This window comes from Plasmodium malariae (genome assembly GCF_900090045.1).
Source record: "Plasmodium malariae genome assembly, chromosome: 9".
Classification (NCBI taxonomy): domain Eukaryota; phylum Apicomplexa; class Aconoidasida; order Haemosporida; family Plasmodiidae; genus Plasmodium; species Plasmodium malariae.
This window is the reverse complement of record NC_041783.1, coordinates 618,354-762,532: the sequence shown is the minus strand read 5'-3', so window position 1 is coordinate 762,532 and position 144,179 is coordinate 618,354. Positions and strand designations below refer to the sequence as shown.

General features: G+C 26.7%; 35 protein-coding genes across 35 annotated transcripts; 19 read left to right on the top strand and 16 right to left on the bottom strand.

Annotated features, from left to right (window-relative positions):
* Positions 1 to 2,432: 2,432 nt before the first annotated feature.
* Positions 2,433 to 6,349, top strand: HSP101 (heat shock protein 101, putative; the record flags this gene model as incomplete). The annotated part of the gene is made up of 4 exons (XM_029004947.1): positions 2,433 to 2,534; positions 2,864 to 2,987; positions 3,421 to 3,509; positions 3,941 to 6,349. The coding sequence occupies 4 exons, from the start codon at positions 2,433 to 2,435 to the stop codon at positions 6,347 to 6,349; spliced, it is 2,724 nt and encodes a 907-aa protein (XP_028861585.1).
* Positions 6,350 to 10,826: 4,477 nt separating this feature from the next.
* On the top strand, positions 10,827 to 12,986 carry DPAP1 (dipeptidyl aminopeptidase 1, putative; the record flags this gene model as incomplete). The annotated part of the gene is made up of 1 exon (XM_029004946.1): positions 10,827 to 12,986. One exon carries the CDS (start codon positions 10,827 to 10,829, stop codon positions 12,984 to 12,986), a length of 2,160 nt encoding a protein of 719 aa, XP_028861584.1.
* Positions 12,987 to 15,136: 2,150 nt separating this feature from the next.
* On the top strand, positions 15,137 to 18,011 carry STT3 (dolichyl-diphosphooligosaccharide--protein glycosyltransferase subunit STT3, putative; the record flags this gene model as incomplete). The annotated part of the gene is made up of 2 exons (XM_029004945.1): positions 15,137 to 15,208; positions 15,609 to 18,011. The coding sequence occupies 2 exons, from the start codon at positions 15,137 to 15,139 to the stop codon at positions 18,009 to 18,011; spliced, it is 2,475 nt and encodes an 824-aa protein (XP_028861583.1).
* A 1,754-nt stretch (positions 18,012 to 19,765) lies between these two features.
* PmUG01_09025800 (folate transporter 2, putative) lies at positions 19,766 to 21,133 on the bottom strand (the record flags this gene model as incomplete). The annotated part of the gene is made up of 1 exon (XM_029004943.1): positions 19,766 to 21,133. One exon carries the CDS (start codon positions 21,131 to 21,133, stop codon positions 19,766 to 19,768), a length of 1,368 nt encoding a protein of 455 aa, XP_028861582.1.
* A 3,973-nt stretch (positions 21,134 to 25,106) lies between these two features.
* SEC12 (guanine nucleotide-exchange factor SEC12, putative) lies at positions 25,107 to 26,366 on the top strand (the record flags this gene model as incomplete). The annotated part of the gene is made up of 1 exon (XM_029004942.1): positions 25,107 to 26,366. One exon carries the CDS (start codon positions 25,107 to 25,109, stop codon positions 26,364 to 26,366), a length of 1,260 nt encoding a protein of 419 aa, XP_028861581.1.
* A 106-nt stretch (positions 26,367 to 26,472) lies between these two features.
* Positions 26,473 to 28,234, bottom strand: PmUG01_09025600 (peptidyl-prolyl cis-trans isomerase, putative; the record flags this gene model as incomplete). Its single annotated transcript, XM_029004941.1, has 6 exons — positions 26,473 to 26,567; positions 26,730 to 26,770; positions 27,260 to 27,381; positions 27,654 to 27,762; positions 27,889 to 27,941; positions 28,157 to 28,234. 6 exons carry the CDS (start codon positions 28,232 to 28,234, stop codon positions 26,473 to 26,475), a joined length of 498 nt encoding a protein of 165 aa, XP_028861580.1.
* Positions 28,235 to 29,547: 1,313 nt separating this feature from the next.
* On the top strand, positions 29,548 to 31,638 carry PmUG01_09025500 (pyridoxine biosynthesis protein PDX2, putative; the record flags this gene model as incomplete). The annotated part of the gene is made up of 7 exons (XM_029004940.1): positions 29,548 to 29,649; positions 29,854 to 29,961; positions 30,245 to 30,299; positions 30,467 to 30,582; positions 30,733 to 30,846; positions 31,004 to 31,058; positions 31,523 to 31,638. 7 exons carry the CDS (start codon positions 29,548 to 29,550, stop codon positions 31,636 to 31,638), a joined length of 666 nt encoding a protein of 221 aa, XP_028861579.1.
* Positions 31,639 to 33,798: 2,160 nt separating this feature from the next.
* Positions 33,799 to 39,066, top strand: PmUG01_09025400 (serine esterase, putative; the record flags this gene model as incomplete). The annotated part of the gene is given in 3 exon segments (XM_029004939.1): positions 33,799 to 37,656; positions 37,670 to 38,161; positions 38,176 to 39,066. The coding sequence occupies 3 exon segments, from the start codon at positions 33,799 to 33,801 to the stop codon at positions 39,064 to 39,066; spliced, it is 5,241 nt and encodes a 1,746-aa protein (XP_028861578.1).
* Positions 39,067 to 40,832: 1,766 nt separating this feature from the next.
* On the top strand, positions 40,833 to 43,882 carry RON4 (rhoptry neck protein 4, putative; the record flags this gene model as incomplete). The annotated part of the gene is made up of 3 exons (XM_029004938.1): positions 40,833 to 40,911; positions 41,127 to 43,397; positions 43,692 to 43,882. 3 exons carry the CDS (start codon positions 40,833 to 40,835, stop codon positions 43,880 to 43,882), a joined length of 2,541 nt encoding a protein of 846 aa, XP_028861577.1.
* A 1,268-nt stretch (positions 43,883 to 45,150) lies between these two features.
* Positions 45,151 to 47,668, bottom strand: DHHC9 (palmitoyltransferase, putative; the record flags this gene model as incomplete). Its single annotated transcript, XM_029004937.1, has 9 exons — positions 45,151 to 45,260; positions 45,430 to 45,493; positions 45,666 to 45,704; positions 45,837 to 45,905; positions 46,045 to 46,085; positions 46,353 to 46,389; positions 46,602 to 46,784; positions 47,162 to 47,286; positions 47,518 to 47,668. Coding segments are annotated over 9 exons (819 nt in total), but the record flags the coding sequence as incomplete, so codon positions are not given.
* A 3,356-nt stretch (positions 47,669 to 51,024) lies between these two features.
* Positions 51,025 to 51,963, top strand: PmUG01_09025100 (conserved Plasmodium protein, unknown function; the record flags this gene model as incomplete). The annotated part of the gene is made up of 1 exon (XM_029004936.1): positions 51,025 to 51,963. The coding sequence occupies one exon, from the start codon at positions 51,025 to 51,027 to the stop codon at positions 51,961 to 51,963; it is 939 nt and encodes a 312-aa protein (XP_028861575.1).
* A 1,211-nt stretch (positions 51,964 to 53,174) lies between these two features.
* Positions 53,175 to 54,264, top strand: PmUG01_09025000 (peptidyl-prolyl cis-trans isomerase, putative; the record flags this gene model as incomplete). The annotated part of the gene is made up of 3 exons (XM_029004935.1): positions 53,175 to 53,186; positions 53,297 to 53,374; positions 53,773 to 54,264. The coding sequence occupies 3 exons, from the start codon at positions 53,175 to 53,177 to the stop codon at positions 54,262 to 54,264; spliced, it is 582 nt and encodes a 193-aa protein (XP_028861574.1).
* Positions 54,265 to 54,815: 551 nt separating this feature from the next.
* On the bottom strand, positions 54,816 to 56,428 carry PmUG01_09024900 (transcription factor with AP2 domain(s), putative; the record flags this gene model as incomplete). Its single annotated transcript, XM_029004934.1, has 4 exons — positions 54,816 to 54,964; positions 55,105 to 55,153; positions 55,343 to 55,559; positions 56,130 to 56,428. 4 exons carry the CDS (start codon positions 56,426 to 56,428, stop codon positions 54,816 to 54,818), a joined length of 714 nt encoding a protein of 237 aa, XP_028861573.1.
* Positions 56,429 to 58,914: 2,486 nt separating this feature from the next.
* PmUG01_09024800 (vivapain-2, putative) lies at positions 58,915 to 60,399 on the top strand (the record flags this gene model as incomplete). The annotated part of the gene is made up of 1 exon (XM_029004932.1): positions 58,915 to 60,399. The coding sequence occupies one exon, from the start codon at positions 58,915 to 58,917 to the stop codon at positions 60,397 to 60,399; it is 1,485 nt and encodes a 494-aa protein (XP_028861572.1).
* Positions 60,400 to 62,900: 2,501 nt separating this feature from the next.
* Positions 62,901 to 64,379, top strand: PmUG01_09024700 (vivapain-3, putative; the record flags this gene model as incomplete). Its single annotated transcript, XM_029004931.1, has 1 exon — positions 62,901 to 64,379. One exon carries the CDS (start codon positions 62,901 to 62,903, stop codon positions 64,377 to 64,379), a length of 1,479 nt encoding a protein of 492 aa, XP_028861571.1.
* A 3,058-nt stretch (positions 64,380 to 67,437) lies between these two features.
* Positions 67,438 to 68,949, top strand: PmUG01_09024600 (vivapain-2, putative; the record flags this gene model as incomplete). Its single annotated transcript, XM_029004930.1, has 1 exon — positions 67,438 to 68,949. One exon carries the CDS (start codon positions 67,438 to 67,440, stop codon positions 68,947 to 68,949), a length of 1,512 nt encoding a protein of 503 aa, XP_028861570.1.
* A 1,147-nt stretch (positions 68,950 to 70,096) lies between these two features.
* On the bottom strand, positions 70,097 to 73,960 carry SET7 (SET domain protein, putative; the record flags this gene model as incomplete). The annotated part of the gene is made up of 7 exons (XM_029004929.1): positions 70,097 to 70,156; positions 70,435 to 70,522; positions 70,845 to 71,286; positions 71,431 to 71,535; positions 71,784 to 71,939; positions 72,141 to 73,361; positions 73,846 to 73,960. 7 exons carry the CDS (start codon positions 73,958 to 73,960, stop codon positions 70,097 to 70,099), a joined length of 2,187 nt encoding a protein of 728 aa, XP_028861569.1.
* A 3,961-nt stretch (positions 73,961 to 77,921) lies between these two features.
* PmUG01_09024400 (conserved Plasmodium protein, unknown function) lies at positions 77,922 to 80,463 on the top strand (the record flags this gene model as incomplete). Its single annotated transcript, XM_029004928.1, has 12 exons — positions 77,922 to 78,060; positions 78,253 to 78,383; positions 78,470 to 78,532; positions 78,761 to 78,830; positions 78,991 to 79,068; positions 79,171 to 79,203; positions 79,362 to 79,407; positions 79,523 to 79,588; positions 79,787 to 79,808; positions 79,920 to 79,960; positions 80,049 to 80,149; positions 80,357 to 80,463. 12 exons carry the CDS (start codon positions 77,922 to 77,924, stop codon positions 80,461 to 80,463), a joined length of 897 nt encoding a protein of 298 aa, XP_028861568.1.
* Positions 80,464 to 81,149: 686 nt separating this feature from the next.
* Positions 81,150 to 82,082, bottom strand: PmUG01_09024300 (conserved Plasmodium protein, unknown function; the record flags this gene model as incomplete). The annotated part of the gene is made up of 3 exons (XM_029004927.1): positions 81,150 to 81,246; positions 81,465 to 81,561; positions 81,830 to 82,082. The coding sequence occupies 3 exons, from the start codon at positions 82,080 to 82,082 to the stop codon at positions 81,150 to 81,152; spliced, it is 447 nt and encodes a 148-aa protein (XP_028861567.1).
* A 675-nt stretch (positions 82,083 to 82,757) lies between these two features.
* On the bottom strand, positions 82,758 to 89,992 carry PmUG01_09024200 (conserved Plasmodium protein, unknown function; the record flags this gene model as incomplete). Its single annotated transcript, XM_029004926.1, is given in 2 exon segments — positions 82,758 to 87,620; positions 87,635 to 89,992. The coding sequence occupies 2 exon segments, from the start codon at positions 89,990 to 89,992 to the stop codon at positions 82,758 to 82,760; spliced, it is 7,221 nt and encodes a 2,406-aa protein (XP_028861566.1).
* Positions 89,993 to 91,898: 1,906 nt separating this feature from the next.
* PmUG01_09024100 (glycerol-3-phosphate dehydrogenase, putative) lies at positions 91,899 to 94,849 on the top strand (the record flags this gene model as incomplete). The annotated part of the gene is made up of 8 exons (XM_029004925.1): positions 91,899 to 92,027; positions 92,519 to 92,608; positions 92,765 to 92,956; positions 93,112 to 93,282; positions 93,595 to 93,726; positions 93,880 to 94,029; positions 94,238 to 94,390; positions 94,679 to 94,849. The coding sequence occupies 8 exons, from the start codon at positions 91,899 to 91,901 to the stop codon at positions 94,847 to 94,849; spliced, it is 1,188 nt and encodes a 395-aa protein (XP_028861565.1).
* A 226-nt stretch (positions 94,850 to 95,075) lies between these two features.
* Positions 95,076 to 99,371, bottom strand: PmUG01_09024000 (serine/threonine-protein kinase PRP4K, putative; the record flags this gene model as incomplete). The annotated part of the gene is made up of 9 exons (XM_029004924.1): positions 95,076 to 95,242; positions 95,632 to 95,863; positions 96,021 to 96,244; positions 96,452 to 96,558; positions 96,767 to 97,077; positions 97,360 to 97,605; positions 97,938 to 98,166; positions 98,519 to 98,849; positions 99,080 to 99,371. The coding sequence occupies 9 exons, from the start codon at positions 99,369 to 99,371 to the stop codon at positions 95,076 to 95,078; spliced, it is 2,139 nt and encodes a 712-aa protein (XP_028861564.1).
* Positions 99,372 to 102,643: 3,272 nt separating this feature from the next.
* Positions 102,644 to 103,918, bottom strand: PmUG01_09023900 (conserved Plasmodium protein, unknown function; the record flags this gene model as incomplete). The annotated part of the gene is made up of 1 exon (XM_029004923.1): positions 102,644 to 103,918. One exon carries the CDS (start codon positions 103,916 to 103,918, stop codon positions 102,644 to 102,646), a length of 1,275 nt encoding a protein of 424 aa, XP_028861563.1.
* A 1,368-nt stretch (positions 103,919 to 105,286) lies between these two features.
* PmUG01_09023800 (conserved Plasmodium protein, unknown function) lies at positions 105,287 to 106,426 on the bottom strand (the record flags this gene model as incomplete). Its single annotated transcript, XM_029004921.1, has 1 exon — positions 105,287 to 106,426. One exon carries the CDS (start codon positions 106,424 to 106,426, stop codon positions 105,287 to 105,289), a length of 1,140 nt encoding a protein of 379 aa, XP_028861562.1.
* An 888-nt stretch (positions 106,427 to 107,314) lies between these two features.
* Positions 107,315 to 109,240, top strand: PmUG01_09023700 (conserved Plasmodium protein, unknown function; the record flags this gene model as incomplete). The annotated part of the gene is made up of 1 exon (XM_029004920.1): positions 107,315 to 109,240. One exon carries the CDS (start codon positions 107,315 to 107,317, stop codon positions 109,238 to 109,240), a length of 1,926 nt encoding a protein of 641 aa, XP_028861561.1.
* A 1,917-nt stretch (positions 109,241 to 111,157) lies between these two features.
* Positions 111,158 to 114,390, top strand: PmUG01_09023600 (GTPase-activating protein, putative; the record flags this gene model as incomplete). The annotated part of the gene is made up of 11 exons (XM_029004919.1): positions 111,158 to 111,281; positions 111,542 to 111,647; positions 111,845 to 111,934; positions 112,132 to 112,200; positions 112,347 to 112,428; positions 112,553 to 112,639; positions 112,968 to 113,082; positions 113,235 to 113,331; positions 113,545 to 113,614; positions 113,987 to 114,148; positions 114,274 to 114,390. 11 exons carry the CDS (start codon positions 111,158 to 111,160, stop codon positions 114,388 to 114,390), a joined length of 1,119 nt encoding a protein of 372 aa, XP_028861560.1.
* Positions 114,391 to 115,466: 1,076 nt separating this feature from the next.
* ROM1 (rhomboid protease ROM1, putative) lies at positions 115,467 to 117,186 on the bottom strand (the record flags this gene model as incomplete). The annotated part of the gene is made up of 4 exons (XM_029004918.1): positions 115,467 to 115,612; positions 115,956 to 116,399; positions 116,728 to 116,907; positions 117,120 to 117,186. 4 exons carry the CDS (start codon positions 117,184 to 117,186, stop codon positions 115,467 to 115,469), a joined length of 837 nt encoding a protein of 278 aa, XP_028861559.1.
* A 1,951-nt stretch (positions 117,187 to 119,137) lies between these two features.
* PmUG01_09023400 (dynein light chain type 2, putative) lies at positions 119,138 to 120,007 on the bottom strand (the record flags this gene model as incomplete). The annotated part of the gene is made up of 2 exons (XM_029004917.1): positions 119,138 to 119,254; positions 119,537 to 120,007. The coding sequence occupies 2 exons, from the start codon at positions 120,005 to 120,007 to the stop codon at positions 119,138 to 119,140; spliced, it is 588 nt and encodes a 195-aa protein (XP_028861558.1).
* A 3,405-nt stretch (positions 120,008 to 123,412) lies between these two features.
* MAPK2 (mitogen-activated protein kinase 2, putative) lies at positions 123,413 to 124,969 on the top strand (the record flags this gene model as incomplete). The annotated part of the gene is made up of 1 exon (XM_029004916.1): positions 123,413 to 124,969. The coding sequence occupies one exon, from the start codon at positions 123,413 to 123,415 to the stop codon at positions 124,967 to 124,969; it is 1,557 nt and encodes a 518-aa protein (XP_028861557.1).
* A 2,410-nt stretch (positions 124,970 to 127,379) lies between these two features.
* PmUG01_09023200 (conserved Plasmodium protein, unknown function) lies at positions 127,380 to 129,746 on the top strand (the record flags this gene model as incomplete). Its single annotated transcript, XM_029004915.1, has 1 exon — positions 127,380 to 129,746. The coding sequence occupies one exon, from the start codon at positions 127,380 to 127,382 to the stop codon at positions 129,744 to 129,746; it is 2,367 nt and encodes a 788-aa protein (XP_028861556.1).
* A 1,447-nt stretch (positions 129,747 to 131,193) lies between these two features.
* Positions 131,194 to 132,291, bottom strand: GloI (glyoxalase I, putative; the record flags this gene model as incomplete). Its single annotated transcript, XM_029004914.1, has 1 exon — positions 131,194 to 132,291. One exon carries the CDS (start codon positions 132,289 to 132,291, stop codon positions 131,194 to 131,196), a length of 1,098 nt encoding a protein of 365 aa, XP_028861555.1.
* A 937-nt stretch (positions 132,292 to 133,228) lies between these two features.
* On the bottom strand, positions 133,229 to 134,347 carry PmUG01_09023000 (conserved Plasmodium protein, unknown function; the record flags this gene model as incomplete). Its single annotated transcript, XM_029004913.1, has 1 exon — positions 133,229 to 134,347. One exon carries the CDS (start codon positions 134,345 to 134,347, stop codon positions 133,229 to 133,231), a length of 1,119 nt encoding a protein of 372 aa, XP_028861554.1.
* A 1,676-nt stretch (positions 134,348 to 136,023) lies between these two features.
* On the bottom strand, positions 136,024 to 138,288 carry PmUG01_09022900 (GTP-binding protein, putative; the record flags this gene model as incomplete). The annotated part of the gene is made up of 1 exon (XM_029004912.1): positions 136,024 to 138,288. The coding sequence occupies one exon, from the start codon at positions 138,286 to 138,288 to the stop codon at positions 136,024 to 136,026; it is 2,265 nt and encodes a 754-aa protein (XP_028861553.1).
* A 1,779-nt stretch (positions 138,289 to 140,067) lies between these two features.
* DSK2 (ubiquitin domain-containing protein DSK2, putative) lies at positions 140,068 to 142,011 on the top strand (the record flags this gene model as incomplete). Its single annotated transcript, XM_029004909.1, has 4 exons — positions 140,068 to 140,212; positions 140,474 to 140,569; positions 140,789 to 140,917; positions 141,206 to 142,011. 4 exons carry the CDS (start codon positions 140,068 to 140,070, stop codon positions 142,009 to 142,011), a joined length of 1,176 nt encoding a protein of 391 aa, XP_028861552.1.
* A 931-nt stretch (positions 142,012 to 142,942) lies between these two features.
* PmUG01_09022700 (UDP-galactose transporter, putative) lies at positions 142,943 to 143,977 on the bottom strand (the record flags this gene model as incomplete). Its single annotated transcript, XM_029004908.1, has 1 exon — positions 142,943 to 143,977. One exon carries the CDS (start codon positions 143,975 to 143,977, stop codon positions 142,943 to 142,945), a length of 1,035 nt encoding a protein of 344 aa, XP_028861551.1.
* Positions 143,978 to 144,179: the final 202 nt, after the last annotated feature.

The window sequence follows — 144,179 nt, the reverse complement described above, 5'->3', positions numbered from 1 at the left end:
ATTTAAATATATTTTTTTTTTTTTTTTGTGTATTATTTTAAATAAATAAGGATCATTAATATACATTATATTTATGTATAATATATATTGTTATATATATTGCTATATATATTGTTATATATATATATATATATATATAATATATATATCCATTTATAAATTTTTTGTTCTTGGAATTGTACATATACAAAATAAAAAAACAAATGAACGAATAAACTAATGTACCAAGAAACAAACGTACGAATTAACAAAGTAATAAGCAAACAAACAAACAAACAAACAAACAAACAAATAAATATAAATATACATATGAATATACTTCTTATAAGAAAAAAGTGAAAAGCTTTTTTTTTTTTTTTTTTCTTTTATGGTTGTTAAGCTCCTTTACAATTTCGAGTATACACGATCAAGCGCATGCATAATAGAAGAAAGTTTAATAAAAATTTTCTTTTTTTTTTAATCTAATAATTTTATACTCTTTGCACAATTTTTTTTTTTTTTTTTTTTTTTTTTTTGTTTTAGAGATTTATAACGTTTTTAATTTTTTTCAATTTTTTCTCTTCAATTTTGATGGTATATTATACTTTAGGGTTATTTCATTTTTTTTTTATGTAATTTTATATACAATTCGAATAATTAAATTTATAATATATTGACAATAACAAAATATATTCATTAATGCGTTTACATATAAAAAGTTAATATAAGAAACATGAAATTAAGTACTATTACTTAGCACACATATATATATATATTTATTTATATATAATTATATATATATATTTATATACCTATACACGCATTTATTTATATTTCTATCTATCTATATATATATATATATACATATATATATATATATACATATACAGTTATGAACTCTCTTTGAAACTTACTATTTCCATATATTTTCTAAGGAATTTCAATATTTTTGTTTTCTCATGACCTTACCATTATTGTACATAAGTAAAGCTTATATGTATAAACATATATATAAGTATATATAAATATGTAAATATACCTATATATATATACACATATATATAGTAATGTATACCTATTATGTGCGTGTTTAAGCGTGTGTACATATGTTCAAAGATTTAAGTTATCGTTCAACGTGTTTTACTACGACTTATGAATATTATTGTAGAGAACGATTCTTTTTAAATGTGGTACAAGCGTACACATGTAAATGTAGAGAATTAAAGAGGGAATAGTAGCTCAACACGCACGTATATGTATATATCTATATATGTATATGTGTATGTATAGACATATACACCATACTCCGTACCAAATTAATTTTTTAGTTTATGTACAATTTTTCAGAACTTACATGTTTTATGTTTAAAATTAAATAGTATATCATTGATACTTGATTTTTTTTTTTTTTTCCCTCCCCCTTATCTCACATTGTATTTTTTGCAAAAGTTAAATATGCATTTTATTATGTATGTACATTATTAGTACAGATATATTTATAATTTAAAGTTTTTACGTATATATAATTTTATTTTACTTTCTTTTTATTTATTTAGATTTTTGATTTTCTAAAACAACACGTCTCGTGCTCTGCGTTGTATGTGATATATATATATGTACATATATGCATATATTTTACGTATTTTTTATATTTACATATACACTTCAATATATATCATATGTGATATTAGCAGCTTACATACACTTACCATTTTCAAGGTCCGTAAGCACATGAGTATAAAACAAAAGAAAATAAATTATGTAATAACAATGAAGTATTATGTGTAACATATTATATACGAATTTTACTGTTAACGGAAAATTTTTTTTTGCATTATATTTATATATGTGTGTACATGCATGTGTAGATGTATACATGTATATATCTGTGCAGTAATGAGTATTTCTGTTTGATTTTTTTTCATTTCTCTTTCCTGCTTTTTTTTTTATTTCTTTTTTTTTTTTTTTTTTTTTTTTGTGAACATAAAAAGAAAAATGATATAGATAAATTTTTTTGTGCCTTCTCCAGGTTTTTGTTTTACTTAAAAGTTAACAAGAGACGTAGAAATATATATATTCATATTTATTTTCATACGTAACATTTATATAATTAAATTATTATAAACCAAATCGCTTTTACCTTTTCTTTGGTTCTTTTTCTTTTCTCATCCATTATTTCCATTAATATCCTTTCTTTTTATATTTATTTACAAGATTTTACATCGATTTATTTCGTTTTACTTGGATATATATCTCGATTTTATTTTATTCGTATATCTTTTTATTTTAAACCGTTCTAAACACTAGTGTTAATTTAATTTTTTTCATTGTATTTCACTGTTAATGCATCAATGAAGCTAACGCAGTTGTTTCATTGAGGTATACGTAAATATATATAATATATACATATATTAAATAATCTTAATTTTATTTATCATCAACCCATTGTGAAAATGATAAGGAAATTTTTAAAGAGCTATATTTTCATTTTATCAACCTTATTTTTTTTGTATAAGAGTAACCTAGGGCTTTGCTCAGCAGATAACAATCAGGGGGTAAGTATATTATGAATTGCATTATGGAAAGAATGGGTTATAGGACAATCATGCTTGGTGTTGCATTGCTGTGATATATATATATATATAAATATATATGCTTATGTATATACTTATGTATATACTGACGATCGCATAAGTGAAGACACAGGAGGTATTGGCTGCGTATGGGCTGTATATGGCGGCATATGGATGCATATTTCTGGGTCAAACCAACTGTTGATCCAATTTTGTTAATTTATATTTTCTCATGTTTTACAATATTTTATGTTTTTTCAATGTTTTCTATATTTTATATATATTCTTTAACTTCTTCGTTTTCTTTTTAGAATGAAAATTACCTAAACAGAACTATAAACATTTTGAATGCAGGAAAGAGCATAGCTAAGCGATATGGTCATAGCCAATTAAAGCCAATACATATCTTGACAGCTTTGGCAAAGAGCGACTATGGTAAGGAAGACAAAATGAAAACGTAGACAGAGTGTGTGTGTGCAAAAATATTCGTTCGCGCATGTTTTGCTCTTTTTTGTAAGAAGAGAAAAGAGGGGAGAGGCATTGTATTCCGATTGGTGCATACTGCCTTTTTGCTTTATTTATTCATTTATTCATTTATTTTGTTAGTTTGTTAATTCGTTTGTTCGTTTGTTAGTTCGTTCGTTTGTTAGTTCGTTCGTTTGTTAGTTCGTTCGTTTGTTAGTTCGTTCGTTTGTTAGTTCGTTCGTTTGTTAGTTCGTTCGTTTGTTAGTTCGTTCGTTTGTTAGTTCGTTTGTTTGTTAGTTCGTTTGTTTGTTAGTTCGTTTGTTTGTTAGTTCGTTTGTTTGTTAGTTTGTTTATGTACTTGTCTGTATATTTTTATTTTATTTTTTTTCTCCTAATTGCGCAGGTTCAAATTTACTCAAGGAGAATAATGTGAATGCCAGTAATTTGAAGGAATACATAGACTCAGCTTTGGAGCAAACTAGAGTTGGAGCGGTACGTACCTATAAATTTATGCTCAAAATATAAGTGTACACTAAGTGTTATACCTTATTATACATACATATGATGTTAATGCTTACTTGAGAGTATGCTTTTATATGAAAGAGAAGAAGAGGAGCGAAGTATCATGACAAAAACGTTGATCCATTTTTGAACCATTCACAAAGAAAGCAAGGTCGCATGTGTACTGCACTCATGGGCAGATATAATGCAAACACAAGAACATACCTCTACACACATACGTATGTGTGTGTGGACGCTACTCCTTCTTCTTGATCAACGACATATCCCTCATTTGTTCTTCTGCATGGATATAGTCATTACATGGTTGCATATGTATTTGTTTTTGTTTATGTTTTTTCACTGAGTGCACATTTTTTTTTTTTTTTTTTTTTTTTTTTTTTATTTGTCCTCCCCCCTTTTAGCCTCTGGACAATAAAGTTAGGATCACATACTCGGACGAAGTAAAGGAGGTTCTAGCAGAAGCAGAAGCATTGGCAAGCAAATATAAAAGTCAGAAGGTAGATGTAGAGCATCTGCTAATTGGTTTGATGACAGATGAACTTGTAAACGAGATTCTAAATGAGGTGTATTTAACAGATGAAGCTGTAAAAGGAGTGTTAAAAAGTAAGTTAGAAAAAACAAAGAAAGATAAAGATGGGAAATTAGGAAATTTATATATAGAACAATTTGGTTCAAATTTAAATGAAAAGGTAAGAAATGGAAAATTAAATGGTATATATGGAAGAGATGAAGAAATAAGGGCTGTGATAGAATCATTATTAAGATATAATAAGAATAGTCCAGTTTTAGTTGGTCATCCAGGTACAGGTAAAACTACTATAGTAGAAGGTCTTGTGTATAGAATAGAAAAAGGGGATGTACCAAAGGAGTTATTAGGATATACAGTTATTAGTTTAAATTTTAGAAAATTTACATCCGGAACATCATATAGAGGAGAATTTGAATCAAGAATGAAAAATATTATAAAAGAATTAAAAAATAAAAAGAATAAAATTATCTTATTTGTTGATGAAATACATTTATTACTAGGTGCAGGTAAAGCAGAAGGAGGTGCTGATGCAGCTAATTTATTAAAACCTGTTTTATCAAAGGGAGAAATTAAATTAATTGGAGCAACGACTATAGCTGAATATAGAAAATTTATTGAAAGCTGTTCAGCATTTGAACGAAGATTTGAAAAAGTTTTAGTTGAACCACCTTCTGTTGAAAATACAATCAAAATTTTAAGATCATTAAAAAGTAAATATGAAAGCTTTTATAATATTCGTATTACAGATAAAGCATTAGTTGCTGCTGTAAAGGTGTCTGATCGTTTTGTTAAAGACAGATATTTACCAGATAAAGCTATTGACTTATTAAATAAAGCTTGTTCCTTTTTACAAGTACAGTTGTCAGGTAAGCCAAGAATTATAGATGTAACTGAAAGAGAAATAGAAAGATTATCCTACGAAATTAGTACATTAGAAATGGATGTTGATAAGGTATCAAAAAGAAAATATAATAAACTAATTAAAGATTTTGAAGAGAAAAAAGAATCATTAAAAAAATATTATGAAGAATATGTCATATCTGGAGAAAGGTTAAAGAGAAAAAAAGAAATCGAAAAAAAATTAAATGAATTAAAAGAATTAGTACAGAATTATATATATGCAAATAAAGAACCACCTATAGAATTACAGAATAGCTTAAAAGAAGCACAAGAAAAATATATGGAAGTATATAAAGAAACATTAGCTTATATTGAGGCAAAAACACATAATGCTATGAATGTTGATGCTTTGTATCAAGAACATGTTTCTTATATCTATTTAAGAGATTCTGGTATGCCCCTTGGTTCCTTGTCCTTTGAATCATCAAAAGGTGCTTTAAAATTATATAATAGTTTATCTAAATCTATTATAGGTAATGAAGATATTATTAAATCGTTAAGTGATGCAGTTGTTAAAGCAGCAACAGGTATGAAGGATCCAGAAAAACCAATAGGTACCTTTCTATTCTTAGGACCTACTGGTGTGGGTAAAACAGAATTAGCCAAAACTTTAGCAGTTGAATTATTTAGTTCTAAGGATAATTTAATTCGTGTGAATATGTCTGAATTTACTGAAGCACATTCTGTTTCTAAAATTACTGGTAGTCCACCAGGATATGTAGGGTTTAGTGATTCTGGTCAGTTAACCGAAGCAGTTAGAGAAAGACCACATTCAGTTGTTCTTTTTGATGAATTAGAAAAAGCTCATGCTGATGTTTTTAAAGTTCTTTTACAAATTTTAGGAGATGGTTATATTAATGATAATCATAGAAGAAATATTGATTTTTCAAACACCATTATTATTATGACATCTAACTTAGGTGCAGAATTATTTAAAAAGAAATTATTCTTTGATGCAGATAATTCAGATACACCGGAATATAAAAGAGTTTTTGAAGATCTTAGAATTCAACTAATTAAAAAATGTAAAAAAGTGTTTAAACCAGAATTCGTTAACAGAATTGACAAAATTGGTATTTTTGAACCATTAAATAAAAAGAATTTACATCAAATTGTTAAGTTAAGATTTAAAAAATTAGAAAAACGTTTAGAAGAAAAAAATATACGTATTTCTGTATCAGAAAAAGCTATTGACTATATTATTGACCAGTCCTATGATCCAGAATTAGGAGCAAGACCAACTCTTATATTTATTGAAAGTGTTATTATGACGAAATTTGCAATAATGTACTTAAAGAAAGAGTTAGTTGATGATATGGATGTACATGTTGACTACAACAAAGCGGCCGACAATTTGGTTATAAATCTTTCAATGACATAAAAACGTAACGTGTGTGTGTGTGTGTATGTAACACATTTTTTCGTCTTCCCCTTTCGGATACGTTCTTTCCCATCCTATTATCGTTCCCTCTTTTTTTTTTTTTTTTTTTTTTTTTTTTTAATTTTCAAAATTATTCCTTGTAGATAATATTATGTGAAGTGTTTAATTATGCATAGTAGCACTGATACGGTATTTGTGTTTGTGTGTGCAAATATTTCAGAATGCAGGATGAGGGGGGAATGTTCTTAAAATGCGTTATAAAATTGCTTCGGTAAAAAGTATTGTAGAGAGAAGCTACTTATTTTATCATATATATATATATATATATATATATGTGTATACATATATATGTGTATACATATATATGCGTACATATGTATGTTTCGTTTTTAAAAGATTTTTAAATTTGCATTTATCTATCATGTTCATTCATTCATTTATTTATATAATTAGATAGACATTAAACATATGTAATAATATATTTACATAATCATTAACTTGTATATTTACGTATTTATTTATTTGTATGACTATCCCTGTTTTGCTCCATATTTGATAAAATTGTGAAAAAATTATAGCGAATAATATTTTTAATATACATGACGTAAATTCTTTTTAAATTTAATACACATATTATTCATGTAGATTTATGCTTGCGTAAATTTTAATTAACTTGTGGTTTTTCCATTTTTTTTTTTTTTTTTTCGCTTATTATATCTTTAATCTTCATTCTTTTAATAATTAACACGTTTATATGTATTTATGTTTATATATATATATATATATTATGTACGTATATGGGTATACGTATATGTATATGTGTATATGTTTTTTTCCCCTTTTAAGTATATATATATTATACAAGAGAAATTTTGTTTTTCAATTCCTGATTCATTTTGTCGAACTATTTATAAGTAAATTTTTGATTTTTTTTTAAATTTTTGAAAAACTTTTTTTTTTTAAATTATTAAAATTACAATTAAAAAGTTGTTTTTTCTCATTATACAAGCAAAAAAAAAAAAGAAGAAGAAGAAAATAAAAAAATCAAAGAAAGGTATACTTTAGCTTAAAAACCCGTATAAGTTGTTATGCTCACGTATGATTTGGATATCACACAAATAACTTTTCATATGAGTAAATGAGAGACAAAGTACATTCCTATTATGTTATTTTCCAAAGTAGATTAATTAAAGAAATACTTTTATCAATAAATATTATTTACAAAAAATTTATTACATATAATATCTTTTTTGTTTTATAGCAACTAAGATGTAGAGGGGGCATAAATCAGTCAAGGGTTATGCAAGAATAATATTATTTCCAATATTACGACGTTAATGTAGACATATATATAGATATATATAGATATACATATATATAGATATAGATAGATGTAGATAGATATAGATAGATGTAGATAGATATAGATAGATGTAGATAGATATATATAGATATACATATATATAGATATAGATAGATGTAGATAGATATAGATAGATGTAGATAGATATAGATAGATATAGATAGATATAGATAGATATAGATATATATAGATATAGATATATATAGATATATATAGATATAGATAGATATAGATAGATATATATATATGGATATAGATAGATATATAGATATAGATAGATATATGTGGGGGTATGGGTATCTACATAATTATATATGTCGCGTATATATGAATAATTTTATCCTATGGATGTTTAAAATCAAAGGCTGCTATTTAAATATACCTTTTTTTAACACACACATACACAAAAAAAAAAAAAATATCGGGGCATAATTTCTGCAATATTTGATGTCGTTTTTTTTTTTTTTTTTTTTGTGAATAGAACCAAAGTGTCATTAAAGAGTATAATATAAAAAATGAATCATAAACAAGTAACCAAATTTATATCCTCTTCATAATTTTTCCGCTTGATCTTAATGAAATATTTATAGCAACATTTACCTTACCTTACAACAGTTGTACGTGCATTTTTGGCACTTATTAATATGTACATGGATTCATATGTACATATATGCGCATATATATATGGTTAAAAAGTAGAATAAATATTTAATTAAACTGTTCTTTCTCTTTTAAATTATATATATTTTATTTCTTAAAAGTAATAAGTGGTAGGGGCTGAATAAAAAAAAAAAAAAAACTCACCCATGAAATGTTAACAAAAGGTTATACTAATATATTTTGCATGAAGAAAAGTATTATTATCAAAAGTTAAAAAATTAACGTATATGCAACACCCGTATGGTGTGTCTTTGTCATAGTGCCTGTAATTTCCACTATATATGTATATACTGAACACGCCAAAAATATATATTTACCATCATAACGTAATATTTTGCCTGAAATATATATGATAGAGAAACTTTTTTTTTTTTTTTTTTCCTGTCATGCGTAAAAGAGAATGACGAGGAAGGAATATATGAGTTTATATTTTATAGACAAAAGTAGTACGTATAATTTTTCTGGATTTTATTTGGAACGAGAGGAAAGGAAGTACTTGTGAACATCAATTCCATTCCTTTAAAATATTAAGAAACATTACAACTATTATTTTATATCTATCTTAATGGTCAAATGTCAATGTACATTTTTTATGTTATATGAAGGTCTAACAAAATAATAAAAATTGCTTCTTACAATTATTGTGTCATTTTCTTTAAAAATATAAGGAGAATAATATTAATTGAAGAATGGCTGTTCAAATATCCTATTTTCTTTATTATTTTATTTTTTTTTTTTTAAAAAAAACATGTACTGTTCATATTTTTTTTTATTTTTACAAAAGGTATATTTTCCATATAAAAAACTTTAAATGTCAATGCCCTAAAAAAAAAAAATAAACCTTCACTTTTTTTTTATGTGTACATATAACAAATTATATTGTAATGTAATTAAAAAACAAAAAAAAACAGGCATAAAACGCAAAAGTTTTCTTCTGATTATAGCTAATTTTTTTATACTCAATTTTATAAAATCATTTTAAAATAATTTATTTCTTTAATGTTACATAATTTGGAAAAATATAAAAAAAGGATGTAATTAAAAAAAAAAAAAAAAGGAAAAAAAAAAATCTTTTTTTAAATAGCTAGCTAGAAGGCATGCTATTTCCCAATTTTTTGTTTTTTCCTTTTTTTTTTTTTTTTATTATGTTGTTTTGTTTAGATGTAAGTAAAGTTACAGTATGTACTATTCAAAAGAAAAAAAGAGAATCACAATTTTTATTTGTATTGTAATCTATTGAACATCTATGTAACGTTTTGAAATTATTCCTTATGAATTATAATTGTTTATGTATTTCTCTTATCATTTTCTCGTGTAACTTCGAAAAAATTTACATGCATATATATCTATATATATATATATCTATCTATCTATATATATATATACATATATATACATATATATATATATCTTTATTTTTGTATGGCCATTTTATATATTTTATGTACATTATATATACACAATAATAAATATTATTTCATTGGGGAATGGAAAAATTCCAAAATTGAGCTCTCATTTAACATTTTTTTTTAGCTCATTTACTGTACAACATCATCAGTATAAGTTTCTTCTTATTTTTTTATCTTTTACATATAAAAAAAAAGGTGGCTTTTTTATTAGATATATATTTCTTACCAATGTATTATTTAATGCTTTTCTTTTGAGCAATATAAAACAAACAGTAAAAAAAAAGAAAAAAAAGAGCAAATACATATATACGTATATATGATTATATACATACATATATACATTTACAAATATATATATATATATATATATAATAAGTAGTTTATTTTTTACAATTAATATATACGTAATGCATATATTTTAATAACATTAAGGAAAAAAAATATCCTTAAGCCAGTAAACTTGTCAAATTATTAAATGTTCCTAGATTAATTGTGTATCTTACATGCACTTTTTTTTATATTTACTTTTTATTAATAAATGCCCGAAAGGAACATATAAATAATACATAATATATATATATTATGTATACTTGCGTGTAAACGCTTAAATATATATGTATTTTTATTTACCAATACGTGCTACTTATATAGTTGTTGTTTTTTTTTTTTTTTTATGAATAATGCCGAAATAATTATTTGATAATGTGAAAATTAGGAAATAAATATCTATTTTGAATTTTACTTTTTAAAAATTTTATATTAATTTATATTTCCTTTAGAAGAGCATATTTAGCTTGTATGTATATATATATATATATATATATATATATATATAGATGTATGTATGAATATGTACCTATAAATATATATGTATAATTATGTATGTATAGATATGTACTTTTAAATATGTACGTATAAATATGTACGTTTAAATATATATGTATATATATTTAATTATCTATTTCTTTGTATCATATATGTATTTGTAATATATATATTTATTTTTAAAAAAAATTTTGTGGCAAAAAGTATAATAATAGGCAAGATGCAGAGAGGTCGGGGCATATTCAATTTTGCAATAATTTTATTGCATATTTTTTTCGTACATTTGACGTTAGCCGATTTACCTATTCATGTGGAAATAAAAGATTTGATTGGAAAGTGGAAAATATATAAGACGAACACGTCCCCCACAATAACTACTTGTGGATCTACTCAACCCAATAGCAATTTATATAATATAAACATAAAAGATTATAAGAAGTATTTAATTGATAATCATTATCAATTTGCATCTGAAATGTATGTAATATTATCCGACGATTTTGTACGATATGGCGATTACTATGATACGAAAGAGAATGAACATAGAAAAAATTGGAATGTATTAGCAGTATATGATGAACATAAAAGAGTCATAGGTACATGGACTACTATATGTGATGAAGGATTTGAAATAAGATTAGGAAAAGAAACATATACAGCTATAATGCATTATGATCCTTCTGGATATTGTAGTGAGCTTAGAGATGATGATGAAACGGATGCTAATGGGGAAACTGACTGTTATAATACTAATTTTAATAAAATAAGATATGGATGGCTAGATGTATTGAACCCAAACAATGAACGTGTATATGGTTGCTTCTATGCTGAAAGATATCGTCCACATACTGACAGTGTAAATGAAGAGGGAGGACAGAACAGTAGCAACGACAACTCCACAGTTGTAACAACAAATAAGGTACAACTGAGCCCCAGTTTTACCAGTGGAGTTAGTATTCACGCAGTACTGAATGCTCATAATGCACAATATACCACCAGCTCTGCAAATTTGGTACCCCCTACTTTTACAAAAAGAAAGCATACCACATATAATGTGAACAGTGAGTTATATTGGCATAAGTTGAAACATTCCGCAAAAAAGAAACCACTATCAAAATTATTTAATTTTAATGAGCAACAGAAATATGCTTGTCCATGTAATGCAGATGAGCAAGTACAAGATGTAGTAAATAGTGGAAGTTCTAATAATCCAGTTTCCCCTAACTTTTTACAAGTAGGAAATAAGTCAGATATAAATTTGAATAATAAATCTAATGATAATGATGAAGGAACAAATGAATTAGATTTAGAAAATTATGAAGACGTAGAAAAATCTCCTCATAGAGAGTTAGAAATAGATGAACTGCCAAAAAATTTTACATGGGGTGATCCTTTTAATAACAATACAAGAGAGTATGAAGTCATAAATCAATTACAATGTGGATCTTGTTATATTGCATCTGAAATGTATGTATTTAAAAGAAGAATTGAAATAGGCCTTACAAAAAATGTAGACAAGAAATATTTAAACGACTTTGACGATGTTTTGTCAATGCAAACTGTATTGTCATGTTCATTTTATGATCAAGGATGTAATGGTGGATATCCATTCTTAGTAGCTAAGTTAGCAAAATTGCAAGGAATACCATTAAACAAAGTTTTCCCATACACAGGAAAGAATGAAATGTGCCCTTATAATGTGGTTAAAGATGTACTAGGACTCTACAATGGTAATAAACATGGTAATGAAACTGCTGAATCCACTGGTAACATAAAAATGACTAACAAGTTAAGGGAGATAAAATCAATATTTAATGAGAATGGTGAATATGATATGCATGAACGTTTCGATTATTTATCAAGTGCAGATCCAGAAAAATGGTATATAAAGGATTATAATTACATTGGTGGATGTTATGGATGTAATCAATGTAATGGTGAAAAAATTATGATGAATGAAATATATAAGAATGGTCCAATTGTAGCATCATTTGAAGCATCTTCCGATTTTTACGACTATGCAGATGGAGTATATTATGTAAAAGATTTCCCTCATGCCAAAAGATGTACAATCAATTTCAGCAATGATAGAAATAGTGGTAATAATAAGAATAATAATGTGGTATATAATATAACAGGATGGGAAAAGGTTAACCATGCTATAGTTATCGTTGGATGGGGGGAGGAAGAAATTAATGGAAAACTTTACAAATTTTGGATTGGTCGAAATAGTTGGGGTAGGAATTGGGGAAAAGATGGATACTTTAAAATTATTAGAGGTGTTAATTTCAGTGGTATTGAGAGTCAGTCCCTATTTATTGAACCTGATTTTACACGAGGTGCCGGTAAAATCCTTTTGGAAAAGTTGAAGAATGCCTAGTGAGTCTTTTTTTTTTTTTTTTTTTTTTTTGTTATTTTATCCCATATATTGAGATACGCAATGTTCGTATACTGCTATTCCGCCATTCTGCATTTCCTGTTGTACCCTTTTTTTTTTCGTCATTTTAGCACTTGAGTGTGTGTGTGTGTGTGTTGAGATAAACGTATATATATGCATATATATATTTGTTTGCCATTATACGTGTTTACATATGGAAGTTGGACGTTCCATTTGCAAAACCGTTTTTTTTGTCGTACATGTTGTCAAATTATGCGTGTGCAATGTGTGTGTAACCCATTGGGCATATATATATATATATATATAAGCATTTATATAGATATATAAACATATATATAGATATATAAACATATATATATACCTTTATTTACATTATATATATATATATATGCTATTTGACGTTTGTGCCTTTTTAATAATTCTACTTGATGAAATTTTTAAAAAGTACTTCAACTTTTAATTATATTTGTGTTTGTATATTACGTAAATGATATTATAAACAGCTAAACATGATTAATATTAGAAAAAAAAGGTAAAGTCCACATAAACATTGGCAGAAAAAACAAAAAAACAAATATGAAAAATTATTACCATGCATAATATGAAAAAGTAAAAAATGAATGAACTTAAAGAGACCGCGGCAAAAAAGTAGGTTTAATTTTTAAGTTCTTCAAAAATGAAAGTATTTGTATATATATATATATATGTAGAAATGCTGTTATTTAACAAAAACCCTCGCATAAAATACGTTTAATATAGAACATTATTTTCCTGTTCAAATGGTGCATTTTATTCAAATTTTTCTTCTACTAATTTTTTAATAGTATATATAATGGAAAAAATATGATGCACTGATAAGTTATACATTTATATTTGTATATATGCGTCCCTTTTTTTTTAATACAGTATTGCTACTTTCATGTTGATGAATCATACGTTTCAAATTGTTTACATAGAAAAAGAAAAAAAAAGAAAATAATTAACACACAATTGGAAAAAAATATCCTATAGTAAGAGAATAAAGTAAAAAAATTCAAACACAGAATGAAATAAAATTTCCCAGAATAAATTCCACGTATACTTCATTAAAAAAGGTGGAAACATATAATAATTTGTACGGTACATGTGAGTATATATATAATTTTTTCAACAATTCTGTAAGCTTCTGTTAGAAATTAGCGCATATTTTTTGGTTTGTTTAAACTTGTACATATGAAGATGAGGCACTGAATTATGCTTAAAAGGCTCGCATAGTATATGAAAAAATTTGACAAAATAGAAAAAAAAAAAAAAAAAAAAAAAGATGAGTTTTCTTATTATGTCTGAATTGGAGCAAAAAGGATGTTTTCACAAAATACGCGAGTATTAGAATTAACTTTTATTTTTTTTTTAATATCATTCATTTTGGCTTCTTTTGTGGTTTTTGCTATATGTGAGTTGAACTTCCAGAAGGAGTGTCGAACGTATGCTAGGCGATGATAACATAGATAACTAAAAGAAAGAGCTACAGAAAGGACCGGATTAAAGAAAATGATTACAATTAATTCGTTACATGAAGAAATAGTGTGTTTTTTTATTTTTTTTTTTTTTGCAATTCCTTTGTTCTCTCGTTTGTGGTAAGAGAGGAGACCAAATCGAGGGGGATCACGAGCAAGTACGTACATATGTTTAAGCGTGTGTAAACAAGTATATTATTTGTATAAGTGTGTATATACATACATACATACATACATACATACATACATACATACATACATACATACATACATACATACATACATACATACATACATACATACATACATACATACATACATACATACATACATACATACATACATACATACATACATACATACATACATACATACATACATACATACATACATACATACATACATACATACATACATACATACATACATACATACATACATACATACATACATACATACATACATACATACATACATACGTATATATGTACGTACATGCATATATATGGGTTATGTTCCCTTTTTTGTAGAGCCAACACGTGCAAACACGTACCGGATTATAAATACAAAACTGGTTTATGGAAATTTTTTGCCATGGTTAGTTTAAACTGTGCACATAAAACAGAGGATGAGGGCATGAAGCTAAAGCCTCGGTTCATTATAAACATTTTTCTTTTCAACATATTTTGCAGTAGGAGATGTAGACAAGTAGGATAAGAATAAAATTTTGTAAAGTTTATGAATTGCATATATTATGAGTTTTTTAGCATATGCATGATGCCGTTGCATGCCGGGTACTCTTTTAAAACGTCATTATGGATGTGAACGCACAGGTGTATGTGCGCGTGTGCGTATGTGCGTGTGGACGTATGTGCGTGTGTGCGTATGTGCGTATGTGCGTATGTGCGTGTGTGCGTGTGTGCGTATGTGCGTATGTGCGTGTGTGCGTATGTGCGTATGTGCGTGTGTGCGTGTGTGTGTATGTGCATATGTATGCATGTGTGCATTATATATATATGTATGCCTCTTCCCGCTACTACTTCCACTGTTGTGCTGAACACCGATCGCACCCCTTATTCGGCCTGCATTTTTTCCTTCCTGAAACTAGGTTCTAAAGGAGAGCAAAAAGATAAGGTACAAAATGGAAATTTTCGTCCTGGTACTAACTGGCGTGCTATGTTTTCTGACTAGGTTATTTTCAGTAATAAGGAATGAGCCAATGATACACGAGTATGACCCATATTTTAACTACAAGCTGACTAGTATATTGAAAGAAAAAGGCTTTTACAATTTTTGGAATTATTTTGATAAGAAATCATGGTTCCCGTTAGGAAGAACAACAGGTCAAACTTTATTTCCTGGTTTAATGATGACAAGTTTTTTAATATATAATATATGTCATATGCTTGGATTTATGGTTGATATGAGAAATATTTGTATATATATAGGTCCCATATTTAGTTTTTTTACTTGTATAATATCATATTTATTAACAAAGGAAATATATCCATTTACTGGTTCAGCATTATTAGCTTCTTTATTTGTATCTATTTCACCATCTCATATATCAAGAACAGTAGCTGGTTCATATGATAATGAATCTATATCTATATTTTTGTTATTGTTATGTATATATAATTGGATTAGATGTCTAAAAAAAGGAACGTTATTATCAGCCTTGGTATGTTCTGTTAGTACATACTATATGGCGTTATCATGGGGAGCTTATATATTTATTACTAACTCGATTAGTTTATTTATGTTAGTAATTATAATATTAAAAAAGTACACTCTAAAACATTGTATTCTTTATAATGTATATTATGTGTTAACAACTATACTGTGTCTTAACATACCTCGTATTAATTCTTCCGTTTTTGGTAGTATTGAACATTTAGCTACTCACGCTATGTATCTCTTATGTAGTTGTTTACTATTTTTTCGTTCTATAGCCGAGCATTTTAAATTACATGAAGAAAAATTCAAGAATATATTTGTTCAAGTGTGCTTTATTTTTTTTGCTTTAATTTTTAAATTTTTAATATTTACCGATAAATTATCATGGAATCATAGATCTAGGACACTATTAGATCCAACATATGCTTCTAAGCATAACCCTATAGTCGCATCTATATCTGAACACCAACCTACCACATGGTCTTCTTATTTTTTTGATGTGCATCTTATTTTATTATTTTTACCTTGTGGATTGTATGAATGTTTTAAAAAAGGAGCAAAAATTGAATCCTTTTTTTTAGGTATTTTTTTTATTATATGCTTATATTTTTCCGCCCTTATGGTTAGGCTCCTTTTGATATTTTCCCCCTTTGCCAGTATCCTCAGTGCTGTTGGTTTGTCCTCCTTAATCAGCCGCTGTGTGTTCTTCATCCGAGTCCCGAAGGACACCTACCTCTCCTCGGTCTTAGTGTCCGAGGGGGGGGGAAGCAGTAGGAGCGGGAGTAGTTATAGAAGCAAAAGTAGCTACATCAATGGGAGTGGTGGTGATAATGGCAGCAAAATTAGATGCAGTAGCAGAGGAAGCAGTGTGGATCCTTGCGAAGGGGTAAGCACGATGCGAAACGCATATTCAGAGTGGCGCATAGAAAGTCTAAAATGGGAAGAAGGAAACGAGCGCAATTTGTTAAGAGATGCAGAAAGAATAAGTGGAGAGATGAAAGAAATATGTTCGAATAAAAAGGATATTCCAAGTGATAAATTTTTAAAAAATAGTAGCACGTTTGGAGATGTAAAAATAAGAAAATTGGTTTTTAATAGGGCAGAACAGAATACCGTATCGATGTTAACAAGTATATGCATATTAATCTTATTGATTTATTTTGTTATTCTTACAATTCTGCATTCAACTTGGTGTTCATCTATAGCATATTCTGAATCTCATATAACTTTTTATAGTCGAAATAAAAATGGAGATAGGTATATTAATGATGATATAAGACAGATGTATGAATGGATTAACAAAAATACAGAAAAGGATTCCAAAATTGTTGCATGGTGGGATTATGGCTATCAGTTAAATGTCATGAGTGATAGAATTACATATGTTGATAACAATACATGGAATTATACACATATAGCAACAGTTGGTTTAATATTAAGTACTAATGAAAAGCAGGCATATGAATATTTAAAAAAATTAAATGCTGACTATGTTTTAATTTCTTATGGAGGCTATTCGAAAAATTCTTCAGATGATCTAAACAAATTTTTATGGATGTTAAAAATTACAAATAAAAAATATTTTTTTATTAATCCTTTATTATATTACTATCACGATGAATATCATCCCTTAGGAAAAAATGCAACTACATGTATGACAAATAGTGTTCTTTATAAATTGTCTTATTACAACATGACAAATCAATATGTCAAGGGGTATGACTATATTAGAAAAATAGAAGTTCCAGAAATTAAAAACTTGAACTACTTTGAGGAGGTGTTTACATCCGATGTGTGGGGGTTCCGCCTGTACAAGGTTAGAGAATTTGTCTGAGGTATCCCAAAATGCGAACCCCCGGACCTATGTGCGCGTATGCTTGTTTCGTTGTTTTTTGCTATGCTATTCCTCTCTTGTGGACACTACTCATCGTTTTTCTACGCATTTCGATCCTATTATTTACCTTTTTATGTCTTTCTTTGCTTCCTTTATTTTTTTTTTTTTTTTGTAACTCCGTTGGATATTCATCTCTCTGTGTCTCCTCTAGCTCGCCCTGTTTGTTTACACACATATATATGTACGTGCATACACACATATATTTGAGAATTTTACTTTTATATTCGGGTATGTACCTATTTACTCGTTATGTGCATTTATTTTTATATTTCCCTATATATTCATAAACCTATTTTGTTACTTTGGTATTTCTTTTATATTATGCCCCCTCCCTCCATTGGGGAAAAACCCCTTTTTAACTTTGGGGGAATAACGAAAGCAGGATATCCCAGGGGAGGAGGTGTAACCACCTTTTGTTCCCCTTACATTTTTGAAAAAATGGAAAAAACTTAAAACTTCATTGTTGAAATATATAAACTGCATTTTTATTTACACAATATGGTTATATAAATAGAAGTAGTTACTTCTTTGTTTTTAATTTTTGTCTTATCTTTCGTCTTTTTTCCATCCCTTCTTTTTTTTTTTTATTTTTTTTAAATCTTTACAACAAATATTTTTAAATTGAATAAAAAATAAAATTTTAATTTATAAATAAGATTCATTAAAAAAAAAAAAGGGAAAAAAAAAAAAAAAAAAAAAAAAAAATTACGACGTAATTATGTGTATATATATATGTATATATATTTATGCGTTTAAATGTAACATGTCACTTATAACAAGCAGCGTTTAGCATGCTATGAAACGAAGAGTTCATAAATACAAATATATTTAAAAAGGAATAAAATTAATTTAAAATTTCAATGATTACAACTGATATATTATGATAAAAATGAGAAAATTTTTTATCATGAATGAACAGTGAACAATATACGATGAACGATGAACGATGAACGATGAAGAATAATAAGACAAAAACGATAATGCGAAAAAAGAAAAACAACAAAAAAAAAATAAAAACACTGATTGCAGCGATTGCGCAATACATACACTTACGCACATTTAGACCTGTGCACTTATATACACGTACATGTACACTTATGTATGCTTATACTTTTGCATATATATATACATATATACACATCAAGTAACCAACGTTAACATGCCCGGTATATTCTTTTCACCATTATAAATCCTTTTTTGTAACGTAATAATTTTGCAAGAACATACGCACATAGCTGATGGGGTTAGGAATATGTTCCCACATTTGACAACATAACAGTACTGCTAAAAATTATGGAAAAAATAGGGAGAAGCACAGTATTTTGCATACTTTATGTACAATCCTAATTTCTTTTTCTGGTTTTTCTGATTATTATCACTTCCCTGATTATTCTCATTTTTCGGACTTTCTGACTTTCTGACTTTCTGACTTTCGGATTTTTTTTTTTTTTTTTTTTATAAAATTTTGAGCAGGTAAACACGTATATACTATTCCTCATCTATTCACACACCCATATACCTACACAGCGGTAAAACATTTTCGAAGGGGTACTTTCAATGGTAGCCATTCCTTAAGGTCTCACTAGAGTTAAAAATCTTAAGAAGTTTTTCATCCTTCTGTTTATGCGCCCTGGTCTTGTATACGCAGCTTCATCCTGTTTATGCAGTTTCGTCCGGTGTGCATATGCTCACACTTAGGACTTGCCAGCCTGCTCATTCTTGAGCTTGTCTATTTTCTCTTCATCAGGGAGTAGCGGGACGAGTGTTAAGGAGAGGAGCAGAAATAAGCCACATATTAATATGTACACACTAAGACTGTCAAAATTGTAACTGTCGATATTCATTAGATACGTTAAAAAGGAAGAGGTACCCTTTTTTGTTAGAGAACCCAAATTTTTTACACTGAGAATAGTAGCAAAAACACTAGCTTCTAACCCAGGTTGACATATATTAGCTGTTAAAATAAAAAGAGGTAAAAGCTGTATCTCTGTAATTGCTTCAATTAGGAAACCTCCACTTAAAACAAATAGTTCGTCCGATATACCAAAATATTTATTTATCTTTTCTGTTAATATGATTGGCGATATATATATTGGAAAAGATACTAAGGTTGTAATAATTAAAGATTTTTTAAGTCCATGATTTTTTAAAAATACACGATATACTATTATACCTATTAATGATGCAATACCGTAAGTTAATCTTAGGGTTCCCATAAAAGTAGGTCTAAAACCTAGTTTATTTGTACAGAAAAAAAAAAAAGCATCATCATAATCAGGTCCAGACATATATACGAAAATATATAGAAAAGGACCTAAAAATACAGGTGTGTTAATAAATTTCACTAAATCAGTTAACTGTTTTACAATATTTTTATTTGTAGCATATTGCTTTTCCTTTAAGAATAAACATGATACAGATATAATTAATGGAAATATGGAAGTGGTCATAAAGATATATTCTCTAGACATCTTTTCTAGAAAGTACCCTGAAAAATATGCAACGGATAAACTACCTATAGCCTTTGCAGCAATAAACTCAGTTACCTTATTTGTCCCCTGGCTATATGTTTTTCCAATAGAACTTTCCACTACTAATGCTTCTGCTACTGTTGTACAGAATGATGCACATAAGGAGATAAAAAATAAAATTAAAGTTGCTTGTACCACTGTCAAATTTAGAAATGCTAATGCTAAAAAGTTAAATGACTGAAATAGACTAAATACAAATAAGTATGGTTTTCTTCTCATACCAAATATTGAAAAAGAATCTGTTATTAATGCAATACCAGGTTTTAATATAAAAGGAATATATGGATACATCAATATTAACGATACTTGATAAGGTGTTAACCTAAAATAGTCTTTAAATAAATAATATACTGCTAACGATGCTAAATGAGTTAGTCCATCGGATAAACCTACCAAATATACTACTATCTGAGTAAAATCCAAATGACCTTTTACCTTCCCATTTATTAAGGGCAACTCTTCACCATTTTGCTTCGTTCTGTCTACAATTGGGTCTATCGTTAGATACGGGTTGTTCGACTTTTCAATCATTATTACGCCCAGCGGTGTTTAGTGGTGGTACTGAATTCCCTTCACCTGCTACTAAAAACTTGTTCGAAAGCATTGCATTTGTTACAAATATAACGAATGTTAAAATGTTAATGAGAATAAGTGAATGTAGACTGAATGTCAACTTGCACTTTCATGTATAATAGACTGCACCACATAAGCAGCGCGAAATGCATTTTTTTTTTTTTTTTTTTTTTTTTAATTTCTGTCCACTGAACACATTTCTGTTACACATGCGTCCTCACGATGCTATACTTGGTCATTTGGTATGTAGAAAATACGCTTTCATTTTTCACTACATTATTTCTTTAAGCACATGTTGCAGTCATTTAATGAAGAGTTGGAAAGGAAGCGCAAAGGAAGAGAAGCAAAGGAAGAGAAGAAAAAGAAGAGAAGCATAAGAAAAGAAACAAAGGACGAGAAGCAAAAGAAGAGAAACAAAGGACGAGAAGCAAAGGAAGAGAAGAAAAAGAAGAGAAGCATAAGAAAAGAAGCAAAGGACGAGAAGCAAAAAGAGCGCAGTAAAAGCGCAATTTTTATTTTATTTTGTTATCCATGCGCTTTTCCTTATTTCTCTTTATTTTGTCTAGTTTTTCTTTTAATGATGTACCTATTTCCTAGACACTTTCTCAAGTCGTTGCCTTGAAGAAACTCTCTCTTAAGTTTCTGTGCTCACCTCGAAAGGTTGGCGGTTTGTTTCTCTACCCTTAGTGCGAATGATACTTCGAAAGTTATTCTTCTATCGATGCTGCTATAGATGCCGCTACTGACGATGCTGATGTTACTCCTAAAGGTACTAGTACTACCACTAATACTTGTAACAATTGTAACGCTGGTAATGCTGCTGATATTGGTACTGGTATCACCTCTATGGGCGTTTCCTACTTAACTGTCATATGCGCTGCTGTCTTTGGCGTTTTCCTCTTAGCAAAAAAAAGTAGCTTTGGGGGATAATTATACACACAAAAAACAAAAAAACAAAAAAATATATATATATAATATAACGTAAATGGACAAAAGAAAGTAAATGGACAAAAGAAAGCAAATGGACAAAAGAAAGTAAATGGACAAAAGAAAGCAAATGGACAAAAGAAAGCAAATGGACAAAAGAAAGCAAATGGACAAAAGAAAGCAAATGGACAAAAGAAAGCAAATGGACAAAAGAAAGCAAATGGACAAAAGAAAGCAAACTGATAAAATAATAATATAACTGGTATGATAAATAAAAAACAAATGAGACAACTGCTGGTAGAATCTACAAAATAAAATTAAAACTTGCGTACAACTATGCACTGGTATATAATAGTAGTGTATTAGTAAAAGGATTAAATTCTATGAGTTCCAAAAAAAAAAAAAAAAAAAAAAAAAACGAAATAATAAAACGAAATAATAAAACGAAATAATAAAACGAACTAATAAAACGAACTAATAAAACGAAATAATTAAATGAAAAAATAAAACGAAATAATTAAATGATGAAAAAGTAATAAAATAAAATAATGAAAAAATAAAATAATAATTAAATAAATAATGATAAAAGAAAAATGATAAAATAACGATAAATCAAAATAACGATAAATCAAAATAACGATAAATCAAAATAACGATAAATCAAAATAATGATAAATCAAAATAGCGATAAATCAAAATAGTGATAAATCAAAATAGCGATAAATCAAAATAGTGATAAATCAAAATAGCGATAAATCAAAATAGTGATAAATCAAAATAGCGATAAATCAAAATAATAATTTCCCCATTTAACTAATAAAAAAAAAGGCGGAAAACAAAACAATTTTTTTTTTTTCCTTCTGTTTTTTTTTTGTTCGATTTTGAAAAAAAAAAAGACTCTTCATGAAATGAATGTAAAAGTTGTTCTACTAACGAAACTTTTAAAAAATAAACTCATATATAAAAATATACGAGTATACATGAACAGACGCATACATAAATACTACACCATATAAACTAGTACACATATACACAGGTACAGATATACATAGATACAAATACACACAGGTACAAATATACACAGGTACAAATATACACAGGTGCAAATATACACAGGTACAAATATACACAGGTACAAATATACACAGGTACAAATATACACAGGTGCAAATATACACAGGTACAAATATACACAGGTACAAATATACACAGGTGCAAATATACACAGGTACAAATATAAACATGTACACTTAATACACGAATAAACGCAGCACTTATATTTATTTAACTTGTAAAAAAAAAAAAAAAAAAAAAAACTACATTTCGAGGAAAACCTTAGATGCCATCCTCCTGAACAGTTATACGTTTTTCCTTCCTCTTAGGATGGAATCATGTATGTACATTAGGAGTAATAATATATAGCGTTCATTATTTTTTCGTTTTGTTTAACAAGTTACTTTAAAAATTTTAAATAATTTTATTCTACTTGGAAGAGGAAATTTTTTAATTTTCCTAATATGTTTCACCATTAAATAGTATGACTCTGGCAAGGTAAGCAGTGTATGTATGTGTACAAGTTTGAATAATCGTGCTTGCTTATGTAAATATAAATACATAAGTAAATATATAAATAGATAAACATATAAACTTATAAATGTATTTATATATATATATACATATATATATATATGTTCACAGTACACATACGTACATTCATAACTTGCAATGTGCCATGTATATTACAGGTGCAGGACGTATATATACAAACATTTAAAAATTCGCTATCTCTTGATAAAAATGTACGCATATAGTATACATGCATAAATGGTTATAAACGTATATTAATATATATATATACAAACATATTAGTACATACATGTTTATACGTTTACGTTATTACACTTACATTTGTACATTTACTTTACGCATGTATAACAATCGGGATACATTTTTTTCCCTTTCTGTTTACACGTTTACATGTGCTCCCGTTAAACCTGCAGGAAAATAAATAAAACAAAATAAAATATAGCAAAAATACAATAAAGCAAAAATGGAGTAAAGAAAAAATAAAAAAAAGGAAAAATAAAGCCAATATGATATGCGGAAAGTTCACATATATAATTTCTCAAACCGTATAAATTTTTAAATTTAATTTATAAATTTTATTATTTATTATTTTTTTTTCCATAAAGAACGATTGGAAACAAAAAAAAAGAAAAAATATATATAATTTTATGCCAAAAAATTACGAGGTTACTCCAAAATGTTGTATTATCTCATCTTGTGATATATATTTACCAGTTTTTGCATATTTGTGTAGCTATACACACACGTATTTACAAAATTGTACCCTTGGTCTTCCTTTTCATCCTTTGCATTTCACCTTTTCCGTTGTTATACTGCTTCCCCGCATTTTCAATTTTGGCATTATCATCGTGCAATTTAGTGAATAGCTGTAGTAGTAAGGTCAAAAAATATACTCCTGTTGATGTGTTTTAGCTGTTCCATTGATATATATTTTAGCTACAGCCGCTGTGAAGGTAACATATCGTTACTACAACCTTTTAAATAATGCTACACTAAGGGAGGTACTCCAAATGCTTATATAAATGAACGTATATAACAATAGGTATATTTTAAAGCAGCAAAATAATTCTACTAAAGAGCAAGTAGAGGGAGGGAACTATAATAAGGTGTTCTGAGAAAGCACCTTCGGAAAGAACAAGTTTAAAGTGTAAGAAGTGATCACTGTATGCAGTTATATATACTTGGCCTTATCTGAGTATACATGTGCACGAATCAAAGTACGTAAGGACGTAAGTATGCAAGTATATATATACGTATGCACGCGTGTATGTTAGTATATATGCACGCGTGTACGTTAGTATTTATGCACGCGTGTACGTTAGTATATATGAACGCGTAATTATTTATTGTGTGCTCATGTACCGATAAGCAGTGCGAACTGCGCATGAGGAAGAAGCATATGTAAAAATAGCGCAGCATGAATGAAATAAAGGTATCATATTTAAATTATCCTATTTATGGAATTGGATCCAATGAAAATTATGTAGTCACATCAGGAGGGGGTGGGGGGAAAAGTTATGGTATTGAAGATTTACTAGATATTAATACATTTAATGAAAAGGAAAAGAAGTTACAAGTTCTTTGGTCAACAACAGAACAAAGAGGTGTAGTAGATTCTATCATATATGTAGAGAAACATAATATATGGTTAGGGTCAGTAAGAAATGAATGTGTAATATTTCAAATAAATGAAGAAACAGGACCAAATATATTATTAACTTTTGTAACTGATTTTAGTGAAAAAAATTCAAGACAAGTTGTGGTTAAATTTTCATCAAATGATGATTTAATAATAACAGGAGGAGAGGATAAAACATTACGTTTATGGAAATTGAAATTAACTAATGATAATAAATATGTACATGTTCATAATAATTTATATTTAGATATTACCAAAGCTGTTGAACATTTAGGAGATTTTACAGGACATGATGATAGTATTAAAGATTGTGATATCACATTAGATGAACGGATTATAATATCATGTTCATCTGATAACTCATTAAAATTATGGGATACACACAGTTTAATTAATTTACATACCGAACAAATGAAAAATCCACAAAATTCAAATGATAAATTAAATTTTCGTTGTTGTAAATTTTTAAAAAATATAGATATAAAAAAAGAATATTCTTATACCTTATTAACTACAGCTTATACAACTAGAGGTAATAGTTATTTAATAATATGGGCTATATATTATAATGATAAAAAAGAAAAATTTACGTGTACAAAACAGAAATTTATCTGGTTAGATAATAGACCATGTTGTAATATAGCTATAAGTACAAATGAAAAATATTTAGCTTTAGGTTTTAGTACTGGAGCACTTAAAATTTATAATTCTAAATTTTCTCTTTTAGCTCATTATAAAAAACATGAATTACCAATTACTGCTATGTGTTTTATTAAAAATGATGGTTATTTACTATCTGCTGGAGCAGATTACAGTATTAGCTGTCTCAATATTAATTCCTTTACTTTTCGTTATTTAAGAAAAATATGGAAATATCTTATCATTCTCCTTATTGTACTTGTAATATCTATTATTTTGCTTGACTGCTTCAATGTTGGTTACGATTTGCGCATAAACAGTTTAGTTCGTGATAGGACCAACGAGAATAAAATTAAAGTTGTCCATGGGAAAAAGGGAAAGACCTCCGATGAGCTGTGATTGTAACGGAAAAGCGAGAGAGTAACAAAAAAATAAATACACCCAAGTGGTAAGAAATAATGGCTATTCACTTGATGTTCAAACATAGCAAGGGGCATACTCATACTCACAGAGATTCATCTTCAGCAATGGGATTTGCATGTATGGTCACTGACTCAATTATAATATCCTTTATTGGTTTGTTTTTCTCCCCTACCGGTTCTAACAAAAATGAATAAAAGCATGATACAGCATGGAGCAGCATAGAATAACATAACGTAACAACATTTATGAATTGGCAGGATCTAAATTGTAATGCATTTTTTGTCATCCTTTACATTTTTAATTTATCGTTTTTGTCAAAATTTACTTATGAAGTTGTACCATTTTCAAGAACGGATAGAACATCCATGCCATCGATTACTCTGCAAATTTATTTATTTTTTTTTTTATTTTAATAAAGGTAAAATGCATTTTTAAATAGATTTATTCTTGCAAGAGGACTTTTACGTGTTGTGTTTACTATGCTATGCTTATGTGTGTGTGAGTATGTGTGTACACATGTATGTATATGTATGTGCGTGCATATGCCGCGTATATATATATGCACGGATGCACATCCATTCGGATAAGAACGCACTTGTGCGTGTATATTCGCGTTTACTCCCCCATTTTTGAGGCCTCATTGTGGAAGTAAACATATATAAGCATTCTAACAACATGCACAGATATTTTTCTTTTTATTTATCATCGTTTTACATTACGATAAAAAGTTTATTGTAGGTTTATTAACAATGAGCTTATCGTTGTTTCGTTTTATGTGTTACGCTTTACATGTTACGCTATACAATGTTTCATATTACATCTTTATATTTATCCTTATTTATGCATATATTTTTTTCTTTTTTCGTTACCTTCCAAAAACAGCATAGATCCCATTAAGATGTGGTTGTCTAGAATACGTTATAAAAAACTGGGATCCATTCGTATTTGGTTTTCCCCTATTTGCCATGGATACCATTCCTCTTTTGTCGTGCTGCGCATATATGCATTTTTGTATATAAGCACATATGTATGTATGTAATTATAGCAATTATATATATATACACAGGTACATATATGCATAAAAAGTAGCATCTATTAAGAAACATCATCATTCAGCTTTATTCATCTCAGTCGTAAAGCATTCTATAAAACGTACATATATATACATATATACATATATACATATATATATATATATATATATATATATATATGCATACGTACGTACAACTAATTTTCACTGTTGTTTCATTTCTGTTAAACCTTTAAAGTTGAATCAAATTCGTCGTCAAAATATTTGCCGTAAATGCTCTCTCCACCTTTTCCCGTATTTGTTGGATCCCCCCCCTGTATGGCAAAACCTTTGATATTTCTGTGAACGAAGAAAAGAAAAAACAGAGCGTAATACTTGAGCGTAACGTTTGTAAGTTTTACGTCTATAGATATATATATGCATATGTACGTATATACGTATGTACTCGTATGTACATACTATAACCTGTGAAACTTTGTGTTGTCGTAATACCCCGAGGCGCATAAGGCTAAAAAGTTCTAAAGGAGAAATTACCAAAACGGCTCAGTACATTTTCGCATACATTTCAACGTATAAAGCATAACACACGTAAAATACTAATTTTGTAATTTCTGCGTAGGTTGTTTACTCTTTTGTTTACGCTTTTGTATATGCCTTTGTTTACGCCTTTGTTTATGCTTTTGTGTGTATTTTTATTTTTTACTTCTATTTTTATTTTATTTTTTTCGCGTACTTTGCATGTTTTGGGGACTTCGTAGCAAAACAGTTCCATTTTTATATCACCATAATTCGTATGTAAACTTAAAGACATTTTTGAAGAAAAATAAAAATGGTTTCGAGGGCAAGTTCAACTTAGTCCATTTCAAAAGAGTTCAAATCATTTCGATTTAATTCAACTTAAATCAATTTAGTTTGATTCAGGTTAATTTAGTTTTATTCAGTTCAATTTAATTTATTTTATTTTATTCTTTTTTTATTTTAGTTTAATTTAAATTTTTTTTTTTTTTTTTTTTTTACAGCTGCATTTGTAATTCAGTGAGTTTTCATTCTTTTTGCTTAGTACTTTCTGATTTACCAATTTTTCAATTTATTCATCTGTAAAATCTATAAATCATTTCATCAACTCGTCTTTTCACGCATTGATCATTTTCCAGTATGCTTTATTAGCTTGTCACAAAAATATTCCCTCATATCCTTCTGAATTTTCTCCCGTGAGTTCTTATTTTTTGCAAATTTGCATTATTTGAAATGTTTACGAAAATGAACATTTAAACATTTAAACATATAAACATTTAAACTTTTAAAATTGTAAAATTATAAAATTGTAAAAATTATAAATTAAAAACTAAAAAAAAAATTTTCCCTTTTTCTGTTTTTCTTTTTTTTTATTATTACCATTTTTAGCTGTGTATATTATAAAAATAAATACGCATGTGAATGGTTCCAATTCTAATCTATTCTATTCTATTTTTATTTTTATTTTCATTTTTATTATCATTTTAATTTTTTAATTAATTCATATTGTTAAGCGTACTTGTGCATACAATATATAACGCAATATAAAGCAATTAAAAAGAAATATTGTATTACAGTTTGATATAATATAAGATGATACAATGGAATATAAAACAATACAATAAAATACATTCTAATACATGTACAATCATATTCTTTTATCAATCTTTTTAATTATATATTTTATATTTTTTCATTTTTGTAAAAAAAAAATTAGGAGTTTGTAGATTAGCCCTTTTCCATTCATTCATTTCGATATTATTTTCTGTACTTTTACAATATAATAAATTAAAAAAAAATATATATATTTTATTTATACCCCTTAAAAGGGTGAACATGTTATTTATTCTGTGTAATTGGGATATTAATCTTTAAGTTTACTTGTATTTTTTTTTTTTTTTTTTTTAATACTAGTTAATAGGAATAATTAGAAAAACAAAAATAGGGTAACAACAATAGAGAATATCAAGATTAGAACAAGAACATAATGTTCTTAAGTCATTAATGCAACTCAATATTAATGTCACAACAATTTTAACATTATATATAATATAAATATTTATATTTATATTTAAATCCTTATTTGGAAGTAGTCCCTATTTATTCATAATGGAAGAAACCACTATAGGGGTTTTATCTCTACAAGGGGATTTTCAGCCACACATAAAACACTTTCTTAAATTGGAGGAACCCTCACTGAAGATTAAGGAAGTAGAATACTACATGTGCACTTATATACATACAGATATGTGGACGTACATACATACATATATGCGGATATACATACATATGGGCACAGATAAATATTTATCCATAATGGTACAAATATATGTACATTTGAGTGTGCAATTTTTTAATAGTGCGTACATGTAAAAATATAAGAAAATAAAATCATCTGCTTTTGAAATTTTGAAGGTTAGAGATAAATCAGATTTAAGCTTGTGTGATGGTTTAGTAATACCAGGGGGAGAATCTACCACATTAAGAAAATGCTTTTCCTATGATAATGATTCCTTATATAACGTAAAAAAATGCAACATACACATATTCTGTTAAATTTAAAATATATAGACACTGTACCAAGTGCAAAATGATTTTTTTTTTTTTTTTTTTATTTATTTGTTTGTTTATATATTTTTTTACTTATTTGTTTGTTTATATATTTTTTTACTTATTTGTTTGTTTATATATTTTTTTACTTATTTGTTTGTTTATATATTTTTTTACTTATTTGTTTGTTTATATATTTATTTATTTATTTGTGTATATATTTTATTCTTTTTTTCTGAATTAAATTATGTCGTAGGCTTTGAAAAACTTCATACATGTTGAGAAAAAGCCAACTTGGGGAACATGTGCAGGTAAAAATAAATAGAAAGGATAATGTAACGGAAAAAGTAATTAATGTATATATATATTTATATATCTATGCGCACATATAACTTGTTAAGCACAGAATGAGTTTCTTTCTGATCCTGTACAAAGGGCCTTAATTATCATTAGTTCACTTGTTTTTTATTTCATATAGGATGCATTCTTTTGTCAAAAAATGTCGAAAACAACGAAATGTACAATGCATATGGAAATAATTTTTCATTGGGGGGACTGGACATAACCATTAGTAGAAATTACTATGGTTCTCAAGTTAAAATAAAAATTATTAATACACATTTGTTTTATATTTTTTTTATATCTTTTTATATTTTTATATATATTTTTTATTTTTTGTTAACTTCACCAAGAATGAAAAATTTGAACATTTATTTATTTTTCCTTGTACCTTTACCCTTTTAGAATGATAGCTTTATATGCTCCTTAAATATAAATTCACAAAATAGCGTTTTCAAAAAAAATTTAAGGGCAGCTTGTATACGAGCCCCATATATAAAAGGAATATTATCGGACAATGTATTTTTATTTAAAAAAAGGAAAAAAGAAAAGAAAAAAGAAAAAAGAGAAACTTATTATACACCAAAACAAAGATTAATCACCTACGTGTCTACTGCATGTATGTATGTATATATTCTTTTTACTAATTAAAATTTTCTTTTTAATTTTTTCCAAGGTTGAAACTCTTGCAACTTTTTCACACGAACCTTATGGCACTAATATTATAGCAGGTAAAATTCTGAACATCTTGTAAACACCTTACGCATATTTGTTTATTCTTAGCTTTTGCAAAAGTCATTCGGACTTTATTTATAAATACATATGTATATAAATATACATACATATACATTTATATATACATATACATTTATATATACATATACATTTATATATACATATACATTTATACATACATATACATTTATATATACATATACTTTTATATATACATATACTTTTATATATACATATACTTTTATATATACATATACTTTTATATATACATATACTTTTATATATATATATACTTTTATATATACATATACTTTTATATATACATATACTTTTATATATACATATACATTTATTTGTACATATACATTTATATATACATATATATTTATATATACATATATATTTATAACAAAAATATACTGTTTTTTTTCTCTTTCTTCTTCTTTTATTTTGTTTATAGCGGTTGAACAGAACAATTGTATAGGAACCGTTTTTCACCCGGAATTAATGCCGTATATTTGTTTTCATCAATATTTTTTTGAGAAAGTTAAATATAATAAAAAACATTTAAAGTAATATAAAAATATAATGTTGTAGAGAATTTTTATGTATAAATATTTTTTTTTTTTTTAAATTCTGAGAGCTATAGTGAACCGTTTTCCTACTGTTTTTGCATTTATATATAATGTACTAATTACACAACTTGAATTTGTGGGTTTCAATATTTTTTACCTTTATGGGTATTATATTATATGTAAATAAAAAAGGTTTTTAGGTAAAGTAATAATATCACAATCTCTACATTTTACTTGATGTTTCACTTTATTTTTCATTTTACATTACAATTTTATAGCATTAATAAATATATATTCATATAATACATATATATGTATATGTATAAATATATTTTTTAAATTTTAATCAGTACTACATATATTTTATTTTTTGTATTTAAACTATTTTTTAAACTATATGAACACACCTAGTAATCATTTTAGTTTAACTATATAACCTTTTATTCTTTTTTTTTTTAATTATACACTTTAAAAGATTAAATTTTTTTCCCTTTCTAGCTAAAATCTATATAAAAATTATTAACTGTTAATAAAAAGATTTTAAATTTAAAAAAATTTTTTTTTTAAGCAAGTTAATACATTTATTATATAGATAGTATTATTACATATGCGGATGTTTCATTTTTACTAGCCTATCAACAATTTTACATACACAAGAATTATTTGTTATGTATATATATATATATATATATATATATATTTATTACCTATAAATTTAACTAAAGGAAATATAGAATTTTAAAGGAATAAAATATACTGTTATATATTTATTATTACATTTATAGTGTGTACAGTTTTGTAATATTTCCCTATTGCAATATATAATATTATGTATATTTATGAACAAATCATTTTTTTTTTTTTTTTTTTTACATTTTTAATGTCAATTTTTTTAAACAGTCTGGAGCGTTTATATTTTTTTTTTCTTTGTGAAATTACAAAATTGTTGTAACTAATAATAATTGAAGAAACAAAGGATATTATAAAAATGAAGAAAATAATGTATATTATGCATTTATATGTACATATTTAGTAAACATAAATATATATATGTTTTAAAGCTTCTAAAATTTTTATTTGTTGATAATTTTATTTGTTATATATGTATAATATATAAAATATATATATATACTGTGTATATTTAGATATATATGAAATTTTAAAATATTGATTATATATGTTAATACAAACGAATTAATGTATTTTGAATTTTTTTTAATACACTTTTTGTATAAATTTATTGTTTATATGACTATACTTTTATATGTATGTAATATATATATATATATACATACCACTTATACGCGTGTACATCTGTTTTTTTTTTTAACATAATTGTAGAAAAATATACCAATAGAGTTTTTGTCATATAAACGTTTTTTTTATGCAAACGTATAAACTTTAGTTAATAATAAGCAAAGCAAGCACGGGGTGAAAAAAAATTATAGAATAAAACAGTAAAACAGTAAAACAGGAATAAAACAGCAAAACAGTAAAACAGGAATAAAACAGCAAAACAGTAAAACAGGAATAAAACAGCAAAACAGTAAAACAGGAAATAAAACATAAAAACAGCAAAACAATAAAACAATGCATTGTTATATATATTTTTTTAATTTAGCTACATATGCATATAGGAGTTTATATGTATATGCAATTTTTAATTTTTATATATATCAATTTTATATATCAAAAGTATGAAACAGAAGACATTTTTAAAAAATAAGATAAAATGAAACTTACTGTACATCTTATAATTTGAATTTGTGTAAACGTATTTACACTATGCATGCGTATATATATATATATATATATATCTTTAACATAGGATTTGACTTTATATGATTTTACTTAATTTTATTTTCATTTTTTCGTTTTTTCATTTTTTTTCATTTTTTCGTATTTTCGTTTTTTCATTTTTTCATTTTTTCGTATTTTCATTTTTTCGTATTTTCATTTTTTCATTTTTTCATTTTTTCATTTTTTCGTTTTTTCGTTTTTTCGTTTTTTGTATTTTTTCTTTTTTTTTTTTTTATCGTTCTATGAATTGTTAAAATTTGTTTTATGCATAGAAAGATAAATTTATTAATAAAGGGTTAATATAAAAATTAGGAGATGTAATATACGTAACTATAAATGATAATAGAAATGACAAGATGAAATGAAAGAAAAAAATTCATCTTATAGAAGTGAATCTATATTCTCCGCAAATAGGAACCCATTTGAGATGCTTGAAACAATTGATGATGCAAAGGAAGCAAAAAGAAGTGCTAATTTTTTTAACAACAATAAAAATATTCTTTTAAATTTATTTAGCAGTTCAAATAATGAGAACAATGTTGATAGTTTATTATTTAAAAAAAAAAACATAAAGAATATTAATGCTGCAAAAACAAAACAGAAAGAATGTAAGAATAAGGAGACGGATGAACAAATACAAGAAGTAGATAATAGGAAAAAAAATGATAATACAAATTGTGAGAAAAAAAAATGGATAAGAAATTTCTGCTGGTTCTGTTCATTGAATTTGTTAGACGAAATTTTAGAAAAGGAAATTTATAAAGAAAAGATACATGAGCATGTATATGATTTGATATATGATGAAAATACGTATTTTGATACCAGTTCAACGATGAGTGCTCCATACGAGTTTGTAAGGTTTATGCTAGCACAGCTGGACTACAATAATTTACATGATATTAAAATAAAAAATACAATTAAAGAAGAAAAATACTTGTTTAAAAAATTTTGTAAAAAATATAAATATAACAAAAAATATCATAAATTAAGAGATGTCTCTTATTCTAGTAATTCTAGTAGTAGTGCAAGTGTAAAAAGTGATCATACATTAATTAATGAAAAGAGAAGTATAAATATACATTATAGTAATTATCTAAATATAAGAAAAGAGTTGTTTAATAGCGATAATGAATATGAAAATAATAGTCAAAAAAATAATGAGAGTAAAAGAAAAACATTCTATGATAGTAATAATTTGGGAAATTGTGATAGTAGTGATTTATTTTATTACAAAAATGTAGCATCATCAGATGACATGAGTAATAATAACAATTCTTTTGAAACCATTTCGTTGGATGACGAAAGAGGTAAAAAAAAAGAAGACCTCTGTTCGGAAGGGATTAATGCAAAGGACGTTTCGAAACATCAAAATGGCAACAGAATCGATGTGAGTGGTAACAACATCGGTGCGAGTGCTAGAAATATTAACGGGAGTGGTAACAACATTAGTGGGAGTAATAATGAAACATTTCTATCCAATAGCAATTCAAATATAAGGAATAAACGCAAATGTAGTGAATACAGATTTAAAAGATTGAGTGAACCTGCTTTACCTTTACATAACCTGTTAAAAAACGAAGAGGAGGAGAAAGGAGGGAAAGGAGCAAAAATGATGAAGATTAGTAGGTGCAATAATAATAATAATATCGCCTATGGAAAGTTACAGTGTTATGATTATAATAACATGCAGTATAATAAGCCATATAATATGCCATATAATATGCCATATAATATGCGGTGTAATATACAGTATAGCGAAAAGGGAAAGAGAGGGAGAAATGAAAATACCAGCAAAAAGGGGAATGATCTTTTCAATGGGGAAAATAAAAATTTTTCGAGCAGTAACAATAGCAAAAATAATGGCAACAATAATAGTTGTAGCAATAAAAATGACCGTGGGCAAACGAATAATAGTGGGAACAATAATAAGATGATTATTAATAACTATTATGACTATTATAACGATGGTAATAATTATAATATGCTTATCGGTGGAAACTACCATAATGATAGCAGTTACTATGACATTAGTAATTCTTATAATAATAGTAATTACTGTAACAGTAGCAATCACCGTAACAATAGCATTCGCTGTAACAATAGAAGTTGTTACAACAAAAATAGTCGTTGTAAGTATGCAGCGAGCTACCACCACGTAAGAAGGAGTTATTCACTTAATATACAGTGGAGCGAGAAGTGGAACTCCATGAGGAATAGCAAAAAATATAATGAAGTGAACGATTGTCAAAATAGTTGTGTAGAAATAGGTAGTACGTTAAATGATAATATATGTAATACAAATGTAAGCAGTGAAAAGGTTCTTGATGAGCAAAAGAATAATTCAAGTACTTACAATGAAAGGGTATATAATAAATATAAAAACAATTTGAATTATATAAAGAAATTTTATTACATAGATGAAACACAAAAAAAACCATTCCCATTATGTTTATATGATATTATAAAAGCATTTGGTACAATAAGGCAATGTTCACGTTGTTACTGTTTCTTTAATTCTATATCATGTCACTGTCTCGAATGTAAAAAGAAATATAATATGACTTTAAAAAACCCGCACTATTTTATATTTCAACATGGATTAACTGCAAGTGTGCTAGATTTTCAAAATATTATAAATCCATTATTAACAAAATATCCACATTTATTTATTTATATAACATATAGTAATCAGAGCCACACATTTGAAGGTGTAGATGTCGGAACAGAAAGGATATGTACTGAATTAAAATGCTTATTTAAAATAATAAATGATAAAATAAACATATCTATGATTGGACATTCTTTAGGAGGAATATTAAATAGATCTGTTTTAATAAATTTATATAGAAAAAAAGTATTCAAAAAAAAAAAGTTAATAAATTTTATAACTTTTGCCTGTCCACATATAGGTGTTCATGAAAATATGGCAATTATGAATGCACTCTCTGTGTATTTATGTGCACATACTATTGATGATTTAAATAATCAGACTACACTTTTATTAAAAATAGCTAATATTGAAAGTATAAATATTTTAAAAAAATTTGAAAATATTATCTTTTATGGTAATACACAATCAGATTGGCTAGTTGGTATAAGGACATCTCTAATTTTACCTTATACTTTATTTAGTGAAGAACTTATTTTATTTATAATAGAGCAAGGAAGAAATGTGCCTGAAATTCCTATTAACATTTTTTCTGTTGTTCATTTATATATGAGAAAGAAAAAGCTACTTTTTTTTTATTTTTATCAAGATTTAAAAAATCCAAATTATGTGTTAAATAGGAGAAAGGAACAAAGCAAGTTTTTAGATCAAATGTTACAAACTATTATATCATCAAGTAAATTATTATCATGTTCACAGAAAAAAAAGTTCAATATCTTTATGAATTATTATAGTAACTCTGATACGAGAAGAATGGACGTTCAGAATAAAAAAAAGAAAAGTGTATCCATTGTAGGCAGTAGTGCCAGTAGTAACGACAACACTAATGATAACAGTATTAATAGTAATAATAATAGTAACAATGGTAGTAATATTAGTCATATTAGTAGTAATAACAACAATAGTAATATTAGTAGTAATAGCAATAGTAATAATAATAATTGTAACAACAGTAGTAATAATAACAATAATAATAGTTGTAACAACAGTAGTATTAATTTGTCAAAAAATAGAGACCCACTTTGCAAAAATGCCGCCACAACTGACCATTTATTGTATGATAAGAAAAACTGTAATGACAAAATCTTTTTAAATGTTTCGTATAGTGGTAATAGTAAGATCAGTTTAGTAGATGCACACGATGATAAATTGCATTCGAGCGATTTGAAGTCTGATGTATCTGTAGTTAATTTTAGTCAAAATGATAACCCAAAGGAAGAACAGGAGGAGGTGAAGAAGAAGGAGAAGAAGAAGGAGGAGGAAAAGAAGGAAGTGGAAGGAGTAGGTGAAAAAGTGCCCATCAGTGGTAGCAACAACATTTGTGACCACTATAGGTTTTCAGAAAACTCCCAAATGGATAACAGTGATAAGAGGGATAGTAGGGGAATTAGCGCTTTTGGGAATAGCGGCATGGATAATAGCAGGATAAATTGCGGAAGGAATAATAGTGGTAACGATAGTGGAGGAAGTGCTAGTGGTAATGGTTTCAGTGGTGGGGGAAACAAGTGGACACTGTTCAAAGCACGGAACTTTGAAGAGATATTTTCAAAAAAAAAAAAAAAGCGATAATAATAATACCTCTATATGCACCAATAAAAATGTATCCTGCAAGGATAAGGAAAACAAAATATATTATTATGAAAAGTATCTTAACATACCAGATAATTATAAAATAGTAAGAAGCTCTAAAGTACCGGAGAATGTGAATTTGTACAATAATGAAAAAGTCAAGAATTTTGAAAGAACGTATTATGGCAGGGGGAGCGATGAAAATTTGCAGAGTGGTGCATGTGCGAAGGGTGATAATGCTAATGGCTCTACAAATGTAAAAGAGGATACTGTGAACAGACGGGATAAAGTGAGCAGCAATAGTATTGGAAGTGGTAGAGGCAATGGCTGTGATAACACTAGTGAAGTAGTGAGTAAAGGAGCTGACTCGATTAAGCAGGAAAACAAGAAGAAAAAAATGTGTGACTACAAATATTTTGAAAAGTTATTCTTTGAATGCCTAAAGACGAAGATAATAAATGATATAAAAACGTTAGACAACAATTTGAAAAAAAAAAAAAAAAAAAAATTGAACCCAGCAAATTATTTTCGCTCCAAAATACTATTAACGCTATAAGAAATTATAGTTTTTTGTATTCTTCGAAAAATAATAAAAACGGGAAAAACATATCCAATCATAATGGCACGACTGCGGCGGCAACAGCGGTGAGTACCACGAACAGCACTAGTGACAAAAGGGATCAAGAAAATATGGGGAAAAGTTTACTAGGAGGAAGTAAAGCGAAAAATGAAGTTAGCAGTGAAAATGAAAAGAGGATGGATATTTATTCAAATGAAAACAACAAATATGAGAAGAGGGGAGACGAAAAGAGGAAGGACGAAAAGCGAAAGATTGAAAAATGCAAAGATGAAAATTACACATTTCAGTTGTGTCATGCAAAAAGTGAAGAGTATGATTATATTAGTGAATTTTTCTGTACATCATCAGATGACAACTATGAGAGTGATGGAAGCAATCGAGAAATGTTAAACGAAGACGTGTCAACAAGTAAGGAACACTGTAACAATCATGAGGCAAATAGTAATGCAGCAAATGGGAAGTTTATACATAATAGGAGGAACGTATATTGTAATGATATCCCGATGAAAAAAAAAATGAAAAGAAATAATCTACTAAAAGGTATAACAAAAGCGGATAAGAAAAAATATAAAGAAATATTATTTCATATATATACCATATCGAATGAGCAGCTGATAGAAAAGTTTTTTAAAAATCCGGAACTTCTCTATTATGAAGTATTATTTTATTGTTTAAACCAATTGCCAATTCAAAGGTACTGTATTTCACTTCCATTATATTCAAATGCACATGTCCAAATTATCGCACATCCTCGACTGTGTTCAGAAGAATCAGCTTCAGTGAAGCATTTCCTCGAGCATTTGATACTTTAAATTATTTTTTTAAAAAGGGCACTGACGTTATTCAAGTTTCCTCTGTTTGCCGTTATCACATCGTATTATACTGTACTACGTTTTGCTACATTTTATTATGGTATATTACGGCACATTACAGTATATTATATTATTATATATTATATAATGTATTTTAATTTGTTTTATTTATTTATTTATTTATTTTATTATATTTTTTTTTTTTTTTGTTTCTTCACAGTTTTGTTATTCATGTTAGCATGGAAATATATATGTATATACATACATATATGTATTTAGAGTAGTGCATATGAACGTATATGTATAACATGCGTGCTATATATGTATTTTTTTTTAATTTTTTATTTCCCAGTTTGATTTCTTTTACGTATTTTTGTTACTTCAATTTATGACACTTTAGCGCTGTGCTATCAATATAATATGTTAATATAATATGATAAAATAGTATGATAAATTATATGTTATTATGTGTTATTATATGTTATTATGTGTTATTATGTGTTATTATGTGTTATTATATGTTATTATATGACATGATATTATTTCATTTTTTTTTATATTTTTTTTCCCTTCTTGTTTTCAATTTTTTTAATGTCACATCGTATATGTTACGTATATATATAATTTATATATAATGAACGTATTTGAAAATATCTTTTTTTAATTTATATTATCATTTTTAAATACGTTCCCCTTCACTTATTATATTTATATACTGAGAAATTTGTGCGTAAACGTACGTGTATTGCAAGTATATGTATGTGTGTATATGTATGAATGGATGTATATACATATATATAGTACGTATGTATGTATGATGTACATATTTCTATTTAAGTATATTTATGTAAATAGGCAATAATGCTACTGTTTTAAAATATGTTTATACGGTATTGCTAAACGTGTATTTTTTTTAAATTAGTGAATTTCCTTCTTTCCCATTTTGCATTTTAGACTTTTACCATTTTTGATCTATTTGTATTATTTATATGATTGTTTTGATACATTACAGTTTACCCATATGTTCATCTATCCCATTTCTTATATCTGTTATTTTAAAATTTTTTTATTTTTGTGCAGTTTATTACTTCTAGGGGAAGCCTATAAAACTACGTACTTTTTCCGTTAGTTTGATAATATATACCTACGTTTATGTCCATACGTATTACATACATACGTACTAGCTTAATACATATGTATGTACATATATATATATATATATATATATACATATATGTAAACATATATATACTTTTATACGCGTACAATTCGTTTGTATGCACTTTGATGCACTCGCACAGGTATGGTAAACTTTTAAAAAATTTCAAAAAAAATTAATATGAGAAACCTTCAATAACATTTCAAGGGTACGCGTTTGTGTTACCTCCGTTTTTAATATATTTATGTATGTATGTGTATATATGTATATATGTATATATGTATATATATATATATATATATATATATATATATATATATATATATATATATATATATACACATATACACATATACACATATACACATATACACATACACACATATACACATACACACATATACACATATACACATATACACATATACACATACATACGTACCATCGATTTTGCTACAATAAAAAGCATAAAAATAAATATATACTATTTTGGAGTTATACTACTATATATATATATATATATATACATATATACAAAATGAGTGTTTATGAAAAAAAAAAAAAAAAAAAAAAATGTTTCTATTTTAAAATATATAATTAAGTAATAATGTCTCGTATTACAGTTTTCTTCATAAGCATTTTTCTTGTTCTGTCTACATTTGTTCAAAAAGTTAAACCATTTGAAGGTAGTTGAATTTTGCTTTAAAAATGTATGCATTGGAGCTGCTGCACTGACAAGAGTTATACTCCTACGCATATGCATGTGATTGCGCATATACACATATGTGAATATAAACACATATATGTGTACGTGTATATATATATATATATATATATATATATATATATATATGTGCATTTCACCATTTCTAATAATGAAAAAAATACTTCTTCTTTGCAGCAAAAAATGGGTCGATAAAATTTTCCTTTCTTGAGGCGGTAGCAAAAGGGAAGGGGGGTGATAACAATTCACAAGAAACCTTACAATCAAATGATCAAATAATTAATGCTAGACCATTACAGGAAAATACAGTCGAAACGTTAGAAGTTCCTGCAGGACAAGGTGAAAATAATGCAGAGAAGTCTAACACAATAAATCAAAATATTAGTAATGGTACCCACGATGGTAGCACAGCTGGTAGCGCTAATAATAATGGAGAGGGAAACGGGGTAAAGCATAGGCTGAGTGAGGATAACAACACAAGTGAATATGCTCATGAGAAGGGTTACCACACTGATGATATGGACACTACTAATGAAAACAAAATCAGCGGACATAAAGAGGAAAAAGCGCAGAATGTGCATAAGCAATCAGACAGCAATAATGAAGGGGGTCATAATGAAGCTGACCATGGTCAGGACAAAAATTCAAATGGTAAACATAATAATGATCATAGTGATATAACAAACAATAATCACATAGATGATACTAATGGAAATATAAACCATTATAATCAGAATGGTTTAAATAATAATTTACACGGTCATACTATTTCTCATAATGAAGACGCGAAAGAGGACATACAGGGAGATCACAATACTGCTGCGCAATACAAAGAACATAACAGTAACAACAATAACAACAATACAGATGAAAATACAGGTGCAGAAGCTAACCATACCACTGTGCCAATCGTAGAGGAGCCAGACGAAGAGGATGCACATAACAAAGAAAACAACAATAATGCAGTTGTTCCTGTAGCTAACATTGGAGCAGCACTACCTGATCAAGGTGGTTCTACCACCTCCGAACATATGGAGCGAAACGACAATGAACATACGCATAGTAATAATAATTCCAGCGTTCCGGGAAATACAGAAATGGCTCTAGAACCTGTACATGGTCATAAACATACTACCCAGGAGGTCAACGAGCATGATGCAAATGTATCGAACAAGCCAAAGGTCGAACATGGTGAGGGTGAAACACGGGGAACGGATGATGCATATGATGATAACAGCAATAATGTCATATATGGTAGTTTGCATCAGAACGCGGATTTGATCGGATTTGAATCGTTTAAGGGAAAAAAATTGCATATTTCGTTGAGGGAACGAATGATATTAGAGATTATGGATGCAGCAAAGGAAGGAATAGATGGATTGTTAAAGTTAAAAACAAGTAAAAATTGTGGAAAAATATTTGAAGAAGCATTAGAAAGATTAAAAATTAATTCACGAGAAATTAGTTCAATTAAGAATACCATTTCACTTGAAATGTATGATAAAATATTATCAACACTTTTTAAAATATTAACAGAATTATCCTATTATGAAGACCCTAGTTTTTATGAGTCTCTAAATATTAATAAGTCCATTTTGGATCAATCGTTAAAAGAATTAAAAATTCAAATGTTCAAAAAAATAGGTGTTCCATATACTAAGTTACCTCCTATATTGAAAAAGAAGTCAGAATCATGTGCTGTAAAGGATTTTATTATAAGTATAACATCCAAAGAGTTAGCTCAACGTATGGCTATGATGTTTGCAAAGTGGTTATCCCCTGAGGAATATGGATCAGTAGTAGATTTTGAAAAAAATATTGAAATAAATTTTTTATGTGCAGGTGCTTCTATTTTATTACAGCATTGGAAATATTATCAAAATTTGTTAGGATTCGAAATAGACAATGAACATGCATTTTTAGGACTGATTGATGAACTATTAGTGTTAGACAAGATGTATAATAAAAACGAAAATTATGCCAAAGAAATGAAAAAAATTAAAAAATCCAAAGCATTTACCTATTGTACAAAAATAATGAGAATTGGTGGAAATATTGCATCAGTACCATTTAATCATGAAAATGTTAAAAAACCGAGCTCTTCAATAATTGGCTCCTTAGGAAATTTGGTTAAAGCACATATAAGTTCTTACCATGTAGCCATAGCTCAAAGAATAAATTCTTATTTTGTTTATACTGAAAAAAAAAGCAAAAAAATAAGTCCTCTGAAGGTTATATCTGTATGTACCCTATTACATTTGACTGATATGTTACACAGGTGCTCCGATGAACATAAACATACCATTTTGGATTTGCATAATTTACAGTTAAATATACTAAATATGGAGGGTAAGAAGGTCCTAGAACCCCTTGTTCGGTTAAGCTATCTATCAGAGGAGAAACATCTTGCCCTCAAGGAAATGTGCAATCCGCACAATGCCTTAGTTGGTACTGTTCAATGTAGTGTGCTCGTATAGTGCACATGTGTATGTGTGTATATGCGTTCGTATTAGTGTATTTGTGTGTACATTTTTGTACGTATTTCATCCCGATATAGCTATCTCTGTTCATAACGAAAGAGCCACATTTTTTTAGACGTGCACTGTGCGATGTTATATATGCGTATGAACGCGTTCATGAGCAGGACATCCAACATGAGTTCCCTCATTTTTTTTTTTTTTCTTTTTTTTTTCCCTTTTAATATCTTTACTTTTCTTTTTTTTTTTCTTGCCCCCTTTGCAGCTGAAACGTTGTCCAAGCTGCTAGTTCTTCTGTCGACTGAGTCGCATGGATTGCTGGCAAACGAGGTAGAAAAGAGAGCATTCGATGAAGATTTCATTAAACAAGAACTAAAAAATATAAGTGACAGTGAAAGCAATGTTAGAGATGCTGGAGAGGAAGAAGTTGAGAATGTTATTTTTGAGGATTTGTAAGAAAAATGATGTGGAATTGAACCTGACGAGATCAACGAAACTAATGGAAGTCAAATTCTCTTGTATTATGAAAGTGAACATTAGTTTCATTCATACATATTCAAGTAAAAATGAAAAAGGACAAATCATAACGAATTTTAATATTATGTCGATTGTATATTGGGGAAATGGGGGTGGGAGTATGGATAGTTCCCCAAATTTTGTTATGAAGCGTTATTATTATTTTTTTTTTAATTTCCAAATATATACATGAACATAATACCACATATATATGAATGTCTACCATTAGTATATTAGTTTCTGTGAATAAAGAGGTCTGTATAATTTATAAATGTTTACAAAACACACAGCAGCTAGACATACGTTACGATGGTTATAACTATTATAATGATTTCACATTTGCGCTTGTCACACTCGTTCGTAAAGTGTATCTTGTTTTTAACAAAGTTTAATCATTTATTACTCATTTGGTTATTTCGTCTCTTTTTCGTTAATTTTTTTTTTTTTTTTTTGTTCTTTGTCTATTTTAATTTAGTTTTTAAAATTTATTCCGTAGAATTTTGTAAGCTGCAGCTTTTAGAAATGCTACCATTTTTTTTTTCTGTTTTTTTGTTTTCATAATAATAATAGTGTAACACCGCTAATAATAAACTGTGTTACTCATGTTTACATTGCCTTGTCGGATATCTCCTAGGCCTTTCCCTAATGATTCGTTTGTCAACCAATCACCAATCAATCAGTCATTTGTTTGTTTTTTTTTTATTGTCATATAATATTTTTTAATTATATTTCAAACAAAACAAAAAAAAATGTATAGCACTTGAATGAAGTTTCATCTCTTTGAACTAATATATATTATGTAATGGGTACATGAAAAAACTGCTTAATTACAAAAAGAAAAATGAAAAAAAAAAAAAAAAGGCTTATGTAAAATAAAAAATAAAAATATGTGGAAGCATATAGTACTAATCCCCAATGCAGTCTTAACAGAATCCCCTGATTATTCTTAAATGTAAATATAATTTTAAAAGGGAAAAAATAAAATGATACTTCATTAATATATAAGGTTTCTAACCAAAAAAAGAAAGAGATCAATATTTTATTTATAAAAAAAAATTTTAATACCGTTTTGGAAACGAATAAAAGTTGGGAGAAAGACATAAACGAATATTCGGGCATACATCCATATATATATATATATATACGCATACACAGCGCTAAATATCAATCTGTATAATAAATCTTGAACAGCAGTACAAATATATAAATCAGATATCATCCTCTCCCTTTGGGTTCTCATTAGAGCTAGATAAAAATGAATCGTCCATGTCGATGTTAACAATGTTCATGTATATATCATTCACGGGGTACAGGTAATCTTGACAAGGGTTAAACAAAAAAAAAAGGTGTGTAATCACATATATAAATACGTGTATGTATGTTTGTATGTGTATGTTTACGCAGGCATAGAGAAACACATTATCATCTTTTATATATCGGCAGAAATTTCATTTCATAGTTTTTTTTCTTTTTTCCTTTTTGGTTACTCAACGAGTACAAGTTTTCAGGGTCAAAGGGAAAAAACCACTTCCATTTAAATTCTCCAAATACCTTTCATATGAATTTGTTCAAAAAAAATTATAGGTATCTTTTGTGTTTTCATTTATTTATATTATTTTGCTATTTTGCAATTTTACTACTATGCTACTTTTCCTCTTTGTCATTTGTTGCGTTATCATTTTGTTATTTTTATTTTTTTTCATTTTTTTCTTTCCATTTTTACCATTTTCCAGTTGTTGTAAATACCTAAGTCATATGGATTCTGCGACATATTTTAAGATAAGAAAAAAAAATTAATAAGCAAGCCTAATTTAACATGGCAAATATATCAGTATACCAATATAATAATAAAATAATTTTTTTCTTTTTTTTTTTTTTTTTTTTTTTGGCATACTTTATCTTTATATGAAGATTCTATTACTGTTATATTACGAGATATAAAATATAAGTATTGACAATTCATCTAAAAATAAAAAAAAAAAAAAAAAAAGAAAATTATAATTGAAATGAAAACAATGGGGTGAATAGACATGTCATTTGTTAATATGTATTAATTATTTAATTCCTAAAATGAAAATGATAAAAAAGTTTTTTAGTATTACAAAGATTAAGGCTAACAGTAGTGTCAGAGACGCACAAATAGCTAAGAATGGTGTTAAAGGGATGAAAATTCATGTGCACACATATTTATACGCATGTATGATAGTGCACACATATTTATACGCATGTATGATAGTGCACACATATTTATACGCATGTATGATAGTGCATACATATTTATATGCATGTATGATAGCGTACACATATGAGTTCATGTATGATAGTGTACACATATGAGTTCATGTATATACGTATACATAAATGCCTTTGTCAAAAGAAAGACTTGTGGAAGTAATTTAATAATATGTACTAATCAGAAGAGCAGCATGGTTCATTTTGTCCGTAACCTAATAAACAAAGAAACAATTAATAAAGGCATATACAGATAGACCAAATGAGAATGCAAAATACAAGCCAAAGTTTTTGGTTTGGCAAAGGAGACAGCAAGAAAAATAGTAACATGTATATATATATATATATATATATATATATACATATACGCATATATGTACATAAAACCTTTTCTGGTCATTTTTAAAGATATTCTAATAATTTGTACCTTGGTGCCTTCACTTTCATAAAGGGACTTAATAAACTTTGGCGTTATGGTCACAACAATGTAAAGTGTTATAAGTAGGCCATAAAATAAAAACAAAAAAAAAAATTTGAGATTTTTTTCCCCTACACACGTCCCTATCCATGGGCAATGATGATCCATCTTTAATACACATCTCTTGCACGACTATAAGAAATGAACAATAGGGGGTTGAGAGTACAAACATAAAGGTGTGTGCACAAGCAGTAGTGTTGGAGCAAAAAGGCTTATATAGGCGTACTTCAATAAATAAATAAATATATATATATATATATACATATATACATACATACGTACATACGTACATACGTACATACGTACATACGTACATACATACATACATACATACTTACGTACATACATACATACATACATACATACTTACGTACATACATACATACATACATACATACATTCATACATACATACATATAAACATATACATGCATGTGTGTGTTTGTTGGCGCATAAGCACAAGAATATGCATACACAAAAAAAAAAATTGTACTCTCATGAAGGCTAACCCTGCAGTGGTGAGCCCTCTCGGGCCTAACCAAAAAGTCGCACTTATCACAAACAGTGTATTTATTAGGCGTATAGTTTCTTATCTTTCTTTTTTCTATTTGTATGTTATTCTCCTCTGCGTTTGCTGCAATGTGAGAAATGGAAAAAAGCAAGTACAATGATTTTTAAAAAGGAAAAAAGCGAGAACAATGATTTTTAAAATGAAGGAAAAACACTAGTATAACATTTTTATTTTAAAAAGAAGAGGATAAAAAAATGTCGGAAATAAAAATATACGTTTATAGTTTTTTCATTGAATTATTAAGAAGAAAAAACTGTGCAAAAAAAAAAAAAAAAAAAAAAAAAAAAAAATTACCTTCCCACGTATGATCAACATACCCTGGATTGTACAAAGAACATTTTACGAATGACCAATAATAACAAATAAAAAAAGGGATGCTTAACACTATTAGTAGTATTCGGACTGCTTTACTATAATTATTTAAATACTCATTTTGCAAGCAGTCTGCAGACAGGTGAAATAAAAGAAAACAAAAAATTAGTAACAATAGTAGAAGTATTAACAGATCTAACAGAACTGATGAAACTAACAGTACTCACAAATCTAACAGTACTCACAAATCTAACAGTACTCACAAATCTAACAGTACTCACAAATCTAACAGTACTCACAAATCTAACAGTACTAACAAATCTAACAGTACTAACAATAGTAATACTAATTGCGATAGTAATATATTTAAAGTTATGTTTGTAGCCATTTTAAGGAAAAAAATATATATTATTGCACATTTAATATATATATATTACTGAATGGAGTCATTTATATTAACTCATTGACTATTACTATTATCATACATACACACACGTATACATATTCAAATGCACACACATTCACATATACACATGTTCACATATTTACATAAATGCGTACTATATCCTTTGCTTACATATGTAACATATATATACAAAAATGCTCAGAATTGAAACAAATAGGAAGGACAACAAACAATTCATGTGGGACGTAACTTAAGGAATGGAAATGGGGGAGTGACCTTTGAAAAAAAAAAAAAAATTAATATACACATGTATATATATATATATATATATATATGCATATACACAAACATACATACATACATAACATACATATATAACATACGCACATATATAGCATACGCACATATATAGCATACGCACATATATAACATACATACATTACATATATATATGTATAAATTTATACGTGCGTATAAAGTAATAATGGTAGTAACGATGAGGAGAATACATATGACAATGGTCGATGCAAAAAATTTGAATGTTCTACAGAGAGAAAAAAGTTGAATAATCATTTAACTCTTCTTTTCTTTTCTTTTCTTTTTCTGGTAATAATTGTGCACAAGTAGCATCATTTGTATATTTGGACATAAATATGAGAATATTAATTTTTTTTTTCCCCTTTGTAATAACACATTTATTACTTTACGTCAAGTCAAACGCACACGTACACATATATAAACATACATAACGTGCGTATGTTTTATAACATGCACACAGGAAAATTATTCAAAAAATTTAACAGAATACTTATATAGGCTTACAGTTAACCAATTTAAAATTTTATCAGAACAAACACATTTAGGGTTTCCCCTAAGGACTGCAGAATAGGCAAAAAGAAATATATAAAAACAAAAAAATACGAAAACAAAAAAATACGAAAACAAAAAAAAAATATAACCGGCAAAATATAAACACAAAAAATAATACAACAAAAAAAAAAAAAAAAAAAAAGGTAAGTTCTTTATATCTGTATATTTTAAAACAAAAAGGCATATGTTTTATTTTTTCTTAGATATTTAAAAAACATAATCACATGCTATATAGGACACATGTAAATATGACACAATGTTATTCATTTTTTTCTTTTATATTAATTTGCACAGCAGTGGTAGGATAATAAATATAGCAACTACATTTATATATAAATGTAATATATATATAATATATATCTTAATTTTTTCCTTTTCGTTTTTTTCATATTACGCAGTATAGTATAATTGAAGCATCGTAACCACTCGTAAAACGTGAACGTATTTATAAAATATATGTCATTCGACCTGTTTTTAATTCGAAAAAATTGTAAATATAATATATGCAGTTCGATATATTTTACGTTTTTTACGTTTTTTACGTTTTTTACGTTTTTTACGTTTTTTACGTTTTTTACGTTTTTTACGTTTTTTACGTTTTTTACGTTTTTTACGTTTTTTACGTTTTTTACGTTTTTTACGTTTTTTACATTTTTTACATTTTTTACATTTTTTACATTTTTTACATTTTTTACATTTTTTACATTTTTTACATTTTTTACATTTTTTACATTTTTTACATTTTTTACATTTTTTACGTTTTTTACGTTTTTTACGTTTTTTATATTTTTTACGTTTTTTACGCATTTTACGCACTTTTTTATTTTAGAATTTTTTTTTTTCTTTATATTGAAAATGCTATAACTTGCCTGTTAAAATGTACACGATATGCAGGTATATACAATTTTAAACAAATATTATATATATATATATATATATATATATTATTTATTTTATTTTGTATATTTAATATTTATATAAAATAATATTTATCCTTCATTGATAAGTATTGTATACTTTTTATTCTTTTCAAGCCTTTAAAAAAGAAAAATTATTTTCAAATTACTCTTCCGCAATATATATTTTTAAAGATTAAAAAAAAAAAAAAAATATAGACTAATACCGTATATACATATTATACATGCCAATTTGTAGAAAATTTTTTATAGGAAATTATTTTTCAGCTACTGTACATTTGTACATGTATATATTTATATGTACATATGATTTAATATATATAATATATATATATATTATATATATATATATGTATGTATATGTATGAGTTACTAACATATATTTCTCCCGTTTTAAACGGATTAAGTATTATGTATGCTTAATATTTTTTTAAAGGGGTGAGGATACTATAAGCCTTTTTTTTTTATTTTTATGACCAACTTTTACGAATTAAAATTGTGTATTCTTTATTCATCATTTTAAATTCTTCTAATCTTATAGAAAGGTTTAAATTATTGCGGATATAATCATAAACTCAGAAATAACGTTTTTATTGTTTTCTATCATACCCCTAACATCTTTACAGGTTTATATATATATATATATATATATATATATTTTTATTTATTTAATTTAATTTTATTATTTTTTTTTTTTTTGTTCCATTATTATACGATAAACTACTCAATGATGGTAGTAGTTTATATTTGTTTTTTGTACCAAAAAAGAAAAATATCTTAAAAAAAAGAAAAGAAAAATTATATTATTATAGAAGACGTTATTTTATTATTTTTTTTTAAACAAATGTCCACACAAATGTGCACATTTTTAAATAATTTAATGGATTCAAAAATAAGCATTTTTATAATTAAAAAGAGTTATTAGTTATATGCAGGTGAAAATGCATTATTTATAATTTTATTTTTCCCTTTTTCCTTTTTTCTTCTCTTCTTATTTCCCTTTTTTTTTTTTCTGTTTAAATTATTAATTCGAGTAATAATATGTATATATGTTGTCATTTTTACAATAATTACAAAACTAGGGTAATCTTTTTATACACACACATACATATATATATATATATATATATATATGTGTACTAAATTAACAGTATAATATCAGAGTGGTATTATACAATTTAAGCGGCCAAGGAGACTATACACATTAACACAAATACATACATATATACATATGAGTAGATGTATATATGTACAAATAGATTTAAACTAATATATAAATGCATATTACAACAGTTGATGATGGAAAATTCAAATTATATAAATAGAGGAAACTTCGATGGAAGATCCCTTAATAAAAGAAATAGAAGAAGAAATAGGAACAAACCAAATAAAGAAGAAAAAATATATATACCAAAAAGTAGTATAACAAGTAATTATGATAGCGGGAGGGCAAATGACTTAACCAGGAAATTGAATGGAGTTAATCTAATGAATGAAAAGATCGAAACGACTACTCATCCAGGAAGTAACAGGGAAAACACAATAGTTTCATCAACAACAGATGGCATTGGTGGAATTGTTAGCAGTGAAAATGTTAGCAGTGAAAATGTTAGCAGTGAAAATGTTCGCGGTGGTAATGGAAGTGGTGGTAGTAACTGCGGTAGATATAATGGTAGTTTAGTGGTAGACAAGGGTAGCGAAGATGAAAAGGATACAGTTATAAAAACAAATAATTCTCATAATATAATTAACGGACAGGAGGAAAATATAGAAGGTAAAGAAAAAAATTATTTAAATAATGGTGAACTTGTAGAGGAACCATTAGAATTTGAAGAAAAATTAAAAATGTGGAAAGGTACAGTAAATTCAATAAAAGAAAAACGAGAAGACGAAATAAAATTACAACAACAGAGACAACTAAATGTTGAAAACATAAAACTTGCTCATACTTTAAACAAGGAAGAAAAAATATCCGAAAAAATGTATTTAGAGCAATTAAAGAAAGATGAAGAATTAGCAAAACAAATTGAATTAGAATTAAATAAAGATATAAGAAACGAATTGAGTTTAATGGAACAAGAAGACTTTAAACTAGCAACTATTATTCAAAATTCATTTGAGTCTGAACAAAGCACAACTTGTGGGGATGATAATTATAAAAAAAAGTCAAAGACTAAATTGTTTACAGAAAAGCTAAAAAGCTTCTTTAGAAGGAAGTCTTCTGCAAATAATTAGGAAAAAGCCATAGGTGCCTGTGCGTTAGTACATACATACATGCACAGACGCTCATACACATGCATACATACACAAACATATGCATATTTATGTATATGTAGCTCATGTGTGTGTGCAAACAGCAATAAAACAAATTAAAACACTTATAAATCTATTTAATGCACTTATGTGTTTATAATAGTTATCTTTTTTACTATTTGAAAGAGTTCATTCCTTTTAATAATTAAAAGATAATTTTATATATAATTACAAAGACAAAAAAAAAAAAAAAAAAAAAAAAAAATTAGCATATACAGAGATTAAAACTGATCATATTTTTAATTATATCTTTTTTTGTTTTGAATTGATATGTAGACGTTCGTGTTACAGTATATAAAAATAGCTTTCACATAAAGCTTTTTTTTTTTCCACCTTAAATTCAGTTAAATTTTTAAGATATTTACTTTTAAAATACATTAACATTTTTTAGTTTTATTTTTTCATAAACTTGATAAGGTTTTAATATTTTGGTTTTATACCGTTTCTTATTTTACGGTTAGGAGGTATGTTACTCCGCCGTGATATAAAAAGCTTTTTTTTTTTTTTTTTTTTTGCTTAAGTGTGCACAAGGTTGTGTGCCACATGATTAAAAAAAAGGGTAAAAAAGAGAAACAGAAAAATTTGCACCGTTCAACATGTATATAATATATATATGTATATATGTATATATATAAATATATGTACACATGTACCCAACTCATTAAAGTGACGATTATCTGAACATTAATTAGAAGTAAAATAATGGCTAACTAGTCTTGGTGGAATAAATTATTACCTTACCATGTCAAACGAAACAGTTGAATTAACTTTTATAAAAGCAAAATACAAAAATAAAAACTCATGCTAAAATTTCGGTTTATTTATATACTGCTTGTATGTGCATTTTGTTTATAAACAGATCTTATTCCCCTAGCTCTTTTTTCATGTATTCTTTACGTTAGTATATTTTTTAAAAAATATATATATAAATATATCTATTATGTGTGCATTTTTTTAAGCCTGAACAAATTAACGATAACAGATTGAAATTAGTTTTCTTTTTTTTCTTTTTTTTTTTTTAGATATAAAAAAGAATTTTACTTTAATTAAAACATTCGTGTTTCTGCGTTTTTATAAACTTTTGTATATTCTATCAGTTTTATAAAAAGATAAAAAGCTTTTAATTTTCCAAGATGAATAAACTAGTATGATATAAAAAAAAAAAAAAAAGAAGAGTATATGAAATAATTAAAGATAAAAACTTGTTAATAATTAATTAATATATATTAACAATTCCCTTATTTTTGTTTCTCAGCTCTGGACGATTTTATCAATATTCTTGTTACTTCAAAAGGACCTTGTTAGTGGTGAGAATCCTGAAATTACACATAAAGTAAGAATAGGGAAAAAAATTAAAAGTACCATTTTTTCTATAAATCTAATTAATTAAGCACAGTTTGGGGGACTAAATGAATAGAACAAAATAAAATCTGTAGTAATTCGAATTTATAAGTGTTACTTCTTTTTTTCTGTCTCTTATTTTATTTTATTTTATTTTCCCTTTTTGCTTTTTTTTATCCATAAATATTCATAGTAATTTTTTCACCTTCTAAACTTTACCATGCGTGTTCATATTAATTTTTTCACTTTCTACATCTTACCTTGTATGTTTATAATAGTTTTTTCGCCTAATATATTTTACCTTGTGTATTCATAACAATTTTTTCATTTTTTGCACATTTTTGAATTACGTGGTCATAATTTTTTTGTTTTAATTCAAAATAAATATAGGCATATTTTGATGTAAGCATAAATAATAAGCCAGTTGGGAGAATAACCTTTGGATTATATGGAAAAGTAGTCCCGAAAACTGTTGAAAATTTTGTAAGTATATGTAAAGGTACCGTAGTTAATGGGAAAATGTTGAGTTACACCAACTCCATATTTCATCGCATAATACCAAATTTTATGGCTCAAGGTGGTGATATAACAAATTTTAATGGAACTGGTGGTTTAAGTATATATGGAAATAAATTTGCGGATGAAAATTTTGTTTTAAAACATACTAAAAAAGGAATGCTATCAATGGCAAATGCTGGAAGAAATACAAATGGGAGTCAATTCTTTATTTTATTTGTTCCAACACCATGGCTTGATGGGAGGCATGTTGTTTTTGGTGAAGTAATTGATGGCTTGGATAAGCTAGTTCAAATTGAGGCAGTTGGTAGTGAATCAGGGGAACCATCAAAAAGAGTTTTAATAACAAAATCGGGTGTGTTGTAACGTTATGTATGCATAATATTTATTGTGTGTACATTTGTACATTATATATATATATATATATATATATATATATATATGTATATATATAAATACTGTTTTAAAGGTTTATTTTTTTTTCTAAATATTTTTATTGAGCAAGGAGAATGAAGAAAATTTTTTTTTTTTTTTTTTTTTTTTTATACATGTAATTGTTTAAAAGAAAACAATAAGAAAAATGTACAGGAAAAAGAAAGCATTAAGTAAAAAGAAATGCTACAAATAAGATAATAATGACAAATCCCTGTATATATATGTGGGGTCATATGAATAATGTAGTCCAATGTAAGGTTTCATATATACACACAAGAAGGTATGTATGTATTTCCCTTCAAAAAGGGTACTTTTTTTACCCTATTTTAAGTAGATTATTAAAATATATTAGAAAAAAACAGAATACTATTACTACTTCTTTTTAATTCAAAATATTTAATATTTAGTTTATTTGAAATATTGTTCACACTAATGTCTTTTCTTAATCTGAAGAATAAATGCATGTACATTGGCTTTGACTTCTATTTCTGATATTTATTAACTCGTTCAATTGCTAATTTTTTCGCTGTTTCAAATCCGTGATACTCAGCGGAAAAGGATCTAGATACTGGAAAATTGTTTAGCCGATAAAAAGATACCCAGCAGTTAGTTACAACGTCATAATGAACACCTACAGGTATGAATACGAGAGTACATGCATTGTTTTTAGGTACATATATGTATATGAATGTTTGCACATGTATAAATATTCACAAACAAGTGTATACATAAATGAACATTTTATAAAAAGGTACGATGCATTATACTCACCTTCTACCCCTGACTCAAACTGAGGCTTCGTATTTAGATAATTGTTAACCTAAAAAGGCATGTAGCAATTTTTTTAAATAGATCATATCAAGCAGGACAGAAAGAATTATGGTGGACAATAAAATGAATTAATATTATAAGGAGGCGTAGCATTTTTAATTTTTATAAAAAATAAAATAAAACAAAAATTAAAATAAAATAAAATAAAATAATAAGCAATAAATAATTATCGTTTTACTTTTAAGGTTTCATAAAATTTAATTGCTTCTTTTTTCGCTGCCTCTATGCCATACTTTTTAATAGGGAATGGTTTTGCGTTTAACTTATTATTTTGAAACCAGAAAACCTCCCATTGCTCATTTAATTCTTCATATTTTATATTTTCATTATCAGAATCAAAGTAGCTTTTCCGAATAGTTACTTCTTTAGAACGATTAAGATGAACGGGGTGAAATCTAATTTAAAAATATGAAAAAAAAGAAAAAAATATAGGTAGAAAAAATATGAAAAAGAAAAAGAAATTAGTACGTTATTATAGTAAAAATAGAATGATTTATAAGTATTATGTTAGTGCTGACTATCTGTATATGGCTCAGCTTCTAATAGCATTAGTTGCACATGAATTATAAAAAAAAATGCTTGCATAAAAAAGTCAATATAATTTTGGGGTAAAATTCGTTATTTTGTAGCGTATTTGTTTTTTCATTTTTATTAAAGCTCGCTTAACCAGATGTACTGTTATAGTGTTATATTATTACTTTATTTATTTATTTATTTATTCAATTATTCATTTATTTATTTATTTATTTATTTATTTATTCATTTATTCATTTATTCATTTATTTATTTATTCAATTATTCATTTATTTATTTATTCATTTATTCAATTATTCATTTATTTATTTATTCATTTATTCATTTATTCAATTATTCATTTATTTGTTCATTTGCTTGTTCATTCATTTAGTAATAATTTTTTCTTTATTTTGTTTTATTTATGTATATTAATACATTATGGAACGAACCTATTTTCAGGATCCGAGCGAAATTTATTTCCTATTCCCCACTTAAAGACATGCTGAACAAAAAGAGACTTTTCTCTTTTTTCGGGACTTACAATTTTATCAATATTATGGCCATCTTTTTCCTTTTGTTTACATAAGTGTGAGTTGTTTTTAATAACACTTAAATATGTTGAACTTTTTCTATCTTTTTTTAATGGACTTGTATGAAGAAATTTACTAACACATACAAGGAAAAACCTTTTTTTTTTTGAAGGGTTATCTTTTAACAAATTAAATGAAGTACAAATACTCATAATCATTGCAGTTCTTCATATGTTCAACCGTAAAAAAAGGAAATGTTCATGCATACAAGCATAAGGTAACTCATGTACCTATATATATACGTGCACATATATATATACAAACAATACATATATATAACATGTGCGTTGGCAAATAAATGAGGAACGACTTAATTATATTTCTCAATCGGAAACATTCTACTTTTGTATAAAAAAAATTAAAATTCTTTTTTTTTTTTTATATTTAATTTAACTATGTTTCCTTGTGTTGTACATAACATTAAACACGAAAAAAAAAAAAAAAAAAATTATGCTTCTTATCTTTTTAATGTAATATTATTGCTTTTAATGACATAATTTCTTATATATGCAAAAAGAAATTTACAAGAATTCAAAAATTTTGCGTTAAAAGTTTATTACTTTTGTACACCCCATATCATTTTTATTTACTTCTAATCTTAAAAAAAACTTTGCTCATGGCATAATGCTTAATCCAACCAGTACATACGAGAAAACCATTTTGTATGCATGATTGATCATGTGTGCACTAGATATAATTCCATACAAAACTAAAATATATACTATATTATTATTATATATATATATATATATATATATATATATATATATATATATAAATATACAGCATGTATATGCGAAAATATAAAAAAAAGGTACTACTATATATACATAATGGAACAAGAGATATATTTGAAAATATAAAAAAAATTGTATAAATATCACATACACAGCATATAAATAAAGTATGAACAAATTAAAATGAAAATGTACGTATATTTAGTATATAAGAAATATATTATATGAATTGTTCCCCTTTTTTTTCATAAGTTTTTCACTTAAAAATTTGTTTTTTCGTTTTAACCCGAGCAATTTTCAAGCATGTGGAAAGGGGTAAGTTCCGATTTTTTTTAATTTCTCATATATTTTGTAAATTAGTGTTAAAGGGAAAAAAAAAAAAAAAATAAATAAACAAGAAAAAGAATTGTTTTAAAATTATTTTACACTTAACCACACAATATTATTATATATATAAATATTTATATATATTTAGCATCTACACTACCATTGTTGAAAACATTTTTTCTCATATCTGTAATATATATTGTACGTATATAATATCATTATATAAATTTACATTTTGTAAAAAACATAAAATAAAATGTAAATGTGCAAACTTCAAAATATGTAGAATTTACGAATTATGGGAGTTTTGCAAGGATTATATGATTATATATTTAATTTCTTTTTTTTTTTTCTTGCATGTTTCATATGTAATTTAAAGTTGACATCACCCTGCGGGAACATAATATAAATATATACAAACAGTTTAAATTTTTCCTAGTTTTGAGAAAAAAAAAAAAAGATACCTTATACATATATAATATATCCGATTATGTATGAACTTTTGCTTTTTTTGTTTTTTTTTTTTTTTTCTTTTTTTTTATCTATTAAACATGGATAATAAAATTAAACGAAATAAAAAAATGATAAATCAAAAAAAAAAAAAAAAAGAAAAGAACAAAAGAAAAAGCAAGGTAATAATAGAGTAAAATAGAACAATAGTATTCAAAATGAAACACTAAATAGTTTAAAAAACAGAAGTGCTATTTTATGTATATAATATTATTATGTACATAGATTGATATATTATGTAAAAGAGGTAATTTTATCCTCTCGAATTAAATTTTTTTTTTTTTATTGTAAATTTGTTTAAATTTGTAAATATTAAGATTTTCAAATATTCCAATATTCAATTATTTAGATATTCTACAATGATTTGAATGTATAAAAATAAATGTAATTTTTCCTTTTTTCGTTAAACTGTCAAAACGCATGTATATATTGTAAATGTAAGTATATATGTACATATAGATATAATATATTTGTAATATATATATATATATATATATACATTATATGTATGTATATGTATATTTATATATTAAGTACATGTATTGTAAATTTTTTAAGAATAATAAGAATAAGTAACAATAGTTACATAGTAAAAATTTACATATATATATTTTTAATTATGTCAATTTTTTTATATGAAAGAGTTAATTGATTTTGTTTTAATTTAATGAATAATTATAATAGAAAAGAAATAATATGTTATTATTACAATATTTTTTAAGTTTCCAAAAAATTTTTTTTTTATTTTTAAATTGTTCGATTATCAAGGATATTATATAAATAAATAAATATATATATATATATATATATTGCATTTGTTTGTATCTATTTGTATGTATATTTATTTATAATATATTTTTTAAACAAATTAAGGAATTTTTATTATTGCGTTAATTTACCCTTGCCTTTTCCTTCTTTTCAATTTATATTAACCACATATATTTAATATATATATGTTTATTGTGATATATATATACACATAGTGATATATATACATATATCTTGATATTTATACGAGCTACATAACAATTAATTGGTATTCTGTTCTTTTCTGAACGATGGAGTATCACATGGAGTATTCTAAGGATAAATATGTCAAGCCAGAAAGAGAATATTTTGTAGAAAAAATGGAGGATAACAGTAGTGCAAAAAAGAAAAAGAATTTACTCATAGTATTGTCAATTTCGGTAGTATGCATATTTGCATATTCACTGATTTATTTCATAAGAACAGGAAAAAATAAGGATATATTTGATAGATTAGATAAGGAAAATGATAATGACGATTTTGTTATTAAATCAATTTTGAAGAGTAAAAGTGGAAAGAAATTTATTGTATCAAAAATTGAAGAGCTCATATCATCACATGATAAGATTAGTGGTAATGATTTAGAAAGGGAAAACCAGTCGAATTATAATAATAATGCCGTAGTTAAAGGAAACCACAATAGGAGTTGTACTAGTTGTAGTGGTAGCAGCAATAGTAGTTATCAGAAAAGGTTTGGAAATTTAAAAGTAGTAAAAAAGAACGATCAGGTGAATTTCTATGATACAAAATTTTTAATGACTAATTTAGAATCAGTTAATTCTTTTTATATGTTTATGAAAAAACATGGAAAGGACTATAAATCCATTGAAGTTATGCAAGAAAAGTTCCTTATCTTTTCCGAAAATTTAAGAAAAGTAGAAGCACATAACAAATCCAATAATATTTTATATAGAAAAGGAGTCAACCAATTTAGTGACTTAACTTTTGAAGAATTTAAAAAACAGTATTTGACTTTAAAAAAATTTAATCCAAATAATGGAACATATAAATCATCCAATATAATTAGTTATGATGAAGCAATAAATAAATATAAACCAAAAGATGCTGTGTTTGATCATGTAAGTTATGACTGGAGGTTACATAAAGGTGTTACCCCTGTTAAGGATCAAGGAAATTGTGGTTCATGTTGGGCCTTTAGTGCTGTAGGTGTTATAGAATCTCAATATTCAATTAGAAAAAATATTTTTTCATCAATAAGTGAACAAGAATTAGTTGACTGCTCTAATAAAAATGCTGGATGTGATGGTGGTTTTATTCCTTTAGCTTTTGATGATGTAATAGAGTTAGGAGGTTTGTGTTCAGAGAGTGATTATCCTTATGTAGGTAAAGTGCCAGAATTATGTCAACTCGATAAATGTAAAAATAGATATACCATTAGTAGTTATTTAGAAGTACCCGAATTTAAATTTAAAGAGGCAGTTCAATTCTTAGGACCCATTAGTGTTAGTATTGCTGTTAGTGATGATTTTGCTTTCTATCAAGGAGGTATATTTGATGGGGAATGTGGTGATGAACCTAACCATGCTGTCATTCTTGTTGGTTATGGTGTAGAAGAAATATATGATACTATGTTAAAGAAAAATAAAAAACATTATTATTATATTATAAAAAATTCATGGGGAGAAACATGGGGTGAGAGAGGTTTTATAAAATTAGAGACAGACGAAAATGGATATAGAAAACCTTGTTTATTAGGAACTGAAGCGATAATTGCTATGATTGATTAGAGGAAATAGTAATAATACAAAAAATATATGTATGATACGATATGAAAAGAGGGGGATCCCTTAGCATTTTGTGTATATTTACATAAGTGTAAAACGACGATGCGCTTGTTAGTTCAGGTCGAAGGAAAACAACCACCTTACTGACATCGAATAGTCGTTTCATGCTATTTTAGTTTTCCTTGTGTTGTTCATTAGAAAGGATATAAATTGTAGTATGTTCTGCATACACACGAAACGGTTCCTATTATACACATATATAAATTATATTCCCATGTTGGCCATAATTTAACTCTATTTCGTTGATGTCCTTATCCTTTATATATATATATGTATTTCGCTCTTCTTGCTTGACAGATTAAATTTGTTATTTGTCATTTATTATTTTTTTTTATTTCTTTTGCAATTTTATCATTTTGTTACTATATACCTCATTACTACTTTTTCATTATTTCACTTATTCATTTTTTTATGATTTTTTTATTTTATAATTTTTTTACTTTTTCATATTATGACTTTCACATGTTCTTATTTCTTTAAACGTTCTGAATAAAAGCTAAAGATCAAAAACATTAGTTAAAAAAGAAACAACAAAGAAATAACACGTATGTATGCAAATGTTAGCAGGCTGCGGTGCTACACACATTAAGCCATTTTTATACACACAAGAACGCATACGTATGCATGTTGTATGTATGCGTGTATGTATGTATGTATGCGTGAACGTATGTATGTATGCGTGAACGTATGTATGTATGCGTGAACGTATGTATGTATGCGTGAACGTATGTATGCGTGTACGTATGTATGCGTGTACGTATGTATGCGTGTATGTATGTATATATATATATTTGTGTCAATTTAACGGTAGGGAAAACGTTTCTTTATCGGTGTGTTTTGCTAATCTCATCCATGTGTATTAAAAATTATAATTATAAAAAGAATTTTTTTTTTTTGTAGTAGAAAAGTTTTAAAATAATAGTGGCAGTTTTACAAAATTTAATTTCAGCTTTTTCATTTTTCCTCTAATCAGTTGCGCCATATTTTTTAAAGCTTAATATTGTTGATTTGCTTTTTTGAGAGCATTTAAGCCAATTTTGCATTATATATATATATCAATAAAAAAGTGGCTTAACCAAGTGGTGAGGAAACAATGAACAATAAAAAGAAGCAACACAAAAGTAGTTTAAAAATTTTAAATTAATTTTTGCTTTTTTTGTTGTTTGCTTAATAGGTAGGCAAATTAAATTGATTCAGCCCTTTGAATTGGTATACCATCTGATTATTTCTATGAATAAAAAAAATTAAGCCGTAAAAAGGGCACATAATATGTATGTATGAATGTATAATTATATGTACAAATATATAAATATAAAAAATATATACATATATATATAAACATAATATGTGCGTTACTTAGTCTTCTAATTTCTTTAGTACGCTTAATTCTTTGTAATAATGTAAGGCACGGTAAAATAAAAACATGGTGTAAAACCGATGGGGAAAATGCAATAACAAAAGAACAAATTTTACATAACTCACAATTTATATCAAAAAAAATTTTTTAATTTTTTTTCTCTTTTTTTCTAGAATATTTATTTTTTCACCATATATATTATATGTGTATAATTCTAAATTTTAAAAATTTTTTAACATTAATAATTATTTATATATTAAAATATTTTCATAAATTTTGCGTGAAATTGATATTAAGGGAATGGCCTATAGGGAGAATAGTAAAAAATTATTTATTCTTTTTTCCGTTACATTATTAATTAGTGCAACATTAAGAAGTTTTAAGCTAAGGTTTTTTTCTTTCCTTTTTTTTCTTTTTTTCCTTTTTTGCTTTGTTTGACTTTTTAACTTTTTTTACTTTCTTACTTTTTTACTTTCTTACTTTTTTCCTTTTTTCCTTTTTTTTCATTTTTTACATTTTTTTATATTTTTTTCCTTTTTTACATTTTTTTATATTTTTTCCTTTTTTTGCATTTTTTGCTTTTTTCCTCCTTTTTTTTGTTTTTTTTTTATTTAGTACAGAATAAAGTCCATTTTACTATTAGTAGAATTTTCAGTAGAAACATAGTATACTCTTGTAACACTTTAATTAGTTTTAAAATAAATAGTACATATATTTATCCCTTTTAACGTTGGAAAAAATAATAAATAAGTTTGTTACCTTTTAGCATTTCAAAAAAAAGTTCAACCTTTTTTTTTTTTTTTCATCCATAACGCTTGCATAAAATAGTATATATTTTTTTGCATTGTAACATAATATTATTTCCCGAAAAAAAAAAAAAATAAAGTTTTGTTTGTTCCTTTTTAATGCGCAATTAATATTTTGATGATTACGTTTAACATTATATGCTTGTGTTAGTTCAACCAGATTAAACCTTTCGTTTAAATTTGTTAAATATACGTAGTAGGGCAATTATACGTATATATTTATATACGTACATACATAAACATATATATATACATATATACATATATATTTTTTTTTAACGATGGAGTACCACATACACTACTCATCAAACGAATCAATTAAAACGGAAAAAGAAGCCTTTGGAGAAAAGGAAATTGATAAAGTGCCTTTTAAAAAGAAAAAGAACTACTTCATTCTTCTGTCCGTTGCAACAATTTGTGTTGTTGCTTGTTCCGCACTTTATTTTTCAAGACCCAAAAAAAATAACTACACGTTTAATGACTCAATTACAGAAAACATGAATGACGATTATATAATAAATTTTTTATTAAAAAGTAAAAATGGAAAGAAATTCATTGTGTCAAAAATAGAAGAATTGATGTCTTTATATGATAAAAACGATAATGATTTAAAAAAAAATGGAATACAGTATAATAAAACTCTTAAAAAAGATGGATGCAATGATAAAAAATGTGTTAATACTACTACATATATGAACAATGTGGAAACTGTAACAAACGGGATAAGATATAATGGTATAAATTTTATTGATATGAAATATTTAATGAGTAATTTAGAAACAGTTAACTCCTTTTATATGTTTATGAAAGAACATGGAAAGCAATATAATTCTGTAGAAGAAATGCAACAAAAGTTTCTTATCTTTTCAGAAAATTTGAAAAAAGTAGAAGCACATAACAAATCGAATAGTTTATATACAAAAGGACTTAACAGATTTAGTGACTTAACGTATGAAGAATTTGAAAATAAATACTTAACATTAAAAACATTCGATTTAAAAAAAATTGGTAATAAGTTACCACGCTTAAGTGAATACGAAGATGTAATTATTAAATATAAAAAAAAGGATGAAAATTTTGATCATGTTATTCATGATTGGAGAAAACTTAATGCCGTTACACCAGTTAAAGATCAAAAGAATTGTGGTTCCTGTTGGGCTTTTAGCACAGTAGGAGTTGTAGAATCACAGTATGCCATTAGAAGAAAAAAATTAGTCCAATTAAGTGAACAAGAATTAATTGAGTGCTCTTTTAAAAATAATGGATGTTTATATGGATTTATTCCTTTAGCTTTTGATGATATGATAGAATTTGGAGGTTTGTGTGAAGGAAAATATTATCCATATATAGATTTAACTCCAGAATTATGTGATATTGATAAGTGTAAAACAAAATATGAAATTAAAACTTATGTAGAAATACCGCAAGTTCGATTTAAGGAAGCCATACGATTTTTAGGTCCTTTAAGTGTAAGTATTGCAGCAAACGATGATTTCGCTTACTATCAGGGTGGTATTTTTGATGGTTCTTGTGCAAGTTCCGTGAACCATGCCGTAATTATTGTTGGTTATGGTATGGAAGAAATATATAATACCGCACTAAAAATAAAGGAAAAACACTATTATTATATTATCAGAAACTCATGGGGGAAAAAATGGGGTGAAAAAGGATATATGAGGATTAAAACGGACGAGTTTGGACTATTGAAGACTTGCTTATTGGGTGCACAGGCCTTCACCGCTATTATTGATGATATTTAGGGCCATAATACAGAGGGTACACACATATGAAAATGTATATGTATTTATTGTATTTTTTATTTTTTTTTAAGTCCCACGCGTGTGTATGGTTAATAAACATTATATTGAACTATTTAATTTTTAAATAACATACATTAATACCGCCGTATTACTGATTTCCGTATACACATGCATTAAGAATTTGTAAATATATTTTGATGAACATGATTTATATGAACTTTTTTTTTATAATTTTATTTTTTTTTAATTTTATTTTTTTTTATTACTATATAATTTGATTAGCAATTTTTTTCTTTTTTTTTTTTTGAACTTTATGAACAAACTAGCTAAAAAAAAAAAAAATTTTTAAGTAAAATAAAAAAGCTGCATTAAAGATTTTAAACCTATTCCTGTATTATGCTTAGTGACACACACAAACAAAAAAGGGGAAGAAGCAAATGTTAAAAATAGGCCTTTTCTGATAAAACATGAACCGTTCAGAATTTATTACTTTGCGTTAAGTGGTCATAAAAAAAAAAAAAGAAGTTGTAATTAAATACAATATATACAATAAAACATGTTAAAAAATAAATTGTGATAAATTAAGATAAAACATGTTAAATTAAAAGTTTAATAAAATAGGGAGGGATATATAACACCCTAAACATCTGTCAAATGCAGATTTAATTTTTATTCTACTCTCAAGTATCTATGATTATTGAGCTACTTCTATTTTAAGGCCATTCGTATTTTGAATTCTACATTTTGAATTCCATATTTTGCATCCAACATTTTACATTAAATTTTTTACACTCATTCTAAGAACTTTCCCATTTGTTAATTCAGTTCTACATATTTTATATTATTATATTATTAGAATTATAAAAGCAGTTTTTCCTAATATGTTTACTGCTTTGGAATAGCTGGGATAAGTAGAGTGAAATATAAAATTTTAGCAGCAGTAGTAACAAGAATGTGTTCGACGTAAAAATATAGTTATTTAAGACAACTAAAATACGCATAAATATAATTGCGTAAATTGTACTTTTTCAAATAGCATTGACTGTAATGAGTTGTAAAACTGGAATTACATTAAAGGTGTTTTAGGTAAACTTTAATGCATTTATGTATCTCTGTTACATCGGAATTGTATTTTCTTTATTTTTATGATTATGTTTTAGCTAATCTGTTGCTAATTCGATGCTAATTCGATGCTATTTCGATGCCATGTCGCGCTCATTTGTTGCTATTTATTTTTTTTTCCAGTAATATGTCTTTCTTTTGAAGTTTTATACAAATTAAATTAATTTTCGTATTTTTCCAAATTGCAGACTTTTCCTATTTTTACATAATTGTGTTTTGCGCGGAGAACTTCGTTAAAACATTAACTATAAATGTAAATTTTTTTTTTTTTTCATTTTTTTTGTCATAATGGAAAAATTTTACAACATACGCGTCTGTAAATATTAATGTATTTATTATAATCTTTACTAAATCACGTATTACATAACTAATTATTGAATTATTGCATTATTACATTATTGCATTGTTGCAATATTAATTTTACTAAAAAATGAAAAAAAAAAAAAATTAACTTTAAGGAAACTATTTTCCCGTGCGCACAAATAGATTTACATATTTCCCCTTATCAACATTATATAATTTCCAGATATAAAAAAACCACTCTTCAAATATACGTTACTTGTAATATATAGCCATAAAACAACAGTACTTCTTAATAAACTATTTTAAGTGGACATTTTGTCTTATACTTAATTGTTTAAAAAGCACACAACGTATTTACGTAATATTATATATATATATAATATATATAATATATATATATATATATGTATGCATTCGTACGTATGTAAACGTATGCACGTACGTACACACATATGTATAAATATACATATATATGACATATATATATGTACAACTTTGTGGTTTTTTTTAAGTTTAGTTCTGATTGCAATTTCTATTTACTTTACTGCACCATATTCATAACATACATACTTTCCCAAATTTTGCTTGATAATAGACTTAAAAAATATTAATATCGATACAGTTACTATGCCGATGGCAATTTTGTAATAACGTATTTTCTAAATAATAATAACAAGGAAAAAATAAAATAGTAATAACAGTAAATAATATACAGTAACAGTATATAATATATAAAATAATAGTATATAATTTACAACAATAGTAAATAATATACAATAATAGTAAAAAAAATAGTAATAATATGATAAATAAAATATGCATTACAACGAAATCAAAATATGAATATAACATAGAATAAAAAAATTAAAACACAATAATAAAAAAATTTGTTAATAAAAAAAGAAATTTTTTATTGTTATTTTATTTTTTCTTTTTTTTAGAATATTTCCACATACAAATTCTTTTAATTATTTTTTCATGCAAAATTTTTATGGAGTTAGAATGCACTTTGGGTTTATACATAAAATATGCCAGTTTTTTTGCATCTTTTTTTTTTTATATATATTACATTTTTGTTTTAAGTGAAATTTTTAACAGAATAAATATTTTTGTTTGTTTGTTTTTTTTTTCTCATTTTTCCAATTTCTTCCATATTTCCAATTCATTTTATTTTTTCTGTTTGTTATTTTTTTCATATTTGTTATATTTTTGCTGTATTTTAAATTTTTGCTATGTTTTAAATTTTTCCAAGTTTAAAATTTTTCCTATATTTTACATTTTTCACATTTTTCATGTTTTTCTTTTCTTTTTTTAATTTTTTAGTGTATGAATAAAATAAAAAATAAAATTTTTTATTGTAGTTGGGGCATACTTTTAATGTCTTTGTAATAAACTTGCAGTGAATAGAAGATTCTCATGCGAATTATTTTGATCTGCGCTTTTTTTTTTTTTCTATATGATAAACATAAATATAGAGCATATGTAAACATATGTAAAACATATATATATATGACGTATATACAACATACATAATAAGAAAATAAAACGCGGATAAAACATAAGGATCGCTTCTATTAAACACAAATAAAGCGCAAATAAAACATACACTGTTCTATTTCGTTATATCTGGACAATGGAGTATCACGTGGAGTATTCTAATGACAAATACGTTAAACCCGAAAAAGAACTTTTTGTGGAAAAAACAGAGGAGAGCAGCAGTTCTAAAAAGAAAAAGAATTTACTGATCATCTTTTCCATATCAGCAATATGCATATTTGCTTGTTCCGTAATATATATCAGCAAATTAGGACCAAATAGCGAAATTTTTAATAATTCATCTACGGAAATTGTGAATGATGACTTTGTAATTAATTCTTTATTAAAGAGCAAAAGTGGGAAGAAATTAATTGTATCAAAAATTGAGGAACTAATATCGGCATATGACAAAAATGAGGAAAACTTAGAAAAGGGTAATGAGAAGACTAACATGATAATTGCATTGGATAGTAGCAACAGTAATAGTAGTAGTAGTAATAATTATAATGAAAATAACAATGATAATTCAAGTAGTTATAAGAAAAGGTTTGGAAATTTAAAAGTAGTAAACAAACAAAGTATAGTAAATTTTTTTGATACAAAATTTTTAATGAATAATTTAGAAACAGCGAGCGCTTTTTATACGTTTATAAAAGAGCATCATAGAAAATATAAAAATGTGGATGAGATGCAAGAGAAATTTCTTATTTTTTCGGAAAATTTTAAGAAAATAAATTTACATAACAAATCGAATAATTTATATAAAAAAAAAATTAACAGATTTGCAGATTTAACTTTTGAAGAAGTGAAAAATAAATTGTTAACTTTAAAAAAGTTCGATGCAAGTGATAGTAATAATAGTAATGGGTATAAACGAGCACACTTAAGTAATTACGAAGATGTACTGAACAAATATAAGCCAAAAGATGCTGTGTTGGACTATGTACGTTATGACTGGAGGTTACATAAAGGTGTTACCCCTGTTAAGGATCAAGGAAATTGTGGTTCATGTTGGGCTTTTAGTGTTGTAGGTGTTATAGAATCTCAGTATGCCATCAGGAAAAATGAGATGATTTTTGTTAGTGAGCAAGAATTAGTTGATTGTTCATTACATAATTTTGGATGTGATGGTGGATTCACCTCCTTAGCTTTTGAGGATATAATAGATATAGGAGGATTATGTACAGAAGATGAATATCCCTATGTTGCTAATATGCCGGAAATGTGTCAAGTAGATTCATGTCAAAAGAAATATACCATTAATAGTTATGTAGAAGTACCTGAAGATAAATATAAAGAGGCTATTCAGTTTGTAGGACCTATTACTATATCTGTAGCAGCCAGTGAAGATTTTATATATTATGACGAAGGTATATTTGATGGAGAATGCGCGGGAGAACTAAACCATGCTGTATCGATTGTTGGTTATGGTGTGGAAGAAAAGTACAATTCAGTTACCAAAAAGAATGATAAACATTATTACTATATTATTAAAAACTCGTGGGGAAAATACTGGGGAGAAAACGGATATATGAGAATTAAAACAGACGAGTTTGGACTCAAAAAAACTTGCTCGTTAGATGAAGCGTATATTCCTTTAGTTGAGTAGGAGACAAGAGTGAGCTACATATATATATATATATATGTATATGCGCCTTGTGTGCGTTAAGATAAAATTAAGCACACGTTCTCCATTTCATATATAAGTTGAATTTAGAAGCACTATATAATAATAAAGGTCCCAATCCCCTCCCCCTTTTATTATTGTAGAAAAAGTGAAAAGGTGGTTGTACTGTACATACGTAAGGGTAAGAAAACTTTTAAATAAATACATCTTTGAGTAATTTCTTTTTTTTACCGTTTTTCTCCGTTTTGCGAATTTGTTCACATATTTTTATTTATTTATTTTTTTTTTTAGCATCCTTTTGTCGTTTTGTTTAGCGTTTTTTTGATCACTTTTATGCGTTTTTACTGATTCCGGTTCATTTTTATTTTTTTGCGAATTTTTTTTGCTCATTCGTTTGCTCGTTTTGCCATACTTTATTTGATTTTTTGTACGTGCCTTTTTTTATTATTTTGACCAAGTTTTTTTTGATTATTTTTACTAAGCTTTTTCTGATTTTTTTCTCATATTTTCTTAGTCTTTTTTGCCATACCTTTTTTCATCATTTTTTACCGTCCTTTGTTCTTTTTTTTTTTTCCTTCTTTTTTCCTTTTGTTACTACTATTTAGTAATTCCCTGTTATTAATAATAATATTCTTATTTTAAATGTTGTAAACAAATATAGTCAGAATGAAATGAAAAAAAAAAAAAAAAAAAAAAAAAAAAATAAATACAAATAAAACACAAATAAAACTATAAAAAGTAGGATGTATTTATAAAATCGTAGAAACAATTTTAAAATATTTAAAATTAAAATACTAGAATGATGATATAATTTTTTATTAACAAATATGGTTTTATTTTTTTTTACTTTTTTTTATTTTTTTTTTCTTTTTTTTGCTATAAGTACATTGTGTGGATGAAGCATTGTAATTTTTTTTTTTTTTTTACTTCTGTAGAATTGACAAATTTTGGGAATAAAAAATGTGAGCTTTCGGACAATAAGACAATAATTTAATATTTGCGTTTGGGCTTTTCACATTATACATAAGTGGAGAGAAAAGTACTACGATACCGACAGAAATGAAATATGTCCCTTAACATAAGCATATATATACATATATGTATATTTATATGTATATTTTATTTTTGTTCACTCCTCTATCTGTGGGGCATCTGTAGTGGTCAAGCTATCAATCCTGTAGTATTTGTTCTGAAGGAAGAAGTGTGCATGTGTATGTATACTCACATGTTGAGTGTGTTAATAGTATTGTGACCATGTAGTCTTCCTTTCATAGTGTGCGCATATATATGTGTGTATAAGCGTCAACATATATGTCCGTGTGTTTGCGCGTGTACGTCGATGAACATTTACATATATATATACATGTTATACATTGCGTATACGTATCGATATGCACATATATATAGCTACGCAGACAGGTAGATGGATGGACGTGGTGTGCACTACATTTACTCTTTGTTACTTACCAAGGAGTCCTTTAAGTAGTCATGGGAATACCCACATAATATTTCCAGTAAATGTATGGACTTCAAAAAATGTGAACAAATTCTTTTCCTAAAAAATGGTAAGAATAAGTGTACAAATAAAATTCCCAAGTTCATTTTTCATCTAACTTTTCAAAACGTATATATAACAAATGTTTATTCACATTTTGTCACTTGATTGAGTATATGAATATTTTATTTTTTTTAGTAGGGAGGCAGAAATAAAAATATAATATATATATATATATATATATATATATATATATATATATATATATGTCATATATGGTACTGTATATGTGTACTATATAGTGTAAAAAGTAAAGTGTAGATATATATATATGTATACATATTAAAACCAAAAAAAAAAAAAAAAAATTTTTTTTTATTACTTGTCTTCATAGGAAATTGTAAAATCATTTTCTGTTAATAAAATATCAGCATTGATAGAATTTGCATGAATTTCTCCTAATTCTTCATATAACCAAGCCAATACATAATTGGCTCTAGGTATTACATCAACAGCATATCTAATTCTTAGCATTTGGTAATATATAGCTTTATTCCATTGACAAGCATCTCTATATCCTTCAAAAAGTATTGTATATAACTGATACATAATCCAGTGTTGAGTAAATATTTTTTCTGCCTGTACATAGACAGCTAAGGCATCTGTCAAGTCACTTTTGTCTGTTTGTTGTAACCTCTCTATGTAGCTATTTTCATATTCAATGTATTCGTATGCTGTACTCTCTGATATTTCTGATAGACAAATGTTACACTTGGTTATTATAGGTATTTCATCATGGTACTCGCTCTTTATGAAAAAAGTCCCTGCGCAATGTTAAAAATGTGTGTGTATTAGGATGTATAGCGGTGTACGTGTGTATGTGTTGAGTGAGTGCATGTCTTGTAACACCAAGCACTCCTTAACAATACATGCAACACTCGAACTAGTGGTATCCCTTTTTCTTTTACCTATTCCACAAGTTGAGCACTTAAATCCCCTGGAGTTGTCAACTGGATTTGTACACCTACTGCACATGCAGACAAACAGCCAATTCGTGAGCTTTTCTCTCCTGACTGCATATAAAGGACGGGATGAGTAAACATATTAAGTATAAATTTTGGCAATTATAAATAAACACACACATACATTAGAGCATATACACATTCGTATGCCTACATATGCATATACACATGCATGCACATGTACAAACTCTTACACATGTGGTATGCACTTGTAAAAGAAAGCGTTTTCGTGGGGGGAGACCCTAAACACTTTTGTTCTCATGTTCTCTTGTTCTCTTGTCTTTTTTTTTTTTTTTTACTGTTGGAGGATTTATACAAATCATCGTCCCCAAGATACGATATTGTAAGTTCGTCCCCGACATTTAACTTGACCCTTGCCCGTAAAACGAAGCTATCATTTTCCCCGTAATGCCAACAAGCAGTTGAATTGCAGCTATGGGCGAGCATCGAAATGCCTTTAAAAAAAATGAACGCAGCAAATAATATCATTTTGCGCATATTTTTCATGCTATTTTATAATTCTTTTTTTTTTTTTTTTTTTTTTTTTTACATTTTTACGTTTTAATGTGTTTAGTATGCTTAATCATTTTTGCTTTTTCTCTTTTTATCCTTGTTCTTGTTTTTCTTTGCTCTTTCTCTTTCTTTTTCTGCTTTACGGTTGTACAGGACCAATCCCTCGTTGTCCGTGTGGTGACCGAAGGCATTGTAGTGCCAGACTTGTATGATTCTATCGTAAATATCGGGTTCTATTAATTTGTTTTTATAATAGTAATATTTATACCCATTTTTAGTTATTTTTTTCTCACAAACTTTATCTAAAACATTGAATACATCTTTATCTGCTCCTTTGTCAGGTTCTGGAATCCACTTATCAATACATGCCTTAAAATCAATATCATTAAGTAGAGTAATTGTACACAAAGCAGCAAAATGCCATTTAAGTGGTAATTCAAAATTCTCTTCATTATTTAATTTATTTAAATAATCCCACAATTTTTCATTTAAACTTGGTGTTATAATGAATAAGGGTTTTTCTATAAATATGATAGAACCAGGTTCTAAATTCTTTCTTGTAAACATACATCTACCTTTCCCTTTAACATATGCTACTTCTACTTCATTATCTATTTCTTCTGTACTGTAGATGTCTAATTTTTCTTCAAAATATACCTCGTTTTCCTCAGACTCATTTGCTAAATGAGTTTCACTCTTATCAGTTAATATACTTTCTTTACTGTGTTCACTCTGTGTATTGCTTTTTTCTTCATCTTTTTTACTGTACTTATTATCTTTGGTTTGGTCTTCGTACGTATATACACTCTCCTTTTCATCGTCTCTCGCTTGATCATCCATATATTCGTATTCGTACTCGTCTGCTTCGTCCGCTGCTTCGTCTGCTACTCCATCCTCCACTTCGTCCACTGCTTCGTCTGATAATACATCCTCCGCTTCGTCCTCTTCGTATGTCCCATGCAGTGCTCTCCCCTTTAACTGTTCAATATCTGCTTCACGGTACAAATCTAGTTGCTCATAAGGTTCCAAATATTCTTTCGTTTCACTTTGGTATTTTCCAAAGTCACCACGTAGATATGTAAGTTTTTTTTTTTCATGATCGTTCATATATTTGTTATGTTCAGTTCTTTTCTTTTTAATATAATATTCATTAGTAAAATCTGTGCTAACAGTAGTTAAATCTTCATTCATCCGCGAAAAGGAATTTAAATAAAATTTTTCTTTTTTTCGATTTTGTTCGCTTCCTAATTCGTTATTCATTACATAATAATCTTCTAAACTGTTTTCTCGTTTTTCATTTTTATTTTCATTTTTTTTTATTTTATTTTTATATGTTTTGCCGTAGTTCTGTTCGGACGTGTCCTCTAAAAGGGGAAAGAAAGAATAGGTTTACATGTGTGTATATACATATATATATACGTATACGCATATACATTCGCATAAGTATATCTGCATACATATATACATATAAAAATGCAGAGAAAGGATTAAAAATATGAAATAACTGTCTACAGCGGAGAGGAATGGGTCATTATGCTATGCACATACACTTGTGTCACAACAGAATTACGCAAAAGTTGTTGTTACTCTTTTTATTATTTAAAAAAAAAAAAATGTACACAGATTTATAAAACAAGAAATTGAGTTATACGATATCAGGTTCAACGAGCATATTTGCATGTCCACGGTATAAAAAGGAAATACAGAAAAATAAGAGCGTGCTTGTATGTATGTCCTAAATATATGCATATGCACATATATATATATATATATATATATATATATGCCAATTTTATATACGTATGCGCGTGTGCAAACATGCATGTGTATGAGCACAAATACAATTACCTTCTAAATCTAACGTTTTTGCATGAGCCCAGTCTCTTTCATCAATTGTATCTACTTCTACTAATTTTTTTTTTTTTCTACTAGATCTCCTAAGTTTTCTAAATATAGTTTCCATAATTACTTATTTTACTTTTTTTCTGCCTATTCTATATCACTATATTTGTCACTTTTTTTTTTTTTTTTTTTTTTTTTTTTTCTTATTTTTTCTTAGTTTTTTGTTATTTTTGCTTATAATAAATTAATTAATTGTGTATTAAAAGACAAATTCATTGGAATGTGTTAGTTTGTAAAGGGAGTACACACAGTTATGTATGCACATATGTATATATACTTATGTACACAAAAATGTATGCACATATATACATATATGTACATGTTAGCAAAAAAACATAGCAGAATCATCAAAACTAAGCGAAACATGTCAAAGCTAACGTAAATTAATAAAACGAAAAGGAAGAATATTGCACATTTTTAAAAATTTGCAGAATATGATATTTTCAAATTGACAGAGAGCAAATTTCTCCAACGCCTTATGTTTAGGTCAAAGTTACATATATAATTATACGATATGTTAGAATATACGCATATATATATATATATAAATATATATACATACATATACGTACATATACACTCATAAACGTAACTATACACACATATACATACATATACACGTATAAACGTACTTATACACACATATACGTACATATACAAGCATAAACATACTTATATACACACATACGTACATATACACACTCATACGTACTTATATATATACATACAATTCTGGTTTAATTACCATTACACATTTTTATAAGTATATTAACAAACGATTAAAAATGTTCAACGTTTAACACTTTAAATTATGGTAGAAAACAAACATTGCCAAAAAAATTGAATTCATAATATATGGAACCTACAACAAGTTTATAGGAACATTGTTCATAGGCACATTGTTCATAGGCACATTGTTCATAGACACATTGTTCATAGACACATTGTTCATAGAGATATTATTCACATAGATATTGTTCATAAAATTAGAAACACACAAGTGTATATGTATAGGGGTACATTTTTATATGAATTCACATGTGTAAACATACATGCTCCGGCGTATATATGTACATGCAAGTGTGTATATATCCATGTACTATGTAACACGCACTTTAAGTATCATCAAATTATGAGATAAAATGAAAAGGTAAAACAAAATACCAAAAAAAAACAAACAAGCTGGAAAGGTGAAAACATACTAAAGATTGAACAGACAAACACTTAACAGAAACATTAAAATAGTTATCAGTGAAGTTAGGGGTAATCATACAAACATATATAAATAGATACAAACAATTTATGTGTACATATATTTATATATATATATATATATATGTAGACAAAATACACACACACACAAGAAAAAAAAAAAAAAAAATTATAAGAAGAAAACGTTTTCCCTGATAAAGTGAAAAACAAATTTTTTCTCACAAACATCACATATATATAATATATATATATATGCGCATAAATATATGTACAGATACACATATGCATACAATGTACACGCGCGCAATTACATAGATATCAAATATATAAATACATTTACGCATAACTTATATATTATGCACATTGCTTTCACAGAAACATATTTTTTTTTTTTTTTTTTTATTTTCATATGTATTATTTAATTATATATAAAATTGAATGGTTGTAAAAAGACTCGCACACATACGCTAAGTAAAAATATTTTTACACACAACTTTATGATTTTCACATTTTAATCTTTTTTATTTTTTAGAACTTTTCACAAGAATTCTTTTAAATGCAGTAACATATTACTCGCGTATTATTAACATATTATTCAGGTATTACTCTTTTTAAAAAAAAAAAAAAAAAAAAGAAAAGTTATATGGCACATGTATTTTGTGTTATATGTTACACTTTATGTGTTATTAAATTCATATGAACGAACATCTTACAGACTTATCTATTTCTACAATATTATTTGTATTCCTTAAGTTTGAACTTTTTATTGCTCAAATATTTGTGGTGCAAACTTATGAATATGTATCAACTCATTTTTTTCTTATTTAAACATAAACAATTGGAAATTGGGGGCAGTTAAAGATCAAACACAAATCAACAAAGCAAGCAAAAACGTGTATATATGTATATATATATACATATAAACTAATGTAGCAAGTTTTACATTTTATTTTATTTTTTATTTTTTTTATTTTTTTTTAATGTTTGACTGTATAACTCTTACCAACTTACATACTTGATAAGGGGAGTGTGGAAGAAAAGATAAAATAAAGAAAAAGAAAAAAAAGCGCAGAACAAATTGTTTTTCAGCCTTTTGATAAATATTAAAAGCATAAGAAAGAATATAAACATGCACTCATAAATCTTCTGAAATGTGTAACAATGCCGACCGTCAAAAGGTTAAAAGTATGTGTATGTATGGGTACGCACGTGCATGTGTATATATATACATACTTAAATACGTACGTAGATATTTACAAACGTTATCCCTTTGACGAGTTAATTAGTTCTCAATGCAGTTTTTACAATTAATCGTTATAAAATATGAGTTACATAAAAAAAATAAATAAAAAAAAGCCAAAAGATAGACATAAAATTATTTCCCTATTTTGTTACTTTAATATACCTACTTCTTGCCATTTATAATTGCCTTAATTAATATATTTAAAAAAATTTTTTTTTTCATTTCTCATTTTATTTTTTCTTCCATTACTGGACTTATTTTTTGCATCTTTTCTCAATTTATTTTTTGTTTTATTTTTTTGCTCTAATAAAAATAGCGTAAGGTACATTTGACATTAAATGTAGTTAAGGCAATTCTTATGTAATATGATCATATTTTTCTTTTTGAAATTTAAGGGGAAACATTTATCTTAAGTATATTCCTTAACAGAATGACGTAAGAACCAGTGTCCGTATGTTCATACGTACATTTGCATGTATATATATATACTTATCCATTCTCGTATATATTTGTATATATTTACATATATTTGCATATAAGGTTATAGTTATGTTTCCGTCCATTAAGTTGCTGTTAAATGCACATCTCAAAAAATGTGTTGATATCTTTATTATAAAGAAAAAAAAAATATGAAAGGAAATATTAGAACAGAATTTTTTAAAAGACAAAAGATTAACTATAGTCTGTGGTAGTACAATTGGTGTTTATTTTTGTAGCTATAAAAAAAAAAAAAAAAAAAAAAAAAGAAAAAGATACACCTACAATTAGTATATTGAGAATAAAATGAAAAAGAACAGATTTTTCAAGATATTCCTCAAGTCTATAAAAAAGCATTCTACTCAAAAACTTCTTCCATCTTAATATATATTTTTGGTTATTTCTCTTTTGTATTAAGGTTTTCAATTAGTTAAGAAAAAAAAAAGAGTTCAACATATTTCATTTATATAAAACAAGATTAAAGAAAAAATGCCTTTTTTTCAATTTGCTGTGATGGTTTAATGTTTTAAATATTACTGTCTTTTTCAAAGTCCCTCCATTTTTCCGCACAATTCGAATTGAAAAATATGAGTACATGTATGTATAATCATATATACATATGTGTGCTTATATGTGTTCGTAAGTACGCTACTGCCTTTTTAGCAAAATAATTCAACAGCGGATTGACTTCTTCTTATATTAAAATATAGACTAGCTTGATGATATAAAAAATACCCTTTTAACCTTACCTCGTGTATGGTATGTACACATTTTTTATTTTCTTTTAAAAAAAAAAAAAAAAAATACAAATATATAGGTAAATACAAGTTAAACGTGGATGAATACACAAATATGGATGTTACTATTTAGAGTGTTTTCATTGAATATGTACAAGATCACATAATAGATTTTTCTGTAAAAAAATATTACCACGTTGTTAAATACGAATGCTCATATATATACATATATATACAAATAATATACACACATACATACAAGTTATATACACATGCACAATCGAAGCAATAAAACCTTTGCGCCTTGTTTTACCACACGTTTCTGAAAAAAAAAAAAAAAAAAAAAAAAAAAAATGAATCTGCCACTTAAAATTTTAAATTATTTTTCACTCTATTTGTTAATCGAACTATGTTTATTTAGAATCAGTTGTTCAAGTTCAGACATTAAGAAAGATGTATCAGAAACAAGTTGGACAATCAATATTCCCAACGGTATAATACTGAGCCAAAAAAAAAAAAAAAAAATATATATATATATATATATATATGCCTTTATTTAAGTGTAACGAAAGTATTACATTATATTATAACTGTTTCTACATGTTTATTTATTCGTTAATCCATCTATCCATTTATTCATCTGTTCATTTTATTTTTATTTATTTATTTTATTTTACTTCTCAGGTCCAGTAGATTTACCCTTTGAGAGAAAATTAAATTTAGGATTGAGAAAATATAAGCACAATTTCCCTTATGAACCAGCTGACAATTATATGCAAAATGAAATGAACGAAGACGCAAAAGAACTAACGGATGTTATAGTATATTTTTAGTTATTATCATAAATAAATGTATAGTACAAATAAATTAATCTAAACAAAATGTTTTTATTTTTTCATAGCATAAAACAAATTTTCCTGGAAGAGAAGCTGAAAATTATTCCATACCTGATGAAGTCAATTATGTAACTCACATATTTATATGAATAAATGTGGGCAATATGTATGATAGAACGTTACTTGTATATACCTGTTACGTGTCTAAAGTACATGTGTGCACATATACATGTAGGCATGTATATGTAAATGTACAGCTAAGCACCTCCATCTATAAATAAAACTTTCTCCCTTTTTACATTTGATTCCTTTTTTTTCTTTTTTTCTTTTTTTTTTTTGCTCGCTAACATATTTAGGAGCATCCCCAATGGCTTGAAGATATGATCAGATTGTCAAATAAAAGCAAAGACACCTTGGAATCCTTAGGTAAAAATTTCGTTAAAGGAGTAAGAAGGGAATTAATATAAACATAAAATCATAACCTTAAGTGCATATTTATATGGTCATTTTCGTTATTATTTAAGGAAACATTGAGGCTGTGAAAAAATTATAAGTATTTTTTTCTTTTACAAAAAAAATATTGCAGGGCTAGAGAATTTGCCAGACGTAAATGTATGTAAACAAATAAAACATATAAAAGAACAAATGCTATGTATACTTGAAGGTAAATAAAACAGTTCTATTTTAATATACAATATTTATTTAAAAACTGTTCAATTTATTCGTGCACATAATTACGCTTTTTTTGTTGTCATAAAAAATGCAGCACTTGAAGACATAAAGGAGGTTTATCAAAATGGTGAATACAAAAAGCTTGCAAATGCGGCTTTGTTAAATAAAGCATTTAACAAAAAAAACAAAAACAAAAAAGAAAAAGCACACACCATAATATATTACAACACAACTTAACATAGCATTACATACATTTCTCTCCCCTTTGTGTATATAAACTTCTAGCAAAGGAAATAACTTCCTTAACAGCGAGGGTTTTAGCTGGAGGAAGGTAATAAGTCATTAAAAAAAAAATAAAAAAAAGTTAAATTAAAAAATAAAAACATTATTCTGTTTAACCTTCCAATGTGTTACACTACATTACAATTTTACATTTCACCTTCCAGACTAGCCGTACGAGCTCTGTCAAGACTGAAAACATTGGCGTCCACATTTGAAAATAGGCAGCTAATGTTATAAAAAAATATATAAGCGAATATGTACCTCTACACATATATGAACTTATATATAAATAGCAAATATATATCCATACACACGAACGCATGTATGTACATAACCACATATATATATATATATATATATATATATATATATATATATATATATATATATATACAAAAACGTACATGATCTTTCTTCATTTTTTATAGGAAAAAATTAGGAACTCCATTGGTATAAGCAGTTTTTTTTTTTTTATTTATTTGTGTTATACTTTTTTTATGTTATATATGCATTTTTTTTATATAATATATTCTTTCTTTTTTTTTTTTTTTCTTATAATAGGCTACATTAATACTGCTACAACGGGAAAGCACATCGGACAGGTAAATACATGAAGGGTAAATATGCGAATAAAAAAGACGTAAAAAAAAAGAAAAAAAAAATCTATGTTTTTACATAATATTACAATAGGAACAGGTGGATATGTGGATCTATCTTAACCCTTCTAACTGATTTACCTGTGGTGTCCGACTTAGCTGATATAAAAACAGGGTCTTATGGTCATGTGAATGGTTAGAAAAGAGTAGTAACAGGGGAAGGAAAAAAAACAAAAAAAAAAAATCAACAAAAAAATACCAGCAAAAATAAAATTAGAACAACATAAGTTTTCGCAGAAGTATAAATGTTAATATTGTTATTTCGTTTATTCCCATATGGGGAAAAACATTATATTTATTCATATTTTAAAATTTGACTCTTTTTTTTTTTTTTTCTTAAAGTCATTATGCCCAGACAATCTAGGGTAAGAAACCCTGACAGAAACATTTTAAAATTAAGAGAGGGAGCTTCTCCTTCTAGTCTAATAAATGGATATACAACAAGTTAAAAAAAAATAAAATTAAAAGGAAAGTATAAATCTACTTATTTATAAATGTTGATGTGTTTTTTTCAACTTGTTAATTTATGTGCATGTCTTTGAGGGTGTTTGCTTGTGTATGCGTGTGTATGCATGTGTATGTATGTGTATATGTGTGTATGTGTGTATATGCATGTGTACGTTTGTGTATGCATGTGTACGTTTGTGTATGCATGTGTACGTTTGTGTATGTATGTGTATTTTATTTTATTATTTTTTTCTTTTTTTAGTTCAAGAAGAATATACAATATAAATTTGTTCAATTATTTTGTTCTTTACTTGTAATTTGTTTTATGCTTGTAAAAGGATGACCAAAATTTTTTTTTCTTCTTTTTCAAAAGAAAAACGTTAAAATTTTTTTGTTGTTTAAACGGATAAAGTTGGAGAGTACATTTTGTAAGTTGTGTACACGTGCACATAAGTATATATTTATGTATATATATATATATACGTATGTATTTATCTATGTATGTATTTATATAGTAATATACATATACATGTAAGCGTAAAATTATATGTACACATAAGCGTATAAATACGAACATATACGTGATTACCCACACACATGTACACACACATATTCGTGTTGTCAGTTTGAGAGGCAATTTATGTTATACCGTGGTAATAATTATATTTTTCAAAAAAGGGGAAATCATTTACCAAAATTTTGTTGTTTGCTTCAAGGGCCTATAATAAGAATAGTCTTGCCAGAACTTCAACTTAGGTTTTCCATATCCTTTAACTTCATGATATCTAGAATAAAAAGGAAAGCAAACAAAAAAAAAAAAAGTAAAAAATATGAAATGTTATACTTGATAGTTTCGTAATAACCCTTTTTACGAGAAAAATAATATGATATGTATATTTTGTACTATTTTATTATTATTGTCATTATTATTATTATTATTATTATTATTATTATCAAGAACATTTTCTATTCGTTAATTTTAATTATATATTTTCCTCTTCACCTGTATGGTCTATATTTATCGAAACTTAGAAGCTTCTTTCTGGTAGCCCAATAACCGTGTCTATGATACCACTTCCATTTGCTTGGCCAATAGGTACCTACGAAATTATATCCATTAAAAAGGTATGAGTAAGGATTCTTTACATTTTCGATGCACAGTGCCGTGCCATTTAATTCTTCTTCCTTTCTTTTCATTCATGTAGCGGTGCTAAATGTTTCATCATTTTGTTCTCATTCTGATATAATTTTTTTATTTTTATGCTTTTTCTTTTCTTTATTTTTGCTATGTCTTTCTGTTCCTTCTTCTTCCATCCCCATAATCACTCCAAGTATTTTCCATCATTTTCTTTTTTTTTTTCACAATACCTTTCCATTTTCGGCCTTTCCAGAACACAACAGATATAGACTCAATTAATTTTTTAAAATATTCATTAGCTCGATTTACAGAAGTGTTGTTGGTATATTTTTTTAAAAAGTTATATTTTGTTTCATGTTCAGGAAAATTAAATTTTTTACATATAGGAACATTAAATAATGACGACAGGAAATCAATAAAATGGTTGAAATTATTTAATAGCCTTACTTCATTCCCCTCAATTATAATCTTCACAATGGCCATTATTATGTTAAGGAATATTTCTATAATTCTGTATATTTTGCAATTTTTGCATATTTTTTAAGAATAGCATATTTTGCAAGTTTTTTTTTTTTTTTTCTTTATTTTGCTCGTATTAAATGTTTAAAAATGTGTTAATATCGTACAACAGAATTAAATTAACAAGCATTATATTTTATGTAGCTCCAAATGATGAATTAAAAAAATAAAATAAAATAAAATAAAAAAGCCAAACTTACAGAGAAACAAACAAAAACAAAATGTATATCAAAAAAAAAAAGAAAAAAATAAAATAAAAAAAATAAAAACATACATGACTACGAAACTGAAGCGTACGTTCGTGTGACTGAGAAATGGAAACATACGCACACATGACAAAAAAATAGAAAATAAGCAATCATGCACGTAACTAAAAATTTTCAAATTTATTTGAAATAATGAAAAAATGCTCAGAAAAAAGGCCAAAATGTTTTCTAAATGTTGAGGTTTCAACGGTATCACAAGTGTTAAGGAAAAAGAACCAAGTTACCAAAGCAATTTTCACAAAAAGAGGGGTACTTAAGTATGCATATATGTATGTGGTTACATGCACATATTTGTATATGTGTATGGGTATGCGGCAACAAGCGTGTAAGTGTGCATACATATACAATGCCGCTGGGAAGCGATAATACCTACTCAGTAACTTATTTTCGATTTGACGATGTGCATGTCCGCAAGACCAAAGAGATAAATCAACTCCTTCGCTTCGTAGGCGATATAACTGTAATTTAAAATTTTGTCTGTCTGTATTTTCGAGTTAAGTTGGTTATTAACCTTTAACATATTATACTGAGTGAGAATATTTTTTTTTACACATTCTGAAATAGCCAAAATGATAGCATAAGAAAAGTGTTCATAATTTAATTTCTTTTTATTTTTCATGAAAGATTGTAAAATTTGGATAGCTATATGGTTGCTAAAAAAGTGTGGAATTAATCCAAACTCTCTTAGAAAGCGTATAAAAATAGTAATGGATACATATTTTTTATCCATGTTATTTTCAGTCAATTTATTTTCCTCTTCTTTGTCCTTTTGCATATCCATTTTATTTACCTCACCTTGACAGGTGGATAATTTCGAATAATAATCAAAAAGTAAAGGAAAGGTCTTTGAGAAATTTTTATGTTTAACGATTAGTGGTAGTTCATTATTGAAATATGTTTCTAGGTCATATAGGTTTATGTGTATATGAGTGGAAGTATCTTTCGTACTTTCACCTTCTATGTCTTCTTTATTAAGTTCAATTAAATGCTGTTTATAATTTTGAAAATTTGATTGCATACTTAATTTATCATAAAAATCGATGAAATGATATTTAATAAAATAGTGAAATGAGGACAATCGAGAAGGATGATTTAGGCTAAGATATATTTTTTCATCCTCTTTTTTATCTACAACATATTCTGCTAAGACATATAGCATATTTAAATAAGCTAATTCTCGTACAAATGCTATAAATAAATATTTCGGAATTACTCTTAATAAACCGTATGGATTATATAACTGTCTAAAGGAGTTATGTTCAACGGAAAATTTTTCAAATAAATATAACACGTTGTCTAAATCTTTAATAAAATATTTATTACACTTCAAATCTATTATAAGTGCAACATAAGCATTATATGTTAAATAAAAATTGTTCAGCTCATTATAGGTAAGCAATTCTTCTTCATTTAATTCTATTTTTTTTAAATTATCTAAATTCTCTACCACTTTTATTTCTTGCATTTTTTTTATCTGAAAATCTTTCATTTTGTTATCCTTTTTAATACTACAACTATAGTAGTTGAAAGTTTCATCTAGAGATATTTTCAACCTAGGGCAATTTTTGAGAGTATTCTTAATAGTTGTAAAAATGTCGTATGTTGATGCATTTTTCCAATACTTTCTGACCAAAATGAAAATATCCTTATTGGTATTGCTCATATGGGATCCACTCCACTCATTCTTCTCACTCTGCCCATTTTGCCCACTCTGCACACTTCTCACATTCCTCGACTCGATTAAAGAACTCAAGAAGCTATGTTTATACGATAAGTAATCACAAGTTTGTATTCCTTTACTCATTTTTACACTGCATAACTTTGATACTTTTTCTATGTCTACATTATATTTGTCTTCATATTTTTTTACATCGTTTTTTATTTGATCCAGTTTTTCCACTTTTTCATTTATCATTTTTTCATATTGATCCAATTTTAGTTCTTTTCTTTTCAGACTTGCTTCAATATTTTGTAAATATAATTCCTCACACATATTTTCACAGCATTTATCAAAATCATCAGCTAAGTCGTTTTTCTTCAGTCTCCTCAACTCAAAAGCTATACTTTTATATACTTTTATTAATTCCTCCAGACTGCTAAATTTTGCATTCCCTATTTTGTTGCAATAATTTATGATATTGTTAGTTTGATATGCAAACATTTTATTATATTCTTCTTTCAACAAATTTTTAAATTGAGTCAATATATTATTTTGTAACAAGTCATTTTCATACTGCTTCGAATTAATGAAATATTTATACTTTTTTAAATAAATTAAATGATGTAATATTATGTTACTTAACGAATACGCTAAGTGCATACTTAAATCGTGCTTCTTATTTACATCAGACATATGTTCCTTATATTTGTGCATGTACAACCATTCATTCAAAAAATACTCATCCTGTTCACTAGTGCAATTCTTTGAGGAGTATTCCTCCCCTATTTCGTCATTATGCGAAATCCAGTTTTTTCCAATGTATCGCTTTTCACCTCTAAACTTATTCTTTACGCCCCTTTTATAATACACGCTATTCTGTTCTTCTTCAGTAGGATAGGTGGGTACGTTTGTGTAACTACTAGGGTAAGGCATAGTTACACGGCAATTATTCAAATTAGCATAAAAAGGAGTTATCACTTCCTTCTCCCATTCCTCTTCTTTAAAGGGCATTTTTCCATTGGGAATAATTTTACAGTGCTTTCTAGAGCTGTCCCAGGTTAGCTTATCTATGGGCAATGTGCTACGGATTAGTGCCCCCTTCTTCAATTCTGAAATATTCAGAGGTATTGTAAAAAAGAAATTAACATTCTCTACCTGTTCGTTCATTACTTTTAATGAGAGTAATTTTTTATACGAGTACTCAGATTCATGATCTAAAAAATTTTTATAAAAATTCAATAATCTGTGCATGCAGTTTTGATAATTATTTGAGTACAATAATAGTTCAAAATTTTTTAGTAAGAGCCCTGAATAGGTATGCTGATCATATAAATTATAAAATTCTAAAATATTATGAACATTTGTAATTATTGGCTTTAGAGGACATCCAAAAATTTGTATTTCATTTACGTATACATTTATTTCACAATAGATAGGCACATCATTAAATCTTTTTTCAAATTCGTTAATTATAACATTATCATAATATTTATTTTCTTGAAATAGAAATTCATTGTAAAAATTTATTATGTCTTCTTTTTTTATTCCATTTATATTATTTTTTTTTCTTGTTGTATTCTCTTCTTTTTTAAAATAGCAAATATACTCTATTTCATAGCTTCCGTCGTTATTGTCAACGACATTTTTAATATATGCTCCTTTCCTACCCACTACTTTAACATTATCATTTCCAATACTAATTCTTTCTCCATTATGGTCATATAAAACTATAGTAAAAGTATTAACAATGTATATATTTTTCATAAAGTTTTTGTATCTTTCCCTATTCATTTTGTCTATATTAATGATGTCTTCATTACCTTGGTTAGAATATTCTGAACAATTCAGAATTCTGAAATTCGCATCAGAATATTTCGTTTCCTTCTGAGAAAGATCGTCACGTTGTAGATTATCTGAATGGATATTCAGCGTATTGTTCTTCAAACTGTTCGTATTTTCCTTCTCTGCATGAACTTTATGGGGAAAATCATTCTGTTTCATGGTGATTTCGTGTAGGTTCCTGTTACTTCTATGTTCACTGGTATTATCCTGCCTTGTTTTGGTAATTATGCTACTGTTACTTCTCCCTTGTGACTTCTCCTCCTCAGTAATGGCAACAGATTTTACCCCTTTTGAGAGACTCCTACTAATAGGAACCTGTGTATTGTTTTCTGCTTGTTTTATTTTCCCTTCGATGTAATTTTCTTTATCCTCTTCAAACTCTTCCTTCCCTTTACATAAACTTCTAAGTTTCATGCTATTTTTCTCAGTAGATGTATATGTAGATCCTCCCCGTCTACCGTTGTCTGCCTCCATTTTTGCATCTGTTATGTCATTATACAATACATTATTAAAGTTAAAAACTGGAGTAGCTAAACATCTTGTAGCACCTGACCCTAAAATCTTGGAAAATTTCGAATCAGCATTTGCTTGGATGGTATATATTTCATATGGGGAACCGATTATATTAATTCCATCACAATAAATATGGAGCAGTTTTTTCCCGACCTTATTTATTTTGTATAAAATTTGATACGTGCCATTTTTAAAATCCTTTACTTGGTAGTCCGTTGTTTCGTATATATCATTAAGCGGTTTGAAGCAGAAAGAAAAGGGACGCAATGGATCATTATTACCTCTTGTGATATTATTTTTATCGCTAACATTATCGTTATCGATGGTTCTAATCCCACCTACCACTTTGCCGTTCTTACTAGAGTCGATACCATACTGAGATTTGAGACAACCAACGGGTTCAACTTGTATTCTTATTGTAACAGAAGTTCCACAATATATATTTTCATTTTTATAATTCTTTGTATATACATAAAAGGAAAGCCATTTATTTATTTCCCCACCCATTAGTCCTAGGCCTTCTGCTAGTGCATAGGATATTGTATCCTTTTTCAATAACAATGTATTATTATCTTTTTTTTTACATTTGGATATAAAATGGTTGTTATGTAAGACACGTTTGTTTTTTTCCACACCATTTGAAATGTTCTGCACTGTTCTAACATTTGTACATACATCACTATTATCTTTCTGTGTTATAGGTATGAAGAAATTAGTTATGCAAGAATACTGTATATTTTCTTTCTTTTCCTTATTAATACCGGCATGTGACAAATTATTAATAAAATCGTCAAAAAATAAGAAAATAATATTTCCCCTATTCAGAACTGGAGCTGAGTAAGAGGCATGTGTAGTATCATCTAGGGTACATTTCATCTTACCTTCATAAAATAATTTATACATATCTGATGAAAAAAAAGTACTGTGTTTCGGATGTGTATAAAAAGAGATTTCTACATATGGGTTAAAACTGTCTTTAATAAAATTCTCTTCTTCCTTTTTATCACAACTATGATGAATTTTTAGTTCCTTCTTTATTTTACATCCATTATTAAAAGGTATATCATCATTTATTATAATATTTTCCGTTAACTCTAGAAGAGGTATATCCTTCTGAAATAGAATCATATTTATTGCACAAGATGGGGCATTATAATTATACGGCAGGATAACACAGCTGTTGAAATTTAGTTTTAAAGAAACGAAATTTTTTTTTTTTTTTTTTTTTTTTTTTTTTTTTCATACGTTTTATCATTAAGCAGTTCATATTTATTGTTGTCTTTACCCCCGACAAAATAGTAGTCTAATTCTATCCCCTTTTCCATCTGTAGATCTATAATTCTAGTTCTCCTTAATTTTATATTTTCAATGTTGTGCATTGTATCCCCCTCTTCTGCCCAATATATAATAATGTAGAACTTTTCTTTATCAATAAAACGGTTAAGAGAACTTAATTGTAGAGCTATGTTGCTTACATAATGAACACGAATAATTACATGCGAACATACAATTTCGTACGGTGAGAAACTGCACGATGAATTGAACAACAAATTGTATGATGATCTGTTTGATGCCCCCCTTTTTGTCATTTCTAACATTTGAAAAATATTTCTTATTACCCTTTTGTTAAATTCTTCTTGTTCTTTCGGGTTATATATTTTTTGCAAATTTTTCTCTATATAAGAATATGACTTCTTGAGATAATTATTTTCTATTCTCATCAATTCTGTATTTATGATAGAACATATTTTATCTTCCTCCCTGTACAAGCCGTTTTTATCATTAGCACCATTTTCATGTAATATTGTTTTCTTTTTTTTTTTTTTAATTTTTACATATTTCAAAATTTTATCTATACAGTCATGTATATTGCTATTCGTATTATGTATGCGCCTTGCTATATATTCTGTGTCAATTGTGTCATGGGTATGAGTTTCACTTTTAATATCAAGTATGAGTTTTATATTTCCTATAGGTATTAACTCCTTTTCATATTTATTAACTAAATGAAATAAATTTACTTTTCTATTTCTTTTGAAATGGTCTAAATATCTGTCTAGTAGTAATCTGATGGTAGCGTGCGAATATAAATTATAGCTATCGCATTTTTTTTTTTTTTTGTTTTGTTTTGTTTTTAGTATATTTTTATTGGAAACATTTATAGGAATAATGCAAGAGCCTAGTATTTTAAGAAACTTCACGTATTCTCCCTCTATAATTATTTTCTTTGATTCCATCGATTTAGCTTCTTCTTGCAGTTCTTTTTTGTATGCTTCCACCAGTTCTCCATTAAACATATGTGTACCTTTTTTTGAGTTAATTTCTTTGTGCATACAAGGAGCTTTTCTGCTTGCATTTCTGTCATTGCTTATGCCTCTGCTACTATCAGTACTTCTAACCCAGCGCGAGCATTCATCCTTTGTTATTTTTTCCATGCCCATATCATTTGCATTCTTTTTGCTGAAGGGTAATAACAAATCTATGTTATTGAAATATGGAGCAAAATTTTGTCTATCATATATCTTGTAATAGTGCGATTCTCCAAATTCTTTTAGATGTATTCCAACTACAGAAATGAAAACATAAATGATGTCGTCATCATCCTTATGATCATCATCAGAACTATTATTATTATCTGTTATGTTCAAAAATTCATTTTTTCTACTTTTTAAATTCACACACTGATGAAAGTTTACATGAACAGTACATATACTTTTTTTAATATTTTCCTTAGGCGAATATTCAACTAAATTTGCAGAAGTACATCTATTTCTCAATTCAGGTAGCCAATTTATGCCTTGAAATAAACTGAACAATTCTAGTGGATCTTCATATGCAAAATATGACACACAGAATGCTTGTTCATATTGTGTGTAATTATTTTCAAGCTTATTTATTTCTATTTTTATTTTCTCTATACATATACTTATTAAGTAATCATTATCTAGGTAAATACTCGAATTGTCTGAATCCGATGATATTATAGATAATGTAGATGCACATGATTTAGTCCTTTGCAAGTCTTTCTTCGTGTCCTTTAATAATCTGCAAGTACCTTTGGGACTTGCACTACTCTCGGAGGTGGGATATTCGCTTGTGTTACTATCAACTTTCCCCAAGGTTTGGCGTTTGTTGGATTTATCCCCCTCAAACTTTCCTTTGCCAAACTTGCCCTCGTCAAATTTATCCCCCTTACTCTTCTCCTTGTCAGACGTACTCCCGTTACATTTCCCCGCGTCAGAACCTTTTCCCAAATTAGAATCCGAATCATCTAGAAATATTTCAGGAATGGACCTAAACTGACCTAACTCCAACTCGGCTATCTTTGGCTCATTTGCACGTGCACCATATGGTATTTTATTTTCTGTTATTTCTTCACTAACCTTTTTTGACATAAAACTATCAGAAGGGTTAACATATTTTATTTTTTTATTTTTATTTTTTTTATTTTTTGAGCTATTTATTTTTCCATGGTTATTCTCTTGAACTATTTTTTTCTGCAATTTGTCGTTCACTTGTTCGATTTGTTTGTTCTCGTGTTTCTCCCTGCTTAGTGCTTTTTCTAAAAATTCATTACTCCCTTGATTCATCATTTTTTTTTTTTTTTTTTAATTCTTCTGGCTATTCCGAGCGGTTGTACACGTATGTACATGTATGTATATATGTGTTCATATGCATATATATATAAATATACATGCTCGCGGGACTGTAAACATATAAGTGGTTTGTCCTTTGTTAAGGTATTACACGCACAGAGGTTATAGTAGAGAAAAACATATTCTAAAAAATAAAGGATGAAGTTGCTCCTTTTTTATATTTAATTTCTTTATCTTTCCAACTGTATCATATATAAGTAAGACGCTACCTTCTTATATACTAAAGTAGAAGGTAGAAGAATAAAACATGAACAAAAAAAGTTTCGTTAAATACAATCTAGTTTAGTATGGAAAAAATTAAAGACATAACAAGAAAAAGTATATTAATACAAAAAGCTCAAAAAAATAAAATTTAGGTTTCCTTTTTTTTTTTTTTTTTTTTTTTAGAAAAAAAGAGGGAAAAAAAAAAAAAAAAAAAAGCATTACACTTTTTATGTAAATACGAATATGTAATTTAATGTGAAATAAGTTAAGAGGCTACAAATAAAATTTTCTAAAAAAAATAAAGGGATAAAAGATGGAAAATGTAAAACGGAAAACGGAAAATTCAAAATGGAAAATGTGTAATATGAAGTACAAAAAGTAAAATTCAAAATGGAAACGAGAGTTGTAAAATGCAAAATTGGATACGTGAAAAAAATAACCAAGAAATACAAATATAATTTCATGTACACAAACAAGAAAAAATGTGTCAAACGTTGTTAAAGGAAATATTCTGGGTTATACAGCGAAATAAAATAGGGCAAAGTAAAGCAAACTATAATAAAAAAAGGAGGGGAAATAAAAAAAAAATTAGATAAAATAAAAAAAAAATAAGATAAAATAAAAAAAAAATAAGATAAAATAAAAAAAAAAAAAGATAAAATAAAAAAAAAAATATGATAAAATAAAAATATAATAAGATAAAATAAAAATATAATAAGATAAAATAAAAATAAAATAAAGTAAAATAAAAGCATTACAACGCAAAGAACAAATGTTCAAATATTTCTGACACACATTCTTCCCTGTGAAAAAAATACAAAATGCAAAAGATCTTCAGAAGTGTATTATAATATAACATACCATTTATTAAAGCGGAAGAGTATGCAGGGGGGAAATTATACAAATGTTCTTGTACGTGCTATATGAATAATTTTAAATTGCTGTACTGTCTCTTTAAAAAGGTGTAACAAATCAAAATGTTGTCATTTTATTTTTATAATATTATGAAAAATATATAGTCATTTTTTATTAACACGCATTCAGTGTTATTTTGTAGTAATAGGATTTCTTTTAATCATTCTGAAATGTCTGCTTGAGTAAGTTTTATATACGTTATACATGTAATACGCGTCATATGTTTATACATTACATGCTATTTTTTAAAAATCACGTCCATGTAACACTTTATGACCCCTTGAAATAAATGAACTACCGTTCGTTTTCATACAAATGTAAAATAACAACAAAAAAAAAAAAAAATAATAAAAAAAAAATAATAAAAAAAATAATAAAAAAAAATAAATAAATAATTAATAATAATAATAATAATAATAATAATAAATAGAACATTTAAAAATTAACACTATTATTTTACTTTTTTTTTTTTTTTTTTTTTGCTTTTTCTTTTATCACTTAACAGGAATGTAGTTTTTACAATTGCACATATAGATGATGCATATGTTGGGACATATCTCACTTAAAATTTACAAACCAATTTTTGTACTGTTATTTTTATTACTACTTAAGTAAATAATAATAATAAATAAATAAACAAAAATAATAAATACATACATAAATAAGTGAACGAATAAACAAATAAACAAATAAACAAATAGAACAATTAAGATAACAAAGGAAAATGCTGAAAAATTACGCTCTTTATGTCACCCTTTTTTCTCACTTAGTTACATGCTTTTCAGGCAACCAAACACTGAATGGCCATAAAACCACGTTAATCGGAAATGTTAAAAGTAATATACCTTTAAAGGTATGAAAAAGAAAAAAAAAAAAAAAAATAAAGTAAAAAAAAATATATGGTGAACACCTTTCATTACAAATATGCATAATGTTCTTCACAAAATTACAAGGTTCACATGTAATGAATAAAAGTTTTTTTGGAATGCATGTATATTTGCGTTTGAGACAAATATTTTTTCCTTTCATTGTTTTGAAGTAGATAATAATACGTATTTTTTTTTCCATTCGTGCGTCCTCTTTGTCTGTCTTTTACTTTGCTATATTTTATTTTGTATTATTTTGTGCTATTTTGTACTATTTTGTGCTATTTTGTACTATTTTGTGCTATTTTGTGCTATTTTGTACTATTTTATGCTATTTTGTACTATTTTGTGCTATTTTGCACTATTTTGTGCTATTTTGCACTATTTTGTGCTATTTTGCACTATTTTTCACTGTTTTGTTTTACTTTATTTTTTATCCTTTTTCTGTTACCTTCCTATTTGTTGCTGTTCCTGCAAGGTATCTATTATTGGTAGTGGCAGTTGGGGAACAGTCATATCAAAGATTGTCAGTGAAAATACCCAGAATTCAAAAATCTTTCACCCACTTGTAAAAAATACGAAAACGAAAGAAATAAAAAAACTGAAAAATTAAGAACTTAAAAAGAGAATAATGAAAAGGCTTGTATAGCTCAATACATATCCATATCATTGTAACCGCACCATATTTTTTTTTTTTTTTTTTTTTCATTTATTCGAAACGTAGGTTAGGATATACGTGAACGAGGAAATTGTGGATAATGAAAAGTTAAGTAGTATCATAAATGAAAAAAAAGAAAATGTAAAATACATGAAGGGAATGAAATTACCAGATAACATTGTTGCTGTTTCTGACATGAAAGATGTGATAGAAGACGCAGATTTGCTTGTTTTTGTTGTTCCTCATCAGTATTTAGAAGTAATTATAAGAAAAATAAAGGTGTAGAATCGTATTACATGAAACATGCTTATTATTCTGTAATGTAGGATTAAATAAGGACTCCCCATAAGCATACACAAAATTAACACTTTTTTTTTTTTTTTTCCCACCACTCTATTCATGTATATCTACAGAACATATTAAACGAAATAACGAAAAACAAAAACCTTAAAAAACAAGCAAAAGCAATAAGTTTAATGAAAGGAATACAAATAAATAACTCGAAACCTATGTTACTATCAGACATTATTCAAAAAAAATTAAATATTGAATGCTCCGCGTTGTCAGGATCAAACATCGCAGAAGTTCGTGATCTAATGTTTAAAATGAAATATAAGAAATGAAAAAGAAAAAAAATAAAATAAAAAAATAATAAAGTGCATAAATATTTTTAGCAAACTTTGTAGATCAAGAAAATATTCACATATGCACGTATATACACATATATAATAAGAATGTACGTAATATGTTCCTGCTTTTTGGTTGTAAGCACCTATCTGTACTTATGCATACTTCATACAAAAAAAGAAATTTGCTTTAATCATTTAAGAAATATATTTTCATATAAATGCGTATGAACATGTCAGAAAAAAAAACATAACAATTATTTATATCAGGAATTGTCAAGGGAAAATTTTAGCGAAAGTACAATAGGGTTTGAAAATATTGAAACGGTTGAAATATGGCAAGAGTTATTTGACAGAACGTACTTCAAAATTAACTGCATACAAGACAAACCGGGGGTGGAGGTAGCCATAGAACTACATACAAATATACGAATATATAAATACATGTATTTGCATACTTACATCCATGCATACATACGTATACACACGTATGCTTACATATATTTATCAACGTGCAAGTGCGTTTCTATATGATAACTCTACTTGACCTTGCAGACATGCGGAGCGCTAAAAAATGTCGTAGCTTTAGGCGTTGGATTTTTAGATGCTTTCATGAATAGTTATAACACAAAATCTGCTATTATCAGAATTGGGCTAGACGAGATGAAAAAATTCGCTAAATTATTTTTTCCAGATGTTCTAGACGTAAGGGGGGGGAAAAAATAATGTACATATACGTATATATATATGCATATATGCAGGCTTGTAAAAGTGTGCATGTAGAAATACATTAATTGTATTAATTATGGCCCAAACTCTCTGCAGCAGGACTAAAACTATTTAACCATGCTTGTTTATCTGCTCCTCTATTTAATTTATTTGTTTTCTATTTTTGCTGCGCAACTTATTTAAGGATACATTTCTAGATAGCTGCGGTTTAGCTGATCTTATCACAACTTGCCTTGGTGGACGAAACTTAAAATGTGCAAGAGAGTTTGTCATACGAAATGGGAAAGATTCGTGGGAACGTATTGAAGTTGAACTATTAAACGGGCAAAAACTTCAGGTATAATTACATAGAAAGAAAGGACATACAACAGAATGGCAAAAAAAGAAAAAAAAAAAAAAAAGATTAGCAAATATGTTTTAAATTTTTAGCATTTTAATATATTCCGTATTTTCAAAATTTTGAACGTTTCACTTTTTTGCCTATACCGTTAGATTTATTTTTACTTGACTCTTTTATGAAAATTTTATGTTATTTATAATTATACATTCATTACACTGCTATGGTATGATATGTATGTATATTGTATGACGTGTGATATATTTATTCTCATATTGCACACTGCAGGGAATATACACGGCAAAAGAAGTATATAATGTTTTGGAGCAGCACAAATTAAAAAAAGAATTTCCTTTATTCAGCGCAATTTATGAGATAGCGTTTGGACATAAAAACCCATCTACTATAATTGATGTTCTTTCAACAAAAAAATTAAGACATATTAAATATAAGAAATGAATAATAAATATTAGCAGAAAAAAAAAAAAATAAAAAAAATAAAAACTAATTTCTTCAAAAATTCGGTAAAAAAAAATAAAGAAAAATGAATATGTGCGCCTACACATGAACAACTATATACACAAACACCTACACGCGTACACTAGTAATATGGTACATCCATAAATGGATATACTAAATGTGCGCGTTCCTTGCCTATAAAAAGTGATATATCATTTTTCGAATTTTATTCATTTTGCGTTTTCGAAAAATGAATTGATTCCCTTAAATACGGATGTTGTAAAGCCTGGTCTGGGGTATATCGTTTAGACGGATCTAGCATTAAACACTTTTCTAACAAATCTCCCAACTGCTTTATTTTTTTTTTTAAAAATTGCATCTTTGGACTATTTCCTGTGAAATAAAAAATTGAATATTTTTTTATGTTTATGTTTTTCTTTTTATAACGATTACAAAATTGCGATAATCTTGTACAAATTTGTTACTGATATATCAACACTACAGTGCCGTACGCATTCGATGTATGTACTTGCTCGTAATTGCAATATATATATTTGCGTATTTGCAGCATGTATATAATACATATTTGTACATTCAACGAGGATAATAAATAACAATACGACTGATTCTTATATTTTTTTGGCTTTTCCTTATTTGCCTTTAATTTTGTAAATACACGTATATACACCGATGTACGTTTTAGCAACACTCAAAACATGCACAAAATATTTAATTTTTCTTTCTCCTTTTTTCTATTTCCTTTTTTCCATTTTTGATATCACCTTTCAGCCAATACTGATGCTCCAGCAAATCGCACGTAATATTTTTGGTAGGTCTCAAATCCGAAATTACTCTGACTACTTCTTTTTTAGTATAATAGTCTCTATCAACAAATATAAAATCCAAATTTTCGTTAAAATGTTGAGAATAAAATTGACCTCCTTTAATCATTTTGTGTGAAAATTTTCCCTTATATTCCATCATTAATTTTATCATATGATTGTTTGATTTTCCCTAAAAAAAAGGAAGTGGTAAAAATATGCAGCAGTAAGATATAGTGCCAGCAAAGGGATGCAACAAACACAGTTATTTCTCGTTCGTTCAGTTGCATTGGCTTTTGCATTTATCTATTTATCTATCTATATATATATATATATTTTTTTTTTCATACGGGGAATAGTATCTTTCCAGTGGCTAGCTCAAAAACAGTGGCTGCTGCTGACCACACGTCTATCTGTGCATCATACCGAAAACCCAAAATAATTTCTGGAGCTCTGTAAAATCTACTAACTAAATAAGACGTAATTTCATTTTCGGATACATCACTTGCGCTCCCTAAGTCGCATACCTTTAGTGCGTTAAATTTTTCGTTAATGAGTATATTATCCGGTTTTACTGTTAAGGAGGAACAAAGAATATATGCACAAGTATGTATATATATGAACAGAAGTACATATGTATATATGCATACTTCCACATACGAATCGCATAACATACACCTATCTGATTATTTATCTACGCAAAAGAAAACTATACAATTTAAATTTTTGTCCAATAAAGGAAGCGCAACTAGTATATGCCGCTTCTATATTTTACACTTACAATCGGCGTGCATTATTCTGCACTTGCGCATGTGCTTCAATGCTATGAATAGCTGTTTCGTGTAGCAGTGAACGGCTGTAGCGTTTAGCCCATATCCATTTCCATATCTTTAAAAAAAAAAAAAAAAAAAAAAAAAAATATATATATATATATATATATATATATATATATATATATACCCACGCATACATAACACATGCCAACGTTTTAATACAAGAAAAACTACTTTTGAAGGACTTCTCGGGTTACACTTTCAAAATGTACTTTCACGCATTTATCAATTCTTTTTCTTTTTTTTTTTTTTTGTCCTTTTACTTTTTAAGAGCTATCCTTAAATTTCCCCACATCCACTCGAAAACCAAACATAAATGATTTTTGTATTTAATACTTCTTAACAAACGAACGATGTGTCTTTTATTATCTTTGTCATACTCGTTTAATTTTTTTAGGATGCATATTTCCTTTTCCGCTGCTTTTCTCATCATATCGTTATCTCTAATAACTTTAATGGCCACTGGTATTTTGCTGACCATGTCATAACATTTTAAAACATTTGAAAAAACGCCTTTACCGACTAGTTCACATACAACACTGTATCTGCTGTCGATTACTTCACCAACGATAGCCTAAAATGGGGCACAAAGCAATGCATGGGCATATATGTGTAAGGACGTGTATAAATACATATAGCGTATATATCCTGTATACTTACATAATTATACGTCATTATGTTAATAAGTTTGTATGTTAATACGTTTGTAAGTTCACATGTTTGTATGTTAATACGTTTGTAAGTTCACATGTTTGTATGTTAATATGCTTATACGTTTATAGGTTCATGCATTTATGCACTTTTTTTCCCCTATACTGATGTGTGTACATATATGTATATGCACATGTAGGCTTACTTTATAGTATCCCTCTGAGTCATTCCAGTTATCAGACAAATTTGCATTGCTAGACGTATAATAGTCCGTTATATGAATATTTTCTACTTTTCTTTTTTTATTTGACTGGACACTTGAAAACATATCTACATCTTCATTTTCAATGTCTTCTTTGTCTTCCATGTTGATATACTTATTAGTCATTAGATGTTTGTTTGCTGATATGCTCTCTTTGCTCTTATGCCCAAAAGTACCTTCTTCAATGTTCTGAGAATGAAGAAGTTATTTATGTGCAATTGTGTACATGCATATACTTATCTATATGTATATGTGTGTATGTTTATACGCGTATATGTGTATATGCCTATATGTGTATATACATATATACGCATATATATACAGATAATCCACTTTGTAGCTTCCTTCCTTATGTATGATCAAAGAACGACATACGTATAAATCCTAAACGCTAACAAGAACTATACAGCTCACCGGTTTATACTACATAGTAAAATATACGCACATAAGTTCATACATCCCAAGGATACATCCATATATGCGTACATCGGCTCTCCACTAATTTGAAGAAAGAAACTTACCATTTTGATTCTTTCGTGTAACTCCTTCTGCTTAATTATAAAGGCTCTAATTTTTATTTTCTCTTCATCAATTTTTTTTTTTAAATCACTGTATAAATCATTTGCTTCTTTTACTAATTCGTTTTTTTCTTTGCTTGGCTTTTCCTCTATTACTTCGTGGTCAGATGATAAGGAAGAGCAAGTGTCCTCCATAACCTCCTTGTTAGGAGCAAATATACACGCTGCATCGCTGCTCGAAGGAAAAATTAGAATTTTAAAACAAAAACGCTAAAGTGAATTTGTATATCAACATAATAAATACGCATGTTTAGAATTAACAATGGAACGATGTAAATCTCTTAAACGAAAACAATTTTAAAAGAAGAGACACAATTTTAGCTCGACTAGATGGAGTAACACACTAAAATTTGTAGGAAGCAAAAAAGGATAATAAGCAGGGAATGAGAAGGTAAGCATATCGCTAAAAGGACCGCTGTGCCTACGGGAAAACAACAACAACAACAACAGCACACACACACACACTCTTATACATGAGCACACGTAATAATAATAACCACTTATCCTCTTCTTCACAAACTTACTTTTGCTCCATATCGTCCAGCATAGAAGGTATTTCATTTATACCTTCTACTAAATTATTTTTATTGAAATTTGATAACACACTTTCACTTTCCTCCTCCTTTTTTGTTTTGTCTTTGCTACTATCATCATTCTGTTTATCCTTATTCAGATTATTATTATGATTATTATTATCATCATTTTGGGAATTAATATTACTTCTGTTAGCGTTTTCGTTAGCTAAACTTTTAAGTTTCTCTTTTATTTCTTCTCTTTTTTTCCTTCTCTCTTCTAAAAATTTATCTTCATTTTCTTCTTCTTTCAAAATTTTGAATTCGTTATCACTGTTCGACGCTGTAAAAATAAGAAGAGGGAGTGCAAGAGAGGAGGAGGGAAATTACAATCAGAATAATGTTATACTGAACGAAACTGCACTTTGTTTATACACATACATATGTTTCACATCCACACATACAAAAAAGAATAACTACACGCATTAATGTACATACAAATGTATGTATAAGTGCACGCATATGTTCACACGCATTTATGTGAAAATGCGGAAGAAAGGGAAAAACACTTACTCGACCCACTGGACAAAATTTCGTTAAGATTATTTGTATCAGAATGGCTACTAGCAGAATTAGGAGAACTAAATGAATTTATATTTTCTTTAGAATTTTTCTTTTGATCATTTTTTAATTTTTGTTTACTTTTTTCTTTTTCCTCATTTTTATTTTTTTTATATGAACCATTTTCCGGACTCATCTCTGAATGACTTAATATATGATGTTTTTTTACACTCTTGGAATGGTTTTCTTCACTATCGGACTCGTATGAATTAAAAATCATCCTACCTCTCTTATCTTTTGACATATTTGATCTAATATTAAATAGATTTCAATTTTTTTTTGGATAAATTTCTTAATATTTTTTCTGCACAACTTTATTCTCTATTATTCGAATCGTTTAATGCGTCATCTGTTTTTTTTTTTTTTTTTTTTCTTTTCTTTTTATCAAAATTGTTTAGAAGAAAAAAATTACGTGTACATATGTGTGATTTCTTATACTATTGTGTACTTTTTTTTTTATATATATATATATATATATATATATATATATATGTGACTAACGTGCTTATGCAAACTTGTACGTCCTTATAAGCACTTAAATGTACTCATTAATACTTAGATGTACTTATAAGCAATTATGCGTACTTATTAATACGTATTTGTAACTACACATGTCTATGTATTACTGGATATACCTATGTGTAACCATGTATGACTACTGTACACCTATGTATAAACATTTAAAAGGTTAATATGAAAAAGGAAAATGTATATATGGGTGAAAGAAGAGAAAAAGAAAAAAAAGAAACTATCATTATATACGTGTAACACTAAAACAAATTAGGAATGCACTACACAACAATATATAATTACATACACATATGTATAAATGTGTGTAAAAAAAAAAAAAAAAAAAAAAAATTTACACATAATTAGATTCGTATAATATAACTATTTTTTATATATACCTGAAGTACCACAATTAACGGATTGATTTCCCTCTCTTGTTCTTTTCATTCATTTCATATGTTTATATTTTCAAATACATCTTGACATGAAGTAAAATGGAAAGGGTTATTATTTTCTTTTTTTTACTTCTTCAATATGCATAAATGTATATATAAATGAAATGTTCTTGGGTTTTATTGAATTTTTCGTTCTGCTGGATTAGCATTCAACCGGGTCATTATAATTTTTTGAATGACGACTATGTTAATTACCTCACTTTCATAAAAAAAATAAAAAAAAATGATTTAAACAGATGTGTATTGAAACAAGTTCGTTCGAAGAAAAGAAAATAAAATGAATAGATAAAACGAATATATAAAACGAATAGATAAAACGAATAGATAAAACGAATAGATAAAACGAATAGATAAAACGAATAGATAAAACGAATAGATAAAACGAATAGATAAAACGAATAGATAAAATGAATAGATAAAACGAATATATAAAATGAATAAATAAAACGAATAAATAAGATGGAATAATTAAAAATGTTGCAAAATAAGGCAATGTGCCCTTACAATAATATCAAAAATAATGGCATAGATATAAGTACAGTATGAAGAGGAAAATAAAATACTCAGAATTAACAATATGTAAAGTAGTATAAGAAAAGCGATGAAACGAAAAGCTTGTAAGTTATATGTATAGGATGAACACGCGTATATTCGCGGTAGGGTATTAACAATTATGAATGTGTTATGTATGTATGTACATATGCATTTATAAAAACATGAACACTATATTTAGAACTAAATGCTAATCTATTTCTTACGCATATATATGTTTTATAATATACTTATTTATATTAGCATCCCTAAGTTTTTTACAATTACTAGTTCATAAAATGAGGAAACATTTTAACCTCTCATTTTTTATACATATACGTGAAGTTAAAAAGTAATTGCATTTTTAAGCTTCAAACGTACATAAAAATGTGTGTATACATATATATATATATGCAGTTTATACACTGAAAGTACAATGAATTTTAAAATTATCCTTTTTTTGTTATAAAATTGATTATCAGTGCTATTCATTTATTTGAATAATTTCATATAAAATAAATATTTCATTTTTTATTTTTTCCTAATAACTGTCTTCCAAAATATATACGGCCTTGCGTTTCGTTATTTATACATATTTTGCATTTTTAAAATTATTCTTTCCTCTTTTTTAATTATTTTTGTATATATTACTTGATATATATGTATGTTCTGTTAAAAATGGTGAGTTAATATCTGGCAACAATTAACATTCAAACAAAAACTGCATTTAAAATTTTCTTGGTAAAAATTGTACATACATGCAAGCTATTTATATCATCTTGAATATATTGCAAAAAAAAAAAAAAATATATAATACCAATTATAAAATACATATACATATATATATAGAGTACGTATTTTTGCGATATAAACTTTGCTATAATTATCTTCTGAGTAATATTTTATTTACATATTTTTTACAGAACGTCATTATTTTAAATTATTTTAAAATTGTATAAAACCGAAGTATAACAATATAGCAATAATGAGGTAATTCGTACATTTGTTCATTGTAATTTTTAAGTGTTTATTCCTTCAAACAGTACTTTCATAAAAAATATGTTTATACAAATTATGTATACGCATATACATATGTATATGCGTATACATATGCGTACCTCATTCAGAACTCGATATTTTTTTTATTATTTGTTTCTTTTTTGTTGATATGTATAATTAAAAATGTAAAAAAACTTTACAAAAGTAACATCAAAAAAAGAAAATATATCGACACATGAATATTTATTATATATAAAATTAAAAAAAAAGTTTATCATCAAAAAATTATGGAAATTAACTGAAGCCAAAAAAAAAAAAAAAAAAAAAAAAAATTAAAAGAAAATACATATTACATAGAGAACTTTTTTTTTTTTTGACGTTACTTTTATAACGTTTGAATTAGTATATGATATATGCAGATTCTGTAAAAATTTTGAAAAAATGGGAAAGGAAAGAAATTGAAGTGCGGTAATTTGGATTCATAAAAGAAGAGGAAAAGTATATTAATCAGTGTAAATATGTATTTATTTAGATTCTACTATGAGCTAAATATTCTGTGTGTGTACTCGCACAAGCGCACATGGTAGCTGGTGCATCTGCTTATATATGCACATGCATACGCACTTACATACTTACATAAGTTCAGTTACATACATACTTTTTACTTACGATATTTTTATACATGGATTAATGACTATAGAGTTTCCCTCATTTATGACATTAAATAATGGTATAAACTGAAAATAAAAAAAAACAGAAGCAGATTAGAAAGTTTTCAACTTTTAAGATTTTTTACAAACTTCCTCAATATAATATAGCTACCTTACAATTCTGTTGAACATTTTATATAAGACAGAAAAATAAAAACATATAACCAGGAAATTAACTATAATTATTTAACAATATTAAAAAGAGAAATTTTTTTTTTTTTTTTTCATATGGTTACCAGTTATTTGGATAGCTTTAATTTTTTGTTTTTTTCTCCTAAATTTACTTTCTTCGTTATTATAATTGTGCAATATCAACACGTATATTCGTCGGAGCAATCCTTTTTGCAACTATTCTCCATTTTATTAAGATATATATTATGCGCTCGTTGCCTTCTTTTAATAACTATGTCCAGTTCTTTATTGGTTAAATAAATTAATTTTTCTTGTATACGATTTTCTTCTTCAACAATTTGTTCTAACTCCTTATTTATTTCGTCTAATTCGAATTCTTCATATTTTATGACCGAATCGGTGTTTTCGTTTGTCTTGTCTATAAAAGTATACTCTTTTTCCCTATCAACATAATTATTTTTATTTTTCTTATAAATATAATTATTGTTCATATGAAATCTTTTTTCCTCTACCTTTTCATCAATGTAGTCGTAATGATAATGGTTATGTTGTTTTTTGTCATTAGTGTATGCATACCATTCTTCATGTTCTTTGTCGTATACTTCTTCACATACTTCTCTACGTGTTTTTTTGCATTCTTGTAATACATACTGGCTAGCTATTTCGTATGAACAAAAGTCATTTGAGTTATCGTTTTGATTGGCTCTATTGTGGCTCTGTATTTTATTTATTTCTTTATTATAATGACTATTGTCATCCTTATCACCGATTATTTTACCTTCCGTCATATCATTTGGGTCATTATATTTTATTCTATCGGAATGTGCATCAGCTATTGCGTTTGTCTCCAGGATGCAATAATTAGCACATTTACTGTTCATAATTTCACTGGAAAAGTGTAAGTCCACGCATTTATCGCTCTCATCTGTTTTTTTTCCTATGGTATCGTTTTCTTGTTTATCATGCGCTTCAACATTATTTTGTAAGTTGTTTTTATTTCTGATATTCTCCTCCATTTTTATATTGTCATTTATTCCTGACTTGTTCATGATTTTATTTTGTTTAACTATTAAGGAGGTACGACTTTTTTGTAATACTTTTTCTGCATTTTTAAAATTAGAGGGATTTGAAGTATTTTTTGTCAACATATTCCCTATTTGCTTACTTTTATTATGCTTAAAATCGCCAATTGGTTCATGACAAATAATCGTCTTTTTTTTTTTAATTATCATCTTATTATTCATATCCTTTATGTTTTTCTTATTATGCGGCTCGAAGAATATTTGGGATTTTATCTTTCTGTTTACAACCATTATCTGTTTATCCGAATCATCGCTTTTTTCATATTCTTCCTCCTTCTCCTTATTTTCCCCCTTCCCTTTCTGTTTCTTTAAGTAATTTAATTTTTCCTTTTTATATTCATTAATATTTCCATCGTTACTATAGTTTAACATATTCAAACTTAGGAAAGTGAAAAAATTGTATACAGAGAGTAATTTCTCGCCTACACACTTACATGTGTATGTATTTACACCACTATAACTTAGCTGTTCACATAAAAAATTGAAAATTAAATTTACAGAGTTTGAACAAAAAGACTGAGTAATATAGGAATAAAAAAAAAAAAAAAAAATATATTGCATAATACAGTACAAAATAGTATAGAGTATAATTAACGTTTAACCAAAAGGAACAAAACTGATATCTAGGGGTGTAAGGAAAAATAGGGTAACATAAAAATGTGTATTTGTCATGCCTATTTGTTTTTTTTTTTTTTTTTTTTTTTTTTTTACTTCACCTTTATGCTATTTTTTAAGCCATTTATATATCTTTTTTATGCGAACAATTAACTAATTAAAAATTTTGTTTTTTAATAAAAAATTGTATAGTTTAACAAATTATGTTTATAATTATGTCTAAATGATGGGAAGTAATAATAAATGAAAATACATATGTGAGATATGGATAATTTGGTTAAATAAGTAGCCTATTCTAGAATGGTAAAACGGAATATTCATAATAATGTTTCCCCTTTTTAGGGATATACCATTAACAAAAGGAGAATACAAAGGCAGTTACTTTTAGAAAATATTTTTTGCCTCAGAATTATTTGTAGAGTTATAATACTTCAGGATGATAAGATAAAACCAAAAAAAAAAATAATAATAAATAAATAAAATAAAACAAAACAAGATATGTTAAGATGAGATAAACCAAAATGAACTAAAATAAACTAAAACTGAGCTAAAAGAACTAAATTAATTAAAATGAAGCGTCAATTTTTGAGAACTTCAAGTATGTGCAGATATCATGTCTAATGTGGTTATAATGCTACAAAATGGGCAGGTGTAACAAAAAAAAAAAAAAAAAAAATAAAAAATAAATAATAATAATGATAAATAGCTAGGTAGTTATACAGATAAATAATTAGGTGAAGAAATAAATAAATCAATGAACAAATAAATCAGTAAACAAATAAATCATTAAATTAGCAAATTAGTGTATTAATACATAATCAAGCAAATAACACGCTGCTCAACGCGTGTGTCCGCAAAATTTGCAAAATTAACTAAAAAAAAAAAAAAAGAAAGAAATAGTTACAGTAATTGTAATAGTAATGGCAAAAATGATAATAAAATGGATATGAAGAAGAATAAGAGAAAAATACGAACAAGCAATAAAAAAAAAAAAAAAAAAAGACGAAAAGTGACGAAAAAAAAAGGGAAGCTACTAAAAAGGACGAACAAGAGGCGATGAAAAGACTCGTCTGAGAGCTCACGTCATTATAAGCCTTTTTTTCCCTGTAACATATTAGACATTCCTTAATAGATAAAGGAGTACAAATTACAAATTTTCTTGGTAAGAGAAATAATATTTTTCATTTGAGATAAATGATTATTAACTGGATTTAGCAGAATAAATATGTTAACAATTTTTTCGACTTGAGAAAGGTACATCTTTTTGACTAGCATAAAATACGGAGATCTGACTATTTTACAATGTTTATTAATGTGATAAAAAAAATGATTGACAAATAGGATGCAAGAGATAACAATGTCAATATCGTTATATTTATCTTTTATATTTGGAATACATATAACATCATTAAAAACTGAAAAAAGAAATTTATTTATTATAAATGGGGACCTTGTAATAAACATTAATTCATACAGTAGAGAATATTTGAAAATATTATTTGATAATTTAAAAGATAATATATATAAACTAAGTTTTTCCATTTTTAGACTTTCTTCTTTTTCATGATAAATATTTTCTTTAATAATAGGTTCATAATGATTTATATGAACAGTAAATTTTTGAATCTCCTCTTTTGATATTACACATTTGGTAGTATATGCGCACTTATTTAATAAATATATATTATAATCAATGTTATTTAAGACATTCCTTAACGATATTTTGGAACTTGTTATTTTCCCATGCATATATAAACACCCTGCTATTGCATGTTTAATGCATCTTAAGTTAGATATAGGCATTAATTCTGATCCCCTTTTGGGGGGACTATAAAATATTTGAGAAAATTTTAACCGAATTTCCTTTACCATTTGGACGTTTCTAATTACTTGGGCATTTTTTACCCCATGGGCATCTTTAATTACTTGGACATTTTTTACCGTATTGACGTCCCTTACTAGTTCAGAGCCCCTTACCATTTCGACTTCTTTATCTTCCTCGCTTTGTAGTAGGTGTCCCTTTTGTAATAGGCCCTCGTTCTTCTCTTCGCACAATTCTAGTTCATTTAATATACAATTATATCTACTTCTAAATACATAAAATATCGTTTTATAAATATCGTTAATGCTCACAATCTCTAAAATGTTGTCATCTGAAAGTATCATTTCTATTATTAGGCCAATAACAACTAAGGTGTTGTTCAACTTTTTTTTCAAATCAATTATATTTTTTTTGTTTTTTTGTTGGCAAAGCATTTTGTTCATTCATGGCACTTAAAGTGAAATGTGAAGAACTTTTTTCCCTAATGTGCATACGCTTATGTACGTACCTTTATCTACATGTGTACGTAAAAGGATTGTTATACGGATAGGGTATACGGATAGGGAATACGGATGGGTATATATATGATTATGCGGATATGGGTGTGTTTGCGTATGTACGTATGTATGTACGTGGGTACCTACAAATAAGCTAAGAACGCACATAAATAGGCAAGTGCATTCGTGCATACGCGTAGGCATGTTTCTCCTGCCAGTGTAAAATCTTAATTTCACTAAAATGAAAATGTACAATTATCACATATACTATTCATTATGCTCACTCGTATACATGCATAAATGAAACGGTTAATTGATATGAAGAAATAAAGGGATGAAAAATGTGGTAAAAAAGAGGGGACAAAAAAGGACATAAAAAAATAAGGTTGAAAGTAAGGGTTAAAAAAAGAGGCGTAAAATGCTAAAAAAAAATGTGGTAAAAACAAGGGTCGAAAAAAAAGAACTGAAAAAAAATAAAAAGAAAAGTCAAAAAAGTAAATCGATCAAGATTAGATGCCCAAAAGTGAAATTACTTTCACATAAAAAAAAAAAAAAAAAAAAAAAAAAAAAACGATTTGCATAAAAATATGCGTTTTACATGAGAGAAGAATGTATAATAAAAATTGTTGTGAATTGCTAAATAGGTATGTACGCATATGTATACATAAACATACATATAAGCACATATGCACATATGTATATATACGCATTTCTGTGTATTTACATATGTTCATGTATATACATGCGCATACATCCGTGTACAACTTATGCGTAGCCCACTCGATAGCGCATGTTAACGAACAAGAAAAGCAACCTTTGAATATTATACTTATAATGATAGTTTTATTTACAAATGTGATATTTAAAAGATCTATAAAATGGACTTGTAGACTTCTGTTGCATGGTCAATATTTTGTCCATCCAAAGATACAATGTTGTTGTTTGTTTAAAAATTATTATAGTACTGGTGTACCCACTAGTAAAGTAGAAATACTTAGTTGCAAGGTGAATGAAAACATAATAAATCATATCAAGAAGGAGTATGATATAGATTCCAATTCGATCAACTTAAATGTGAAAAGGAGTTGTGAAGAAAAAAATATTTACGAAATGAGTATGAGATGGAGTAATTTTTTTAAGTGTGAAAAAAGTTTGTATAATGTTATTAATAAATATTTAAAGACAAACCGTATAGATTATTACTTACATAATTATTTGAAATTGACATATGATGAGAAATTAGATAATATGGCAAGTGTGGCAGAAGGGACAAATTTGGAAAGCCCTAATAATTCTCCATTTAATTCAGAGGAAGAAATAAAAAATATACTCATTTATATAATGGCTCTATCTTATAAAAATATACGTGACTTTAATATTATATCTGCCTTAAGTGAAAAGTTAATAAGCCTATTAAAAAATTTAACAAAGGAATATAAAAACAAGACTTTAATTTTTACCATCTGTGAAGTGTATAATTGTATAAAAGCTATGAACGATGAATTGTTTTCCATTCTTTTTGATATGTTGAACAGTTGTTATGTAACTTCAAGGTCTGAAAATATAATCATGAATGAGGAGGAAATTTTACTAATTTTAAAAACTCTGTATAATCAAAATTATAAAAATCATTCAATAGTTGATACTGTTATAAATTCAATTAAAATGGGTACTAATTTAAAAACAAATGTTTTACTAGTCAACTCATTTTTTTATTTAACTTTATTATCCCGTATGGACAATTCGCTAATTGAGAATTTGCACTCATTTCTTTTTTATGTAACAAATGAGACTTGTCAAGGGTCTCTGAATGAAATGATGGATAATCCAAAAACATTAGCAAACCAGGGTCACATAGATAAATTGGTGAAGGAGGGAAAAAGACAAACTTGTAGTGACAATATATATACAACGGAAAACTTCGAAAAAACGGACGAGCCGGGAGCAGATGTGAAGAGAACAAACAGTGCAATATGTGCAGATTATACAAAATTAAAAATGGATGGAATAAAATTCAAAATAGAATTATCAGCTACTGACTGCATAAAGCTGCTATATTCCTATTTGGCTTTGGGAGAAGATTACATTAATTGGTTTCTCATTCATAAGCTACTTCTAAAACTTTGCGATGACATAAAAGATGATGAAAATATTTTATTAATAAAGGAAAAGAAGAAAACCCTTGAAATGGTTTGCATTATAAGAAGTTACCTGAGGTATAAGAAAAGAAATTTTTATGATAACCTACCAAAATATGTAAAAAAAATGTTAAAAAAAATATACATGATGGACATACATGAAAAAAAAATCAATGATAGACTATTTAACGAAAAGCTATCATGGCATCTAACAAAACTGCGTATTCCACATATTAGAAATGTGTATAAAGGTGGAATTGTATTTGATATATTAGAAAAGGATAAAAGACTTGTTTGGTTATGTTTTTCCTATCATCATTATTATGTTAAAACGATTGACTTAACTATTGAAAAATTATTACAGATGGACATCATACAGTCAATGAATTATAAAATTGCTAAAATACATTATTACCAATTTTCAAGAATGAAAGCTAGAAGAACTAGATTTGAATATATAAGAATGTGTAGGTATTATTCGTTGCGTGATAGAAGAAATTTTGATGACCAATTTGAGGGATGGAATTTGCCATATATTAACTGGTATCATAAAAAAAATAAAAATGTCCACATTTCCAACTACTTCTATAACTACACACCCGTATCCCAAATGGAATATTAGAAAATGGGGATTTGCGGCGTTGCTCCATTGTAACAGTGAGCCGTTGCGACATTTTAACGTTAGAACGTTATAATTCCGAAAGCCTTTGAATACCTTTCATTTATGGATAGATACGTATCTTATCTTTTAGGCTAAGTGGAATGCATAATTTTTTTTTTTTTTCAAAATGAAGTTAACATTTCTTCTAAAGCGTTAAATAAAAACTAGTCCGTTCATCTATTACTCTGCATGTCTTTTTTTTTTTTTTTTTTTCTATTTTATTGTTTTATTCTTTAAACTTTCCATTTTAACGTATTTTTATTATTTTTTTTTTTTTTTTTTGGGATATTATTTCATTTTGCTTTAGTATGCTTTAATTTGCTTCATTACGCTTCACTATGCTTCACTGCTTCATTACGCTTCACTATGCTTCACTGCTTCATTACGCTTTATTATGCTTTATATTGTTTATTTCGCTTTATATTTTATTTTTTTTATTCGTATAACTTTACACATAATAAAAAAATAGCACTTCAAAAAATTTTATCTCATTTTTTATTAATTTAATGGTCTTTGCCCTTTATTAAATCTTTCTTTTTCATGAATGGGTATAAACGCATAAATATACACCACATTTACATAAAAAACCATTATATCTTTTTTTTTTTAAATTCATGTGCACACGATTTATTCATTAACTTTTTATTATACCATTTATGCAGGAAAAATAACACAACGATTTTAAATTTGGTATTTACTATTATTTTGTATGTATATAGTAATGTATATATATAATAAATATGTGTACACGTATGTTTATATATGCGTATAAATGACGAACTTTGAACATTAGGTTAAGAAAAAAATTCCCTATGTAAAAATTGCCGTAAATTATTTGCTTTAGGGTGAAAAATTATAATTTACGTTTTACAATTTATATTTTACATTTTACAATTTATATTTTACATTTTACAATTTATGTTTTTTATATTACAATTTACATTTTATATTTTACAGTTTATATTTTACAGTTTACATTTTACAGTTTACAGTTTATGTTTTTTATATTATAATTTATATTTTATATTTTATATTTTACATTTTACATTTTACATTTTACATTTTACAGTTTATATTTTACAGTTTACATTTTACAGTTTACAGTTTATATTTTATATTTTACAATTTATGTATTACAATTTGTACTATACAATTTATATATTACAATTTATAATATACAATTTACGGTTTGCAATTTACATTTTACAATTTAAATTTTACAGTTTACATTTGACATTTTACGTTTTACATTTTTTATTCCTTCTTCTAATATAATAACGAGCTGCTTTCCATTATAAGCGCAGAACGTTTATATGAAAAATTAATATACAGTATGTGTATATATATGTGTAAATAAACATATATACCTGTTTAATATTAACATATATATATATACAAATGAAAATACATATACATAGGAATATATATACATATAATATACTTTCATATAATGAAAAAAAAATCGGAAAATTTAGGAGTAAAATTAGCGCGTGTTGTACTTTTATTTAAAAATGCATTAATAGTAATATCAACAACGATTTTTTTGTATGTATAAAAGTTTTTTAGTAGAATAACAAATATATATATATAAGAGTAGTATAATTTAGCATTTGACGTAAGAATCATATAACATACGATTAACATAAATTATGAGCAGTTTTCTTATAATGTATAACATAAAAATTGCAAGCAGGAAAAATATATACATTAAAAATAATATGTACATATAAATGCATATATGTATACATACATATGTATACATATATATGTATATATATACGTATGTCAAACTTACAAACGAGGGAATTATTTTACATGAAGCGCATACGTACAAGTAATATGTCGAAAATGATTTTTAAGGGAGTGTCATTTTAAAAAATGAGAATAAATTTCTTCAAAGAAAAAAACAAGATAAAATTGAACAAAAATCTTGATTTTGATTCTGATAATGCCTTGTCAAATGTTAACAATGAGTCAAACAATTATTTAACGGCGAACAGCGGTATGTTAAGAATTACAAAAAGAAAAGAGAAAAAAAGAAGTAATTACAGTAGTATGAGTAGAAGTAACAATACTAATAGTAGCAGTAGCATAACATTGTATGAATAGTGAGGAGGATTTATCAAAATACCTGAGTATCTGCACATATATATATATGTGAACATACGTATACATATATGTGTGTGCCAATTTCAAACAACACAAAAGTACTTATTGCTATGCAATAGTATAAATAGGTCATTCTTTACAATCCTTTTACAGATAACGAATATGATCATTACGGGTTTGAAAAAAATAAAGAATTTACTGCTGAGTCTACAACTGATAAGCGAGCCTTAGAAAAGCATAGGAAAAAAATAGAAAAAAGGTGATATTATGAGTTAATTTTAAACCCATGTTATACTGGAAAAATAGGGTCTATATATCTGCATATATATATATATATATATATATATATATATATATATATATATATATACACGTGCTTATGCATATTTGCAGCTACACATATAGTTATATGCTCATGTGCAAACGTGTAAATTACTGTAATTTCTTTTTGGTCAGGTGGAAGTTATACTTTACTTTTAAAAGAGATATAAAAAAAAGTTACTATCTAAAAACATTAATTAGAAAAGGAATACCCGATAAATTAAGGTTGTTATATATATTATCTCAAAAAATGTTATGAAATCATCTTAAATGTTACGTACAGATATTAAGAAAAATAAGTAATTACAACATAAGAGATGTTTCTAAATATAAATGAATGAGCTAGTATGCATATTTACATTCACCCATTTTTACGTATGTGTGTTCCATATATATATATATATATAAAATTCCTTGTTCAGGCCCGATATATGGCCATACCTGTTAGATAGTATGGTGTTGTACCTGAAATATCCCACCATATACGAAAAGTAAGGGAAAAAATAAAAAAAATATATGTTTATATTTTTGTTTAAAAAGCTTTTTGGCTCCGAAAAAAAATACAATTTGCTTCAATCATTTAATATATGTTATTCCCGTTATATTACATCCCATTTTATTTACTCCCTAATTTTAGATGTTTAAACAGTGAATTAGAGCCAAAGGTGCTAAGCCAAATTGAGCTGGATATTATACGAACCTTTCCGCATAATAAAAACGTGTGTGTAGTTTGATTTTTTTTTTTTTCTCTCTGTATTTTTTTAAAATGACATATATATATATATGTGTATATTTAAAATATAACCTTTTATACACCAAACTTTTTTTTTTTTTTTTTTGAAGTATCGAATGAACTCCCCAGGGTTAATTCAGTTAAGGAATGTTCTACATGCCTTTGCGGTTTATAAGCCCAAAATAAATTATTGTCAGGTAAACTATATATATATTTTTTTTTATATTGTTCAAAATGAAAGGTTAAAGAGTATAAGATATATATATATATATATACGTATGAAGGAATATTTTATTATGTCAGTACATATTACATATTTTCAATTTTTTCCTGTACAATCTATGAGATTTTCGTTACCAACATAAGTGCTTATAATCAGTTGAATTCCTTTTTTGAATCGTTATTTTTGATATTGTTACTTTTATTGCTATTATTTTTATGGTCGTTCCCTTTGTTGTGATTATTTTTATGACTATTCTATTGCAATTATTTTTACGATTGTTTTTATTTTATTTTTATTGGTAGAGCATGAATTTTATCGCTGCCATTGCACTAATATTTTTAAAGGAGGAATTGTCCTTTTGGTCTATTGTTCAGTTAATTGATTCGGATTACTCTCATGAGAAAATTAACATAAGTGGTTAGCCTGTGGGATATACATGTGCTTATGTATGTGCTTATATGAATGCATGATATGAACGTTTGTTTTTTTGTTTTAAAATAATTTTTATTCATATTTAAAGAGAAATATTTGTGCACGAATAATATTGCTATGCATATTTCCCCATTTAGATTATTACAACAACGAAATGAGAGGATTACGCAGGGATATTATTGTTATAGAAGAGTTGGTTAGAACAAAATTGCCGGAAGTACACTTGCGCTTAAAGTATGTACACTGCACCGTGTGTGTATACGTACACACATATATATATATAAATTTGTATAACATATATATATGTACCATAAATATATATGATATTTATGTATATAATGTATATATAATGTAAATGTATGCAAGATCTTCATCAATGAATAATTTGAAATAGTAAGACCCGAAGGGCGTATACATATATATATATTTTCCCTCGTGTTACAATAGAGAATTGGATGTTGATCTATCCTGGATATGTTCAGAATGGCTTTTGTGTTTATTTTGTACGGCTTTTCCGGTGAATATTTAAAAAAAAAAATATATATAATAATAATAAAACGATAAACAATAGAAGTATAAATCAATAAAACGATAAAATAAAAAAAAAAAAGAAAAAAGACCGTTGAATTCGTTTGGAATATGTTATAAAATGTATACAGATGGTTATATATAGTTATGTATATTTATACGCATGCATATTTAAATGTTGCTTAATATGAAAATGTAATTTATATGAAAAATGGCATACGCATTTTGAAATGTTTTTACTGGATGTGTGTATAATGTTTCACTGTTCGTGAATAGTATATATTTGTTGTTACCATGTACCCATTTTTTTCATTTTACTAATTTCTTTTTTTTCCTTCTATTTATGTGTGTCCCATTGCAGATAACGACAACGTTACGTATTTGGGACTGCCTATTCTATGAAGGCGATAAAATAATATTCAGAATTACTTTAGCATTGTTTAAAATGAATCAAGAAAAATTAGTTGAGCTAAATTCATTAGAATCCATCTTATTGTTATTTAAGGAAACCACCAAAAATATGGTATGAAAAAAAAAAAAAAAATGAGGAAAAAGAATTGGATGAATATTGCTTATATAAGAAGTGTATATAGAATATATATACTATATATAAGCTAATTTGTATTTCCATTTTGCAAATATTCGTAGGTGGAATGTGATAAATTAATGTATATTGCCTTTAACGAAATTGGTGTACTAAAAAAAAAGAGCATAAGGAAGTTAAGGCTGAAAGCTGAAGATCTTATTAAGAACGGTTTAGCCTAAAATTATGTGATTACTGTATGTACATATCATTATTTGTTACTTTCTTACCTTTTTTTTTTTTTTCCTTTTTTTTTGTTATTTGATTTTTTTTACCTTATATATTTTTTTAAGTAAATTATAAAAATTTGTTTGTTTCTTAAAAACATGATGAAAAATAGAAAAACAAAAAAGAAAGTTATTCAGTAATACGTTAATTTTTGAAAAGTTTAAAAAAAAAAAAAGAGAAGAGGATAAGCAAAAGGAAAAGGAAATGGCTATTTGTTCTGCGTAATATGGATTATAATGAAAATAAAAAGGAACGGGAAAAGGTTGAAAGCAATAAATTAGCTACATTTTTGCGGATAAGTGTAAGAGTTCAACCTTTTTGTTCATTTGCACTCTCATTCATGTTTACATTCTTTTTCTTTTTCTTTCTTTTTCAATTTTTTTTTTTTTGTTTTTATGATTTGTTTTGATGGAAATGCGTGCAACAAATTTTATTCCTTTGTTTGTGCATAGGCAGACTACACACTTTAAAAGTGCTTGTGCGTTTTTATTAATTTTCAAATGATAGTTTTTAATTAATATTATATCTAGATATATATGCAAATGTTGTATATATATTTATATATAGTCATGAAAATATTCATTTTAAAATTGCAAGTTTATTCTGTATATTTTAAATTTAACAAAAAAAGTATTACAAAAAAAAAGGAAGAAAAATAAAAAAAAAAATTACTGGAAATAAATAAATATTTAAGCTTAAAAATTTATTATTTTTTTTTTATGATCAGAAATTAAAAAAAAAGGTAAAAACGAAGAAAACAAATTAAAGATAGTACTTTCGTATTTTTGTACTTTTTTTTTTTTTTTTGTATTTTTTTGTGCATATATTTATTTATCCGTATGTAATTTTTTTTTATAATCTTTTGAAGAAAGTAATACATACACATGTTATAATGCTGCTTATAATGGACATACTCCCTGTATGCATGTATATACTCTTAACATGCACAAATAGGTTGTATAAGTAATATATATATATATATATATATATATATATATACATGTAATGTATGTACACATATAATTACGAATTAACAGGTGCGCGGAACGGTAAGTAAAATAACTGGTGGAACAAGTGCTAGCAGTACCAATGTAGCATATGATGCATTTTTCATATGGTTGTACCAGGAGGGCTTATTTTCCATTTGGTCATTGTATAGTATACCGATTGATAAACCTGGTAAAGTAAAAAAAAAAAAAAAAGGTAAAGGAAATTCAAATAATGCCCAATATAATATTATATAGAGTATTATACAAAATAATGCAAAACATGGCGAATTAATGAATAATGCAGAGAATGTTAAAATTGCGTGAAATTAGGTGAACATGCGCAGGCTACAGTAGCATAACTGTATTTGTGCAGGACTTGCGTTATTTCATTATTTTATTATTTCTACGTTTCTTTATATCTTTATTTCTTAATTTCATAATTTCTTTCTTTCCTAATTTCTTTCATTCATAATTTTTTTTTTTTCTTTTTTTTTTTTTTTTTTTTTTTTTTTCTTTGTGGTGAGAATTACCCGAGAGTAAGCCTCCCAAATGGCCAATGTGGTCAATGTTCGATCCGTTAAATGTAAAATAATAAAAAAAAGAAATTAACGAAAAAAATATTATATTAAATACTACCCTTTCTCTATGTCTAATGATATGCCATAATAATACCAACTCGGAGGTAACTATACCAAGTAATCCCATGCCTGAAGTACTAGCACCAACTTTTATTGGACAGTAGGTAACAGCTGATGATAAAATGTTTCCATATATACCTGTTACAAAATATAGTATTGCAACTTTTAAGATACCGTAATTTTTCTCAAGTGTAAAACCCATCCTTAATTGGAAAAAGACATTAAAAAATGTGTGAAATATATTTGCATGTAAAAATATTGGTAATATCAATCTGTGAATTTCTCCTCTCTTTATTCTTGAAGCAACATTTGCTCCTAGTGTTATTAATAAATCGTCTGTAAAAAGGGAATAGGGGAATTGGGTATGATTTAAAAGGTGAACGTATTGTGATTTATAATGCGAAGATTTTTTCCATTTTTTGTGCTTTTTTTTTTTTTTTTTTTTTTTTTTTTTTCATTTTTCTTTTTCTATTGTAATATTTGCTTCCTTTTTCAGAAAAGCAACATTTGCTCTACATTTTTACTAGGTAAAATTAGACTGCTATAAGGTTCACTACTTAATTTTATTTATTATTTACATTTCACTTTTCCCTTTTCTCTTTCTAATTTTATGCTGTTCATATATATATTTACAGATGGACAGATAAATATATGCAGAACATACCAGAAGGTGTTAAAAAATCCGAAGGTTTAATACTAATTGATATAATAAAAACGATGATTTGAGTAATTGACACAACCATGATAAAACTTTTCCAGGTAAAGTGTGGAAAAATTAAATTAACCACATCAATCGGTTTTGATCTTTGTACGAAACTACTCTGGGATTCATAGTACCCTGGTGCTTTAAAAGTTAGGTAGGAAAAAATATCTGCGTGTACATTTGTGCACGTACATATGAACATATTTATAAAAAGCGTTATGAAGATGGGTTAATTTTTATGATGAATGGTCACTAGCATGAACTAGCGCAAAAATGGAAGCTATATATATATATATATATGTGGACGTGTGCGTCCTCGAATGTGCATGTTTTCTACTTTTTCATTTTCATACTTCTATTTAGTGGTAGGTTTTCGGAGTACTCGTCTCTATAATCTGCTAAGGTATGAATGTTACTCATTTTCACCCGAATATTAAATGAAAGAAATTATTACATAAAATATAAAGGGAAAACGGATTTACAGATATATTTAAAATGTACATGCACAAACTAGTAATAAATTAACAAGCCTGCTAGTTCATTTAAAAAATGCAACATTTAAAACACAAAAAAAAAGAAAAAGAAAAAGTAAAACAAAAAAAAAAAGAGTAATGAAAAAAACGGAAAACGTAAAAAAAAAAAAAAAAAGTAAGGTGCGAGAAGAAAGAGGTGTTAGCATTCACGTTAACATCGATATGAACATTCTTCAGACACGAATATTTTAAAATATCACTGCTAAAAGAACGTGTAAGTAGTACATGCATATGCGTATATGCCTATGCTTGTGTGTGTGTACATATATATGTGTATGTATATATGTACATATTTGTATAATTTTTTACTTGCGATTTACGATAATATGTGCCCATTAAAATGGCAAATATTCTGCACATATATACATATATATATGTATTTGTGCATGCGTAAGCGATCATATGTGTAGGTATGAATAGCAAAAATATATTTGAATTAAAGGCTAAAAACAAAGTTGAAAGATGAATAAACTTTATTGAGATTATACCAATTCTCTTTAAAAAAAAATCGAATAAATTAAAATTTTTCATTCAAATTAATTTGTAAAAAATTGTATGAAATTATAAGTATGTCTTTCAAAAGTAAAAAAGAAGCATATTATCATGAATGTAAAATTAATCACAACAAAATTACAAAAAAAAAAAAAAAAAAAAAAAAAAAAAAAAAAATTACAAAAGGGAACTTATGAAGGTACTCTCTTATGTGTATGTGTAAATATGACAGTAATCATGAGTATTATAAATATAAAACAATTACACTTAAAGCTCATATATTCGAATTGCAAAAATACGTGTGTGTCAAGTTTTTTTTTGCCCACAAAAACTGATTTTAAGTATATGCTCACATATATATAATATATATATATATAGGCAGGCAAACATACATAAAAAGGCAAAATTTGGTTAGAATGATTTCTTTTTTTCGAGTTATTATGTAAAAAGAACTGAAAAAAAAAAAAATAAAATAAAATAAATAAATTTAGCGCACATGGTATGTTTTTTGTTTTTCTTTTTCTGTTGCCCTTGCTCTATATTACTAATGACGAGTTAATATCTTTTGCATTTGGAGTTGTAAACAATTTATAGGAGTCTTGTAATATAGAGACTTTTAATATTTTGGAAAATGAAAAAAATATATTTACATTACAATTAATATGGGAAACATATTTTCATTTTGTTCCATAATGTGCCACAATAAGTACTTTCTTATATGAATGTATATGACATAAATATGCTCATATATAAATATATATATACATAAACATATGTAAACAATATTGCTTAAAAAAAAAAAAAAAAAAAAAAAAAAGCATGGCTCAAGAGAATTAAGATTTTTTTTTTTTTTTTTTAAAGCTAACTTTTTACACCCATTTATATTTAAAAAAAAAAAAAAAAAGGATTTAAATGTTCTTTTTTACTTTGACCTTTTTAAAGATTTTTTTTTTTATTTTATTATTTTTAATTTCATCCTTAATTTTTTTTTTTTTTTATCTTTGATTTTATGTTGTTAATTAAGGAAAAGTTGTTCCTACGAGTGGTTTTGAAAATTAACACAAAGTTGAGGATCAAGGAAAAATAAGAAAAAAGAAAAAAAAAGAAAAAAAAAGAAAAAACAGAAAAAAAAAAAAAAAAAAAAAAAAAACAGGAAAAAAAAAAAAGAAAAAGCGGATGAAAATGAAGAAAAAATAAAAATGACTGAACTGAACTTGCAAGGTACACACAAAGTAAAGGTTCCATAATTTCACCAAAAAAAGTGTTATTCTTTTTTTATCTTTTCGTACCTTATCTTTTCTGTTCATTCATTTCGTACGTTTTCTTATGTTTATTCCTCGTTCAGTTTACTCGTTATAAAGAAGAAAGACCATAATTGTAACAAAAATGAAATCGTTGATATATTTTGCGGAAATGTAATTGTCCGTTTCAACATTCCAGAGCGATTTGGAAGCAATGTGTACCTATGCAGTGTATATTTTATATAAAAAAAAAAGAAAATTTTTTGATATTTACAATTAGAACTTCGTGATGGATATAGAAAAGAGGCTTTTATTTCACTGTACCTCCTTTTTTTTGCACACGTGTATTATTAAAAAAGAAAGGTTTCACCTTCTAGGTATTTATTTATGTATTTATTTATGTATTTATTTATGCATTTATTTATGCATTTATTTATGCATTTATTTATGCATTTATTTATGCATTTATTTATGCATTTATTTTTTTTTATATTTTTATTTTACCCCCTGTTTTTTGTTTTCCCCAATAATCGCCTGCACAACAATTTTGTACCTTTCATTGACGAAGGACTTCATAAATTGTTCGACCTCATCCGCCAAATTGATAGCTATTTTATCGTAGTTGCTTTTACTAAGTTTATTTTTTTCAAAATTGTTGTCTTCATTTTCTTTTGAAGAGTCATTATCTGCACAAATATCGTTACTGTCAAGAAAACTGTTACTATTATTTTTGCTACTACTACTATTATCATAAGCAGTTCCATGGTTTAGCTTGTCCTGTTTTTCTTCTACATAGTGTAACTCTTCGCGGCTTTTATTACAAAAAAAATTCTCTAAAAAGACTTTTAATTTTTCTTCACATGTATTTGCGAAAAAACGAAAGCCTTCCATATTTACCTTATTCTCTTCCTTGCTACTTTTTTCATTTTCATTAACCTCAGTATTTTTTATGTTGCTTTTGATGCTTGTTTCCATTCTATTATCGTATATTTCTTATGGAAAGTTTTTTGAGGTACTTGGTTTTTTTTGTATTTGCTGCTAAGGGTGCTGGGGTTAGTATGAACTGGAAAATTCGCAATTATATTTTTACATGCGTATATGCGGGTATGTATGCATGTGTGTACGTGCATATGTATGTGTGTATATATGTATGTATGTATATATGCGTACACGAGTTTATGAGAACTTGAGAGGATGTGTATATGCGAATTATGTTAACACGTCATCAGGTATACGAAAATGCACATGTGCAATGACAGTGAGTTAATATATGTGCCTTGGGCTGCTTTAATTTTACTACTACATATTGACAGTATTTTGCGCAGAATTATCTACTCATTAAGCACATTTTTTCTTTTCCATTAACACGCATCTCTATCGTCTCTTACGAAATTTGAAAACAGCAAGCATTTCTCTTCTTGTGGTAATATAAAGTATTTAAAAAAAATAAATAAATAAAAAAAAAAAAAAAACTTTCTTACTTTTTATTTTTGAAAAATATATATTCTGTTATCATTTTTGTAAATCTAAAAGAAGAAAAAATAATACATACTGTATACACTAGAGGACGGATATAACTTGAAACTTGATGCTGTCTTTTAAAGAATGAAATGTAGGGGTAACATAAGAATTTTTTTTTTTTTTTTCCTTTTTTCAAAGATTATAAATTCATCTCAAATGTTATAAATTTAGAGATAGAGATAGAGAGAGGGATAGTAGGATAAAAAAAAAAAAAAAGTTAAAACGTTACAAAGTTAATGGATAAACTTAATCTTCATTACGCGCGGCATTGTTTTTTTTTTTTATCCCAAAAATAAAAAAAAGCGTTATCGAAGGTAAATATATTGTTCCAAAGTAACTAACCGGTAAATAATAGCAAAACCATATACTTACTTTAGTATAACACGTTAACAATTTTTTAAAGGAAAACATTATTTTTTTCGAAAATGTGCATTCGTTTCTATATTAGTATTTAAAAACGAAATAAATATGCGCTCTCTTTTGTGTAAATAAAGCAATTTTCCTTCTTCAAATGCAAAGCATTAGAAAATCCCTTATATTGTTTACACAAGGGCACAGCAACAACGTCAAGCTGATACCAATCAGATAATTCGTTTATGTAAAAAAGCTAGGGTAATTTTTTTCACCTATTGTTCGTTGATACTATGTTACAGTAATGAGAAAAAGGATTACTTCTATTGCTACTGTTTTATTAAAGTCTTTTTTTTTTTTTTTTTTTTTTGGTCTTGGTTTATTTCGTCCTTTTATATATCAATTTTACAAAATCAGGAGGATACTTATTCCCCTTGTCTAATATAACTTTTTTCATTCTAGTCAATGCGAAGGATGTTTTTATATGGACAAACAGAAATATACCACGAAAAAACGTTACATATGTGCCTATATATATATGTATGTACCAGCATGTATTTATATACCTACAAGCTCGGATATTACAACGCACGACCTAGTTGTTGACACAATTAATGGGGCAGCGAAACGTAACTCCAATGCTATAACTATAAGTGAATCGTAGATAATAAAAAATTTGACATGTAAAATGTGAGATGTGCACTGTAAAGTATGAACAAGCAATAATATTACACACGTATAAACAAAATGTTTATTTATTTTCCAAGTTTTAATTATAACCGTGCTTGATATAAATATTTTTTAAATATACTTTGTATAATGAAAACACTTCTATCTACACTTAGATAACAATTTCTTACCGAATTGTGTAAACGGAAAGTATGTTTTGATTAGTATAACAACCTATATAGTTGGATATTATAAATATATAAATGAGAAAAAGGTGCGTGAATGTATAAATCGTTTATCTTACTTATTACATTTCACAATGCTCACACATCAAAGCTCTAGCATTTACAAGGATTCATTTACAGAACAACATCAAATGCTTAGTTGTCCTTTTAAAAAAAAGATAAACAGAAGAATGAAAAAAAAATCAACGAAAAATGAAAAAGAAATTATCAAAATATGAAAAAAAAAATCAACAAAAGATGAGAAAAAAATCAACAAAAGATGAGAAAAAAATCAACAAAAGATGAGAAAAAAATCAACAAAAGATGAGAAAAAAATCAACAAAAGATGAGAAAAAAATCAACAAAAGATGAGAAAAAAATCAACAAAAGATGAGAAAAAAATCAGAACAAAATGAGAAAATAAAATGAACAAAATTTGAGAAAGAAATGTACAAAAAATGAACGAAAAAAAAGCAAAATAAAGAATAATGGAACTAACGTATACAAGGAACATGCAATTTTACTTAAATGGGAACAAAAATAAATTTTCTTTCGAAAACAAGACATTGTTTCTCGGCATATCTATATATTAGCGCCTCTCTAAATTATGGTAAGCAAGGAAAGAAAATTTCAAGTGGGCATCCTGTATATTCTTTACTTAATATAAAATGGTACGCCCTTATATATAGATACATATACAATATGAATAAATATACGTATTTGTACATGTATATAAATATGTACATATACAAATGTACTGTTTATATAGCTCTATGAGCACACATTATTCCCCTTTCACAACAAAATTGCACAAAATTGTGGAAAATGCTCAAATAATGGGGGATTAATTATTTATCTTTTCCCCGTGTAAAGCATAATTCACATAAAATTACTCATTTTTACATTCCTACTTTCAGAAGCTTTTACCTGTTTTGAAATACTTGAATGCTATTAACTTCTTCTCTTTTAATATGTTTGTATGCATATTTAATATCTCTATTTCTTGTAATTGTACTAAATGTTAGTTTTTATTAACTTCCACATTTGTCTTATAAAAATACATATGTATATAATGAACTGACGAATTTCGCCTTACGAGTAAAATAAAATGTGCATTATATTTATATTATTTTTTGTGAAATAATTTTTTATTGTATATTCTAATGAACTTTTTAATGAATTTTTTTATTTTTTTTATTTTCCTTTTATATTGATAAATAACAAATTATTACTTTTAGAAAAAGCTATTCTTATGAAAAAATGCTATGTGTACACCCTTAGAATAATCTATATAGAGAAATGCAAATATATAAGAAATGAGAAAACTAACAAAAAATTAAACTTTTTATTAACATAGCAATTTTTTTTTTCTTCCCAAAGTTACTGCTTCGAGGGTACAATCACAATCATTTTACCTCTTACCAGTTTGTCCTTTCACTTCGTTACTTTTCTCTTCGTTTATTTGTCTCTTATTTTGTAGCCCGTTATTTTGACCATATTACCGCCTGTCATTTCAGATATCTTATCACGTATCATTTGGCTCATTTTTTCTCCCGTTTTTTTTCATTTTCCGCTATTTTCCTGTTTTTCCCCTAAATGAGTGTATATCCCTAAAATGCTGAAAAAAAAGAAGGAGTGTTATACTGTCGATTCGGAGGAAAAAAACTTGAAGAAAAAAAGCACTTCTACTAAAACGTCAACACTGAAAAAGAAAAATATTTCTGGTAATGGAGAAGAGAGAGAAGAAAAGGAAGAGGTAATGTGCGAATTTAAGAATAAGAATGAGTCAGAAGAAAACGAAACGAATAATGTTGCAAAGCAATGCAGCGTCGTTGAAAAAAAAAAAAAAAGAAGCGATAATTATGAGAACAAAAATGGAAAAGGTAAAGAAGAGAAAATAAATATAAAAGAGGCTATTATAAAAAATGTGCGAGTTCCTGATAATTATGAAATTAAACATTTGATAGGACGTGGTTCTTATGGTTACGTATATTTAGCATATGATAAAAATACAAATAAGAATGTAGCTATTAAGAAGGTAAACAGAATGTTTGAAGATCTAATAGATTGTAAAAGAATATTAAGAGAAATAACTATATTAAATAGATTGAATAGTGATTATGTTATAAGACTCTGCGATTTGGTAGTACCTGAAGATTTATTAAAATTTGACGAGTTATATATAGTCTTAGAAATAGCAGATTCTGATTTAAAGAAATTATTTAAAACACCCATATATTTAACAGAAGAACATGTAAAAACTATTTTATACAATTTGTTATTAGGAGAAAAATATATTCACGAGTCAGGTATTATACATAGGGATTTAAAACCAGCTAACTGTTTATTGAATCAAGACTGCTCAGTTAAGATATGTGATTTTGGACTAGCTAGAACAATAAATTATGAGCAAGACATCCATATCGTTAAAGATGTAGAAGAAAAAGAAGAAAATGAAGAGCCAGGTCCTCATAACAAAAATTTAAAAAAACAGTTAACGAGCCATGTAGTTACAAGATGGTATAGAGCACCTGAACTCATTTTACTTCAAGAAAATTACACAAAATCTATTGATATATGGTCAACTGGATGCATATTTGCAGAGTTATTAAATATGATGAAATGTCATATAAACAATCCAACGAACCGTTTCCCCTTATTTCCTGGATCGTCTTGTTTTCCTTTGTCACCTGATCACAATTCTAAAAAAGTACATGAAAAAAGTAACAGAGATCAGTTAAATGTTATTTTTAATGTAATAGGTACCCCAACAGAAGATGATTTGAAAAGTATTAATAAAGACGAAGTCATTAAATATATTAAGTTATTCCCTCCTCGAGAAGGTATTGACTTAAAAAATAAATTTCCTTCTATATCTGAGGAAGGAATTGATTTGCTAGAATCTATGTTAAGGTTTAATGCAAAAAAAAGAATTACCATAGATAATGCTTTGAGTCACCCATATTTAAAAGACGTGAGAAAAAAACATTTAGAAAAATTTTCTACAGAAAAAATTATACTTCCTTTCGATGACTGGATGATATTATCTGAGACTCAGCTAAGATATATTTTTCTAAAAGAAATTCAGTCCTTTCATTCGGACCTCGTTATACCATCCAAATTGACTATACACGAAAATAAATTTTATAATACAGGAGAGCTCAAAAATTAGAGCTTTTGCCCGCCTTACCTGGTGGAAACGTCCAAACGTTTACCTTTGCAGCTATGTGAATAGGCACATATGGGTATTAGCATTGATAAGAAAAATTTTTTTTTTTCCATAACACATATGTAGCACTTATGTACCACTTATATACCTTATATGTACCTTTATTTTGTTTTTCTCCCCCTTTGGTTCATTCTCCACAAAATTAAGAATGAAACATGCCAAAATTACGAAATTTTGAAAGACTCTTTTCCTTTATGGCTTTACATTAAACGACGTATGTATGTGTATGTATGTTTGTATGTATGTGTGTACCGTATAATACATATACATGGGCGCAGAGGCACATATTTTTGTGAAATTACATCTTGTGACGTGAAATGATAATCTTTTATTCTCTTAATGATACAAAGACGAAGTCGGTAAAAAAAAGAAAAAGTTTTTTCCCATTGTACACAGAAAATATTGCAGAATTTATACTCATCATTTTTTATGCACAACAGAACTGAATATAAAGTAAAACGCAGCTAAAACGGTTTTTTAAAAGAGACATTCTTTTTGAAAGGAAATGGCGAGAGGGGGAAGGATTGTTATGTATTATTATCCTTTTTTTTTTTTTTTTTTTAATATTTTTTTTATGTCTTTTTATACTTTCATACCCTTTTGCACAAATTGATCGATAATTTCCCTATTATTTTTAAAACCACTGAATTTTATTATGAACTTTTTCCATTTCTCTTTTTTAATAGTTTAGCTTATCTTTTAATAAAATGTGTAGTTTTTAATGCCACATGTGTATATAAGTGCATAAAATATTTTATCCCAATTTTTTGTAAATTATCTTGGAATTATTTAATTCATAAATGTCTTGTTTTCTATAGATACTTCGTTTAAGTTGATTTACCCTTCGCACAAATGTAAATGTTTATAAATATATAAATATTAATATATATATATATATATATATATAGATATGTATATGTGTGCTTCTTTTTTCTCTTAAGAACTCTTTTTTTATCAATTTTTATTTTATTTTTAATTCTCATTTATATTTAAACTTTTGCAAATCTCCTTATTTTTTCAGTAAACAGTTTATATTTTACCTATTTCCAGTAAATAGTTAGAAAAAAAAAAAAAAAACATTCGGTATTACTTTTACAAAATTAGGAATTCCTTTTCTTCTGTTGTATGTTTCTTTATTTCTTTGTTTTTTTGTTTCCTTTGTTCTTTTTCTTTTTTTTGATGGACTTATTATCTAATACAAAGTAGAAAATTTAAAAAGCAGAAAATTGATAAAAAAAAAAAAAGAAAATTACTTTACGAGACAAATAAGTTAAATTGCAGATGATGATGAAAAAGAAAAGGAATAAAACAATGTTCATTAAAAATATGAATTAGAACGCGTGGACAATCTGATACATAAAAATTTACCAATGATACACATAAAAAAAATATGTATACTTTATATAGGCGAGAATATGCAATTTTATGTGCATCTTGAGCAACAAGAGAATGTGACAATTTTTATAATTATGTCTTAGAAACATTATGGAAAAATAATGATTTTTTATAGATCTTCTAACTTCCTCTCCTGCATTCTTGCCATATCATGTCATAAGAAATTTATATATAAAAAAAAAAAAAAAAAAAAATTAAAATTGCGAAAAAACAAAAAAATAAAAATAAGAAAATATGAAAATATGAAAATATAAAAAAATGAAAAAATGAAAATTTAAAAATGTGAAAATATATAAATGTTAGAAATTTAGAAAGAAACGCTTAAAAATGATAAAAAACGAACCAATATTAATGATTGAATAGCGAGAACATTAATTTATTTTTTTTTCCTTTCTTTTGCTTGTTCTTTTACTTTTTTTTCGCTTCTTTACTTTCCCTTTTTTTGCGTCCTTTCCTAGTTTCACCGTACTTCACGAATTTATATATACAATGTTATTCCTACAGATCGCTTATCAGTTATTAACAAGGAGGGTATCACTGCACATATCATATGTATGTTAGGATTTGTTGCTACGAATTATTAACGGACTTATACATATTTGTGTTCTGACGTATTTGTTCAAGCCTGGATTTAAGCATTTTGTGATGTCCTAATAATCGTTCCGTGATACATATGATAAAACATAAAAAAAAAAAAAAAAAAAAAAAAGAAAAGAAAAGAAAAGAAAAAAGCAAAAAAAGAAAAAAGCAAAAAAAGAAAAACAAAAGATAGAAAAAAAGATAGAATATAAGATAAAAAATGGTGACAAAGAAAGCGTTATCCGTATTAGAAAGAGCTAATAAAACTAAAATACTTTTATAAAAGAATTTATATGGATGTAATTGTACGTTACATCTTCGTATATATAATAATATATATTCTTTTTTTTTTAAAAAAATATTATAAAAAAGCAACATTATGGATGGGAAGGAAGATTCCGATAACAGAAAAAGCTTAAAGTACAGAGGCGCACATAACAATAAAAATAATAGCGGTAAAAATAGAAACAATTATAGAAATATATGTAGCGATATTTATAGCAATATTTATAGCAATATATATAGCAACAGTTATGGCAACGGTTATATTAACAATTACAGCAATAACTACGACTGTAGCTATATTTATGAAAGCAACAATAATAAGTACAAACGTGATGATACAAATTATTTGTATGGAAAAAAAAGCAGCAAAATAGAAGAGGAAGAAGATAGTGGGAGTAGAGAACAAATAGAACAGGGTGCAGAAAATATTATAATAAGCTCTAGGAGTATTATTCTGTTTCAGTTATTTTTATTCGTCATATATTTTTTTGTTCTATTAATAGGATCTTTTAATTTTAGTTTTAAACTTTTCCAAGTACGAGAAAAACATTTGCATGAACTACTTAACAACATAAAGGATGTATCATCATGTATATATAGTACAGATTATTCAGAGGAGAATGAAGTTAATAATAAATTATTTTATGATAATACAGACAAGTTAATTCATGGTAGTAATGATAGTATATATCATAATGTAAGGTTCAAATACTACTTTACAAGGGATAAACATTACAAAAAGACAAAAAACAAAATTAAGAAAAATAACAGAGGTATTAAGATATTTATTTGTTTAAATAAAAAAAAAACTTTTTTTTTATATAGCGATTTTTATCATATTATTTCAAGATTTCAGAAATGTTTTCTTAAAATTTTAACTTTTTTTTATAATGAAATAAAGAATGCTTTTTTTTTGAGAGATCCTAATTATGATGATGGTGCTGATGCTGATGCTGATGCTGATGATGATGATGATGAACATGAACATGATAATGATAACAATTATGCTGCTACCAAATTTGTTATGAAAAATTATGTTAAGAATAATAATCAAGCAGTAACTAAATATTTATATTATAATTTTATACTAACTAAGAATAATTTTTATAAAAAGTATTATATAAGTGTTGAATATGTATTTTATCTTTACCTTAATGATATTTGTTACTATCACGACTTTAGATATCTTACCAAAGACACAGATGGAGAAAGTTTTTTTTCTCCAAATTTTGATGATAAATTTCCCTATTTAAAAAGAAAGAACGACAGGGAAATTTTGGACGAAACGATGTTACAGAACAAAAAGGACATAACGCTTTTTATAAATCATATAAATAAGTACCTAAATGATGAGAAGCTTCTTCATATGTTGCATAATTTGTATATGGATATATGCACAGAGAGAGGAATTGTAAGAAACTATGCGAAGTGGCAAAACAAAGGTACAGGTGAAATAGGTGGAAATGGAAACGTAAGAGGAAATGTAAGTGGAAAAGGCATACGTGAAAATGTTAGCGAAACAAAGACGGATGAAATATTTCTGAGTGATATAGGTTACGAGCAGTATTACGACATGTATCACAGAGTGATGAATATAAAAAATTTTAGTAAGTGTAACACTTTTTTCAGCAAGATAAGGAAAAAAATAAAAACAATAAACGCATTAAAAGAGTTAAATATGTGCTCAAAAAATTATATAAGAAATTTAAAAAAAATTCCCTTTTATTTTTTTCAAGATGATTTTCTTGATACCCCATGTTATATTTATAATGAACTGATAAGTAATATATTAAGATATTATTATAAGGGTATATTTCTTTATATAGTAATATTTATTGGTTGTATTCATGTAGTATTTTCCCCATTTCCTATTACACTTGTTCACTTTCGTAGATTTTTTATTTATTTCCTAATAATTATATATCGTTTATTTATTTTATACTATATTCCATCTATAATTGAATATATAATTTTAAAATTTAATTATTTAAAGAATGAAGAATATATGCATATATTTGATTATTCGGATCATGTTATTTTATTTTCGACCTTACTATTTATTATTTCCCTTGAAACAAAGGCTATTGTATATACTATTAAGCATCAGAAAATAAGCTCTGATTACCTTCATTATAAATATAATAGAAAATTTTGTTTATTTTTATTACATTTCATTTTATATTATTATTACATACTTTTATTGTTTTTTTTATATACGAGTTATTATACATCCAAGTATTTTCATACTACTAATGAAATATTCGTTGCTTATTTTTTTTCTACGTTTTCTATTTTCTTTCTTTTTTATTTATTTTTATATAAAAATTACTTCAGTTTTTATAGCATAGGAATAACATCCTATATTAATAAGAGTCCACATTCTATGTCTAACACCCTGCACTCTTCCGCCTTCATTTACAATGCATACAATTCTTTAAAGGATAAATTTGCTTTTGACTGAGGAGAACGAGGAGGAAGGGGTAAAACTTGTGTATGCAAATGTCCATTCGTGCGTCCATTCGTACAACCATTCAAACACACATGCTTTCCTTTTTTTTATTCTATATATTATTTATTTTATAATTTATATTTTTTTTTTCTCCATTTTAACGTGCACATATATATAAGAAATATACAAGTAAGAATGCATATGCATAGATATACATACATAAATTTATAAATTTATCTAGCATAATGTACTCTATTGGTTATATTATTTGTAGACGTCCACCTTTAAATAATGCAATACATGCTCATCTTTAATTTTTGGCAGTTGCAATTTTTTTGCTTGTTTTATTTATCATTTTGAATAGGCTGTATAGTGCATCAAAAAGAATTCGATCTTGTCGATGTTTTTATTTTATTCTTATTTTATTTTCATTTTTTATTTTAATTTATTATGCTTTTTTTTTTTTTTTTTTTTTTTTTTGTCTATTTGTGATAATATTACAAACGTTCTATTTACCTTTTAATAACATTTTAGTTATATTATTAAATTATACTTTACTTACGCACTTGTGTGTATATTTTTGTCACCCCTTATTCATTACTTTTTATTTATTGAAACTTATTTATTGCTATTTATTTATTATCACAGAATTTATTTTATTTTACTTTTTTTGTCGTTATATGGCGGAAGGCGAAGAAGCTCAGCTTTCTGTTTCCCTTCAAATTTTAAACTTTTTGTAGAAAAAATAAATAAATGAATTAAAATAAATGCACATTTAAAATGACATAATAAGAAGAAACGTAGAAAATGATCACAAGGAATTAATGATACAATCATATGAATACCATCACAAAATCTAATTTAAAGATGTCAAAAAAAATGTTAGCAATTAACTGTTTGGTATCTACAAGTAGAGGGGGAAATCGGTCAAAAGATCAGTCGAAAAAATGGGAGAAAAGCGTGTCGTAAAAGTTGGTAAAAAGTGCGTCATAAATGTGGGCAACAAATAGGTCGTAACTGTTGCCTTAAACAGGTTCAACTAATCCTACTGCGGTAAAAGGACACTCGGTGGACATACTTCTATTTCATTCACTGCTTAATCTTGACTCAATTTGTTTTTTCTAAAAAGGAAAAAAGAAAATTTTTATCCGCGATAACGAACAAGGTAAGCACAAATATCTACACAACGGTTGGTTATGGAAGTATGCGGCATAAACATGACGAAAAGAACATTATAAAAATTTTAATTATTCCATCGACTCTTTATACTTTTTTACTTCTTCTTTACTTCGTTTTTACTTCCATTTTACTTCCTATTTACCTCCATTTTAATTCCTATTTACCCCCATTTTACTTCCTATTTACCTCCATTTTACTTCCTATTTACCTCCATTTTACTTCCTATTTACCTCCATTTTACTTCCTATTTACTGTTCCAACTACTGTTTTTTTATTTTTCTCACTCCTCTACCTCTTTCTCTTTAGTTACACTGAATGACGTGCCCCTTTGAATTAACTCAACCAAGTAGTTATCAGGGTCATAGACAAAAGCGATATTATTCATTATCCCTTCGTGTACTTTTTTTTTAAAAGGAATATTCAAATTTTCTAACTCTTTACAATACCCCTCTAAATCGTTTACTAAAAACCCGATGTGACCAAAACCTCTGGGTTCTGTATTTCCATTATGATACGAAAAATTATCATTATTTTCCGTACCATGATTATGTGTTAATTCTAAAACAGGCTCCCAAGACATTTTAAAATTTTCATAATCTTCATTGGATTGATAAGAATTCCTTAGTATTTCAAAATTGTATTCTTCTTGTGTTGGTTCCTTTCCTATTTTCTTATGATCATTTAATTCATTTTCATCATTCAAATAACTGGACTTTAAAAAATACAAGGAAAAGTCGGAATTGTGCTTTATATGTATTAATTTCATACCTAATAAATGTATATAGAAATATAAACTTTTTTTAGGGTTTTTAATCCTAATCATTGTTTGAGAAAAATTGGTAATAGTATGATTACTTTCCCATTTAACTTGACTTGATCTTCTAACTATTTCAATCCAATAACTGTTTGGGTCAAGAGCAAAACCAATAGTTTTCATTTTGGTTTCATGTGGTAATTTATGAAATTTTACATTCTTTTCTTTAAAAAGAAAATCACATAATTCTACAACATCATGGCAATTAAATGCAATATGCCCAAACCCCTTGTCATTTTCATTATTCCCATTACTTAACTTTTCATTACTGTTATGATTATATGTTAGTTCTAAACATACTGTTTTTAAGTCCCACAAATACTTTTCAGATTCTTTTGTGTTGGGTGTAGGTAATTTCTTCCTTTCTTCTTCATCATATGGAGGTGTTATCATAAAATATAAGGAAAAATTATATTCCTTAAAATGATATGTATGAATATTAATCATTCCAAAATTCTTTTCATAAAACTCAACTGTTTCTTTTGGATCATAAATACGCAACATAGTTTGTTGCCATGTTATATTGTACTTTTTTCCCAGCATCAAAACATTCTTTTTTTCCATTTTTGCTTCAATTTTTTTTTCCTGTATTAATATTCTTTTTTATATTTAATTCAATGGATTACCAGATATGGAAAAAGCTTCTCCTGTGCGTATAATTTACGTGTAGATATGTTGTCCTTGTGCATTTATTTATATATGCTTGCAAAAAAAAAAAAAAAAAAAAAAAAAGAAAAAAGAAAAAACTTCTAAAACTTCTCATCATCACACATACTCAGTATTATCTACAAAATTGTAGAGAATTATGTACATATGCGAACGAAGAAGAAAAATATAAAAATAACATAGATGGCGGAGGAAGAACGTTAACAGCATTCCTATATGGATGTTTCACCAGTTTATTTTTATTTGATCAAATGTATATATATATATTTATTTATATATGTGTATGTATATGAATTGCATAAATGTGCGTGCGTAAACACGTGTCAATTTTATTTTGTATTTATATATTACTCAAATGCTCGAATTTGCCATAATTTTCTATTTTTTTAATTTTTGAAAATGGAATTATTTTTACGCTTGTTAGGTATATTCAGTGCAATTGATAAAACGATTTTTTTTTTTTTTTTCTTTTTCTTTCTTTTTTTCTGGTGACATTAGTGGGAATTAGTAGTTTATAAGATGAGCACTATACGGTGAGCTCAGTTAACTTTGTTAAAAAATAATGTTCAAAATGAATGCTTTTTTTTCTGTTTTCTTTTTTCATTGTACGAAAAAACATGGAAAGGTATATTGAAGTTTGCAGATCTGTTTTTTCTACTTTTAAAATGGGATGATAACATAGAAAAAAAAAAAAAAAATAATAAAATAAAATGAAATAAAACAAAATGAAACCAAACGAAACAAAATGGAACAAAATAAAATGAAAAATTTACTTAAAAGTGTGCTTCTTTCGTTAGAACGATAAGGTTAAGTACAAAAAAATAGCAACTTAATTTTAAAGGATATCTAATATATTTTTTTTTTTTTTTTTGGATTTGTTAAAATTTAAGAAGTTATTACTATTGCCAAAGTTAACAATGCTTTGTCTTTCATTTTTTTTACTCAACTCGCTAAAGCAGTTGTTCATGCTGTCTGTTTTACCAGTTGATTTAATTTTATGTTCAACATTCCTTTTATTCTCGTTGTACATACTTCTTTTTTTGTTCATACAATTCACATTATTCTTATCTTCATTATGTTTTATTTTTTTTTTGATGTTGCCCCCTATACACGGATCGTTCTTATTTTTGGAGTTATTATAAATCTCAAGATGGCTACACATTTTATTGTAACTGCTGCATTTTAATGGAATATTAAGATTCCTTGTTGCAACAGTGCAACTACTGGGACCATAGTCAATGGTAAAAAGGCCCTCCATGCTATGACAAAGGGTGTCCTTGATGGTCATTCCTTCGTTCCCATCACGACTGTTATCATCACTAATATTATCACCTCGATCGTCATCATCACTTCGTTTATCATTACCCCTTTTATCATCAAGATGGTTCACAATTGCTTCCCCCTTATTTTCCCCATGAGAATTATCTTTATTAGCCCTTAGCTCATTTAAAGGTTCTCCTTCAGTGAATGCACTTTCTGCTCCCTTTACAAAATCGCTTTTTTTTTTTATTTCGTAGTCATCGATCTCATTAATAAGGAAAGATTTCAAATTGCCCGAGCTACTCAATATTCGATCTTTCCTAATATTCTTAACAGAATTACTTTTTGCATTATTTGTAAAACATTGTAAATTTAATCTTCTTTTACGGTTACATAAAAAGCATTTGTAAAGTAATGTGTTTTTATTTTGGACTTTTTTAATCTCACAGTTATAAAAAGGGATATATATTAAATTACAATAATGACAGCATATATTATCAAAAATTAAATTATTTTTTGTGATTTTCTTTATTAGTGTAACATATTTTGTTGATAATTTTGCATTTTCATAAATCGTTGAAAGTGCTAAATTCCATAAGTATTCTACTCTTTTATCCGTTTTGTTGTCACCTGTTATGTCTGTAAATTTTATTTTATTAACATACGAGAATTTTTCATTTTCTTCTTTTACCATTTCCACTGTGCATACTAATTAAGGGCTACTTGGTTAAGCAGGGGAACAATGTGCCGTCAGATTAGCATATGTACGCAAACACAATGTAAGGGTATATATACATATATATATATTTTTTTATTTACGGATGTGACAACTCATAAACATATCGTGCACATATCTTCTCCTTTTTATAATAGTAAACTAACATTTCTTAATAAAAAAAAAAAAGAAAAACGACATTATTTCATTTCTTTTATTAGCACTTGAGTTTTATTAAATTTATAAGCTTCCGAAATGTAAACGTGAAGGGATGTAACAGAGCTTACTAATACAATGAATTGTCACTATTGAGTCTATTCTACACCATTATTGCGCTCCCTCTTGCTGGAATGGTATAATACATACATACATATATATATATATATATATTTATATATATGTAAGATGTAATAAAACATTCGTCAATATATTTTATTTGTAGCAAGAACAGATTCTTATTTAATCGTTAAGAAGTATAGGCCTAATTGCTTCCAATTACATACTTTTCTTCAATAATTCATTTTATATATTTATTTACTTTTTTATTTTTTTATTATTATTTTGATACAAATTGTATAATAAATTACTCTAATAAATTATTTACAAAATTAATAAATGATAAATGTCATAGTTCATCACTATGCGTAAGTGAAGGATGTTATACATGGGGGATATAAATAATACTAAAATTTTAAAAAATTATTTTTACTTGTAGTAAAAAAATAAAAAGAGACTGCAAACAGAGAGATCGCATATGTAAAAGGTGACTTAAAAAAATATATTACATTTAATGTACTATAGCTAATGAGATTTAGATCCTTACTTTGGTAAAACAATTTCATATACATGGTATTTATTCAACCATTTATATATGCAAATAGGAATATTTATAAGCTCATATATATATGTATGTATAGATACATGCAAAGAATTTATGGCAAAATAACTAAACAGCTGAAAACTTTCAAATGAAAAAAAAAAAAAAAAGGCCTTTTAAACATTTATAAAAACAAAATAACAAAAAAGTTACTTCAAAATTGTTATATTGCAGCGTTTTTTGTGAAAAGATTCAGCATTTTTTTACACAAACAAAGAAAAACGTAAACAAATAAATATTGGACCAAATTTTAAACATGAAAACAAAAAAAAAAAATTAAAAAATTAAAAAAAAAAAATTTTTTAACATGATATGCTAATTTTTCCAAAGGATATCCCTTTTCTCGTAACATTTCATTTTTTACGCGTATAACATAATGCGGGAAATGAAAAAAGTTCTTATGAAAACGCAAACATTGGTTTATACATATATAATATATAAAATGTATATATTTACATATTTATACGAAACAAAAAAAAAGCCTCTACTCAATTTTCACTGTACCTAATTACTTTTACATAAATGGAACGTGCATTTTTCATACGTTTAAAGTTTTACGATCCACGAAATAACGTTCTCAATTTTCCTTCAATCCGTATATTGTGTATAGTGTCCTTAAATTATACACGCCACCGACTAGTTTCTGTAAAATGGGCCTAAGTCATTAGGAACTTTTATAATTCCTTTTTGTTAACTACGTAAGGGTATTATATGGGCCATATATATATATATATATATGTACGGCACATATGTACACTCGCGTATTTATTCACATGTGTCACTCTCCAAATTTCTCGTAGTACTTTTTCAAGTTGCTCGGATTCTCGACCAACTTGATAATCGTTGTATGTCCATCTGGCGTGTAGGAAATCGAATCTGGAACCACTTTGAAATTCTTCCTAATAAAGTTTATTCTTTCTTGGGCTTCTTTTGTCGGAAATTGCAAAGTTAAAACTTGAACATTTTTTATTTTATTAACTAATTTTTGTACAATTTTTATAAGTATATCACAGTTCGTGCCATTTTTGGCCGAAATGGGTAGAGCACTTTTTGGTTTGTTCTTATATAAAGTGAAAATTTGTTGCTCTGTTAACTTGTCTATTTTATTCCATACTTCCACAACATTGTTTTGTATAAATTCATCAGCTATTCCAATTTTCCTTAATGTATCTATTACACATTTTTTTTGCCGTTCTTTGTGTGGATGACTTACATCAATTACATGAATAACTATGTCAGCATTCTTTATTGCATCTAAGGATATCTTAAAAGATTCGTATAAAGAATAAGGAATATTTTGTATGAATCCAATTGAATCAATAAAAATTGTCGAATAACAATCAGCTATATTTAAATTTTTGTACGAATTATCTAATGTTTGAAAGAGCAAATTTCTTGCTTTTAGATTAGATTTAGTCAAATAATTTATTAGTTTAGTTTTCCCCGCATTTGTATAACCTACAATGGCTATCAAAGCTTTATGTTTTCTTGAAATGTTTTGTAAGCTATTATTATTTTTACATTTTGTCAACTCTTTTCTTAATTTATCATAAAGATTATTAATAATTCTTTTTTCATATTCCTTATACGTTTCTGTATTTTTTATATAGTTACTTGTATATCCTAGGTAATCATAATTTTTCTTTTTATTTTGTTTATCTACATCGAATGCATTTATTTTGTCATACCTTTCTTCATAATCGTATTGAGATTTTCCTAAAACATTATTTTCAATATATTTTATATATTTCATTCTTGATTTGTTATCTTCTGAATAGGTGTTCAAAATAAAATTTGCCCTTGCCAGTTCTAGCTGTAGTTTACTTAAGTTGCTTTTTGCCCTTCTCTTCATAATGTACAAAATGATACTGTACCTGTCAAACAACTCAACGTATATCGGCACAAACTGACCACTTTTTCTTTCGCATATCTCTTTGGCTGCTCGTTCGTAAGGGTAACCATCCTTGTCATCATCTTCTGATTCTTCCCCTTTTTCCGTTACTTCCCCCTCGTACTCTTCTAAATAATCGTTATACATATCTACATACCCCTGACCATCCCCCTCTCCTTGTTCCTCGCTTGACCTGTTGTATACACAATCAGATACTCTAAAAGTAAAGTAATTTTCCTCTTTTTCCCTCCTGCTATTCATCTGTAATTCATCATGATAACTTTTCAACAAGCTATTAAACAGAAAATCCAAATTACGGAATTGTTCTGGTGATAATAACGTATTAATAAATATATACGGTGCAGGTTTTTTAAGAAAATATTTGGACAATTCATTTAATTTACCTTTACCAAAATAAAACTTAACATCCATTCTATTAACTTTAATTATGATAGATTCTGCAATTTTTTTTTCTAGTTCTTCGCATTTTGTACGAGCATGTAAATAGTTACTATCATTAGCACCATCACAACCATAATCATGATTGTAACGATAATTACAATTAGCATCACTGTCGTCGCTTTTTCTACCTTTCCTTGATGAGTTCCCATTCTCTGTATTATAATCCTCTTTAGTACTGATGCTATCTCCCTTTTCAAACGATTCTTCTTCCATACTACAATCAGAACGTTCAGAGAAACAATCATCATTTGAATAATTTTTGTTCACCTTATAACTTAATTCCTTCTTTATTATGTTACCAACATATGGGCTATTAGAAGAGCTCAAGTTATTCACTGCCTCTTTATCTGTATGTTTTATTTCTCTAGTTCCATCAAGTTTATCTAAATCTTTTATTTTGCTCTTCTTGTTATATTCATTTGAGAACTTCATATTAGTCCAACCCCCTGATGGCATAGAAATTCCATTTGCAATTTTGAACCCTGCTGACCGAGCTAACCCCAAAGCTTCCTGAGCATCGTAAAGTGTTTCATCACAGCTCTTGCTATACTTTTTTGACTTTTTTAATATAGGATGTAAAACAATAATTTCCTTTTTCCCTGTACTATTAAGTTTTACTTTCGTTGTATCTGTAAAGTACCGTTTCTCTATATTATATATATTTTTTAACAAATCAGGTGCAAAGCGCATTTTGGCTTTTACTATTTCTTTACGATGTCAGCATCATGTGCACAATGACTTATTTAAACATAAACAGCGTGTAACGAAAGAGAAACTTAAAAACTGTATCCTATACATACAACATATGTATATATATATATATATACATTTTTTTTTTTTTTTTTTTGCCTTAATGTAGTATTTTTTCTTTAGCCATAAATCTGTTACTTATTCTCCATCATAACAATTTAAAGTTCACGGATCTTGGAATTTATTTCTTATTTCCACAATTCTGAATAAGCGTAGATCGTCCTTTTTTTTTTTTTTTTTTTAAAAAACAATCTATTATATTGTTCTTATTATTAAAATTTTTTACAATGTAGCAATTTATTATTATTTTTTTAAAATGATACTATAATGTGCACATTATAAACAATGTAATTACTACTCCTCTACCCCCGTTAGGCGATTAACATCATAATTTATCTTAAACAAATAAATGTATACATAAGTACATATTTTTTTTTTATTTTAAAAAAAGTTTTCTTTTTCTTTTTTTTGGAACTTTGAAATAAGCAAAATTTTTCGTTAAGTGGAAATACTAAATTTTTGCTACTCCTATTTGCCACATGCTGTAGCAAATTGAAAATTCGCCTTCATTTTTTTTTAATATATATTAGATGAATATAATAATATACAACAATATCATACCGTTTCATATTTCAATCTTATAATTCACACAAGAGGAACTATTTGTGCAAGAAACAATTTTTCTATTTTCACATTTTCTTTGCATTTTCATTTTATAAGCATATACTAACCAATTTGCATTTATATACACTTTTCTTATTTTGTTAAAAAGAAGTATCAATTTTATGGACCCTTACTCCTAAGTGGCAGTATAATTATATATATTATATTTTTTTCACCTTTAAAAATGTTTAAATATTTATTCATTGATTGCTATGTATAAGTAACATAAACTGTATATAATTCCTTTTATTACGTCAAACAATTACATCAAACAGCTACGTCAAACAATTACGTCATACAGTTACGTCAAACAGTTACGTCAAACAATTACGTCATACACTTATGTCAAACAATTACGTCATACAGTTATGTCAAACAATTACGTCATATTATTACGTACTTATATATGTACTTACATATAATTATGAATCAGTAGTATAAGGAGTGTATTTTTATAGGCTTACGTAGTGTTATATTCGAGTGTACATTTATATATATACATATATATAATTACATACATATATATATAAGATTACGTATTGTAATAATATTAATACGTGCACATAAAAGAAAAAAAATTTTGAAAAAATATAAAAATAAATAAAACATTTATATTAACAAGTTATACAGAATAATAAATAAAAATATAAAAATATAAGAGCAAAATAATAATAGCATAATGATAATTATAATAAAATATTACAAAAAAAAAGAAAAAAAAATTAAAAACTAAAGTATTATTTTATGTGAAGAGTTTATAAGCTCATAATCGTTAAGAAAAAAAATTAGAAATTTTTCACAAAATAAATAAACGAATAGATGATTATTTACTCGTGTTTTTAAGGAACAAATATTATGAGCAAAAATAAAAATATACACACAACATATATATAAATATATATATTTAATATACATACATATATTTACAAATACATATATATATCTACGTATAAATACATATATATTTACGTATACATATATATATCGACGCTTTTGCTCTATTGCCCATCCTTCCAATAAGATAAATTAATACGTTTTGAAACAACGGAAAGAAAAATGACAATAAACGTTTCATTTAAAGTAACAGGAGGTAAAGAATTTACAATTGCCATTGAACCAGATATAACAGTTTTGGAATTAAAACAAAAATGTGCTGAACATGTTGATATACCTGTGGAATCGCAGAGACTGATTTTTAAAGGTTTCTATTTAAAAGAAAAAAAAATAATGAAATAAAATAAATAAATAATAATTACAAAAGATGCATATTTTGTTTTTTATTCATACACATTTGCTTTAATACATATTTGTATGGTAAACCTATAACCCTTATATAAATACGTTTATGCAAAGCTTTATTTTTAATGTTTTTATGCATGACTACATATTACTTATATGTAATACTTGGGGAAACCTTATTATTATACTATATAATATTTGACCTTTTTCCTTAATTTTTAAGGGAAAATCTTGAAGGATAAGGAGTCTTTAACAGTATATAATGTAGCAGACGGAAATACAATGCACTTAGTTCGTAGCGCGATAGCTTCCAAGGAGCGTAAGAAAAAAGGAATTCAAAATTGCTTGTTATGGTCTTATGCTTAAACGTTATATGGATGTAGATGTTTGTATAAATGTATGTGTATGTGTATGGGTATGTGTTCATGTTTATATTTACATGTGTATGGGCATAAATATATGTGAATATATGCAATGTGTGTGCAAATGTATATGCGCATATGCCTAGACGTACTTGATTCCTCTTCCAAATTTATAGCCGAATCTGAAAAGGAGGGTAACAAAAATGAAAATATTGGAAACGACCAAAACACAAGTCCAAGTGATAATTTAAATGATTTCAATAACAACCCATTAGTTCAAATGTTGATGCAGAGTGGAACAGGAGGTTTGTATTCCATTTATATGTGTGCATCTTATAAATGTACAATTTGATCATAACGTGTTTGTAATTGTATCCCTAATATATTCCCTCGACTAGTGGCTTACTACATGAATTTGATGTACATAATAGATTCTGCCTCCATGTGAGCGCTGAGTGATTCCCTGATTAATATTTTGGCAACTGCCTGTTTACATTATATATCTTTGCACATATACCTACATGTACACACATATATATATATATGTAAATTTTTTGATTGCATTAATGTTCCTCGTCTATTTTATTCCTCAGATATGAACAATTTCAACGCCGGTTCAGGTGCTACGGACAATTTCAACATTGGTAATTTATCGAATCTACTAAATGCGAATGCAGGTGGCGAATTTAATAGAGAAAGCATGAGCTCATTATTAAGTAATCCTTTAGCTAGGTCTTTAATGAATGAACTAAGTAGTAACCCAGAGATGTTAACTAACTTAGTATCAAATAATCCATTATTAAGAAATACTTTTTCACAAAGTCCACTTATGCAACCCGTTTTAGAAAACCCTAATTTACTAAGAGAATTTTTGAGACCTGAAATTTTACAAGCAGGTTTACAAATTGAAAATGCTTTAAATATGAATAATAATAATAGTAACACTGCTAGCAATAATAATAGTCAAAGAGGACTTAGAATGGAAGACTTTTTAAATAACTTAAATAATTTTGCAAGTACTAACACCTCTACCGGTACTAATAACCAGAGCGATAACAATAATAATAATAATGCAGGTAATAGTAGTAATGCGGGTAATATTGGTAATAATATGAATGCCCTTTTCCAGTCTCCTGAACTTCTACAAACATTTCAACAGGTTATGAGAGCTAATCGGAATTTAGGGAATTTTAATTTCCCAAATGCTAATCAAAATTTAGATTTTAATACTACCGAAGTAGCTGACAATAGACCACCTGAGGAAAAATATGCTTCTCAGTTGGTCAGTCTTCAAGAAATGGGTTTCATTGATAACGATGCGAACATTCAAGCTTTGCAAGAAACAGGAGGTGACGTAAATTCTGCGGTTACGCGATTGTTGGAAAAGGGATTTAACTAGTCTTCCTCGATGAGTGTTCGAGCGTATTTTGTGTGCCCCTCGTGTATCACTAACGTATGTGTATAAAATTGTATATATATATGTATGTATATGTACATATATATATGTGTATGTACGTACATACGTATATATGCTAATTGCACTTAAAGTTACCCATTTTGCATGCATTGTGCATGCAAGGTCTATGTATTATTAGATATATTATTATGTATATATTTACCATTCTTCACAGCATTGCACGTTTCTAATGCATATTTTAAATGCTTCATTTTCAACTTTTCTCACGTTGCAGTTTTGAGATGTGTAGTTTTTTTTCCTTTTCTTTTTTTTTTTTTTTTTTTTTTGGCCTTGTCGCCAGTGCGTCATCCTTCTCATTCCATTTAATTATAATTTTTTTCTTTTTTGTATGTTTCAACTTTTAAAGAAAATTTATACTCGTACAATTTAAAAATAGAAATAACAAATGTAAACATATGCAATTTATAACAGAGAGAAATCTGTGCAGTTGAAGAGTTTCATGACAGAAACATGAAAAATACGCTTAACCAAAATAAGTTATTAAGGGGGGTATGGGAAAGACGTGAAAAAAAAACGTAAAAATGTTTTTCAGAAATAGCAGCAACTATATAGCGCAAAAAGGGTGTGGGCAAAATAAATGAACCTGAAACAGGGGGTAAGGAATGGGATAAAAAATGGGGTAAAAAAAAGGTAACAACAGTGCAAAAAAAATTGCATAAAAACGCAAAAGAATTCCAAAGGAGCGTAAAAAGCTTCATATAAAAACAATGCCCATAATAAGAATGCACGTAAAAACAATGCCCATAAATAGCAATGCACATAAAAACAATGTCCGAAAGATTTCTGCGAAATATAGACGAAATGGAAATTCCGCGTAGCGAGCTGAACGGCTTTCCTCCTGTTGAGTGCTCCGTTACTTGCTTTTTGCATGAACTCTCTTCGCTTGTTGCTTCAGGTAATTTTGTATGATCAAAGTTGAGAATATGACAGAAATACATCCCCATTGCAAAGGTTTCAAAACGTGACCAAATAAATACACCGATACAACTGTACTTAATGCTTTTCTGAGAGTTGTGAAAAGACTAGTATATAAGCTACCGTACACTTTAAGAGAATAAAAAACAAAAAATTGACCTAAGCTTCCACTTATTGAAAAGGCTAATATATAATAATACGAGTCAGTATATTTATTTATGAAGTTATACGGCTTGGAACCTTCAATTATTAATGATGCAATTAAATTAAAAATAAATGCAAAAATATTGACAAAAAACATCAAATTGACTGAGTCCACATTATATTTACTTAATAATTTATCCTGTCTTGGTCCTGTTAAACCATCACATAATAATGATATAGATAAAAGTAAAAGTCCAAAGGTTGTTTGATTAACTTCTTTTGGAGTTCTTGTTCTTAATAAATTAAATACTACTAATGATGATGTAATTAAAAATACAGAAATGTAATCATAATAAGGATATTTTTTTCCGAAAAATAAATAACCCCCTACTACTATTGGTATCATTTTACCTGACTTTACAAGAACTTGAGTTGGGAAATTAACATGACTTAATGAATAATTTGTTGCTATCATTGCTATTGAATAAGTAATTGATATTAACATTATTTGCTTTATAAAATACATATCCACTTTATTTTTTAAATATGGAATAAAATTTTCATTATTTAATTTACTCTTAATAAATATTGCAAATAAGCTACATATACTATTTGATAAACATAGGACATATATTAAAAATATATTATAATAAAATTTTTCTTTCTCTTTCCCTAAATTTGGTAATTTTTCTTGATAATACCCAAATATTACAAAAAAAAAATATATCCCACTAACACAAAATAGACCATTCAAAAAATTATAAAGACGCAACTCTTTATTTATATCCTTCTTCCAAAACAGCATACTGCTTTTTTTAATTTTCACCATATTTCTTATAATGTCACTAGTAAAAATTATGTGTATCAAACGAAATATGTCAGTTCTCAATATACTTTATTAATGTTTGCGAAAATTGTTAACTGGTGCTTGTTTGTTCTATTAAATCTTTTCGCAAAATATCCACAAATTATTCTTAAATTTTTGCAAAAATGTGAACAAATTCAGAGTAAAAATGTGAACAAATTCCGCG